This window comes from Eumetopias jubatus, unplaced genomic scaffold (genome assembly GCF_037043125.1).
Source record: "Eumetopias jubatus isolate StellerSeaLion01/CBP00866 unplaced genomic scaffold, mEumJub1_p1.0 scaffold_17, whole genome shotgun sequence".
Classification (NCBI taxonomy): domain Eukaryota; kingdom Metazoa; phylum Chordata; class Mammalia; order Carnivora; family Otariidae; genus Eumetopias; species Eumetopias jubatus.
The window spans coordinates 75,068,064-75,212,242 of NW_028274823.1; the positions used below are offsets into that span (position 1 = coordinate 75,068,064).

Sequence of the window (144,179 nt, forward strand, 5' to 3'; positions counted from 1 at the left end):
AAAATTTTCCAAAAACTTCATATGAATGATAATGGCCTATTCCATGGCTTTGAAAGGAAATTAAAACCTATTATCCGAGCATCCTGAATTCTACAGGGAAGCTGGCTCAACAGCCTGTCAAGCAGGTTTCCTGCCTGGGAATAAGTAGATATAAAGCAGCAAAGAGAGGCTAATGACTCCTCTCCATGCAGGACCTTTGCTTCCACCCCACCATGCCTCCTGGGGACGTAAGGGTGTGGTGTTCACAGGTGGTAACTGCTGTAATTCTGCCTTACTCCCATTGAAGTCCACATTTCTGACAATACTGGTTTCCAGGAAAGAAATTCTCTTAAAATACATTGTTTTATTTCCACAATTGCTTAAAATATTCAAGAAACAATGCAATTTAGCTAAAAATATTTATTCAAGGGGACAACATATAGTAATATATTTAAGGCACATGAAAAAGTTTTGGCATTCAGTTGGCAAGAAAAAGAAATACAAATTATCCCGGTAAATTTCAGAATCGATTTCATTAGTACACATGGTTTTAAACAAGGTTTCAAGAGCACCGATAACTGATCTTAGATAAGGCACAAAGGTCACGACTCGGTGTCCCCATGCCTGAGCAGCTGCTGTCGGGTATATTCCCAAATGAGCAGAGCCCCACTCACGTGCACGTTAAGCGAGCGGATAATGCCCTGCTGAGGAATTTCCACACAAACATCCAATTGTTGGATCAGATTTGCTGGAATTCCCTCACGTTCATTTCTGACGAAGAAAAATGGAAGAAGAAAGGTTAGTTTTCTTGTAATACACACACTTTTTTTCCTCAGAAATCCTGAATGTCACTGAAGAGTCAGATTAACAAAGTAAAGTGAAGTCTGTGGCACCAGGGAAATAAACAAGTAACACAGATTTATGGGTCGATCTAGGTTCACCTGATCATCCCAAAAACTAGGGGTCTTTCCATAAATGTTACAAGTCAAAACTCCTGATGTGGGTGTAACGTCAGGAGTCTTGGTGAACTGTAAAATTTCCGAAAGCATTTTCTACACTGAGACTCAAAGGGATCTTCTTACCCCAACAAGAGCAGAGATCTCTCCGGAAAGCTGTACTGGGTCAGGTCTATACTCTTGGCAGTCTGTTCCACGCCAATGACGGTGTAACCTTCTGCTTTTTTCTGTTGCAGAAAATCGATGAGCTGAGGTGGTTTTACCTTAAAGTGAGTTTAAAAAGAGAATAATAAATTATTCATTTACAGCCTTGGAGTAAAATCAGAGTTTCAAAAAAAAATTTCATGAGACTATGTCTTTTTATAAGGAAAAGGAATTATACTCTATTAAAAAAAATAAACAAAAAAAACTCCCCCAACATCAAATATATTTATCAAAAGTATTCCTGAGTTGCAACAGGACATATTTACAGAATAGAAATCTAAAAATACAATAATGTGAGAGATCACAAAAGCAACGGGGGAACTAAGGGGGGGTGTATTTTACTTTGAGTATTATTTTAAGCTATTAAAGGCTGGACAACTATGAAGTACTGCAAGAGGACTGATACTAGAGGACAGAGGACCGCAGAAGATTTCAGCAAATCAGTGTTTTACTAATACTACTTTCCACCCACCTCCACTAAAGGCAACCACTGCTCTGCTGAGACACTGAGGCCTTGGAACTGCTTGTCTCTGACGCACTGCAGGCTGCCCACCACGAGCGCCGAGGCCCCGAACACCTCACAGGTCCGGCACAGCCCTGCACACGACGGGCCGCGTTACTGCTGGCGGTCCTCCGCCCAGCTCACTACGGCCGCACAGCGCCCCCGCAGCTCCCCAGGAGGGTTAAATGAGGAAAATGGGCACAATGGCACTGGACCGATGACAAATTTTCAGGATCAAAAGATTTTAAGCAAGCCCCCTGGAAAACTGTAATTTTACCTCCTAAGTTAGTTGGTTTATCAATGAGCGAGGCCGCTACAATCAGTCTGCTAATCGACTTTCCAAGTTTGGCGACACGATCCTGAAATACTAGCTCCAGATCTAAATCTGGAGTGTTATTTTTCCAGGGGATAATCTTCTTCTGAACATCCATCCACTCTGACTGGCTATCTGCTTCGCCCGAGTGAGAACCTGGGAAGGAAGAGGAAATAATCCCATACATAAAAATCTATTTACACACACACACACACACACACACACACACGTTTCAAATGATAGTTCAGAATGAGATCCATTAACTAAAGAACTTTACTTGGATTCAGACACAACTGCCATTTTCAAGTCATTTTAAATTTTCAAATTGAACTCTTAACAACCAATATACGACAACATTTCATGAAGTAGAAGATGCCCTTGTTGTCTACATTTTAGCATATCCCAAACTGGGAAGCATCTTAGAATTCCACAGGGTATCCTAGTTTGGTATGATTTTAGCATTTTTTCTTAGAGGTCCATAAAATAATGGTGTATCTTACAAACAATAGGGTATTCCTGAAAACAAATATACACAGTCTTTATCCTAAATTATTTTACAAGTACTTGGGGAAACTTTCCTAAAATGAAGGATATTCTCTGAAGCAATTATCTCTTAACGAATGTTAGTAACCTGTCGAATGCAGTGTTCCGAGCTGTAGCACAGGACTGAGACTGTCCTTCCAGGCTCTTCCTCAACTGCTCTACTCCAAACTGCTGACCGAGCCACCAAGGAGCACTTAGCTTACCAGCACGGAAGAGAGATGCAGATACCAGAACACGGTACTATAGTGAGATGTGTAATGTCCGGGGGAGGGAGGGAGGGACGGGCGGAGACGAAGACCCAGGAAGGCTCAGGGAGGAGTCTGCAAACAGCGAGTGTGGGAGGGCAGCGCAGCCCGTAGGGACGGGTGTGTGCGTGCACAGGGCGTGGGAGGACGAGACCCAGGCAGCGGCGGAACTCCGGTGTAGCTGGAGCGTGCCATGGACGGAACACGATGGCTCAGACCATAGAAAGATCATGAAAGACTTGTACAGAACGATAAAGAACTTACTCTACAGACAGGAGCCATTAAAGGGTTTTAAGAAGGGGGTAAGAGGACTGGTTTTGTGTTTTAGGAAAAATCCCTCTTAGAAGTGAGGTGAGGATAAGTTGGGGCCTCTGCACCAGTCCCGGCAAAGACAAGGACAACCTGAATTAAGTCAAGGCAAGAGCAGCAGCAGCCAGATCTGGGAGGCAGAATCACCTCGATTTGGTAACAGATGAATGCGGCACAGGAGAAAAGAATGACCGAGGGGCAGCCCTGACAGAAGGGGTTTACAGAGGAGGCAAGTGAGGGCAGCCAGGGAAATGCAACTCGAGTATGTTGAGTTTAAAGAGTTTATGGTGTATCTGGGTGCAAACGTCCAGCAGGCTCAGGAAAGAGGCCAGGCAGCGACAAAGAGGAGAAGTTACATTACGCAAGTGGTGGTCTCAAGTTGGAGAAATTAAAAATGTTCAGGGACAGCATGCAGAATGAGGAAACCAGGCCAAGGGACACATTCCGGGGATACTACCAGTGAAGTCTTGGCATAAAGTCTGCATTGCAATACCCCTCTCACTTCCACACGCCAGACAAAACAAACAGAGACCTCCTTAGCCTCTGCCCCACCTGAGTGACACATGGCTTCTCTGCTCCGACCTGCGGCCCGGCCCCCAACACAATACGTGGGGAGGGCCCACGTACGCTCTCCTCCTCTCCCCTCGTCTCTGCTCAGCCCGCCCCAGCGGGGCTGCCCCCACCACACTGGTGAAGTAGCTTTTGTCGCCATTTCTGCCCTCAAATCTCCCTGTTTGAGGTCCTCTGTTTTGGGAAAGCTCTTCCCTCAGGATCTTTGCTCGACTGCTCGCACTTCACGTGGGTCTCTGCTCAACGTCAGCTCCCGAGGAAAGGTCTCTTTGATCCTCTGGCACCATCTCTACCCTGCTTTGTTTTCATGGTGCCTTTTAAGTAAGCATGAATGCAAGCTGCCTAGGGGCGGGGACCCGGCCTTAGGTCTAGACACCGGAGGCAATCGATAAATCTTGGTTGAAGGAATAAGTTTAAGGTGAGTATGTCTTAAAATGTATTAGTGAACCATCTAGATGTTTAATAAAAAATGCACTTTCCCAGAACTCTCCTCCAGACACACTGAATTAAAATCTAAGGTGGGGGGGAGGCCCAAGTATTTGTACTTTACGCAAGTGGTCCAAGGGGTTCTTGGAAACGTTAAAATTTGAGGGAACGACAAATACACAGGACAAAGAGGGAACTGCTGGAGAGGAGCGAGGAGTCCGGTGGAGGAGGGAAACGAGGCCAGCAAGAAGCCAGCAAATGAACGCCTCGTAAAGGGTAGGGGTGATGAGAGAAGAGCGCCCGCCGCGGCTTCACGGAGGAGACAAAGACCACTTCTGACGCCCTGCGTCAGGGAGAGTGAGAACGAGGGCCAAAGGAGCGGCGGCAGTGAGGAGCATCGGGAGACCACGCTCCGCGGCCAGTAACACCAGCTGTGCTTTCCAGGAGGGATGGGAGACTTGGCCCTGGGTCTTTCCAGGGCTCACCGGACTGTGCAGGAAAACAGGGAGGAGGTGAGCAGTCGAAGGACCTGTGCGTCCTTCAGAAAGCCGAAGGGCAGCAGTGTCACAGAAGGTGGAGAAACAGGAGAGAGAAGGCCGCACAGATGAGGGAGGGCCAGCCAGACCCACAAAGGACGAGAATCAGGAGCTCTTGCTTTATTCCTCAATGGGCCAAGAAATGAGATTTCATAATCTGACCCTTTTTAAAATCTGTGCTTTTACAGAAACACATAATGGGAGAGCAGTGAATATTAATTAACAATAATATTTCAAAGAAAAGGGAAGTTACTAGCTTTATATAATAAAGCAGATCAGGCTCTCCTTGGCTTTTCATAGCAAAGCCAAGCAATTAAAAATACCAAAGTTATAGCACTTTTTCACGGTCTTTAAGTGGAGAAGGAGCAGACTTCACTGCATCGGTGAAAAGTGGCGTGATCATCTCTCTGCTCTCAGTAACTGAAGCGAGGAAGGCTATCCAAGTCAACAAGCGGGAGAGTAAGAAAACATTTCTTTACCTATGTCCTGCTGAGCCCAGTCACCCGGTTTTACTTCACAGAGGCGAGTTGGCGAAAGGTACCACTGAAATCCTGCATCTAAAGGAATGTCAGTGAATCTGGTAAATTTACCAATGGCAATCCATTCGTCTTCAACCAGGCCTGAAAGGCGTGGAAGGATGTAAAATATGGTCTGAAAAGAGAATGATAAAATCTAAATTTTTTCCCCTTGAACAGAACAAAAAAATACATGGAAACATGTTTAAAGTACAACTTATTTACTATTATTGATGTATTCTCCCAGACTATCACAATAACCATATTATATATGTTCATTTATATCTCGTAGCAACTGTCTATACATATTTCTCATCTTCTCTAAGCCATCAGGGGATTAACTTAGGAAATGCTCGAGGGCAGGCAGATCTTCCACTTGGGTTTTTCTCACCGTATGTAATAAACCACTGCGCTCTTGATAAAAGCAAAAAGTGTTTTAGGATTAATCAATATCAATGTTGGGCAACATTTAGCTCAGGGCTATGTGTTGATAACCGAACACCTCCATAAGCGATCGAGTTCAAGCTCTTTTGATGCCAAATCTTTCCTCTTGCTACCATTAGACAAATTTGGAATCTGAACTTTGTCTTGACTGTATATTAGCTGTGACGTCAGACAGACCACTTAGCCTCTCTTGGCCTCAACCTCCTTATTTGTAAAACGAGGATAAAATCAGGTTAAAATAGCCCGTCGAGGTTGAGTAAACCGTGTGTGACACCCCTGGGCACGGTGATTGCTCAGTCATCACAGAAGCAATCCTCCTGGCCTTTTCTTACCTACTAAACGGAACAGAACCAGAAAGTAAGTCATCAAAGGTGAAAAGGTGCATACAAAACAGAGGCACAAGTAACTGAAAATCTAAAAATGAAACCGTAAACGTGTGACGATGCACACGTCTTCACAATGGTTTCTGGAACGAAGAATGGCTTTCTGCACACTGGCGCCATGTGATGACTGCCACGCAATGCTGACTGAGTAGGAACCGAGCTCAGTCCGAATGCAGAACGAGGCAGAGTTCTTGCGAGCCATCATGTTACTTCCACGGGCAGCGACGGCTCGGATCGTTAACGGAGGAGAAAATACACAGAAGGGGGGGGGACAGTGAGGCATCGGGGACAGAGATGAAACAAAGAGGGAAGGAGGGACTTACTCCTGCTGGCGAACGGAACAGAAAGGGCTGACTTAGCACTAGAGGCCCTACTATGAGTCCTTCAGAAAGGCGCCAAAGCATTCTGGGCGCTGAAGAACACAGAACAGAGCATGTTAAAATAACCAAAAAATCCTGCATTTTGCAATGAAGTCCACAGCTGCCCAACAAAGGGCATAATATTCTGTAGTGAATATCTCACAATATACAGATTTTCTTTTTATCGCATATGCACAGCAGCTACAGTCCCTGCGGAGAAGTCCTACAGGTCACATGTTTTAAATTCAAAGGTAGAACATTCTATTTATAGTTGAAAAAGGGAGAAAGTGATACAATTCATACAAATCTTAATAATTTGTATATTAATTCATATGCTAATTGTAATAAACATGTTTATGGTTCTTAAAATTACATGAACACACTCGGCTACAAGGAGGTGGTGTATCATGCGCTACACGATTCTCGTCACCCAGAACCGAAACGCTGCAAATTTAACAAAAGAACAGATCTTTTTGCTCTTTCGTTAACAATGGGCTTCATTACAACAAAATCTCACCTGCACAAACGTTCTCACTCATTTCCTTTTAATGTCTGAACAGATTTCTGTTTAGAGTTAAATATTCCCCCTTCCAGACTTTACAAGCCAGACACTGCCTGAGGAACAGAAAGTGACAATGACTAGCCAATTTTCACCGCTTACGAGTGAAATGTAAGTCATCTGCATGAAGTAACAAAATTAAACTTAGAACTTTACAACGTGAAGGTGAGGTTGTAAGGGGGAAAAATTCACCTAATTATAACCCCAAGAACTGTGGCAGACAGGAGGCGCCGGGATTAAAAACACAGTAAAGAATTTACGAATGACACTCTCTGCTCACCTCCAGACAATAATCCTGCACTGGGTGAAACGCTGCAAAAAAGAAATGCTCCTGGATGCGTTGCCAATTCTTCCTGGCGTTCCTAAGGGTGAAAAATACGGTATGAGGTACAGACAAGTGAGACAACTCTGGTGGTGGTGGTGGTGGGGGCGGGGGTGGGGAACCAATTGGATAATCAGAAAGAGGTCTTGCAGAGTTTAGAATGAAAGGGAAATTTTGTGAATTTTATCTGAGGATTTATACACCCCTCCCTCCTACATCAACATGCTTTAAAAACACTGAGTTTGACCTTTTGAAATGAAAGTCAAAGACAAAGAAATAACTGTTTCAGAGCCTTACAACAAACAGCTACTCAACAAGAAGCGAACCCTCCAGCAGATGGTGCAGAGGCCCGCGCTCCGTCAGAGGTGATGGGGAGCGGACGTGGCCATCCACTGGCACCGACGAGGAAACCACAGATGGACGGCTTACGTGCTTGGGGAAAAAGAATTCTAAAAGGGAACTACAGGGGAAAAAAAAATAGATCGATCGCTAGATAGATAGGAACTCTGTAAGAAATCTGGGTTGTAGTCTTCAAGTCTCCGTCCAGCAGTAAACACTTTTTCTATTCTCAAGATCCATAGCACACAGCCCAACTGGACCAGCATTCCCGAACCAAACAAATGTAATACGAGCAGGCTGTAAAGTCTTAACACATCTGCCAGGTTGTAAAAGGCAAAGGGGGTAGGGATAAAAATTACAGAACACGACAGGCAGGTTTCAGTTTAAACTCATGATCAACAGCCCAAAAGCAAAGTAGCAATTTCGAGGCATTTTCCTGCAAGACGGTTCTCGCGTGATGGCTCCCCGACCCCCCAGCACCCCCAGCCCCTCTGCGCGCCTGACAGCCGAGCCTCCGCAGCACTGGGGGGAGAGAAGGGAGCGTTCACCTCCCGCGCCTCCTACCACCTGCCCTCTCGTCCCTTTGCCGCAGGGCTCCAGATCCCACTCGCTCAACTGTCCCCTCGTTGCTACTGAGCCTGTTCAAAGGGCTGTCTGTCCGATCAAAGGAAGCAGCCTACCACAGAGCCTTCGGTCGGTGCAGGAGAGAGAGCTGGGGGCAGTGGGCAGCGTGGGAAGAAAAGCCACTCATGAGAGACACCCCTCTGGGGGGAGGAAGGGCAGGGACGGGGAAGGAGATGGTCTGGCCTTGACCTGACACCTTTCCTTGCTGTTTGACTTCCTAACCGTGGAACCCTTATTTAAAACTAATGTGACCGAAAAGAAAAGAAAAGCTCTCCTCAATGCACACTGCTGCTACATTTCACAGAGGAGGTTTTGGAGGGAATTAACTTGGCTGTGTTTTACCTTCTTCATCGTCCTTTTTTTTTTTAAGACATGAAGTATTTCAAATATTCAAGTAAAGAAATGGACAGCAATGAGCCTATGCCTGGATTGAACAGATAACATATTGTCCCAACCACTCCTAACCCACGCTAATTTGGTGTTCGCCCCACCAACGAGGCTGCTGACAAGCTCTCGCTTAAATCCAGTGGGTGCTTTTAGGCTCTCATTTCGCTTACTCCAAACCCATCCATTTCTCCGCACCCCACTCATCTAACACACCATCTCCTCCCATTTTCTATGGCCTGCCTCTGGTCTGCTCTTCCTACTTTGAAAAATGGCAAAAGCAAACCAGTAGAGATCATGTCCACGTTTAACCAATCTGCTCACCGGGAACCCAACCGGCCTGGCCTCCGCCCCGTCCTGCCCGCACTCACCGCTCTCGAGCCGGACCAGCCCCGTTCAGCCGCACAGCCCACCTCGGTGCTGCCCGGAAATCACCGTCCCCCACTCCTCGTCTGCCTACTTCCTACCCATCCTTTACAGGGCAACTCACATGTTATGTTACTTAGAAAAGAGTGTGCACTTTCTCATCACAATCTTTACTTTTCCACTGGAGGACCTATCACGATTTAAGTTATTTTCTTTGTGTGACTGTTCACTTGCTGTCCCATCCACCCTGGCTGGGAGCCACACGAGACCGGGGCATCTACCTGGCCTGCTGCCGATGCCCTAGAACTCAGCCTGCACAAAATGACTCTGCTGTGTATTCGAAAAGCAGGGATGGTCTAATGCCCATGGTCCTTTGTTTTCACTGGTTACGTCTCCTACCCAGTACTAGGATTTTCAAAGGAGTAAGTTATTTTGTAAAAGGGTGTTCTACTGCTTAATAAAAAGGAGCTGAACCAACTGTTTTTAGAAATCAAAACACAGCTACCCAGGAACTTTGAATAGGATCAACCACCAACCAAAACACTGCAACACCATACAATAAATCATGATTTCTTCACAGAGCAAACTATAAACTGACAAATGCCTATTCGCATGTGAAATTTATTTAATTCCCTCACCCTTCCCTCCACTGAGGGACTGCAGTGCGCACACACCCACCAAGGAGAAATGGGACATTCAGGATTGCCTGAAAAGATCAGCAATTCTAGCTGCTGGAACATGCCTGGAAAGGTGGGGGCTGTAGGCACCGCTAAGGTGAACAACTCATTTTAATAACTAGTCTTAGCTGGGACCAGAACTTGAGGCGGCCGTCTATACACCCAACCGTGTGCAACGAATCAGAGGCATCTAGCTCCTTCCTTTGCACTTTGTCCCTCACCTGTGACCGGTCCTATGTCCTCACCTCTCTTCTCCGGTTTTCTCTAGTAGCCCATGTACTTATATTTTAGCATTTATATTATATTTGCTGAATTGAGGATCTTCCTCCTGGACTGCCACACCTCCTTTGCCCAATCACCTAAATGCTCTTTTCAACCAGTGGGTCGAGAGTAAAAGCGTGCAGGAGGGCTCGGAAGGCAGCCTGTGGCCACGGAAGTCCTCCATCCTGGCCCCACAGGGAGCTTCGCGATGACTCAGGTCTCAGTTACACCACCTGTTACCTTGAGGGTCAAGCAAAGACCCCCTGTATGTTACTGGTTTTCCAAACACTATTTCATATTCTTAACATGCTGCTTCCAACCTTTATCTGTTTATAAAAATTTGTGAGGGCTTTTGAGCGTCTGGAAAGAAACCTTTTATACTGATTGATAGTGCCTGGGTCTCTGAAAATTATAAAAATCTGGGCATTCCGGGATAGTGATCATCAATGGTAGTAAGAGAAGAGTAAAACACCACCACCACCACTCCCTGAGAGCCGGGGCAATCAGTTCAGATACCAGGAGACACTAGGGGACCGCTGCCTGCCCTTGTGTGGTGTGAGCAGAGCCGGTAGAGAACGCGGAGCCATGCAGCCCCCTCCTGCTCCGTCCACAGCACAGCATCGTATCTGCTTGATATCGAGCATCTGTGCAGGATTTTGTCTGGGAAATAAAGACAGTCTCTAAGAAAAGGAAAAGAAAAAAGCTTCCATCATCTTTAATTAGTACAACTGAGGGGTTGAGAGCATGTCTAAAGCCAGATTGTTCTGCTTCTCAGCACTTCTTTGACAACAGAGCACAGTGACAGTCAGCAATACCGAAGATAGAGATATCTAAAGGTGTGTAAAAGATTATTTATAAAACAAAGGACCAAGGATAAGAAAGCAAAGAAAGGTCAGGACGGAGCTGACCACACTTAGAACTGTAACGAAATCACGCTCTGCCTCGTCCGAGCTCTGCTCTCCGAGCACGATGGAATAATGAGAAGCTCACAAGGCCGTGGGACCTCTTGGTCCCCTCTGTGTGCTCTGCTGGAAGGAAAGTGAAGGGCACGAGCTTTGCTTACCCTGTTCCAGGCATGTTTTCCACCTGGTTGAGACTGGATTCAATAACAGAAGTCAAAGCATCAAATTCTTCAACGTGCAGGGTCTTACACATGCTCCAGATCTTCTTAAGAGCGACTAAGGCATATAGTCGGATACTAAAGTTGTGACTGAAGCACCACTGCAGCACGATAATAAGGGCTTGCTTCAGAACTGGTTTCTGGAAAGAAAGGGGGAAAATTCTTCACATGTACACGTGGAGTGTTCCACCCCCGGTTGTGTGACCACCAAGTGGACAGAAGGTAAAAATGCTGCACAGTCCAGCTCCCTCTGGTTCTGCGGGGGCAGGGCTCCTCCTTCCTTCGCAGACACGTTAGGTGTGCGGGCATTAGCGATTTCCTCGAGGAAGAAAGACGCTCCCAGCTCTTTTGTGTCCGTTTAGGAGGCGGCCGCAGTCCATGTCCCCCACGCCGCAGCGCCCGGGCTAGTGTGGACGGAGTGCCTTCACACTAGCCGCCATGCCCCCGCAATGTGCTAACAGCAGCCCCCTGGGCTGGAAACGTCAGAAAGGTTCTCTGAGCCCCCCTTCTGCTGCACTTCCAAGTGCTTCTAAAGCCAGGGACCTCCTATGGTGCTGTTTTCCTCCTTGTCTTTGTGAACAACTGTTTCCCTCATGATGCTCTTGGACCCGCAGAGTGCTGAGGGGTGGCAGGAAAATTAAAAAGTGGGGAGAAAAATAATAAACGTCTTAACTTCCCTGTAGTCTTTTCCTGTGATTTCGGACTGTTGCATCTTCACAGCCTGATTTCAGGCAGCGACAGTCCCTGACTTCCCAAACCACGGAGTTCCACAGACCATGAAAGGCAAAGGAAATGACCCAGATTAATGCGGAAACCAGATGGATGCAAACTTTTAATAGAATATCAGCAGCTACCTCGATGCTCGTACCAAATGGCTCATCTGTAAACGTTCGCGGGGCTGCACCTAGCTGAGAATCCTACGGTTTCTACTAAGAGCAACCGTGCTCACGGAAGACTTTACCAACTCACTGCCTGGTTAACAGCGCATTTCAACCTCCCAAAGCTCCTGTTAGAAGGACAAAATACAGATATATATGATCCTCCCTATTCCAGTCCTCTGTTCAAAGTACGGTCAACATTTATCAAAGGTCGCTGTGCAGTCAGCGTCACAAGGACACCCGGGGGAGGATACGTGAATATATGCACACGTAACTGTAACATACATCTGACCATCCCCGCGTGAGGAGCAACTTGAACAAACACCGTGCGTATGCGCAGCAAGGTCAAGTGCAGGAACCAGTCAGATGGGCCCAGCAAAAAGGCTACGTGGAGGAAGAACAATTTTTAAGAAGAGGGGCAAGGAAGGCTTGCCATACCAGATACAGATCTGAGAAAACCAGGAAATGCAGCACAGAGAAAATAGATGTACCTGGCTAGAAGGAAGATAGAAATGTCAGGGGTGGCGAAGGAAAGCGGCAACTTCTGAATGATACATAGTTAAGTATTTACTTGTATTTAGAAGTTGAGGGCGCCTGGGTGGCTCAGTCGGTTAAGCGACTGCCTTCGGCTTGGGTCATGATCCCGGAGTCCTGGGATCGAGTCCCACATCGGGCTCCCGGCTCAGCGGGGAGCCTGCTTCTCCCTCTGCCACTCCCCCTGCTTGTGCTCTCTAATAAATAAAAAAATCTTAAAAACCTCTATCACCATCTGACAGTATAACATCTATTTATCATCTCTCCCTGCACCCGAATGACAGTGGAGACGGTTTTGTTCACTGCAGAATTCCTAGGACCCGGAACAAGCCACCAGGACACATGAAAGGCACAGGACAAATACTGCAGGGAGGAGGAGGGACGACTGCTCAAAGCACCCCTCCAACGGGGCCTGTGGCCAGTTACCTACACTACAGCCCCATCCCCGAGGTCAGAGTCTTCTCCCCAAGGAACAAGCGCTTCCTCTCCTCTGAGCGGCTCACACTGCTCTCCCGGCCCTTCTAAACCTTTCCACGGTGGCTTCGGAGCCCTCCTCCCAGGATGGTCTCCAACCCCTCACTAACCTTTCTCTCCCCGCCCCCGCCCCAAGTCACAAGAGGGTCTGCGCCCGTGCCAATCCTCACCGTGACATTCAGGTCATCGCTTCCCTGCCATCAGAGACACAGCCATGGGGAACGGGTTTGCCAGAGTCCACCCCTTGTCACAGAACCTGTAACTATTCTTCTTTCTAAAACCTTAAAAGCAGGTATTCCAACTTTTTTTTTTCTTTAAAGTTATTTGTTTTAAGAGGAGTGGGAAGGGGCAGAGAAAGAGAATCTCAAGCAGCCTCCCTGCTGGGCATGGAGCCTGACACAGGGCTTGATCTCACAACCCTGAGATTGTGGCCTGTCACAGTCGCCTCGGTCCATCTCCTACCCCACCCGTTTCCCTCCTGTACCCCTCCTGGAGCTCGCCCCAGTCACACGCTCCTTGCTGCTGGATACTGTGGATAAAGCCCCTGCCTTTCTTGACCTCTGCAGGCACTCCGCCGTCTTGGTCTTTCTCTCCTTGAAAACAGTTCTTCCTATGACCTTTAGGACACCCCATTCTTAAGGCTGCCCCCCTCGCCCTCCCATGTTCCTTCTCAACCTCTTCTCCTGTCCCTTAAATGCCGGCGTGGCTCTGGGCTCTGTCCCTGGCTTCCCTGTTTCGTCAGGCGGCACACGCCCCCCGCGCTCGCTCCCACGGCTTCGGTCCAGTCAGGGCTCCCAAGCTTGGGAGCCGCAGCACGGCTACGTCGCCTCTCTCAACTGACACGTTCCTGCGTTCGCTGCGAGATGTTCCTCGCACGCAGCTGCAGGAAATCACACAGAGGTCCCCTGTGCCCGGCGTGCTTTGTCCAGTGTCCCCTCCTGCTAACATTCGGCAGATCACGGCACAGCATCTCAACCGGGACACGGTCACTGACACAATCCACTGATGAAATCTGAATTTCCCCAGTGTTCCTTGTCCTCAGTTGTGCGTGAGGTGTGTGTGTTTGCAGGTCTAGACCATTTTGTCACATGTGTGGGTTCACAGAGCCAGCATCACTGTCACGAAACTGAACAGTTCCAACGCCCAAGGATGCCCCCTGTCGTCCTTTTATAACCACCCCCTCCCCTTCCCACACTCCTCTCCCCACAGACACTTTGTATACAACTGGCAGTGTTGTGAAAAGTATTTGAACCTTAACCTGTTAGAGGTTAGCTGCAGACACAGAATCTGGTGGCTAGCTCAACAGAAATGGATCTTCATCACAGAATCCCTGGAAGCACTGAAGACATGGGCTCTCGGCTCGCAGCTGAGCAACCAGGAGCTACGCTGCGGAGCCAGGCGACCACCACTCTCCTCCCTGACCCAGAAGGCGCGGCGACTGCGTGCAGGGGCCTACCGTGACTCGCACAAGCAGAGCCACAAGCTGTGTTCACCGAACCAGGATCCAGCTGGGGCCTACCCCAGCTGACACCATCCCAAGGGAAACAAAGGCCCCCACGACTCAGCTTGTCAGCAGAGGCCCGCTTCTGCTTCCAAATCCTATGCAAGTGTGGACGACCTGAACCCCTGTCTACACGATGTTTTCAAAATAGAGGTTTCTGTGTCCTGGGCTCAGCAGAAAGAAGGTGTGGTGAACCCCGAACCTTCAGCAGGGGCACGAGAGCACCCTGGTTCATCCACAGTCCCTCCACGCCCCCCGAGCTAACGTCCAAGTCGTATTTCCTAGTTGGACGTCTTCCTGAGCCCCAGAGCCCTACGTGCACCTGCTGCCTGCCCTGCCCCTGGGGCTCCCCACGGGTGACAAACCCACAATTCCATCCACTCATTACCATCCTCTCGGTCTGCTCTTCGTGCTGCTTCCTGCTCCGGTAAAAGGTACCACCGACCCTGGTGGCCCAGGTCACTTCCTTGCTTCCTGCCTTCTTGCCACCAAAGCCATCCACTGAGCCCTGGCATTCCTTGCTAGCACATACCTGTCACATCCATCCATCTGTCACCTCCACGCCATGTCCCAGCACAGCTCATGTGACAGCATGAAGATCACTACAGTGGCTTCCCAAAGGTTTCCAGATTCGTCCCCATGACTAAACCAATCCTACACACCATACTCACAACACACAAGTCTGATCATGTCACCCTTCTGCTTAAAATTCAGCAGCATCTCCCCAACGCCCTCTGGATAAAGTTTAAATTCCTCGCACAGAGAGCATTTACGGTATGTCCATACTGTTGTGGAGCTACTTGTCCAATTTCACACACCAAGGAGAGGTAGTGCTAAGATGTGAGGCCAGGTCTCCTTGACTCACATTCTGTGCTAATAACCTCCTTGGCCTGCTTTACAAAGGCCCTTCTGCGCTGGGCCCCGCCCGCTCTGCAGCCTCCCACTGCAGTCTCCAGCGTCTTCCCGACCTTGACCGTGCCCCGCTTCCTTGCACTAGCCCGCCCCCCTGCCCTGTCCCGCAGGGTCTTTGTGTTGAACCCGAAGTCCTCCTGTGGGCTGAGATCTGGAGGTCTCGCGGGTGCCCCCACAGCCTTCTGCACTTCCCCCTCCACACGCTCCTAGAGCTGCATGTTGCTTCCCTACCTCCACGGTCCAGGGCAGTGCTCTGTTACAGGAAGCACTAAAACCGATCCTGAATGAATGAAATAGAAGCCTTGATCCCCAAATCTGACAGGCACAAAGGAGGACTAAGGACGATTCTGAGAGGCGAGAACGTAACTTCTCTGTTATTTAATCCTTACAAAGATACCACGAGGTAGGTAGTACTACATCCAGTTTACATCAAAGGAAAGCTGGAGGAATCAAGTAAAAACACCTACCTTCTCTTCAAATTTCTCGCTGCTCTCCTATAACCTTAATCCCCACTCCGTGCTTTACTCAGACGTCCTCAGTCTTTACTAACGTCCCTGTCCTGTTCCTAATCCATCCATCCAGTTCTCATGTCCCCTTACTCTCCTCTTGGCTTTGCTTGTTTTTGATGACCTCGTCAGTTTTGAGGAGCAGTGGTCAGGTTGGCTGGGATACGGGTGATGTTCTTCTCGTGCCTAGACCGGGGTTACGGTGTTGGGGAGGGAGACCACAGAGGCCATTTCTGCCACATCCTACCAAGGGCACGGACTATGGTACGAATTACCGCCGTCACGGGCGCCCCCTTCCATACTCTGCTCTGTGGAAGGACATTGCTAGGGCAGCCCACGCTGGGCTGGGTGGTTATGCACGCCCCCTCCTTGAGGCCAGAGTGACCACATAAGTTATTTGGAATTCTGCACAGGAGGTTTGTTGTCTTTCCCATTTGTTTATTCAATCATTCACTTATATCAGTAGAAACTCGTGAATATTTATTTTATTGGGTTGTAATCCAGTGTTACTGTATTGTGTTGCTTGTTTCAGCTTTGCCACTAGGAGGTCTCTTGGCCCCTGTGCCTCTCTGCAGATCCACCCCACGTCCCCGTGCCCCCCCCCCCGCCCGGGGCACTACTTTTCTATTTACCTCGTGTATTTTCTGCCCCAGTTCTAGAATCAGCTGTTTCTCCAAGAAGACTTGGTTCCTTTTATAAGAGAATGGCATTAGAAACCAAGATCTGGGAGCTAGGTATAGATTACTTGTTAAGTGCAAAAAAAGGAAAGAAAAAGAAATACCTAGTATAATTCTCAACAGGGAATACATTCCTTTTATGAATCCTATACTCAGATACGCTAGTACTGCCTGTGATCATTTGCCTTGGCCAAGACTAAGATACACACCATTTGGGACTGAACACCAGTAATGCCATTTCATATTACTGACGAGGTTTGGACACACTGAACAAGATGACAGGACAATACACAACCATGAGCACACTAAGGAAGGGTGTTTTTCCCCTGTGCTTTCGATCTCCATAGAACATTTAGCATTCTGCCCTCTGTCCTGTTTGGCGGTAGTTTTGAATCTTCTCTGACTACTTAGCACAGGCCCGTACAAGTGCAAATATTTCCATACTTTGAGGAAAATGGAAAGTCCTGAGTGACTATTTCCAAAAAGTCTTTGAACAAAAACATATTTGTTAGGTAAAACAGACCTTGCCACAGACACTGTGAAGGACGTGGACATAGACTAACAAAACATACTAGTCTGGTCTTTCCTTAGATGGCTCCATTTAGGTTTCTTATTTTTCCAGAAGATACTGAAATTGAGATTATTCTATTCCACTAATCAGCAATCCTTCTTCTGGATGCTTTGAAAATAAATAAATCTAAAATATGTAATATACAAGGAGTATAAACAGAGCTGAATGGGAAAATAACCTGTTATTGGGGCTCCTGGATGGCTCAGTCATTTAAGTGTCTGACTCTTGATTTCAGCTCAGGTCATGATCTCAGGGTCATGGGACTGAGCCCCACGTCGGGCTCCACACTGAGTGTGGAGTCTGCTTGGGATTCTCTCTCTCCCTCTCATAAATGAATGAATGAATAAATTATAACCTGTTATTCCAGATTTAGTAGAAGCATCTCCTAAGATGAATTCATTTTCAGAACTTGTCTGAATGGTTCTTGAGTTATTTCAGCCACCCTGACAGAAGACAGTTCCTTATCTACCCTGCCCCTCTCGGTAGATGGCAAGCAAATCTCTTTCCTGAACATATTTAAGATAGGAAGGTAACATGTGATGTTACCTGATAATACAGCTTGCCTGATTTCAGAAGAGGCTGTGAACCCAAGTTTTAAGGGAACTGTAACTCACACACTGCCATCTGGCTGACAGACGCTGTAAGACACCTGGGATTTCAAGATCTCAGGATTTTAGGAGTGAAATTGTGGTGGGGGAAAAAGATCTCGGTCTTAGAATTCATGAAATGGGTTAACAACTAAATTTGACTCTTACCACTGTCTAAAGACAAGAATACTTGGAGAAATTCTAGGAAACCTCTTCTCCCCTGTATTTTTCTTTTGCTTTCAACACCAAACAACACTTCTTATTCCATATATTCAGGTCTCTCCCAGAGTTCACAGCTCAGTGCACTCTTCCCTGTAGACTCAGTAATGAAGTTGCTCTACATCTCACTGGCAGGACTTCCTGAATTCTTAACCGCTTTGCCAAAGTGATTAACCAGAATTAGCTACGATCTCTACTTGTCTGTGGGCTAAACCACTAGGGAGACTGCTTGAAGCCTGAGAAAGAGAGAAGAACTGGATTCACACTCCAAACGGTGACCCACAGCACATCAACCTTCAGTTACCCAAGAGCTTTTAATACTTGGACCGTAAGCATCTTTGCATGAGCACCTATTCAATAACTATGTCAGTCAAGGAACAGTTAAATGCAATAAAGGAAGTCTTACTTAAATCATCTTATGTAAATACTTGTATAAAGTTAAGAGTCTATTGCTAGAAATTGCCCATCAGTCTGTCTACAGATTTAGGATGTGCTCAGGCACACACGCCTCGGTGTGTATGTGTGCAAGTGTGTAACACCTGCCTGTGGATTTGTGTCTAAGTACGTATGCACAGTAGGTGAGTAGTGGGAGGGAAGACGAGAAGTGGCAAAAACCACAAGAAATACTCTACATTTAAAAAAAATTAGTACAAATATATACAATTCTATTTTGTAGGTTTAAACTCTTCTTACCATTTAAACTCACCTTTTCTGGGATATTTTGAGTGATGATGTCCAAATGTGACAAAACGGATAAAAATGTACAAATGCTTGTTTTAAAGTTTTCTTCACCCTGAAAAAAAATCAGATAAATCAAACAGTCACTCAAGGCTTAATGTGATGCCGTGGGGCCCAGGACGGCGACCGCACGTGAGGCGGGATGTGACGCAGCCCCGGCCTGGACGGGGATCCTTCCACAGGAGGGAAGTAACTTCCGGTAGCCAAACACCAACACAACACTCAGCAGGCATCACAAGGTAGGAACTGACTTAACTGTGAAGAAAGTGGTACAGCCAAGGGTGTGCTCACCTCAGAAGAGGCGCAGACGGCCCAGGGGAGCAGGAAGGAAAGAGAACAGTCGAAAAGTGAGTAATATGAACAAAATCAGAGGTGACAGGAAGGCGGCGGCTGCGAGGCAGGAGTTGGGGGGCGGGGGGGGGACGGCAGAGACAGGCTCCAAAGTTAGCCGGGAACTTGCAGACGACTTTAGAGCCAAGGACAAAAAGCTATGTAAGTGTTCAACTGGGATGCAGAAACCTGCCCAATTACAGGGATTTGGAAGAAGACATCATTCTAGGGGTAATAAGCTGATGGACCCCAGAAAGACTGGAAAGGAAAGAGACTACAGACACTATCGTCCAGAAACTGCTGCTAAGGCAGGTTAGATGACTTATTCAGCTATGAATGTCTTCTACATGCCAGGTCCTGTGCCAGAAATCAGGGAAAACAAAATTAGACAAGGTTCCTGCCTTCAAGGACCTTAGTCTAGTGGGTTGGAAGGACAAAACCGCAGAATAAATTAAAATTCCAATTATAACAAGTACTATTTACATGCTACAAAAACCTCTAATAAGGGGATCCAAACCATTCTTCCTTTAAGAAATGACACAAAGGACGTATGGACGGAGATCTAAAGGAAGAGAGACAGTTCTGTCAATGAAGAGGAAAACGGCCATTGCAGGGAGAGGGCACAGCACATGCAAATGGCCTGAGAGCCAGAGGACATGTGAGGAGTGTGAAGGCTCAGAAAAGGTCAGATTGCCTTCAGGGGCCCCGGCCTCCCTGTGCCCATGCCCTAATGCAGGCCCCTCCCACCCTGCGAGGCTGGGTCTCGCCATCTGCTTTGGCCCGTGAGACATGAGCAAGCAGGATGCAACCAGAGGCTGGGGAAGCACTTGCACACCATGACATGTCGTCCTGAGATGCTCATTCTGGTGATCCTGAGCCACCACAGAGAGAGGTCCAGCCACCCTTGCCGGTCACATGCAGAGAGAGCCAGGCCCGGCCACCACGGGTCCTCCCCATACTGCAGCTGAGGTGACCAACGTGGAACCGTAGCCCCAGCAGGCACCACATGGAGAACCGCCCAGCCAGGCCCACGCAACCCAGGGTGGCGAAAAACGTTACAACACCGTTTTCCGCACTCACAGGTTCTGGACTGTTCTACCAACAGGAAGCAGAGCCCGTCATAGGACGAACGTGCAGACGGGGAACGTGGCACAGAGAGGGGCTGGAGGGGGAGGGCGGCATACCATCACCTACGACCTGCAGGCCATTCTGAAGAGCCTTGGTCTTTATTCTGAGAGCAATGTTTGAAGCAAGTGGACAACCTGACCAAATGTTCATTTTGAAAACCGTGCTCTGGCTTCCGTGTGGAGAATGGACTGAGATGGAAGCAAGAGTGGATGCAGGCGGCCCGAGAGAGAAGCCCTCCCTGCAGTGTGAGGCAGAGGCTCGGACCAAGACAGACGGCAGAGGCAGGAGAGAGTGAGTGAGAAAGTGAGAAAGGGTCCGCAAGGGCACGTCACGAGTCACGTGAGGCACGAAAAGCATCAGGGTGTCTGCTTGGTGCGACCGTGCGGAGGATGGCGCTGTTCGCCGCGGGCAGAAGACCGCGGCTGGGGCAACAGGAAGCGCTTGGTGTTAGACGTCCAGGTTCTGGACGGTCTACAAACATTCACGGAGAAGGTCCGGAGCAGGGTCAGCCGGCTTCTTCTGGAAAGGACCAAACAGTAACTATAAGCGTGGCTCCGCAGGCTCCGTTGCAACCACTGAGCTCGGTCACTCGGCACAAACAGGGCCACAGACAACACGTAAGCAAACAGGCAAGGCTCTGCTGCACCGAAACCAGGAGGCCCGACTTCACTGTAGTTGGCCAACTCCTGATTTAGCACGTAGGGGAAGAGGTCTGGAACAGAAAGAGAGATCAGTGAGCCACTGCATCAGAGCAGTGAATCCTGCTGATACAACAAGGAGAAATGAAGGGGGCACGAGGCCTTGCCTTGAGAAGCACTGACATTCGCTAGCTGCTAGGGCAGGAAAAGGCTGGAAAGGACCCAGAGAAGAGGGGAGAGAGAGACAAGAGGAACGTGGAGAGCATATCGCTGAACCAAGACCAAGGAGGTCATCGAGAGTGTGGACCGGGCTGAGAGAAGAGAGAGCAGGCTGACAACGGACGCCGGAGTGCGTCCTCCATGAAGCGACAGCGCTGGACCGCAGGGTGGGTGGGAGGAGGTGGGAAACCTGTGGCAGGGGGTCTGACTGCCACACGGGAGGGAGAGAGCGTGACCACAGGGGAGGGGTGGGAAGTGCAGGGCAAACATCCATCAACAGCAGAAGAGACATGAGCCCGTGGAAAACAATGGAAGGACACGGGCTAAGAAGGAGACGGGCGGGGTACAACAGACAGACTGAAGGCACAAGGCTCCTAAGGCAGAGGAAGAGGAACCAGGGAACAGGCAGAAGAATGCTCTTCAACAGAAGATCCAGGTCCTTTATGCTACAAGGAGGGAAGAAGTCTCGGCCAGATACGGACACAGGCAGAAGGGAATGACCGGTATGGAGAAGGTAAAGGTGTCCTACGTGAGGACTTTCGTTTCCTTTAAAAAATAAAAGTTGAGGTCATTTGCTTCCGATAAAGGAGGAAAAGGGTGTAGTGAACGTTTGCCGTTTTTTGGGGTATCTGTCCTGAACCCCCTTCCAAGTTCAGGGAATTCTCCCACCTTAGGTCTGTGGGAAGCTGAAGATGCCAGGTACATTCCTTTTCCCAGCCTCTTTGCACCTAAAGAGAAGGTACCTGGCACTTGGATCCAGAGGCATCTACTCTGAATCGCGAACTCTTAACCCAGAGAGGCAAAGCCCCCAGAGGTGGCAGGTGCACCACGGGCTAAGGTGACGGCTCCACCCCCCGCCCCCGGTGGGGCAAAGCAGCACCTCAACTGGACCAGCTCCATGGCAGGGAACTGCTGAACCTCCTTTATTCTTATTTCCCAAGCCCGATTCTGCCCCAATTCTGAGCATTCTGCACACCTCCTAATTCCCTGCTCCTGCACTGCTTGTTTTAAGAATCCCTTTCTGATTCAGTCAAAAGTTGTTTTATTTGCTTACAAGGAATACGCCCGACTGGTGTCCACAGACAATATACAAGGTCTGAATGCTCTTTAGGAAGAGAGAGAGACTGAGCTAAGTAGAAAAGCTTCAGAGAAGTGTGGCATTACTGGGGATACGGGAGAGTCAGGATGTCTCAGAAGGACACCAGAGCCAACCTGTTGTTCCTGAGACCTTCTGAGGCGATACTCCCCCGCTGGAGAGCAGACAAAGCAGACGACGTTAAGGAAGCAACAGACAGGAGAAGCAATTCAAGGAAAAATGGCGGGAGTATTTTTCTTAATTCCACAGACATGAGGAGGGGAAGGGGGAGCCAGATGAGGAATCCTGGAATAGCAAAAAAGAATGCAGCTTTGGGAATGACACGTCTGAATTAAAGCTGTGTCATTTCTTCCTGGTATGACGAATCACTTCCTCTCTCTGAACCTCAGTGTCTTCATAACTAAATTGTAAAAAAACAAAAACAACAACAGCCCGACCTAGCGTTCAGGATTACTGTGAGGCTGCCGGTGCCACCACTTTACAGGACAGCCAGGTTTCAAGCGAGGACACTGGGAGTGAGGACGATAGAAAGGAGACCAGCGTCAGGGAAAGATGCTCTCATCGGTTCAGCCATGCGGGGACTGGAAGCAGTCGCGTGAGCAAGTCTGGCGGGGGGCCAGGGGCGCAGGCGGCTGCAGAGAGGGGTCCCTGAAGCAAGGGGAGTGCAGAGGGAGAAGCACCTTGGCTAACGGATGATGCTTCTTGTTTTCCTACTGACAGAGGTGTAAGTCTATTACAATATACACAGGGGCATTCTTGTATATCTCTTCTCTTTTCCATTAAAATTTTCCTTACTTGAGTACAGCTGATGCACAGTGCCGCATCAGTTTTAGGGATTACAGTTCGTGCTGCCGCAACAAGTTTATACGTTATGCTTCGCTCACCGCAAGCGTAGAATGATTCTTAGGATGTCACGCAGCGTGAGGGTTAGGAGAAGAAGAGGGAGCGCATGAGAGGGATGGGGAAGTCATCGACCTGACAGGCAGGGGCCACCAGGTGCAGCGCGGCGTGCGTCACGTCATCTGTCAGCCTGAAACGTCGGGAAGAGGAACACCAACGAAAAGGCTGTGCGTAGCTGAGATGAAACCCTCACCGTAGCTGCCCACAGTACTTTAAGTAAAACAAGACAGGGAGGCAAAGATCATTCATCTCAAAGTTTAAATCGGGCACACCTCGGAAATACGGTGGGATGGTTCTGGACCATCCCAACAGCAAGTATCGCAGAGTGAGTCAAACGACTCTTCTGATTTTCTGATGCGTGTAAAAGTGATGTTTATTAGACTATAGGAGACCATCACGTGTGCAATAGCATTATGCCTAAAAACACAATGTGCATGCTATAACTAAAAAAATACCGTATTGCTGAAAAATGCTAACCATCATCTGAGCTTTTGACAAATCGTAATCACTGATCACAGATCACCATAACAAATATAATAATGAGAACATTTGAAAAATTGTGAGAACTACCAAAATGTGACACAGAGCCACATACTGAGCAAATGCTGTTGGAAAAATGGCACCAACAGATTTGCCTGATGCACGGCTGCCCCGAACCTCCCATTGGTCAAGGACGCAGTGTCTACGGAACATAGTAGGCAAACCACCATCAAATGCTGTGGCCATAGTAAAGGGGAGACAGCACTAACACAAAGGCTGGACAGAGGAAAAGTCAATAGAAGAGTAAAGTCCCCAAAAGAAAATACAAATAAGGACACAGGGACAGATGTGACAAAGACATCAATTTCTTCCCCTGAAACAGGAAGGAAGACATTGAAAAAGATACTTTGAGGAAGGAAGCCATCTCCATTTTCACATGGAGCAGAAGGCAAGGTTATTTATGGGAAGAAAGGGAAGGGTGCATTTGGGAACCAACAGAAAACATTCAAGACAAGTATGCAGAACTCATGTTTAGAAACAGTTCATCGTTGTCAGGAAGCTGCAACTGAAACCCTATCACTTATCCATTCCTTAAAAACGATTTTCAAGATATAAGACATGTCGGGGACAGGGGAATTTGGGGTGCAGATGAGGGTACAATAAAGTAAGAATGGTTCTTAGCTGGTGATCGGGGCTTCCTTTGAGTCTCTCTACTGTGCTTGTTTGAAATTTCCCTATTGAAAAACTCTGAAATGTAAAGACTGCATTTAATTCGTCATCGTTCTTATTTCTAAAATCAAACAAAGACACCACTTGGTAAATAAGGATAGAGGAGGCACTCGTTTCTTTTTATTTTTGAGAGAGAGTGCGCACGCACAGGGAGGGGCAGAGGGGGAGAGAGAACCCCAAGCAGACTCCACGCTGAGTGCAGAGCCCGACGTGGGGCTTGATCTCACGATCACGACCTGAGCTGCAATCAAGGGTGGGACACGTAACCGACGGAGCCGCCCAGGTGCTCCTCTTACTTCTTACCAACATAAGCCTATCCATCTTCACTTTGTTGGGACAGAGACTGATAATGCAAGAGGAATGCCAGGGATTTCTGTCTTTCACATTAACTCAGATCTTGCAAAACAGAACTTAGTCATTACGTTGGAAGAGAACAACTGACAGTCCAAAAAGCAGCTGTGAAAATGAACCAAATCCCCCAGCGTAGCCAAAATTTTAATTCCAAAAATTATGAAAAGTCTCTTTTACTTACATAAGAAAAACAATCCCAGAACTTCAGAAGAAATTGAGGAAATTTATGAAGAATCAATATAATAATCCATTCTATAAAATATTTTATGGATGCTTGATTATTGATGAAACCGGCCTGGAAAATCTTGTCAATAATTCTATTCAAGAAACTCTGAGAAAAATAAAGTTCATAAATTAAACTGTTAGGTTAGGGTTATTAATTCTTTATTTTATTGAGATACAATCGACATATAACACTGCGTAAGTTTAAGGTGTCCATCTGTTGATTTTACACGTTCACATGCGTGTACCATAGCATCACCTCTAGCACATCACAAAATGATTTCTTTTTTATGGTGGGAACAATGAAGATCCAGTCTTGTAGCAACTTTGAAAATAGTTAATTGTAACTTAAAAAACAGTCACCATTAAAAAGAAACAAGTGAAACTTTTTGTTTTGTTTTTTTGTTTTTTTTAAAGTAATCTCTATGCCCAAAGTGAGGCTTGAACTCACAACCCTGAGATCAAGTCACCTGCTCTACTGACTGAGCCAGCCAGGTGCCCCCAAAGAGCTTCAAGTTTCACTCTAAGTAATTAACGGATCTACAACTCTCTAAACAACCTAAAATCTGTTTACTGAAATAAAATGATGAGGTACTAAGTACTTTACACTCTACCTGCACATCGATTCTATGAGGAAGGTTATTACTCCGTATTTTTACAGGGAAAAGATTCAGGAAAGTTAAATGTTTTCCTCAAAACCTAGCAGGTGGCAGGATTCAGATTCAAATAAGCATCTGCCAAAATGTCATGGGCTTATTAAACTTGGAACAAGAATGATGGATGCCTCTGTCCGCAGGAGGCAAACGAGGCCCAGGGGGAAGCGGTGGCGGGGGGGCCCTTGCTTCTCTCTGTGGACTGCTCATCGCCCACCCATACAGCCTCCGAGACCTTGGAGCTCCCACGTCATCCCCCCCAGGGGGGGATCCCGCCCCAGGCTTCTCTTCAAAACTGCACTTCCATCTGGAAAACTGAACATATCCGAGTAGCAGGTAAAAATACATACACAGATCTACCTATACAAGATAAAAAAACATACGTACTGTGTACACCGTTCATTTGAAAGAACAAGCTATCTTCAAGAAATTGCTAACTGGCAGAGAGGAGTAGAGCAGCTCACTTGGAGGCCCCGAGACAGCGCTGTAAAGGGCAGCACGGCCTCAGGGAGGCCTGGTTTTCAATTCCAGCCGCACCACCCACCAGCTGTGTTCTGTTACAGGCAGGCCCTCACCTCCCTGAGCTGCGGTACCCACTGGACTAGATGGGAATACTCATGCCTGCCCTGAAAGACCGTGACGAAGGTGAAATGCATCCACCAGATACAACGATCTAAAATTCTCAGCAGCGGCTGCTCCATCACGGACGTGCTAGTGCTCGGCTCCCCGACAAGCCCGCCTGCTGTGACAGGCCCCCCACCCTCCAGCACGACCTTCTCCCCGGGGGCCTCCCCATTCCAAGGCAAAACGTGCTCTCAGTAACCTAGCCAAACATCTCTAAAGCACTGCTTTCCAAATGCATTTTAGAGTTTAAGTGTAATATGTACAGTATTTTAAAAATCAAATAACACGAAGAGGCCTATGATGAAAATCAGCAGCCCCCACACATCCACTAATATTCCTCCCCAGAAAGAATGCTTTTAGCCATTTCTTCTTACCTTTATCCAAACAACTGATTTGGATATACTTCTATACTTCCAGTTACTGAAATGTTTCTCTTACAGATATAAGGCCTCATAAAATTGTATTAAAAAGAGTTTGATATGTTTTTAAAATTCTCTGAAACATTTAAAGGAGAACAGGAGGGAGGACAAGAACCTGAGGTCAGAGGGAAACTTTCTGTATTCAAAAATGCTTTTGAAAATTGTGTGAAATATACCATAACTTTCATATAGTGAATCTATTTTCTTACCAGGAATATTACGCAAACATGACTAGTAAAATCAGAGTCCATTCACCTGTTCCTTGCCTCCTCGGGGAAGAAAAAAGGGAACTGTGGGAAAAGAGTCTGTTGTAAGAGCTCGAGATCTCGGTCTTGACTTAGCTGGTTTACACGACCACAGCATCCGTGAAGCTAAGGGGGCAGAATCAGCCGTGGGAAACGGCAATCTCGTCCAGAACAAGAGCACTCCAGAGTAACTCAGCTGGGGAAAATTAGCAGCTCATATATGGGTATCGTCTACTCGCAGGGCACACCAGACATTAAACAGTTAAAATGTTACTTACGTTAAAGAACGAGAAAAAGAAAAAAATACTAAGCGGTGCCGTGTAAACCAGTTTCCAATTGATTTCTACAATTCCTAATTGCCTTAGGATTCTTTCAACTAAAAAAAAAAACCACTCCTGAATAACTTCAATTTTAAGAGCGAAGGTATAAATTTTAAGCAGATTACTTTCTCAATTTTAAGACAGCACATGCCAGTTTCTACTGTTTTTTTTCCGTATGAAAACACGATGCTTCGAGGGACCAGCAGAGTCAGAACCATACCTGATCAAAGCTGGGGAAAAGCACCAGCAGCGTCTGCCATATCCGGTTCTTCAGCCGGTGCTGCTGGGAGTTCACGTAGTACCGAGTTCTGGACTTGGACACCAATTCATCCTGGGGTGGGGAGAGAAGCAGCACCGAATTACCTACCGAATCTGTGATCCATGAAAACAAAACCAGTGACAACTGCAAATTCAAAAGCTTTAAGCAGAGTACAGGAGCTTACTGCCCTCCCAAAAGCAGAAAGGAGCATAAGAAAGACACATTCTTAAAAGCATTTAGTTTCCTTTCAAAACAATGAATTTTTTGTTTGTCTGCTTTTAAAATTAGACTATTAACTATAAAACTGTATTCGGTACAAAAAGGATTTGGAAATGTCCGTCTCTATCTTTGTGGCCACTTCAGGTGGGAGACACGGGGTCACCGGGGTGAGAGGAGGTGAGAAATGGGACACAGTTTGCGATGCACCAGTACAGGCGCCGTGCACATCGGCAGCGATGGTGTCTGTGGTCAGAGGTGAAGCCCACTAGGGAACCAGTGTGACCAGTGCCTGCCCCAGACACCAGACGACGGCAGTACGGAGCCCTGTCCAGAGCGGAGCTCGCTCTCTCGCCGGCGATGGGTCTGTGCGGTCTAAATTCGGCCAACTGCCACGCTGACTTGTGTTTTTTATTTTTTTTTAAGATTTTACTTATTTATTTGACAGAGAAAGACACAGCGAGAGAGGGAACACAAGCAGGGGGAGTGGGAGAGGGAGAAGCAGGTTTCCCGTGGAGCAGGGAGCCCAATTCGGGGCTCGAGCCCAGGACCCCGGGATCATGACCTGAGCCGAAGGCAGACGCTTAACGACTGAGCCACCCAGGCGCCCCCTGACTTGTGTTCTGTAACTACTAGTGCTTAGCGAAGTTATGATGGCACTAAAGGGTGTATCATATTCAAATGTCCTAATGATGGAAAAAGTAGGTCATCCGCCATCTCCAAAACCACTGTCACCTATTGGCCCTAATGTAGACAGTCATTACTTGGTAAATTCTGCGATCTTTCTTATTCTGTGATCCCATTCTATGCACTTCACTGTGTATAAGATTTTATACCAAGAGCTAAATTAACATAGGTTTTAATGACTCCTCCTCCTCATGATTAAAGTTTCACCACCAGGCTCTCTAGCTACTATTTCTTTGGGGACATTTTCTTCTGACAGAAGTGTTTCCGGCGTCATCTCCAGCTCAGCCTCGATGCAGCTAAGAATGGCAGCCTCACTGGGGCGGCTCACACAAGCATGGGGGAGCATCTGCACCCCAGGATCCCTGCCCTCGGGGCCTCACTGGAGCCACTGTCCTCACCCCACCTTCAGCTCAAAATCCTCTGTCCTTTTACTTGTTCCACTCAATGTACTCTTTTATTCAGAAAAATCTTTCTTTTCTTTACCAGTCTATCAACCGCTCTAGTTTCATGCACCTCTTGACCCAACCTGAGCCCCGAGAATAATCTCTACGGTATCTTCAAGAGCACATTCCATTCTTTTCACTACAACCTCACACCCAGCTGCAAATTCCCTTCTTTGGAACCAACCCAGTGGTCTTAAAGACCCTGATCCTCCCTTCAAGCTGTCAAGACGGCTAAAGAAAAATCACCTGCCCCCACTGACTTCATTGAAAGTACGTGTTCTTGCTTCAGCTGGGCCCTCCCGCCGCCTCACAAGGGGTCTCCAACTCTGTAGTGCTCAGAATCACCCCGAGGGCTCCTTAAAACAGACTGCTGGCCCCACCCTGAGTTTCTGATTCAGGAGAATGCGGAGCCCAGGAATCTGCATTTCCAACACATTCCCGGGTGACGTTGAAGCCGCAGGTCCAGAGAACGGAAGGGCAAGATTCCACTCATAAACGGAATCTAAACAAATGAACGGACAAAGCGGGATGAGAACCATCAGTACAGAGGGGAGGGGGCGGGAGGATGGGCGACACGGGCAAAGGGGAGGGAGGTGCGGGCGGCCAGCTAGGGAAGGAGCGCGTCACAGGGCTAAAAAGCAGAGCGTAAGGAACACAGGCTGTGACACCGGGACAGTGAGGTGAGGGGGCAGCCGGCAGCTGTGCTGCGCACAGCATCCCGTGTAGAGCTGTCCAGTCACTGCGCTCTACACCCCAGACCGACGGGGCGTGTGTGTCAACTACGCTCACACTGCGAGAGAACGAGCGTCGGCGCCAGTCATTTGCTCTCCTCGGGTCTCTTGCCATTCCCATTTCCACAAGGAGAATCTGAAATCTTCACTAGTCCCCTCAGGGCTTTAACCCCGTCCAGTCTCTCACTCTGGCTGCCCCTTCATTCTACTGCCCACTGGCCAGACCCCAGTGTGCTTCTGGAAACTCAGAAAATGCCCCCCAGCTTCTGCCGCCAGCGCCCAACCTGCCCTCAGCCACAGCGGACGACACCGCCCACGGCCACCGAGACACCGCCCGTGGTGGGAAAGACAGGCCTGAGGTTAGACTTTATCATCACGGACAAATTCATTGAGGTTCCTCTGCCAAATTTTCTACGGATAAGATTCCTCAGCGAGCGAAGGTAAGGTCAGGAGCAACACCAGACCAACACCATCCAATCCTGGTTCTATCCTCACTTCTCAGACCTCTTTCTCCGGTTCCCTTTCCTACCAATATACTTCAAGTGTTGGTGTTTCCTAAATCCCCATTCTCGGCCTCCCTCTAGAGTCCTGTCCATACTCAGCACTGGGCACGGTGGCTTCCATTTCTTTTCTAAATATCATATTCCTAGTTGCCCGTTACTGGGCAATTTCACACGGATGCCCAACAGCAACTCAAATGTAATACATCCAACGCCAAGTTATGTTCTCAGATCTTCTCTTTCACCTGACCGAAACTGGGGTAATTCAAACACTAATAATTATGACAGTGGACGGAAACACATCAATATGTTTAAGCTAAAAACAAAAAATCTCACTGATCACCTTCAGAAGAAACTAGAAGACACTAGGAAGCCAATTCATTATTTTGAAAACTGATAGATAACAGGAAAAGATCTAGCACTGATCCTGCCTTTCCTACAGGAAACATACCTCGGAGTTCCCTAAATACTCCGTATCTGGATACAGATGGATTTCAGCTAATAAACGAAAAAGGAGTAAAAGGATTACAATATCGCCGTTCTGCTGCTGCTCTTAAAGAATTAACAGAATGAGGCAATTCACCAGTGACTAACACCCCAAAAGGAGAGACAGTCAGATAGTCTACACTTCCTGACAGATGGACACTCTTGCCCCACCTCCACCCCCCCCCAAAAGGACGATCAAGCCTACACGTGATCCAGGCTCTAGATCTCAACACCATCTTGTATAAAGTCAGGGATCAGAGAAACACCATAAAAGGCACCACAGAAACTCAAATGGCAAAATCCAGACTGTGGAAGTCCCTAAGAGGAAAACAATCTGCTTTCTCCAAAAAATACATTTCAAGTTTAAAATGAATGAGGAGAGTCTGTAGATTAAGAGACATCTCAACCAACCAACAGCAGGGTATGGACCTTATCTGGGTCATTGTTTCAAACAAAGAAACTGAAGAAAAAAAAAAAAGTAAAATAATCAGGTAAATTTAAACACTGACTGGATATTTGATAATATGAAGGAATTAAGAATTCAGGTATGAAAAGAGTACTGTAGTTACGGCTAAAAAAAGAATTCTTATCTTTTTGAGATACATGTTGAAACATTTATAGATGAAACTGATGTTGGGATTGGCTTCAAAATAATGTGGGCTGGGGGGCAAGTCAGAGGTATACCCCTCAAGACTGCCCATCACTGGCTGCTGCTGAGGCCAGGCCAGGAATGGATCCCTTCTAAAGCTACTTTTATAAAATATTTGCAAGTTTCCAGGACAAAGCAAACAAAAAACTACCTGCATGTGCCTCAGTAAAACCTAAAGAAAGGAGAGTGGGGAAAGGCCTGCAAAGGCCAGGAGCTGAGTAGTGCTCGCCCGCCGGGTGGCCAGGCCTCCATGCACCTGGAGGTCCTTGAAGATCGCCCCAGCCGGCCACCACCTCCACCTCCTCCTGGTTCACGCTCTCCGTCCATGGACTCAAAACCGAACCTTGCAGGTGACACCTCAGGCACACAGGGTCGAAGCAGACACAGCCGCGCGTAATCCCCACCCCCTGTGGCTTCTGCACTCCGGTGGGAAAGACTGACTTTAAGCATTACCCTGTATTAATTCTAACTGAGATCACTGCTGCAACTTCAACCTTCCCCTCGGTTTTCAAGGCCAACCATGTTTCTGTCTCTTCCCTCTAGAAACGACCCTACTTCCGGGCTCAGAACACAAGTGTGCCAGGTGTTCCCTCCCTCACACCGACTCACTGCCACCCGCCTGGCTCCTCTCTCCAGCTCACAGGAAGAGGTCAAAGAGGTCACTCCTGACTCCAGTGAGCTGGCCCACTCTGCTCTGGATGAGATCCTTTTCCACTTTCTCTAGGATTATTCTTTCATTTTTCTTTATTTTCAATTTACCCTTTTATTAGTTGCTCTGCTCAATTTTCTTCATCTTCAAAAAAACAACTGCTTGGCCTGAGCCAGTGTCTAATACATAACTTTTCTGTCTTTGCTTTTCCATTTCCTCAATAAAGCCAATCCTTCTATTGGACATAAGAGCCAATCTAGACTACTCAAATATTTAAAAAAAAAAATATATGATTCACGTACCATAAAAATCACCATTTTGAAGTGTCCCATTCAGTGGGTTTCGGTATATTCACAGAGCTGTGCAAGCATCACCACTCTCTATTCCAGAACATTCTTACACTCTGGGAAGAAATCCTGTGCAATCGCTTCCCGATCTCTCCTCACCCTGACCCGGCAGCTACTGATCTATTCTGTCTCTACAGATCTGCCTACCCTGGACACTTCCTGTAAGTCACACGCTGGGTGGCCCTTTATGAAGGGCTTCTTCTCACTTAGCATACTGACTTCAAGGTCCCCCAATGCTGGTTATTTTCAGTCTGTTTGTTGTAACAGCCATCCTAGTGGATGTGAAGCGGCTCCTCGAGCATTTCGCCTGACCATTGCCACCCTCTCCTTAACCAGCATTTCTCCCCTCTATCGGATCATTTCCTTCAACATACAAACAAGCCCCCTGCAGACCCCATCCCAGCCACTCCTTCTCATCAGAGCAAAGTCAAGAGGGCCTATATTCACAGTCTCCACTGGCTCCCCAACCATATGTCTCTCAGCCATTCCACTGAGGTTCTCATTCTCACCCTCCCAGGAGAAGGTCTTTGTAGAGGTGACTAACGACCGCCTTCTTGCCGAATCTGACGGCCAGGGGGCAGCTTCATGTCCCTCCACGCCTCCAGTCAGCACCTCCCTCATTTGCCTGGGGACACCAGCCTTTCCGGGCAGCCTCCAACCTCATTCATGGTGCACCCAGAGTTCCGCCCAATGGCACCAGTCACAGTGGCCCTCCCTGGCCCTATCCCTCCTTATCCTGCTTTACTTTGCTTCCCCACACTCTCACATTTTTATCATGCATCAATATTCACTATCATACATCTCTGTGTTCTAGCTGATGGAACACCTGCTACTCTACTCATCCTTTAGGGGAATCAGTAAACACTATTTCCTCTGAGATGTCTTCCCTGACTCCGGTGGTGCAAAGGGGGCATTTTTACGTAGAAAACAAAACAAAACTTCCCAGATTGCATATAACTGGAGCTGACCCGCTACCTTCAGAAAATAAATGTATGATGAACACTGTTATTTCAATACGAGTGGCTTAAGTGGGGGCTACGGTCATCGGCTACATCCCAGCGTAGCCCAGAGGTGACAAAGCAGACCAGGACCCACTCTATCCCAGTTTGAAACTCAGAAGAGAGCACTGTATTTGACTTTACCCCTTCCTATCTTCTCCGCAGATTTATAAATGATTTTGCATCAAAAAATACCAACTCTTTACACTATGCCACTTCCTAAATCTTTTACCTTTCAGTTCCATTTCTTAGGCAAAATAACGTATGGATATATCACTCTAAACACAACTGCTTTTGACTGGCACTAGGAAATACACCGAGCAAAGTTTAGACAGTACAGGAAAAACATTCTTCTCTAAAACCAAACAAGTTGGACAATCACTAACGAAAAGTTAACTAAAACTAGGGAACATAAACCTCACGTTTCTTCCTGATAAAAAATGCTTAGGGCGCTTGGGCGCTCAGGCGGTTAAGCATCTGCCTTCAGCTCAGGCCATGATCCCAGGGTCCTGGGATTGAGTCCCGCATCAGGCTCCCTGCTCAGTGGGGAACCTGCGTTTCCCTCTGTCTCTGCCTCTCCCCCTGCTTGTGCTCTCTGACAAATAAATAAATCTTAAAAAAAAAATGTTTAGAATACATACTATGTCAACATACAGAGCAAATGTTGGATTTTGACGTGTTAGTTGCATAGAAACAAAGTAAAATAAGGCATATTTACTTTATCTAATAGCTTGATTGCAAGATCTTCCATAAACAACTTATGAGACACATTTGAGCCATGTAATAAACACAGGAATTTGACAGCGCAAATTCTCACATAGTGGTCTTCTCTTTTAGTACTAAAAAAAATGTAAAATGACAAACTATGTTAATACATTTTCAAAACAGAAAAATATGTCAAGCATTCGTTTCAAAATATCGAAACCTTCCAAGGATTTCCAAACTTAAGCAGCTTCATACTTAATGACAATGCTTTTTCAATTCAGGATAACAGAAGATAACAAATGAATATCTCAAAAGGAGAACCTGAACAGAGTCTGAGCAAATTCCTCCAGACTTCTGGCAGAACAGTGCACACACTACCCATGTGTGTGGCCAACGAGCTCTTCTCTGTAGACGAAAAAGATCATAGCTCATGAAACAATTCCTTACAGAAGACCATGGACACCTGACACCTGATGTCTTTACTCTGCGCGGACACGGATGTTCTCCAGGTGCAGGGCAAACTCGGGAGCACCACGGGCTCTGAGTATCCCAGTATGTTCTGTGTCCAAATGTGGGAAGATCAATTCAGTCAAACTGTTAACAAGTATTTCCAAAGTTCATGATAGCTGCTAAGACGTGAAAAAACGTCTAACAAAACATCTGTCTAGTAGAAATCAAAGTATTTTGGAACCAACAACTAAAAAATTTCACTTTTAGTGCTAAACTAAACCTGCCAAGAAAACAAAAAATCAATTAAAGCAATTAACTAATGAAAAATGTATATAGTTAATGAGTGCAAAATGATTTAAAACACAGCAATGACTCTAACACTCTGTGATACCTATACACAATTATCATTTGTGTATTTTTTTATGAACATCTAAACACAAAAATTTTTAAAAATTATGTGGAAAAATAAAATGAAAAATACCTAGCTGACAAGCTCCAAAAAAATTAATTTAGAGGTTAGATAAGAACAGTGTTATCCTAGAAATGAAAACTTTAACATAAGATACTGAAACAGCCTTTAAAAGCATGTTAGGAGTAATTTTATTTTTGTGTGTGGTATATTGACTTGTTAAATGGTGAACTGTGACTCCCCCACCAAAAAAGAGTAACGTGTGTGTGCTGAAGATCAGCCCCTACCTAAAAGAAAGAGAGGAATGGGGTTTTATGTTCCCCATAGTCATTTTCTTTTTTTTAAGATTTTATTTATTTATTTGAGAGACAGAGCATGAGAGGGAGCAGCAGAGGGAGGGGGAGAAGCAGGCTCTCAGCCGAGCAGGGAGCCCGACCTGGGGCTCGATCTCAGGACCCCGGGATCATGACCTGAGCAGAAGGCAGACGCTTAACCGACTGAACCACCCAGGCGCCCCTGTCATTTTTTTATTTATACTGGACTTGACACCAAAATTTTTTCCCCCAGAAAATTTTCATTTATTCCCATCAAGAATGTAGTAACACTGTAGAAAAACATCTCCCGATGTCATGTTACACTTTCTTCTCACTTTTTCTTCATCTTTAAAGAATTGTTTAAGGTTATCAAATTTTAGGGCGCCTGGGTGGCTCAGTTGGTTAAGCGACTGCCTTCAGCTCAGGTCATGATCCTGGAGTCCTGGGATCGAGTCCCACATCGGGCTCCCTGCTCGGCGGGGAGTCTGCTTCTCCCTCTGACCCTCTTCCCTCTCGTGCTATCTCTTATTCTCTCTCAAATAAATAAATAAAATCTTTAAAAAAAAAAAAGGTTATCAAATTTTAGCAGAGTTTTAGATCTGAAATATTAGCAAGGGAACAGGATTTCTAACATGCCTTGAAGGCTCTTTCAATATCTTATAGAGATCACTAGTAAACATTTATTAAATTTAACAAATATAGGATGTCTCTCATCTGATGTTAAATTTTGAATATTCCATTTATATCAAGGTGTGGAAAATCCACCATACTTACTTTTCAATAAGTGTGTTTGCTGCACAATCATGTCCGAGATTTTCTATGTAGGTCTGCACATCCTGAATAAGTCTTCCCATAAAAAATATTTGACAAAGAACAGGTTTTAGATGGGAAAAAATTAAAACCCCAAATTTAAAGTTAATTAATGTTTTATATTCTTCTAATTGAAAGCCTCAAAATAAAGACCTAATTCTACACAGGTAGGTACTTAATATGAATCATGACAGGTTGAAACAATGGCTTTTACCTTTGGTCACGCCTAAACACAGTTCCAAATATACAAGCCTCAAGGACAAGTTCGCTATAATTTTTAGCACTTGATAAAGATACTTGGGACACATTTGAAGCAGAAACTATCCAAGATTTGCAGCAATAACTTATGAGTGTATTGAAGACTCCAGTTTTTACAGCAGACATTTCAATTATCTTGTACATAATCTGGAATGAAACACAATGGTCATTTTATTCTTTGGCCTGTTCAGGTAAGGGAAAAAAAAAAAGTGTTGCTGAAAACTTACTTGAATGGCTTCAAATGACAGTGTCGACATAACCACAGAGTATAAAAAATTAAAAATTCTTTATTGTTAAAACTTTGTGAGATGATCAATAATCACAGAATGCTAATTTTTCATTTCTCAATAATAGAACTAAATGAAATTTTTACCAATAGTGATATCCCCCCGGGACTTTCCAAGAGAAATGACTGCCCAAGTAATAGAAGGAAGGAAGGAAAAACATGCCCCTCTTGACATTTTCCATCCTCTCTGCATTTCGCCAGTGCCCCCTTCCGCCCCCACGTTCCCCGAGGCAGCAAAGACCCCAGTCTCCAAGTGTGTCCTGTGTGCAGTACAGCCGCATAATAAAAGGACTTTATCTTCCATTCCCCCTTTGGATAACGAGGTATACATGAATTCCTAAGCATGATGGCATCCACCACGTCATGTTCCCTACTATCAGTGGTTGTAAATGCAAATGCTACCAAGAACCAGAAGGACCTTTTGCTAAGGTTATATTCAGAGAAATATTTCTCTGTACAAGAAAAGCAACAGCACAAATGTGTGACAAATGGCACCTGCCGTCTGCCTTCAGTATTCAGGAGTCAAGGGCTCGCTGTGGAGTGCAGAAGTAGAAGGGGCATGCCCTCTCTGGATGGGCAGCTCCTAGGAACGGCCGGTGGGCCAGGCCATCCCATTTTCCAACATTCTAAGAGAAGGGAAAATACAGATTTTCTTGCAAATTTCCCAAGTCTTAAAGGTTGGCAACTCATTTAAAAATGTTTAAGCATTATATGCATCAAATAAAGTAAATCTGTGTGGCACGTGTGGCTCACAGGCTACTCTTCCATCTCACAGAGTTTGTTCTTACTCATGACACTGAAGAAGGTTCAAAATATCTGTGGACTGAATGAGTGAATACACAACAACAAATCTAGTATGTAATTACAAATAGAACTCTCTTCTTCCTTGTGTGCTACAGGTCACACAAATTAAAAAGAAAACAAAAAGTGACCTCCTTTGAATCTAAAGTAGTCAAATTCATAGAAATAGCAAGTAGAAAGTGATTACCAGGGGCTGGGGGAGGGAGAAGAGAGTTGTTTAAGGGGTACAGAGTTTCAGTTCAAGTTAAGAAAGTTCTGGAGACCTGTTACAACAATGTGAACATACTTAACTCTACTGAACCGTACACTTAAAGATGATTAAGATGGCAAATTTACATTTTACCCCATTGTAAAAAAAAAAAAAGTTACCTCTTTTATTTTGAAATATGCCTGGCCCTTGATTTTCGCAGCAATGCTAAGAACTTTGGTATCAAAAACAAACTGAACAAAAGCTTTTAAATTAGACCAGAATATCAGCTGAGTGTTGCTTAACGCAGATATAATTTTCCAAGCCATGTCAAAAGACTCTACACAGAGTGATTCAGAGGAGGTCAAAAGCTGGAAGGAGAGAAGAAAGAAAGAAATATATAAGAATGACTTCATTTCAGAAACTGATCTCTGGTCCCACAGTTATTCTTCAATCCCTGTCTCACTGTATCTTACCTTGGGAACCAGAACTTTCATGCAGTGGAACACAGGCAGAACTTGGTCCGAAGGCAGGACTGTGAGGGCTCCTAGCGCGGACTGCAGAGTCCTCACCGGCATCTGAATAGCAGGCAGGATGGGCTCCAGAACGTCACCATCCGACACTGGGATAAGGGTGTGATATTTTCTCAACAAGAAAGAGAGGCAGACCCACTGATCATGAATATATTGTGCGACTATTTTCCCCCATCCTTGGGAAGCTGATGATTCTTCAAAAAAACTGAAACAAAACATACAGTCACCATCCCTTGCTCCTTCAAGTCTGGCTCAGTTCCTTGTGCATGGAGTAATGATACTTACAAGAAATCATAGTCACTGTTAAAGATCCCGGCCCACAAAAAGCAAGGAAACCACACAGACACCTCAACGTTCTAACTACTCTGAATGTAGGTACTTTTCTTCCCTGTAAGTGATTCACTGAGAACTACATGCAGTAAAGTCAGTGGCTTTCCAGTAACAGAGATGCCATAGCTTCAAATTCCCATACCCTATAAATACAGCTGGGCAATCACTCATCATTTCAATGACGAAAACAAAAATGAAATTTTAAACATTAGCAACCAGATGCCTTTCACACATGTGCTACCCTCCAGGGTGGACACACCTGCTCTGCTCCTCCACGTGGGGCTTCGGCAGTGTGTGGTTGAGCGGGAGAGAGGAGAGGAACCTTTCCATGGGTCCGGCATCCAGGGAGTCGAGCTGTAGTTCTGGCTTCTGGTCAACAGCCTCACACACCATGGCCAAGGCAGCCATACTAATGACCCTGTGAATCTGCCTGGCAAGTGTCGGCTCCTGAGGGGGAAACAGAACAATCTCTTAGTTCATGAGAGCCAATCTTGACCATCGGGACCTGAGGCCCAGCCGAAGGATGCCTCCCGCCCACCTTCCCCTCTCCCTGCCTGTTACTGAACATCAGAGGTGACAAAAGGAAACCCAATACTACAGTCCTTCAGTGTCACCAACCTCTGTGCAATTAGCGGTGACCAAATTTAAAGTGGCAATAAAAATTCGGCAGTTCCGACTAAGACAACAATTTGATCTCTTCGGTTTGGCAGGGGGATTCCTGGACGTGATCCATGACCGAGCAGCTACATACTGAACATCCAAGTGTACGTGAAGCCCTACTTCTCAGTCTTTTTCCTACTCATGTACACATTTGGATACACTTCTGTGGATGAGTCTTAACTTTAACTGTTTGGCTGAATTATGTTAAAACAACAACAACAACAACAACAACAAAACCAAGGCTCCAGGCATCCATGTAATAACTCCTTCACCAGCTGTACACTGTTTCTGGAGAGGTGACACAGCCCCACAGCTCAGAGCTCCTCACGAACCTCAGGGACGAGACTGAACCCCGGCTCTGCACTTACTACAGTTTGGCTGCAGTGGACACACTGCAGCTTAGTTTCCTCACCTGTGAAATGGGGACAATAAGAGAATCTACTTCAGAGGGTTACTGTGAAAATCACATAAATGGGTGATGTCATGGAAAGCACTTGAAACTCTACACACAGGAACAAAAAGAAAGGAAAACAAGACAGCCTGGCTTCATACTTGGAGAGAAAATCAACTGTGTCGAACCAAGAAGCCAGGAGTGCCGGCAGGAACCCACACTTTGAAAACAGCTGCATGGAGGGACCACGGGCAGTGCCACCACATACAGCCAGCCAGACACATCTCTACCCGAAATGAACTTTCTACTCCTCACTCCATACCTTTCCTCACCAACCCCCCTAAAATAAAGCAAGTATCTCTATGTATAAATTTTACATGGTAACACTGTCAACACAAGAAATAAAACGTAAGGGTGCCTGGGTGGCTCAGTTGGTTGAGTGTCTGCCTTCCGCTCAGGTCATGATCCCAGGGTTCTGGGATCGAGCCCCGCATCAGGCTCCCTGCTCAGCGTGGAACCTGCTTCTCCCTCTCCCTTTGCTGCTCCCCCTGCTTGTACTCTCTCTCTCAAATAATTAAAAAATCTTTAAAAAAAAAAAAAAAGAAAGAAAATTTAGTATTACTTTTAGCCAATATGGTCCCTGTTAAGCTTAATGTAATTCAGTGAATTACTAAAACTAGCAAGCCATCTTTAAGAATTACTGTGATATGGTTCATGATTTTGGTCTACATTCAAAACTCACAAAGTCCTTTTATAGCACTAACACACTAATACGTACTAGACAGGATGCTGAAGTAGTAACTAGGCCTCCTTATCATTTTTTGGGACAGTTCTTGAAAACTACTTTAAAAATCAGATTATTGGGGCGCCTGGGTTGCTCAGTCGGTTGAGCAGGTGATGCTTGGTTTCGGCTCAGGTCATGATCTCAGGGTCTTGGGGTCAAGCCCACATTGGGCTCCGTGCTCAGCGTGGAGTCTGCTTAAGATTCTCTCGCCTTCTCCCTCTGCCCCTCCCCGCTCCTAAAAAATTAGATTATTAAAGCAATCAAGTACCTTCTCTGTTTTAATTAGCAGCCTGGACTACTCTATGATTTAGCTCAATTTTATTAAACACTTATAATGTGTTAAGTGAAAATAGCTAACATTCAGTGAGGACTTTCTATGCGCTGGGCACTGTTCTGAAGTTTTAACACGTGTGAGCTTGCTTTAATTCCCATTGTCAACTCTATACCCCTCATTTTGCAGGTGTGGTAAATGAGGCACAGGGAGGTTAAGTAATTTCCTCAAGGTCACATAGCTAGCAAGATTAAAGCCAGGATCCACATCTAGGAAGTCTAATTCCAAAGCCTGTGCTCATAACCACTATACCTTTCTATGCCATGTTTAAGAAAAGCTTCCAGGTACTAAAAAGGATCCAAAGGAGAAGACACATACACATAAGTTATTGCAAAAACAAGACAGACAGAGATAAACACTACAATGGTGGCATGAAGAAAAAAAGATAAATGAAGGAAGCAAGGAGACACTGATCCAAGTTGGGCCCTAAGGGACGGACCGGATTTTTGACAAGTGCATACTGGAAGGGAGGGAGCTGCTGGTGACAGGAACAGACAGAAGGAAAGCCCAGATGAGGAGGAACGTGGTATGTGCTTGTGATCCGTGAAGCTCTATGAGGAGGCCCCTGTGCATGACTGCAGCATGAGAGCACTGGGGGGGGGGGGAGGGGGGGGGAGGAGGCAGCAAAAGACCAGGGTAGACAACAAGGTAGACAGCCAAGGATACGGGCTGCTGGATGTATTAATACACACCATGTGTTATATATCACATATATGTCAAGTATCATATATATATTTAGACATGTTAAAGTGTCCCTTACTGGTACCTGGGCAAAGACTCAGTTCAGTGCAAATCCACTATCTGTACCTAAACAGTTCTAAGACTTAAGTCACCACACCTTTGTTATATACCTACAGGAGTCCCAATCTTCATCAAATATTATGAACAAAGGATACTATTTTAAATTTCAGCAGATGCTTTTCATATCAGAATGTTAATAATCAAATCTATATTCTACGTATGCTTATTCAACATAACTACACACCTTGAATGAAGGATTACCTGTCCACTGTCGATCTCTTGAAGATGCCGAATGGATGCATTTTTCAGAAGAGAAATAACTCTCCAAATGGGGTTGCCTCTTTTCCACCCAACCTTCAAATGGATATTTATAAGCTCAGTTAACACCATCAGGTATAAATGGCAACGATCCAGATCCGAAACCTAAAGACAAACAATAACAATTAACACGCAGGGTCCATGATTTTTACCAAACTATGAGAGTTCAGACAGGAAATAAATGACCTTATTTAAACGTACTAAGACAAGAATTGAGAGAGAAAGTCATTTCCTCCAAGAAGCCCTCCATGATATCCCCATGCAGAGCTAAGGACTCCCTTCTCCGAGCTTACACAGCGACTCTGCATTCAGCGTAACTGCAGCACACGCCACGATTCACTCATCTGGCTCACGAATGTTCTACCAACTCTTGCATCCCAGGGCCAACAGATCATAAATAACAATTAGAGCGGTGACAACTGCCTTTGTTTTAGGCAGGTTATGATCCTCCATTCTTACTAGGAAGGTTACGGTCCCATTTTGCTAAGACAATGAATAAGTTCTGGAGAGGTCAAACAGCTCAGCCAGCATCTCAGAGCTGGTAAGTGGGAGAGAAAGAATTAAACGCAGGTCTTTGTGACGCTGAGTCACAGGGTTCAGTCCAGTGCTACCACCCGCCAGCTCTGTGACCCAACCTCTGTCGGCCTCAGATTCCTTATCCACAAAATGGGGAGGCTATCATCTACCCACCCCGGGGATGGATGCTAATTCTTTTCAAAGAATTGAGAAAGTATGGTAAGTGGACTAGCCTTATCATCAGTATACCAATTACCATATCCTTGGCAGACTTTTGGGACACCAGGAAGCACATGATTCCTGTATTTAATTGGTGCTCACGGAGCAAGCACGACATGTCAGGCACGCAGCCAAGTGCCAGGACACGGCATAGATGGAGAGAAACAACCACAGGGCCTAGTGGAGACTGAACACCAGCTGTGTGAGTGAGGGATCAAGTGCCAGAGAGGATTCCTGAATGTGGGGCTCAGGAAGCTGGCTGGATGGGGCGACATTCCTGAGCAGGGAATGGCGAGGGGTGCAGTTCTGAATGGCTTAAGTGTGAGAAATGCAACTCAAGTTGTCCAAGAGCACCTGGCTGACGGAGCGGTGAGCTCGGGAGAGCCGCCGGCGGTGGAGACGGAGACATAGGGTCCCTGGCACAGCTGAAGCTGGGGGTGCAGCCCAGACTGCCTCACAGGAGGAACGGGAGAGAAGAAGGGCCCGGGCCATGCTTTCTAAAGCTCCCATGCTCGAGGTTCTCTAGTGGAGCACGCACGATTGAAGGGAAGGTGGGGGTGATGGTGGAGAGGTGGGGCCACCCCCGGGACGGCTGGTGTTTCGAGGGCAAAGTGGCTGATGTGTCCAGTGGGGCTGAGGAGTCACAAAAACCATGGATTGAGGGGCACCTGGGTGGCTCAGTCGGTTAAGCGTCTGCCTTTGGCTCAGGTCATGATCCCAGCATCCTGGGATCGAGCCCCACTTTGGGTTCCCTGCTCAGCGGGAAGCCTGCTTCTCCCTCTCACACTCCCCCTGCTCATGCTCGCTCGCTCTCAAAAAAAAAAAAAACAAAAGAAAACCATGGTTTGAAAAGTATCCATCAGGTTTATTTATGACAAAGGAGTCACTGACAGCTTGAGAGAGAGCCACTTCTGGGCTTCAACAGAGGCAGAAACCAGGTGAGAATGGAGCTGTGGGGTGTGTTTATAGATTCAGCTTATGGAGAGAAGGAAATTAGGAGCTGAAGGGACCAGGGAATAGAAGAGTGGGTTCCTTGAGATGAGGGACTGTCAAAGCTGTTTCGGGGCTCATGAAAGAATCCAGGAGACACGGAGAGGCTGAGCATATGAGAAAGAAGGGGTGGGGGACCGTCAATAGTCAGGTCCTGGAGCAGATGCAAGAGGACACAGGCCAGACTCCCAAGGAGGCCGGAGACAGGTTCAGAGTCTGGGGGCTGCGCTCCCTGGGGGGCCGAGGGCAGACACCCCTGCGAGCAGCCCGTAGCAAGCACCAGGGCCCGTCCTCGCTCCCCAATGCTGGGGCCTCCTGTTTGTAGCTTGAAATCAGCCACGGAAACAGATAAATACTACAAACCAAGGATTTCTTCCCCGAGAACAGTCGTTAAACAAAATCACATGAACCCTTCCCCTTTTAAAAGCTATTTTTAGCATCAAATTCCGAACAAAAAGTTATGTTCTATAATGGATACATGAAGGTTCATCATACTTCTGCGCGTGTCTGAAAATTTCCCTAAAAAAGGTAAGGTAATACTGATGATAATAAAGTGATGTTGAAGCAAACAAACCAAGAGAGTTATTTATTAAATGCCTTCTTGGAAATGTAGGCGTAACAAAGCCACTATTAACAGCTGCTTAGTAAGAAGACAGTTAACACTCCCCACTCCAGAGGGCTTTTTCTTCATAGTTTCCTTGCCTTCCTACCCTAACAGCTCAGGTCCTTCAGTATAGAGCTTGCCTTTCTGTATTTTCACACCTGCTCATGAGCCTATCAAACAAATGTACTTAAGTGAGTGTTCCAATAAAAATTAAAATAAGTATATTTTCTCACTTTATTAACAATCTACTTATTCTAAAGCTTCAACATTTGTCCCTAGAGATTTCAACCAAAAAAAAAAAACAAAAACAAAACAAAAAACTAGGAATAATAAGCATTTCTATAAGAATCAGCATTTTCAAAACACTCCGGACGAAAAAGGAAAATTTTTTTCTTTTTTTTTTTTTTTTAACTTCCAGTGCAGTTCACATGCAGGTTATATTAGTTTCAGGTGTTCTCATCTGTCCTAGAGGGAACAATGTAGTACGTGGGGAGTACAGACAGCAGAAAGGGACACTCACCTCAGACCGACTATTATCTACTCTGTGTTTCAGAATTGCTTATGGAGCTTTAGAAACAGACCCATACTGATACCTGGTCCCGCCCCAAACCTGCCAAATCCCACTCTCTGGACCCTAGGACCAAATACACCTGAATACTCGAAGCACTCCATGTGGACCTCTCAGCCCCTGGGGAGCGGATGTATTATCTCCATTTTGTGGATGAGAAAGCGGAAGCTCAGAAGAGCTACATAACTCTCCCAAGGCCTCGGTTATGACATGGGTGGAATGGAACGAGGAGACTCTGAAGCTTAGAGCTTTTTCTGCTTCCTAAGGTGGCTTCTCCAGAAAGAATCACATTAATTTTCTCAATTTCATACAGTGCCTGCCAGTAAGTAATCACTCAAATATTGATGAAAAGAATGGAAAGTTGCTCCCGTGAGTACTTACACTACTTAGTTCATTCATAGTAAGCCGTCGGAGGATAAATTCGGAAACACTCTCGGTGGTAGACATGACAAAGCTCTGAAGAAATGTAAACACCTCATCTGTACGGGGGGAAAAAGTGTGTAACTGAAATGACAGAAATATAAGTTCCTTGGTACAAAATATGTCAGATTTTCTAGTAAAAGTGCAACTATGTTAAGCATATGGGTGCATCACTTACCAAAAACGAATTCCAATAATGTAACAGTCATTAGTACCATGGGGCAATCTATAATTCACCTTAAAGATCATTTAGGAGTTTTAGTTCTGGGTAAGATGGAACAGGGGCACACCAGCCTCTCTCACTATAAAACCTGGACAGAACAGCTGAGCATCTATGTGGAGACCCTAAAAGGTAAAAAGCAGCAGACGGATTCAGAAAGCAGTAACACCCAACAGACTGAAACCATGCACAGGAGCAGTCAAGAAAGTGTGCAGCACGATGGGCCCCGACTTCTGACCAGAGAGTGGAAAAGGGGAACCCCAGAAAAGCAGACAATAAGTCCTTAGGAGGTTCCAGAGGGGGAGGCGCTCAGGAAAACGGCCCCAGAACATGGTTTGTGAACTGCTGGGCTCACCCCGCGCGGCTATGCATGGACCTGCAAGTGAGCAGCATCCCAAAGACCTTCTGAACTGAACTAACAGAGAGACAGCCACCCAGGTCGCAGACTGCCCACCGGGTGGATCACGTGTGGTGCAGGTGAAGACAGCACCACAACGCTGACAGTGGAACCAACAGGCACAGAAACTGGAATGTCAGGAATTAAGGGCTAACCCTAAGCCGACCGTCTGCTTACACAAGATTATCAACATTCTCCACAGGATTTAAATAAGACCCAGAGTCTCATAATATAATACTAAAAATATCTAGGATTCTATCCAAAATAACATGGCACATGAAGCATCAGAAAATCCCTAGCTCACAAGGGAAAAGACAATCTTTCAATGCCAACAATGAGATGATGTTGACTCCAGAAAAACCTGACAAGGACTCCAAACAGCTAATGATAAAAATGCTTCAACAATCAATCAACACATCCTCTTGAAACATATGGGGAAAAAAAAGTCTCAGCAAAGAAACATAAGATACACACAAAAACCATATAGGAATTTTATAACTGAAAAGTATAAGTACTGAAATTTGAAGAACTCACTGGATGGAAACAGTAACAGAAAGAAGAAGCACAAGGAAGGAGTCAGTGAACTTGAAAACAGATCAATAAAATAAAATAAATCATATGCAATATGACAAGTATAATCAAACTGCTGAAAACTAAAGACAAAGAAACAATCTTGAAAGCAGAGAAAAACCGCATATTACCTAGGTGAAGAACACACTGAATTACTACAGAATTCTAATGAGAAACCATGGCAGCCAGAAGCAAATGGAATATGTTTAAATTGCTGAAAGAAAAGACCCGTCAAACCAGAATTTTATACCCAGTGAAAATATTCCTCAGAAGGTGAAATAAAGACATTCTCAGATGAAGGAAAACTAAGAGAATTCACTGCCAGCAACCCTGTTCCAAAGGAAATGCTAAAAGCTGTTCTTCAAACACAAGGCATATGATGCCCCAGGAAAACATAGGACGTCAGGGATGAAAAAAAAGCAAAAGAAACTGCAAACATCCAGGTAAATGCAGTAGGTTCTTCTCTTGTGATTTTAAAAATCTCTTTGACGGTTGAAAGCAAAAATGATAACACTGTCTGGGAGTTATCAACAAATGTAGATATAAGACAACTATAATACAGGGGGGAAGGGCAAAGGAGCCCACAGGGTGGTAAAGTTTCTACATTCATTTTACGTGGTAAAACATTAACTCTAAATAGATTGAAAAGTCAAGTGTGAATACAGTAGTCCCTAAAGCAATCACAAACACACGGACACACACACACAGAATATTATTTAGTAAAAAACACAATAGGTAAATTAAAATGGAATATGAAAAAATGTTCAAACTGCCCAAAACAAGCCAAAAGAGGGAAAGACAGAAATGAAAAACAGCGGGAATAAACAGAATACAAAAAAAATAAAAGACTGAAATCAAAACATATATGTAATTATATTAAATGCAAATAGTCTACACCAATTAAAAGACAGTGTCAGAATGGATAAAAAATCATGACCCAACTATATGATGTCTATAAGAAATTTGCTTCAAATATAACAATCTAAATAGAATAAAAGTAAAAAGCCAGGAAATACTACTATGCAAATTCTAACCAAAAGAAAGTAAGAGTGGTTATATTACTACTAGACAAACCAGACTTCAGAGTAGAGAAAATAACCAGGGATAAAAAGGGACACTGCATAACAAGGGAAGAGTCACCTCAACAAGAAAATGCACTATCCTGAACGCATAGGCACCTAACAACAGAACTGCAAAACATGAAGCCAAAATAATAGAACTAGAAAGAGAGATAAACCCGAACTCAGAGTTAGAGACTTCAACACTCCTCTCTTAGTAACAGAGTAAACAAAAAACAGCAAGGACATAAAACTGAAAAATAGCATGAAAATCTTGGATCTGATATTTATAGGACACTCCACCCAACAACACAATACACATTCTTTCCAAGTTGCACATGGAACAGTGTGCAAGACAGACCATACCCTAGATCATAAACAAACCTCAATGAAGTTTCAAAAACTGAAACTGTACAAAGTATGCTCTCTGACTAGAACAGAGTTGAATTAATAATAACAGAAAGATAACAAGAAAATCCCCAAACACACTTCTAAGTAATTTATGAGTAAAAGAGAGTGTCTCAAGAAAAGTCAGAAAATACTCTGAACGGAAATACAACATATCAAAAGTTTCTGGATGCAATTAAAGCAAAACTTAAAAAATTTACAGCACTAGAGTTCATTTTCAAAAAGAAGTTCTAAAATCAACAACCTAAACTTCCACCTTAACTTTTTTAAAAAGGCAAAATAAACCAAAAGCAAGCAGACAGAAGCAAACAAAAAAACAGAAATCAATGAAATTGAAAAAAAGAAAAATCGAGAGAAAAAAAAGTCAATGACATCAAAAGCTGGTGTTTTGAAAAGGTCAGTAAAATTGATAAACCACTGGCCAGTCTTAGGAGAGGCAGAGATAGAGAGAGAGGATACAAATTATCACAGACCCCAGATGCTGCACACATTAAAAGGAGAAGGGATTACCATGGGCCCTGGACAACTTTGGAAATATAAATGTTCCCATTCACAAATGCCATGATTGTCTATAAAGAAAAATCCCAAGCATTCTATTTAAAAAAGCAAAAAACAAAAACCCCCCTCATAACTAATAAGTGCTTCAGTGAGGTCAGAGAATACCAAGGTCAACACACAAAAACCAATCACATTCCTGTATACTGGCAATACACAACTGAAAACCAAAATTTTAAAAACTTTATCACTTACAATAGCTTCCCCCAAAAGACATACTTGGGCACAAATCTAACAAAACTTGTACAGGATCTATATGCTGAAAACTAAAAAGCTCTGCTGAAAAAAATCAAAGACAGCCTAAGTAAATCGAGAGACACATTATATTCATGGACTAAAAGTCTCAAAATAATAAAGGCAATTCTCCATAAATTGATCTACAGATTTAATGCAATTCCCGTCAAAATTCCAGCAGGATTTTTTTTTTTTTTTGTAAATACAAGCTGGTTATAAAGTTTATATGGAAAGGCAAAGGAACTAGAATAGCTAGAAATAAGAATTTGGAAAGAAGCATCCTACCTATTTAAAGAGTTACTGTAAATCTACAGTAACCAAAACAGTGTGGTACTGGTGACGGGATAAACATATAGATCAACAGAAGAGAGTCCAGAAGTCGATCCACACAAATATGGCCAATTAATTATTTTTAAACAACTTTATTGATATAATTCATGTAACATCATTTACCCATTAAAAGCGTGTAATTCAATGGTATCTAGTACGGTCACAGATATGTGCAACCATCACCACAGGCCAACTTTTTAGAACACTTTCATTACCACAAAGAGAAACCCCATACCCTTTGACCACCACCTTCATAAGCCCATCCCCCCCACCCCTGCCCTACACAATCACTAATCTACTTTCTGTCTCAGATCTGCCTATTTTGGACATGTCATATAAATGGAATTATATAATATATGGTCTTTTGTGACTGCTTCTTTCACTTAACGTGTTTTCAAAGTCCATCCACGTTGTAGTGGGTATCAGTAATTCATTCCTTTTCACGGCCAAATATAGATATATGACATCATTTATCCATTCATCCATCCATCTATTTTGGACTATTTCTGCCATGCCCAATTTTTTTTTTTTTTTTTACAACAGTACAAAACAACAGAGAAAGGATAGTCTCATCAACAAATAATGCTGAACAACTGGATATCCACAGGCAAAACAAAACAACAAAACCTCAACCTAAACCTTACACCTTAAAAATTAACTCAAAATGTATCATAAACCCAAAAATAAAAAACTATAAAATATTTAGAAGAATTTCCTAAACATGATACCTAATGCACAATCCATAAAACAAAAGAAAAAAGCAAACCGGACTTCATCAAAATGAACACTTGTGCTCTACAAGGGAGAGACACTTAAGAAACTGAAAAGCCAAGCTAGATTGGGAGAAAGTATTTGTAAATCACATATCCAACAAAGGATTTGTATCCAGACTATATCTTGAATTCTCATTATATACATTTCCTACAAGTGTATATGAAAACAAATAACTCAATTTTAAAATAGATAAAAGATTTGAACACTTTGCAAAATGTGGTATCTATCACTCTTAGAAATATTCACTTTTTTTAAAGATCACATAGCATTAAAAATTACAGAATTAATTTAAAATGTTCATGTTACTTATTATAGAGACAATACTATCTGGCCTCTGAAGTACCTCATAAATCACTTGTCAGGTCAAGAAGCCATGAGCAAATGGTTGAAAGGTAAAGGTTTTTTTTTTGTTTGTTTGTTTTTTAAGATTTATTTATTTGACAGAGAGAGCAAGCACAAGCAAGGGGAGCAGGAGAGGGAGAAGCAGGCTCCCCACCAAGCAGGGAGCCCGATGTGGGGCTCCATCCCAGGACCCTGGGACCATGACCTGAGCTGAAGGCAGCAGTTTAACTGACTGAGCCACCCAGGCGCCCCAAAAAGTAAAGCTTTTTACTATAAAAGCATTATAACCAAGGAATATGCTAAGAACAGAATATTCCTCTCCTTCCAGATTGTCTGCCTTTCTTTCTCCTATATATACTCAATAATAGTATCAAGAAATGAAAATAAAGTTAACCTGAGGTTCCAAGGGAAAGCTGAGGGCTTTCAGGACAGAGAACGAAGTGACGTGAAGAAAAGCAGGGGCTGTGTTTCCAACGTCACCCTCACTCTCATGGTGTTTCCTGTTAGTTACCCAATACAGAAGACTCTCCCAGGCCCCCAGGCACTGCCACCTCTCCAATTTAACAGCTCATCACAATACACAAACTGCAAAAAACTTCAACCAGAATGGGGTATATGGTTTTGTTTCCTCCTCTGTGCCTCATATAATCAACAGTGGTAACCTGAATCCCAAAAGTGGTACCAGAATTGGTCAAAAGCTGTCTCATCAGTCAAAATCACAAGATACCGCCTCACACCCATTAAGATGGCATTATCAGCAAACGAACAAACGAGTGCTGGTGAGGATGTGGAGAACCTGGATCCCTGGGCACTGCTGACTGGGCTGTGGTACGGTGCAGCCGCTAAGGAACACAGTATGGCAGTTTTTCAAAACATTAAACAGAATTACCATGTGATCCAGCAATTTCACTTCTAGGTATACAACCAAAAAAAAAAAAAAAAAAAAAAGAAGAAGAACTGAAGGCAGGGACTTGAAGAGATATTTGCATATTTGATGTTCACAAGCAGCATTATTCACATGGCCAAAAAGCGGAAATTACCCATGTCCATCAACAGATGAATGGATAAACAAACTATGGCATACACGTACAATGGAGCATTAGCCTTAAAGAGGAATGAAATTCTGACACATGCTACAGTACGGATGAACCTTGAAGACATCACAGTTTGCGAAATAAGCCCAACATAAGAAGACAAATACTGTATGATTACACTGATTTGAGGTCCCTAGAACAGTCAAATTCACAGCGACGGAAAGTACGAAGGTGGTCGCCAACAGCTGGGGCTGGGGGTGGGGGAGATGAGGAGTTAGCGCCTAGCAGGTACAGAGATTCAGTTTGGCATGACAAAAAAGTTCTGGGGAATGGATGGTGGCATGAGCGTACTGAATGTCCTAACTGTACACTTAAAAATGGTTAAAGTGTACATTTTATGTTACGTATATTTGACCACAATTTAAAAAAATAAAAGCTACCTCGGGAAGAAAAGGTCAAGTAGACACAGAGATTAATCAAGGCCAGCAAACAAAAGCCCCCTGGGAGAAAAGTGAGACCCTGCACCGAGGACCCCAGGCCCGCTGTGGCAGGTGCAGCAAGCACTTAGGGCAGAAGGCATCCGCTGCTGAAGGCCAGGTACTCCGGCCTGTATGATCCGATGTAACCAAAGAGGGGGCTGTAATGCAACTAAAGGTGCATTTCCACAAACATAAACGGGATACGGTTATTTTGAATTTTGAAAAAATAACGATTAAAACATCATTTTACAAAAACTCATTTATGTGTACCATGGATGCACCAAAAGGAGAATCACAACCCGAGTCCGATCCGATTAGATTCACAGATGAGACTGGAGGCAAACTGCCACACGCCTGCTCTCACTTCGCATTCGTGAGCGCTAGCTCCACGCGCACCCCCCACCCAGGCTTCCCCACTTCCCCAGTCCACCCACTAATCGTCCTTCCCAGGCAAATATGCTCCCCCCACCCCTCGGCTTCCTCTTTCACTAAGATAACACCACAGTTAGAAAGGGACACTGCCGCTCCGGCCTCGGCCCACCCATCCACACGTGCCCCCCACTGGCACCCCGTCGAAGGCCGGCCCCTCTGCTGGTGCCCCGGACCCCGAGCACTTTCGCCTCCTCTCAGCCACCAAGAAGCAGACGTCCCCTCCTCAAATCTTCAAAACTCCCCTCTACTGAATCGTTTCTATCAGCACAAAACACTGCTATTTTCTCCCCCGAAGGAAGTAAAACCTCTCCTGCCCCAGAGCAACGGTCCCATGTCTCTGCTCCCTCACACATGACAATCCTTGAAAGAGCTGCCCCCACCGCCACCCAAAACGTTCTGTCAGGGTGACCCTGATTTCCATGTTGCCAAAACCAATGGTCACCTTCAGCTCACCAGCAGCATCTGGTGCAGTTATCACTCCTTCCTTCTGGCTCCAGAACAGCACATTCTCCTGGTTTTTCTCTTCTCATGCTGTAGTGAATTCCTCCTAAATGTCCTCTGCCAGTTCCTCCCCAACCTCTAGACACTGGTGCTCCCCACGCACCTGGACCTCTTCTCTGTCTACACGGGCTCCGTGGGTGTTCTCGTCCAGCATCATGGCTTTAAATACCACCGCTATGCTACGACCCCCAAATTCGTATTTCCAACCCACACTTCTCCCTGAACTCCAGACTCAGAGGCAAATGCAAGCTCACCAACTCCACCAGGATAGCTAACAGGTGCCCCGCACTTAACCTACCCAAAGCAGAACTGCCCATCTTTACTCCAAAACCTTCTCCGACTCCAGTCTTTCTCACCTCAGTTAAAGGTAACGCCCATCTGTCCACCTTCTCCAAAAGCTAAGTGGCCTTTGAGTTCTCTCTTTTTCTCACAGCCCACATCCAGACCCATCAGCAAATCCTGCTGGACAAACCATCAAAATACATCCAAATTTCTAACTCACTGCATCCATGGCTAGTACGCCGTGCAAGCCCAGAAGCTGGTCTCTGCAGCTCTGCCCTTGCCCCTCTCGCGCTCTCTCGACACCAGGGCCCAGTGAGCTTTCTAAAACTCAACCCAGGGCTCAGCACTCCCCAGCTCAAACCCTCTAAGAGCCACACTCTTAAAATGGCCCAGGAAGGGAGTCCTACGTAACTGTCCCCACTTCCCTCTTTCCCTCTCAAAGTTCAGGTCCTGTTATCCTTCCCTTGATGCCTCCTAACTGTTCCCCAGACAGCGAGCTCTCCCGCGGGCTCCTCCTCACTCGCCTCCCCTACGTGCGTGCAGGGCTCCATCCCTCAAGAGTTAAAGTCTTTGCATAACTGACTGTTCCCGTCACAGCCAGGGCCTCCTCGACCAATCAACTATACCTGTAACCCTCCACCTCTACCCCAGCACGCCCCGTCCTCCCTTCCCTACCTTATTTTCCCCCAACACCTACCCAACTACCGTATATTGTATATGGCTGCTGCTTATTACCCCTCTGCCCGCCACAGGCCAGACCCGCGCAATACAAGCGATCTCGACAAGGGCAGGGATTTTCGCTCTTTTTTCACACTGACACCCTAGCGCTCACAACAGTGCTTGGCATACAGATCATCAGTACATATCTGCTGAATGAGTTCCCCAACACCAGCTCAAAGACTTTCCACAGTCGCCCCCCCATTAAGATTTAAATAACTTCAAACCCTGAGGATCAGCACAGTAACCACTGCAGGTTAAGGGGAAGAGAAGGGGAAAAGGCATCTCGCCAGACACGGGACACCGAGCCCCGTCCTCCCCGGCTTTTCTCCCCACATGCCGTTCCAAGCGCTAGCAGGATAAAAAAAAAAAAGAACAGGAAGGAAAAAAAGTAGGACAAATGGCAATGACAGGAGTTGTACGCGCTCAGAAAGACGTAGGAATGACAGATGTCGAAGCGGTTGTGGGTACATGGGGATTTATGACATCTCCATTTTTCTAGATATTTAAGGATCTTCCATTAATAAAATACTGAAAATTGAAAATTAAAATAAAAAAATTTTAAACACAACAAGGCAAAGTTGCTCCAAACAGCAGGATACTGCCAAACCTCAATCCCACCTGCTCACAGTAAGCATTCCTGGGTATTTCTGACTTTACCATTACTTCTTCATTGCCCCCTGGTAGTGGTAATTAACTCCCACACGGCCTTCTTGTTTATAAAATGGAAATAAGTATTTTCTATTTTCCTCTTCTCTCATAAAAGGGATCTTTCAGGATTAAGATCTGTTTACAGGTAATGAAGCTGGATACGGTTTACCGTATGGACGCCAAAGGCTAATATAATTAAACAGGTATTTCCTTGGCTCTTGGTGACAAAAAAGATCTGCATGAGGTGCTATAGGAACTCTTACGTTCTGCTGCTGCTAAGAACATAAAATGTGTACACATTCTGGAACGGAAAACTGGAAAAACAAGTTTCATTATCTTATAAAGCTGAATACGCACAGGCCCTAGGAACCAATACACATGCTGGAGAGACGCACACACAAGTCCAGAAGACAAGTGTTCGTGGTAGCACGCTACATCACGGTAATCAATTACAATCCAAAGTCCAGCACTGGGAAAACGCATAAACTGTGCTGTCTTCATACAAAGGAAGATTATACAACAGGGAAAATAATGAAGTCTAAGAAAGGACGTGCATGAATCTTACAAACACGTGATGTGAAAAAAGTTACAGAAGATTTCCCACAGTAAAGTAACATTTCTACAGAGCCCAGAAGCAGGAAATCAAGATACCATGGTGTTGAGGAATATCTATAGATGAAGTAAAACCACTTTTAAAGTGCATGGAAGTGATAAAGACAAAAGTCAAAATAAGGAAGCAAAAGGGGGGATTGAGGAGTAACAGGTACATTCATTCTTAGGTTGGGTAATAAGTTCACAGGTGTTTGATTATTTGGCATCATAACATATATAAAACCATCACACACTCGTGTGTGTGTGTGTGTGTGTGTGTGTGTGTGTGTGTGTGTGTGTGTCAAATATCACAATTTTCCGAAGGGTACCCGTGACCCAATCCTGCTCTTGAAAGCACTAACCCTATTAAAAAGTCAAAACATGTCAAATGAACCCAAATTTATGCCCTTAAGGAGACGAAAACCTTATAAAAAGTTACTGTTATGTGTACAGCATTTGGTTTCACTGCCATTATTAAAAATATCACAATCTAGAAACTAGCTTTAAAATTTCATAAGCATATATTAAAATCTAATCCCATCAATGTTATCCTATGATTCCCTAGGATTCTCAAGTAGCAGATTTCTAAAAATCCAAGTGAAACTGGTGGGAAGGACTGGGAATCAAGGCTCTTCGTTAAATAGTGTCTCTAGTGTCCGTGGTCTTCAGCGGCTGTCTTCCATGCATCTTTGTTTAAGGAGAGAACAAAAAGCTCAATGCTTCTACTACCACTATACTTTCTGTATGAAGTATATTCTATTTAAAAGGTGCTCAGAGATGAACGTATCTGAAAACAAGTAATTATGAAATTACTACCATTCTTGTGCTTTAATCTCTGCAACATCTAGCAGAGTGGCCATTAGAAATGCATCTTGCTTAAACATATATGAAACAGCGATCATTTTCGTGTCTGGAAATTAAAGAGTGAGCAAAAATTTAAAAAAACAAAAAACAAAAGCAAATAAAATCACATTTCAAAACAACAGTAACCAGCAAATGTAAACGCTATGACGTCAGCTCCATGAGGGCAGACGGTCTGCGCCTTCGCTACGGCATCCCCAGCACCACCAGGGGATACTTGGTCCATATCTGCTGAATGCATGAGGTGATCCTTTTATTTAAAAGGTCAGGAATTTCCTCTCATTCTAACCACAAACCATATACCAAGCAAGACACCAACAGAAACTATGTATCCTCACCATCTTGGGCACTGGAACCTTTCAACATGCAAGTGTGCAATAACTTCAACAGGACCTGGAGGCATCTGTCAGTTTCCAGCAAGGGCATGTAGGCATTTGTACCAAACTTCATAAGGGATTCCAGAAGAGGATCTAAGAATATCCTTAATACATTCTGTGTTCTCCGCTTTTCACTAGATATTAAAAGACATGCCCAAATCAAGCATTTCAAAAGCATGAAGATATTATTTTCCATCTATAACTTGTGGAACTGGTTAGCTACTGGATTCAATGAGGTAGAATTAGTCTCATGGATGATCCGGACACCTATGCACCTCCTGGGACTGGTCTTCCCCTCTGGCCTCCTCGCTGACCTCTCAGTCTATGTTTTCTCAGTAAATTCTCTGTGTGCTTGCAAAGAAAAGCACAGGGAAGAACATACCGCACTCGACTCTAGGCACAAGTAGGAAAGAGATCCTATACCCACTTTATTTGTAAATTAAAATGCTTAGACCCTGCTACAATAATTCAAAAAAAAAAAAAACCAAACCAAAACATAACTAGTCACAGAAACGAGACATTAAAAAAATATACAAAGAATTAAGGGTTTATAAAAAACCATCATAACCAACCTTCATACTAAAACTTTGTCTACAAAAGAGATTCGATGTTAAATCAAATTAACTGCGTATCATGCAAATACACTAGCAAATGGAACCGCTTTTTGCAATACTTATAATCTGGTGAGAACTAATTTGTGCATATTCTCAAAATATGAGTTTTATCTTTATAACACTTAAAAAAAATTACACATTTTACAAAGGGGTCAAACCCTGTAAATTTCTTTACCTAATCTTATGCTAGAATCTTACAACCTATTCTTCTAATATTCTCTTATAAAACCAGTGATTACTATATATAGTTTTTCTGACCTTCTCTAACAGTTGAACTTACCTAAAAAGACTAACAAGCCCCTATTCCTATCAATTTATTGTTAATTTTAAACATTTCTCTAGCATACACACTGTGATCAATTCCATACCTTTACACCTGACTCAATCACGGAAAAGTGTGAATAGGCACCATAAATCTGAGTAGCCTTTTTTTTTTTTTAAGATTTCTTTGCAAGTTGGGAAACACTTACCTGTACTGAGCCTTCATTCCTTCCACATCTACGGCCAGCAAGACCATCATTGCAACAAGCTTGGCTTCAAACCAGTCAGGCATAAGGCAGTCTTCTCCCGCTTAAATAACAAGAGTTGAGGTTTGCAAAGCATTAACAAAATCCTTCAAAGATGATGTTTCAAGAAGAAAACAGCCAGATGATTATGCTTTATCAATACCAAATTATAAGCAAGGAGATGAAATGGAGATGAAATGCAGAACACTCCTGGGCATAGCTCACTGTTACAATGAGAGCGGTAGTGAGTGGTATAAAATGGTACCGTGCCCTCACCTGTCTGGGGAATAAGAGAAAATCCCCCAAGGAAGGACAACCAGGCTGAGCATGAAGGCTGGGAAAGAGTACAGTAGGTGAAGGGAGGCAAGGCTTCCCCAAGGAAGGCAGAGCATGCCGAAGGCCCTCTGGAGGACAGAGCATGCCACATTCCAGAGGATGGATGGATGCCTATGCAGCAGGGCACGTGAATGGGAGGGAGTGCCAAAGCTGAGGTGACACAGCCAGCCAGGGAAGAGACCAGGGGACTTAGTGGGCCATGCCAAGAATTCCTTGACCTTAAAGGCTAGGGGAAGCCACTTTAGGTTAAAGTGAAGGCGTAGAAAGAAAGGGAGGAAACATTTGTAGATCCAAATTAGTAGTTTAAAAAGACTTCTCCGGGTACAATGTGGGAGATTGTAGCGGAAGCAAGAGGAGATTCAAGGTGATGGGTTAAGAGGCAATTCTAGTTATTTCAGTTGAGAGAAGAAAATTGCCTAAAATGTAAGCAGGACGACGATGGAGTGGGTATGGACCCAAAGGCTCTGGAGCCTCGGACCTATGTCTGAGCCCCGGTCCTGTGCTCCTTAGCTGTGGGGCCCTGAGACAACTGCTTGTCCTCGCAGAAAGCTTAGGCCTACACTGAAACTAACATAACAGTATGTGTCAACCACACTCAAAAAAATAAAACAGAACAAAAACCTAAAAAAAAGAAAGTTTAGGTCATCTATGGAATCAAACTAACCTATGACTCTCCTTGGGTTTCTTATAAAAATTAAATTTACTCGAAGTTTCTAGAATTAGTTTTGGAAGACAGAACATAGTTAACAGATAAAATGAATATTTTCCCATCTCTAAAAGCCAATTAAACGAAAATAAGCCATGAATAGATTTCTTTTTCATTCATGGTGTATTATTATAGCAAGATCACACTTTTCACCTCAATTCCCAAGAAAAATTTAGGTAAGAGATCTAGTTTTCCAACCCAGTAGTTTAAATTAACTTAAACCAGTTTTCTTAAATGCTCTAATATACTTTGGGGGTAATTTAATATATTTTAACATAAATTTACTGGAATAGAACAGAAGACAGTAGTAAAAACATACCTGCATGTAGGACAACTCAGTTAAAAAATACAACAAAAGGATAAACTTTGTTATATATTATTTTTTAAAATGCTTTTATAAAGGCCACTTAGTTGCCATCAGTAAAAAATCTATTTTTTTTTAAAAATCCCAATGTCGGTGCTATCCTGGAAAATGGAGTAGGCTAAATTTGTAAGTGTCGTAAAGACGAGTTACTGAAACTTGTTCTTGGAAACATTTTTCCTCACATTACTGCTTTCTACCCACCCGTACACTGAAGTCCTTCCTAAGCACAGACTAAAATGAAGTCATTCATGACGGTCCAGGAAACAGACCCCCTGGACCTTACGGGGGGGGGGGGGGTGCTACTCCAGCAGCAGCGGCGCCTGCGCACGTGGCGCGCTCACGCGCGGGAGCAGGAGCCCTGGCCTGCGGTTCGACACGTGGGGGAGTGACCAGCACACGCGGCGGTCCTCACCGCGGCGAAGCCGACGGTTCTCACTTCCTTCGGCGAAATACAGCAGGGTTCTAGAACCACAGATTCTGCTTGAAATCCCAGGCAACTGTTCACCTTGGATACCAAAAGGGAAGGTTATAAATCGGAAACGTAGTGGATTTTATTTTTTCGAAGATTTTATTTATGTATTTGACAGAGAGACACAGCGAGAGAGGGAACACAAGCAGGGGGAGTGGGAGACGGAGAAGCAGGCTTCCCGCGGAGCAGGGAGCCCGATGTGGGACTCGATCCCAGGACGCTGGGATCGTGCCCTGAGCCGAAGGCAGACGCTTAACGACTGAGCCACCCAGGCACCCCTGGAGGGGGGTTTTAGTGGCTTCTGATGTCAAGGAATGCCACCGTACCAGACCAGTAATGACAGAGTGCCTTGCTCTTCCAGTGCAAGCCACTCTGGCAGGTCTGTCTACTATGGAGTGCTCCCAAAGTACCTGGCCAACAGGGAAGCAAATCCACGCTACAGAGTGACGGCTCTCAAACTCCCACCTGGTGTAGAATCACCTGGAGGCTTTGTCAATACAGAGGGTAAGCCCCCACCCAGAGTTTGATCCAATAGGCTTGGGACAGAGCTGGAAAATTTGTTTTTCTAGAGTTTCCAGGTGATGTTGATGTTGCTGGTCTGGAAACCATACTCTGCAAACCACTGAGGGAGAATTCCCCTTTTCACTCACTGAAGCTAGAAAAGTGGAGGCAACAATGGTTTTAAAGAAACAAAAGAATCGTTGGCTATTACGAATCACCTTAATGCATTTTAGCCCCAAATCACTGGGCAAATCTTGCTACCATGAATTTTAAACAGTGAGTGTAATTCTAGAAAATGCAAGCTAGGCTGCAGTGTTGGAGAGCATACTAGGCTCGTCCGGGGCATGGAGGAGAGAAAGGTGAAGTGGAGGGGAAGGATTAAAAAGAGGTACGAAAACACTTTTGAGCCTGACAGGTAAACGCATTACCTTGCTATGCTGGTGTGTTTCCTATAGACATAGGTCCAAACCCATCACACATATAGTTTAAATATATACAGTGTGATGTAAGTCAATCATACCTCAATGCTGTTTTTAAAATTTGTTGTACAACTGCAATATACTACTTCTTTCTTGGTTACATTTTAAGTAGGCACATCATTTAACTACAAAATCTTGATACCAAATATCCTTTCTGAGGGACTGCTTGATTTAAGTATACATTTCTTCAAATGTATTTCCCTCTCTGATTAATCTTAGCGCATCCAAGGTCTGACAAGCCTTCAGTGCTACTTCCAAACTATGTTTCACTTTCTGTGATTCAGAAAGCCTGCCCTGAAAGCTCTTCAGCATTTGTTTGTTTACAGGTGATGCTGGTTTTGAGTGGCTTTTGCCGCTATTGCTTTGTTTTGTTGTCTTGCGTACCATGTGTCCAACACGGTGTGCATACCTACATGTATGTGTATTACCCCATATCCACCCTTACCTCCTACCATTCCTTCTTGGGCTCCATGCCACAGACAGACAGATACATAAATACACAGACAGACGCCTACCTACTTTCAGCTCCCTGGATGCAAGTTCATCCAAGCCTTGTGGGATACTCCTTTCTACTTTTCACCTTCATTTCTGCCCACTGGTCAGATGTCACCCATCTGGTAACCTCCCACTACCGGTCTACCGTTCCAAGTAGGTACTGCATTCACAGGTTCCCCAGCCTGGTGCTGACTATGTCTTTCAAGGCACTGTGCTGGGATTATCTGCTTACCTATCAACTACCTTGCTAGATAATGCTCTGAGAGCAGGGGATACAGCTTTTATCTCTGACTCCAATGCCCAGCTCTTAAAACACACTTGATATATGCCTGCTGAATCAACAGTGCAAAATCTATCTGTACTAACTATGCCAAAATTCAAAGAAAAAGCTACTTTAGATGTAGAACCTGACTGAAAATAGTATTTTGGCCAATAAGTCCTTATATAAAAACAAAATTGAATACTGCATGTATTTTATGCTCAGAAACTCAAGCTAAATTTTGTTTGTTTTGGAATTTATTAACTTGCTCTGAAAACAACCCCAGTAATTGCTAATTAAACTTTATAAAGGCACTCAGCCAAGCGCATTAAAAGTCAAACAAAAATATTAAAATACACACAAATGCCTCCCCTTTGCACTTGAAATCAAGTTTTAAGTTTTTAAAAAACTTAAAATAGCCTATTATATTAAACAGTATATTTAAGTCCTAGAAATATTAAAGAAAGATTCTAAAAATCTTGTTTCATCTGATTCTGAATATTTACTCAGATCTGATGCTGTTTTTTACTTTGAATTATAAAACAAGTTCTGAAGACATTTTAGGGACTTTAATGTATGTTTACTCTAGTAGGGATGAAACTTTCTTTACTTTTATAGGCCTAACAAAAGAATCCTCCAAGTAACAACACAGAGAATTTACTAGACAGAGGGAGAATGAAAACATGAAAGAGAAATGTTCTAAGAAGGAAAAACAGATAAAGTCATGTATTTCGGAAGGATAATTATCTGATCATTTAAAACCTATTCCATGATCAGATTAGAGAAATCAGTACATGAAAATGACTTGGTCTGAGACAAAGCCAGGAAATTTCAGACATGTTAAATTCAAAGATGCAATTTACCCAAATTATCAACTAAGGACTTTAATGAAGAAGAAGCATTAGCAATGTAAAAAGAATCCTAATTAATGAATCTGCTAATAGTTCTTCCCTCAATGCAGTCTTACACATTTCCCTAAAGAAGCTGGAAAATGGATCTTGACTAAGTTATCTGGTAAAAACAAAAAACTAACAAAACCATCCTTTCAAACATAATTTTTCTCTAAAACTACATTACACAATCAGTTCATACTACATGTAATGTTTTGAAAACAAACACACAAAAGATGCACAGATTTATCTACAAATACTTCCACTTACAGAGGCTCTAAAAACACATCTGTGGTATCTAGCCCGTGAGGATTCAACGATTGTAGAATAAATTTGTTTCTGTCCAATTCCTACTCTGGCAACTTACTAGTTTCTTAAAACATACAAAAGTAGTTTAAAATCTCAAGTCCTAGACCAGATAAAGTACAAGTTAGGAAACATATTTTTACATTCCCTTTATTCACATTATTTGGCTGAAAATACGAGTTTGATATCAGTAAATTGGCACACGTTTGGTTAAGCTTCTATTTGGACTGAAGAAACTACTTAAAAGTTCTTTGAAAAGAATTTGGTGATATCAATCCATATAAATGATTTCAGACTTACTTACTTTCCCAAGCAGGTGACTTAATATAATCTTGAACTAGGTTCTTCACGTAAGCATTTAAAGAGGATGTCTCAGGAAGTCCAATGGAGATAGAAGCTGAGGCTCGCCTAAAACAGCTTTCATTAACACGCAACCAATCACAGAGCTAGGAAAGAAAATAGTTATTACTTTATTTTAAAAACCTAACTGAGCAAAGGGTTTCTAATTTCCCTAAGTCAATTTTCTTTCTTCCACGATAAAGTGAATTTAAATATCTGAATGCAACAGGGGCGCCTGGGTGGCTCAGTCACTTAAGCGTCAGACTTCGGCTCAGGTCATGGTCTCAGGGTCCTGGAATCGAGCCTGGGGTTGGGCTCCCAGCTCAGCATGGAGTGTGCTTGTCCCTCTGCCCCCCGCTGCCCCCGGCTCATGTCCTCTCTCTCTCAAATAAATAAAATCTGTAAAAAAAAAATCTGAACACAACAAAGTAATAGAACATTTAGTCATGACTGAGTTCTACAGACAGTGCAGATAGAAAGAATGTGTATCCGTATATATACGTATGTGTGTGTGTATCTACACATGAATGTATAAACTTCATTTACAGGCAAGAATTTTTAAAGTACCTAATATATAGTGCACATTTTAATAAAGTTTTCTAAAGAACATTTCTGTGAAAATTGACACATTATGTAAACCAAATTACAACCTTAAATTAAATTAAAATTCATTTCTGCTTCCTATACTAAAACAGGGATATGTTTGTTTTCTATTAATTACAGTTAAAGTTCCTACCCTCCTCACAAGTCTACTTTCTATCATATGTGCATTTTAAAATATATTAAATAAAAAGAGAAATACTAGTCCTTCTCTGTGGCAACTTTTAGAAGATTTGCAAAACTCAGAGTTCCAAAATTCATCTTTGGTCACATGTAATTGTGAATTTTGTTTTGAAATTGAATTATGTTCTCAGTTTTGTTTTCATAGCATATCTCTTACTGTGCAAATTCAACATATGAATTTAAATACGAAGTAAATAATTATGAAATAAGTCTTTCTAAAAAGTAAGAATTTTTTAAAAAGTATTCCTTGCATTAGGGTTAACCAAAATTACATATAAGGAGACAGTAATACATCGCTTGACCAAAGACAAACTTGATGAACAAATGAATCAGTCAAGATTAACTGACATCCCATCAGTGGCAATAAATGAGCAGTTCCATAACACTAAAGAAGTTGCTCTGTGTAGGTCTTTATCAAGTTGGATCATCATAAAATCTAACAGTAAGGTCAGCCAGGATACTGATCTTTCGACAGGATATACTTTTTCTTTATATTTCTCTCAAACTGGCCAGACTAAGTTTCTTAACTATTGCTATAAGATGTGTGAGGTTTCACAAATCATGCATTTCCCACAAGCACCATCCTATTATAACAAAACTGATAAACTCAAATTCATATTTGTTTCTTCTATCAAATCTGTCACAAGATTCTGAATGTTGCCTCTCCAAAGAGTTTTCATGTCAGAATTATGGCTTAAAATGGCATCTACCTAGCAGTCTCTGGGAGACAGGTTCCCTTGATTTCCCATTAAAAGACAAATCTCAAAAGTTTATTTGCATACTGCCAAGACAAGGAGAAGATGCCACAGAGTGGGAGAAAATATTTGTAAAAGACACATTATCTGGTAAAGTATTGGTTCAAAACATACAAAGAACTCTTAAAACTTAACATTAAGAAAACAACCAACCCGATTTTTAAAAATGGGCAAAAGATCTAAACAAACACCTCCCCAAAGAAGATATACAAAGAGCAAACAGTATATGAAAAGATGCTCAGTATCATATGTCACCAGAGAATTGCAAATTAAAACAAGATACCACTACACACCTCACAGAGGCTAAAAGCCAAACCACTGACAACACCAAATGCTGACAAGGACGTGGGGCAACAGGAACTCTCCTTCACTGCTGGTGGGAATGCAAAACAGTACTACCACTTTGGAAGACTATTTGGTAGCTCCTTAAAAAACTGAACATTTTCTTAACATATAATCCAGCAACCGTGCCCCTTGGTATTTATTCAAATGAGTTAAAAAGTTATGTCCATACAAGAACTCGTATGTGAATGTTTATAGCAGCTTTATCCATAATTGCCAGAATTTAAAAACAACGAAGATGTCCTTCAGGACATAAATAAACAAACAGTGGTACATCCAACAACAGGATGTTACTCAGGGATAAAAAGACATGAGCTATCAAGCCATGAAAAGCCATGGAAGAACCCTAAATGCCTATTTCTTAGTGAAAGAAGTTAATCAAAAAACGCTTCATAGTATAGGATTCCAACTATATGACATTCTGGAAAAGACAAAACCATGGACACAGAGAAAACATCAGTGGTTGTCAAGGGTTTGGGGGTGGGGGGCGGTGGCACGAGAGAAGAGAGGGATGAATCGGTGGAGCAGGGGGGATTTTTAGGGCAGTGAAAGCTAACTGGTGTGCCCCATTAGTGCAAGATGTTAATAAAAGAGGGATGGGGGGGGTGAGGAGGTGTATGGGAACTCTCTGTACTTTCTGTTCAACTCTTCTGCGAACCTAAAACTGCTCTGAAAAATAAAGTCTATTAATTTAAAAGCTTACTTAGCTTGAGCTACATGACATTGCCATTTCCTCAGTTTAAAAGTGACTAAATATCAATGATCTTATATAATTCAACATAATAGAGATTAAGACGATAATGAGAACACTACTACACTGCAAGTTAGACACTACAGCCAAGTCTACACTAAGAGACGTGTGTGTGTGTGTGTGTGTGTGTGTGTGTGTGTGTGTGTGTGTGTACTTGCTTCTGTTTTTAAACCAAAAGAATTAAAGTTTGGGTTCAGCTATGAACCACCAGACGTAAGCTTCCTGAAGACAGTGGCCATGTTTATCTTGCTGACCATGTATTCCTAAAACTCAGCTCAGAGCCTGCTGTGTACAAGGTGTCCAACAGTTTTCAAAGAATGAAGACATAAAGAGAGAAGCAAACCTACCAAAAGAAAGTTAAAAAGAAGGAAAACTATGAAGACAAGTTACTGAATTCGAGAACGGAGAAAATCAGGAGAACAAATTAGGAAATCTAGGGGGGCTGCTTGCTAACAAACAATAAAACATCTGGCTGGTCAAAGGGGAAAAGACCATAATGGTAGAGTGTGCGTACGCTCAGTGTGGACCAGGCATAGCCTGAAACATCTTCACATGCATTTTCTCAATGAAACCTCACAGCTCATACCATACACCGAAATAAATTCCAGATGGATTAACCACAATTTACAAACCACACATATCAATGCAATGAATAGACCTCATTTGAACACTTGAACAAAATGCAAAGAACAAACACATTTATTGGACATCTGGAGCAATTTAAACACCAAATATCTGAAATCAAGAAATGATCATTAACATTTTTTAGGTACAAGAGCCTATTTAGGCCTTTTGAAAGTCTTTATCTTTTAGCAACACATATTTCCAAATGAAATAAGATCTCAGACAAAAGTCCAACAAAAGGAACTGATTGAATAAATTCTAAAATATTTTTAAATATTACATAGTGGAGATTTAACAACATGTTAAAATGCTCAAATGTATGTGAAGATGAAAAATAAAATTTGGAACAGTATAATGGTTACTTTGTTTAGAAAATCATGCACGTTAATATATCACTTTAAATATAAGCCTATACAGTGAGAAAGCAAGACTAAGAATATGTGTACTGAAAAAATTAATAATTAAGCCAAAAATTCTGGATTTAATTTGATCGTAGACATTATAGGTGACTTTTATTTTCTTTATACGGTTCTGTATTTTTCAGATTCCACCTAATTAGATGCATTATGATCAAGAAAATAAAATCAAATTCTAATTTTTAAAGACCCCAATTTTCTTTTTCTTCATTTCCTCCATTACCCTACTCTATGCCCTTATGATTTCACACCTGAATTATTTTAACACAGTTCAAGCCGATTTCTCATTTCCCTCTGATCTGTGCGTACACAGATGGACTTGCCTTCTAAAAGAAATAATCAATCCCTGCCCTCCGTGATCTCTTAGGTACTGGAGAAATAGAATTCTTTTTTAAAAAAGCTCCCTGTCCTCAAAAACCATAACCTGTAGTGGACACAGATCAGAATTCAACCAGCCATATGATGGGTAAGAGCTAAGAGGAGGAGCGTGAACTGAGTTCCAGAGAGGAGGAAGCAGACCCCCGATGATCCCATGCAGAAGAGCAGCCCCGTGAGCCTGCAGGACCACCGCGGGGAACAGCACTGGTGCAGGGGCTCCACGAGAACAATGGCTGCAGAGGGGGAAAGGTGTTTAGGATTTCATGATGGGTTTGATGCATAAAGTCAGGAAGAATCAGGAATTACCAAAATGTCAGACTCAGGCAACTGGGTAGATGGAAGTGCCATTAACAGAAAAAAACAGAAAAAGAAGGTCTGTGTCACTGTTTTTGAGTCTAACGTCATCCTTACTCCTGATCCATCTCATCCAGAATCGAAACCTGCCCACAAGCACTACCTTCTCTTCTAAGTCTGTCTCTATCTCATTCTCCAGTCTCCCCATAAGATTCTTAGTAGCATTACTTAGGTTCACTCAAAGCAAATATACAGTATTTAAAAACTTCTCTTGGTAGATAACAAAGCCATCACTATATTTTACATAAGTGACTATTGAGTTCAATTAGAAAACAATTTTTTATAACTTTTCAAAGACTTTATCATTAAATTATTTTCCATCTCACCTCTGTCCACAATGAGGTTCCTCGTCCTAAGGACTCCTCTTGTCTCAGAGACATGAGAAAAGCTGAAACATCTGAAAGTGACACCTTCTCCTACAAGGGGGGAAGTAGGGGGAGGGCGTCAGGGCAGTTTAAAAAAATTACTCATTTAAAAATTTTTAATAAAATGAAATCACTGTAAAAGCAAGCTAACATACCATTTAGAGTAGACTACTACTAGTTAAATCAAAAGAAAGTTTCTAAAAAAAATTCGACTTTAGAAAAGATATTGACTACAAGCAATCAATATGTTATTATATAAAGTGAAAGATTATTTTCTAAGTCTATGTTCCTTATGATCAAGAGACAAGATGGTCAGAGTCTAAAAGCGAAAACAAAAACATTCTATAAGAAACTACTTATTACTTAAGTTGAAAAGTGAAGCTTACTTTCAAAGCCATGAAAATGACCCCCTGTCTTATGAAAACCACAGAAGTCTTTTCATTCCCTTAAGGCTGTACATCTTGAATTAAGATACCTTGTTCTAGGCCAGGTGTCGGCAAAACCACTCACAGCTCTTTTGTAAATAAAGTTTTAGTGGCACATAGCCACTTTATTTATAAACTGTCTATGGCAGCTTTTAAGTAATTGTAACAGAGACCATGGGATGTGCAAAGCCTTAAAAAAATGGACTTTTTCTGGACCTTCACAGAAAAAGTGTGCTGACCCCTATTCTCAGCAATAGTAGTGAAGGGGCTCTGTAAAAAAGACAGACACTACAGACTCCCTGAAAATCAATTTACAGGAAGATGTCCAGAAAAAGTATAGAGGAAACTAGGCAAAAGCTTCCAAGAGTCCTCTCCCAGTGGAGTCACCCAAGATGGGTTTAATTCCCCCAGCGACAAGCCGCGATAACGTGTGAACTGGTGTCTACCAGGGAAGCTCATTACAGACTCACGGCTCAGGGTTTTTACTGGGAGTTGGTCCTACAGGCACCTCTGCTGAGCACCTACCAAGATTCCAGGCTCCGAGAAGGAAAGCAGGTATTAGTAAAAACCACACTGTTTGTGTAAACACCGGGCACAGTCCATCACTCTTCCTAGTTACCACAGGGCAAACCCTCCCGAAATCCATGTTCTTGGCCTCCAGCAAGGGCCAGCTGACCTCACGAGCAGGGCTTTCTAATGACAGCATCACAGGCCTGCTACATTGACACGTTTTTGCACACTTACTCATGGGGAAAGACTTGTAAACTGAAGTATCTTGAGTAAAAAAGATAATCTTACCACATCTACCAAATTCATAGCTGTCTGAAGAAGATAGCACTGAGCTGCCCCTCTGAGTAGAATCTGATGGGTGATCATAGTGCACTGAAGAACATCCCTGACGTCAAAAAACAAAAACATTGCATTTCCATGTTCCCAAAGACAGTTCTGATAACTTGTAAATACTGACAAGCTGATTTACAGTATCCACAATTCCCAATGTAGAAAGTCACAGTTTGTACATCTTCAAAGCTATTATTTCCCAATAAGGTCTCTGGTAGAGCTCAATTTTAATAGGAACTATATCTCTTTCAAAAGACTGTAATTAAAACACTATTAAAATAAGAACTTTACAGTTTTTGAAATACTTTGCAATCAATCTTACTGTTTGATATTTTATCTCTAGTTTTCTACATATCAATGTAATTTAAGAAAACCTTACTGGCCTTGTTTTAAAATGATCAAAATCCAATAGCATGTATCATGGCACATATTTAAATTAGTAATTCATAAAACAAAATAAGTCCAACCATATAAACAGACGTTTCACTTCTTAATATGAAATTAAAAGCTCAGAAGTAAGAGCTCAAATCCCAATGCCATTATTAACTAAAACCACTCACTACAGATTAAAGCAGAGGGGGAAACAAAATTTACTGATGGAAAGACTGCAGATAACCCTATGTGAACATACAAACATATGTGAACACAGAGTAAATTACCTGAGAGCAAGAAGCCCTTCTATACCCAGGGCTTTACATCTTGGGACACTTGCCAAAGCCTTAGACAGAAACAAAATGGGAATGGCACACCAATGTCTACTTGTCATCTTCTGAATAAACTTTAATAGGAAACTGCCTGAAAGAAAAGGTTTTAAAATATCACTGTTGCCAAGAATCGCACAGAAAGCTGCCCAACATCGTTAGAAGGTATGAAAATGCAAATCAAAAACCGTATGCAGAATATAAGAAACAGCACGGAGGACCACAGGGGCAGGGAGGGAAAACCGAACGGGAAGAAATCAGAGAGGGAGACAAACCATGAGAGACTCTGAACTCCGGGGAAACCAGCTGAGGGTGGCTGCAGGGGAGGGGGGTAGGGGGATGGGGTGGCCAGGTGGTGGGCATTAAGGAGGGCACGTGATATGATATGAGCACTGGGTGTTACACACAACTGATGAATCATTGAACACTACACCAAAAACTAATGATGTACTATATGTTGGCTAATTGAATTTAAATTAAAAAAAAAAAAAAAAAACCACAATGAGATAGAACTTCACACCCACAAGGATGGCTGTCATCAAAAGGACAGACATTAACGAGTGCTGATATGGATAGAGAGAAATTGGAACTCTCGTACAATGCTGGTGGGGAGGCAGGATGGTGCACCAGGGTAGAAAACAGTTCACGAGTTAAACTGAGTTACACCAAGAACTACCCCAGGAGCCAACAATTCCACTCCTAGGTATACACTCGAGAGAACTGAAAGCATGTGTTCATACACAAACCTGTATGTGAATATTAACAGTAGCATTTTTTGTAATGGTCAAAAGTGGAAACAATCCAGATGTCTACCAAGTGCTAAATGGATAAATAAAATGTGTGATACCTGTATAGTAGAGTATTATTCAGCCACAAGAAGAATGAAATACTGACATGGATCATTACTGGATGACTCATTCATGGATGATGAATCTTAAGAACATGCTAAGTGAAAGAAACCAGACATAAAAGGCCACATATTATAGGATTTCATTTACATGAAATGTCTAAAATGAGCAAATCTGTAGAGAATGGAGATTAGTGGCTGACAGAAGCCGGTGGGGAAGGAGAATGGAAAGGGAATCGATGATGGGTGATGAAAATATTCTGGAATTAGTGGTGATGGTCGTAGAACTTTGTGAATGTACTAGAAACCAATGAAACGAACGCTTTAAAAGGATGAGTTTTATGGTCTGTGAATTATAGCTCAACAAACCTGTTGGGGAAAAAAAAAAAAAATCAATGCTATTTCAATCTCATTCCTGTAAGATAAGTACTCTACTATATCGTAGAGATTCTTTTTTTTCTTTTTTTTAAGATTTTATTTATTTGACAGAGAGAGAGAGAGAGAGCACAAGTAGGCAGAGGCAGGCAGAGGGAGAGGGAGAAGCAGGCTCCCCGCCAAGCAGGGAGCCCGATGTGGGGCTCGATCCCAGGACCCCGGGATCATGACCTGGTCTGAAGCCAGACGCTTAACCGACTGAGCCACCCAGGCGCCCCTATATTGTAGAGATTCTGATAACCATGCGGCTATAATAAAAAAAAAAGTTTAAGGTGTAAGATCAATTTTTTTACTGTTAGAACCAGTCCTCTGTTAGAGAGGTTAAAGAAAAACAGAGCAAGAATTACTGATGGTAACTGCCCTCTGGTATCTGTGTACAGTAACATTAACTCTTTCTCATACGCCATTTCCTACCTACTCTGGATCTAGTCACTAATTTTCTATCTTGAGATACCAACATACAGTGCTCCATTCTGCCTTCTCTGCTAATATGTGATTTCTTAAAGACCCTCAAGTCACGAAATTAGTGAAGATGTCTGTTTCCTCAGATCATCACTGTAGAATGACTTAAGAAACCCTTGGAAGCTCCTGAAAGGAGCTTGTTTTATTTATAAAATAATATTTTATGTTATTTATAAAATACCATATATTTTATATCTTCCAAGTACCTAGAGCAAAACATTTAAGATACTCACTGGAAACTGCTGACTGAAAAATCTACTAAGTAAAAACTGAGTAAACATTTTACTTGCCCTCTCTTCTGTTGGACTAATTAAGTTGCCACCTCTGCCTAATGTCTCACTCATGGCACAGGGAAGATGGCGGGGTGCCGAGCTTCCACTGCACCTTCAACACACTTACAAGCGTCCACTGCACGCTGGCCCTGGCCACAGAGAGCAGGCGCTCAAACCCCAGGGGCACTACCACCATCCTCTCGCTCTCCACACTGCTGACCTGGGATGTGCCAACATGGTCAGCAAAGCAATCCCCAGACGGCTTACACTTCTGACTTCTGGCAAACTACAGAACATCTGACTGGACCTTCTCCATGAACTAATCTTTAAAAAAAGTAATCAAAAGAGCCAATTTTCTAGAAACCTAAAGTTGAGATACTTTTTCATCCATGACTTCTGAGTAGATAGTTCCACTGGTCATTGTTTCACCCTATCTGCAGACGAAATACAAAAGGAAATGTGTGTCTGTTTCATACCCAGAATTGCTTTATAAGCCACAAAGCCACAAGGGAAAAAAGGACCCAGGAAGTAGAGTTAAGTGCTCCTGCTGCTCAACAAACAAAATAACACTGGGTGTTGCTCTTTGATTACCAACTTAACTCATCAGAAAGGAAAATAAATCCCCAGTCTGAAGAAGTGGGTATTTCTAAGATACAAGGTCTACATAAAGCAAGTATATTTTTCGTTTACCTGTCAAGTTCCTATCTATAGGGGGGCAGTTTTGCCACAGTGGATATTCTGTTTACAACTTTTTCCTAAACCCAGGTCTCTCTTTCTTCAACCAATTATACTAATTTTTGGAAAGCAAATAGAGAAAACTAGAAAAATGGCCAACGGCAGCACACGTCCTAAAATGACTTCCACACTCCTCACGCCAATACCGGTAATACGTCTTATGTATAAAGGCAAAAGTGTGTACCCAATTACAATGAACTCCTGTATAATTCTGACAAAATATGTATATTCCCGAAAAAGAAAACTATTTTGACAACACTGATTATAATAGTCATATGATAGCGCTTATCACCAATATACTAAAAATTTTAAAGCTAATAAATTAAAAAACTCTTTACTGACACATACTCTTTATTTCTTCTGGAAGAAGAGAAACATAAGTGACTAAAAACTTCTGTAATTTCAATCCCAATGGAGAACCACTTCCTATCAGCTGGCCTGGGGACCTATAGACAAATGAGGGGAAAAAAACAAATATTTAAAATTTATAAATAAGTATACTGAAACTAAATGAACTATGGCTCAAAAGTCTTTCAATAACAATCAGAACATCTTTTCCTGAACCTGCATTTTATTCTTCAGTGAAATTCTGAAGATCCTTCTGAATACAAAAACATCAGGATCTTCTAGGAAAACGGACATGAGTTAGTATTGTAACATACTAAGTAGACATGGATTTCCTTTTTATGATACTTTCCCTGACACACACTATGAATCTTGTTAAAAAAGCATCATCTTAAAAAAGTCTAAAAAAGTGATCATTTTCAATCATATTTTATTGTTTCCAACATATAATCTAATGATTTTAAATCTTGAAGTATTAAATAAAAGAAATAACATTCATAGAAAAACATATATGAGTAATTAATGACTTTTGTGAAAACATTTAATTGTTAACATCTACTAAAGTCAGGTCTTTTTCCCTGCTATATGGTTCCACCAGGGACATTATCTGTTAATTGAACACATGAGAGTGTGAGAAAACTGAAGGCATTTCATAATAAATGTGTCTGTTGACTCCTTTAGAGGCACCAAGTAGGTTTTACTGCTCTCCAGCTGTCTAACTGCTTCACAGAACTATTCAATAGTAATGAGTTATTTGAAAACTAATTGGCAAATCAAGTGTTGTTATGCTCTTTCAATATTTATTAAATAGGATTAAATATTAGTATAACAGCACAAACTAATTTAAACGTTTCAAAGAAACTGGCAATGGGGGGGTTGTCTATTTAGAGGCATACTGAACAGAAGACTTGCAAGTATATGTTTAGTTCATCAGTATTCAAAAGACCACCTAAGTTCAAAGGCAGGGGACCATTCTGAAGGTGTAATTCAAGGGTACAGAGAACGCTCAAAAAACGAGGCTATGGCACAACACTGACAAACTCTCCTCGTTGTCTAACTGAAGAGAAGGGGCAAGAAGTGACATATTTGCGATAGTGGCAGCCTCTGTCAGATTTGGAAAGGGCAAGGTTAGTGAGCCCTGTGGCATTGGACTGGAACTGGATGTACTGCTGTGAACTCGGGGTTTTTCACATGGATGGAGGTGGATGGATGGAGAGACAGACCCTGAAACAGACACAGATCAGCAAGTCTGCTCAGGAGACAGAGCTGCGAAACCGAAGTGCACCCACAGGAAGAGAAAGGGCGATTAAGCAAACATGGTGACACAGTGACATCAGGGGGGATGTGGATGAAAGGTACATGGGAATTCTTTGTATTATCCTCACAATTTTTAAGTCAAAATAAAAAGTTAAAAAAAAAAAAAGGAAACAAGTTTAGAGTGTTGGTTATGGTTAGCCCACGTCACTATAATTTCCAGGAGAGCTGAAATCAGAGCAAGGGGAAGAAAGTAAGCTCGGCGAGATGTACTTTCCATAAACCCCAAGAGTGGAAGGGTTCAAGGTAAGAAAGAACACAAAAAAAAAGAAGGAACGCTTGATATAACTAATAGAAGAAGAGCAAGAAGAATAACACACAAAAGGGACTTCATAGTAAGAAAAAGTTGAATGTCTATTTGGCAACACGTGTGATATACGAAATGCATTAAACAGCCTGGTGCTATTTCACAAACACATTACATTTCTATATCGAGGACATATTACTACACGGCTGCTAGATAACACAAGGTTTGTTTACCTGATGTACAGAGAGCTCTCTGAAAGTGCATCCATTAATGGTCCAATAATAAACTAAAACAAAACAAAACAAAACAAAAATGTAATTGATGTTAAGTTACAGCTGCAACTCTGAAAAGTCGGCTTGCCTTAGCTGCATATCCCAGCAGGGCTGCAGACGAACTGTTCTGAGCAAAGCTGAGCTCTTCCACTGTGGACTAACTCAGGGCTAATAATGGAGGGTACCTTAACTCCACCGCTACAACAAAATACGTACAGAATCTTCCCACCTGATAAAAACTGAGGAAGAGAGATCATAAAGGGCCAGCAAGGAAGGAAAGGAGCCCAAAGAAGAAATACATCGTGGAAAATAAGCATAGTTACAAGGACAAACCAAAAGAGATAGATACTCGAGAAAATGTGAGCCCCTGTGCCTGGAAAATAAAACGGGAAAAAAACTGCATCTTCAAAAATATTACAAGACATTGGGTCAAAAAAGCATGTGTCTAGGAAGTGCAGGAAGGACAGGAGATTGTGGAAAATGATACATATCAAAACACGACAGCATGTCATCAGTTAGGAAGGTTTCCTAGGGTACCTCTAAATGCGGGTAAATTACCCTAAGTGATCATGTGACTCACTGGCACTGCAAGTCTTAAACTCACAGCTATAATTCTCAGTCTCTGCTCTGTGTGATTTCTGACAAATGGAAGTACAGATGCTAATAAACGTAGCTCAAAAGGCAATCTCTGCCTAATATAGTAGCTAACAATAATTCATTGGTTCAGAACTGGGGGAGGAGCATCACTCAACAAATAGCAGTGATTCAGAGATTCAGAACTGTGAAAACAGCATCATTATGCAAATCTATAGAATGTCAATTGCTATGAGAGCCCTAGTATATATTTTTTGAAGATCACATTACGATGCAACAAATGTCTTTACCTCTCATCTCTTGACAAAGAGAGTAAGGGGGAAGAAAAAGGCCTCATTACCTCAGAAAATTCTGGTGAAAACGGAAGAATCTTTGTTTCATACAGCTCCAAAAAATGGATGACACCTTCTTTGGTCAGGATTTTATTTTCACTTTCAAACATTCTTTTATAAATACATATATGCCAGGACGGGTGAAAGAGCCAACACCCTGTGGAGATAGAACACGTGATGTTGACACTGATTCTCACACTCTTGTTGCTCCACATAAACTTCAGTTACACAAGAACACACTGACTTCGTTCTAACATACAGTGAGTTTACAGATCGATCCAAGGGTGTAACCACACTCAGGCAGTCTCATTTAGGAAGAGAGCAAGCCACTTTACCACTACCACAGCGCACAGAAGTTAACTGTTGCCCCACGCACACAGATTGGACCTTCAGATTTGGGGTGCTTTCAAACAACCCTTCTGTCACCCTACTTCCATCCGTTTTTCCCACAGAAATCTGAAACTGTCACTCCTCTGCTTAAAACCCTTGAATGGCTCCCCATACTCTCGGAAGAAAATCTGAACAAGGCATGAAGCAACCCTGAGAACAATGACGACGCCACCCCAGCCTCCCACGGCCACCACCCTGTGCCACGCTGGTCCTTCGGGTCCTCTGCCCCACCTCAGGCTTCTTACATGCTGCCATCTCAACTCTGAGCTCTGATGTCACCCCTGAGGTGGGCCTTCCCTGATGACCCTAAGGGATGGCCTCATTCACCGTATATTCTATTTCAGTCCCTTGTTTGGTACCTTCATAGAACTTACGTTACAACTTTTTTTTTCATGGAAGAGACAAAAATTAAGTGAAAAATAGTACATCTGTCTCCCCACTTTATCCCTAGCACTTGGCATACACTGGACACTAAGTGAATTTCTATTAAATTTATAAATGAGTGGGAAAAAACAAACAAACCCAAAACAAAATAAATATGTACCTCAGATATTTTTTAACTTTTTTGAATTATCTTTTAATTCTTCTAGAAAAAAATTATTCAGCATTTTTAACTCATGGCATTCTAGAAATGAATTGGTCCATTATTTGTAATTTACACCAAGATGCTTGCTTGTTCAATGCTTTGGCAACGGAAATTTTTCCAAACCTGTCACTGCTATCTGATTTGGTTTGCCAAGAGCTGTGGGCAAAACATGGTAATAAGAGAATCATCTTAATAGTAAATGCATAAGTGAAGTCACAATAGGATTCAATTAAATTCTAGCTCCAGGTGACTATAGATTCCTACAGTCTGTGAAAAATCCCAGTGTATCAGAAAACAACAGCAGCACTCGACTGGATAAAGCTCAACTCCTAGGGGTTGAACTATTAAAGTTGTAATTATCTGGAGTAGGCACTAAAACCCATTTACCAGGTTAATTTTCACGGGTAAACACGATAATACAGCAGTTTATCATTCATATGCATACAAGACACTGTCAGCCTGCATTTAGCTGTTTTGTTGATAGAAACCGAGTCTCACAAAATAATTTTAGGAAGCTCCAGTTTCTATTTCTCCTAAAAAGCTCTCAAAACACAATGCTGATTAAAGGCTTAAAAACCGTACTTAAAACTATACCTTGGAATCTTCCTAAAAAGTCCAAGATACAGAATAACAACTGAAATTCCAAAAAAGTAACAATGAAACAGAGAAAGAGAGTAACAATGGAAAGCAGTTAAAATACATAATACCAAAGAGCCATTATTAACAATGTAGAGCACACCATCCTTAAAACATTCCTAAAGAGGCCTTATCTCTTAAGAGTGTATACTCATATACTCAAATGATTTCAGGCAACAGGATCTACTGTGGGAGGCAGTGGGGGCGGGGTGGGGGATGCTTCACGGTCAATGGTGGGGAGGAGGCGGTAAGGGAGGCTATAGAGGGTTGAGGGGCACAGGCTGGCCATGTACCGGTCACTGCTGACGCTGGGTGGTGAGGCTCACTTTACATATTCCTCTCCTTCTGTAAATGTTTGAAATGTTCCGTGATCAGAAGTTTACAACATTAACCATTACTGCTAAATTACAGAACACTCTGCAACCATTTAAAGGTATGTTCTCAAAGACTAAGGATACAGGTAAACGCACTTGGACACACTGCTCAGTAAGACAGAACATTACGAACGATCAGTCCAGAAGGCACGTATCTGGAATGTTAACAGCTGTTCTCTTGGTGGCAGCAGATGCATATTTTCTGCTACACTTTGATGGTTTTTCCAAATTCTCTATAATGCCTAAGAGTTAGTTATAAAATCAAGGAGGGAGGAAAAAAGCTCTAAATGTATAAAAATCAAAATACAAGTAACCATTACCATTTTCTTCTGACACTGCATATTCAAACAGACTGTTTAGCTTTGGTAAAACTGGCTTTATAACGTGGATCTGAAAACAAAAACAAAAACCCACATGAAATAAAAACTCACCTTTAAAAATTCAGACAAACTTTAAAACTTTAAAAATTCAGATGAAACTTATTTTCATCTATTGTACAATAGCAGCCCTACTACGCAGAAGGTACCTGATTCTTCCAGTTTTTATATCCTATAAATTCCGGTCTATGAGACTGAGTGTGGCAAAGCTAATGAATACGACCTAGGACACAGTGACAGTAATGTCACATTTGTACAGTGAGTATCAAAAATCATGTCATGTAATCCTCAACTGTCCTGGGAAATAGGTAGGGCTGATAATACCAAGAGATTACAAAGAGGGCAAAAAAATAAAATAAAATAAAATAATTCCCTGAGTCACTCAAGTGATGTTCAAGGCCACACGTATAGAGTAGGGTCAGACTACTCTAGGTAAATTAGAGTTTCTAAATAAATTATAGGGGTCTTAGGTATCTGATTAAGGAAAACCATAAAAGCGTATTTGAATTTGGAAATGCTTTCTTTGCTCCTCATGCACATTTAGCACATGCGTAATTCTTTATTTCAGTCCACGAACAATGCCTGGTGCACACTTGGGGTGATGGCTAACAATGAGTACCCGGACAGCCAGCCCCTCAGAGGTCTGCAGCAGACAGACTGAGAGGCCCTGCACCACCACGGGTTCTCCACGAGTGATCCCAGAGCAGCAGAGCTATCATCCGGGAACTTGAGAAACACCTGACTTCTCAGGCCCCACCCCCAGACCTACTGAATCAGGAACTCTGGGGACCAGACCCAGCAATTTAACAAGCCATCTAGGTAATTCTAAGGAATGTTAAAGTTTGAGAACGACTCTACTAGATTAGGTCATCTTAACAGATTCTGCTCAACTTAAAAATTCTACAAAAACAAATTCAAAGTTAAATGAAAATGATTTTTCACGTTTCCACTTGCAGGACCAGTACACACAGCTCTAAGAACCAAAATAGGAAGGACGGAAGGAAGGGAGGGAGGGAGGCAGGCAGACGGGGCAATTATTTACTTAACAATTTACCTCAAATTGCCTAAAGTAACATTTTTCCTAAGTTTGTATTTCTTTGAAGATTATTCATAACGCTGAGAAACTAAAAACTAACACTTCGGAAGTAAATGTCAAGGGAAGAACAAGTAAGACTAAAACTTTTTGAGTGACAATTTAAGTCAATTAAAAGTATGCTTTAATTTCCTGAGTTAACATTCAGGTTTAAATTGCATTTATGCCAGAAAACAAAGTACATTTGTATCCTATTATGCTTTATCCAAATTGGTCTTTTTGCATTGCTTTTATAGACTGCATCTACACAGGACTTGTTAAAATATGAAAACACTTACCTGATTTCCTTCTAGAGTTTCCATAATTAAAATATAGTTTTCCCAAAACTTTAGAAGCTCATCTTTCTTCTTCTCAGACCACCAAAACAGACTTGGGCCTGATATGGTTTAAAAAGGAAAATTAGTTTCTCTTTTGTAGATTTCATAAGTTTCTTAATGATAACCATTTTAAAAATAATGCCAGTATTACCAAATACTGTATTTTCTAATAATGGAGAGTGTCCCTGTATCAAAGCCTAGATAGCAGGCTTGGGCTAACAAGAATCTCAAAAGTTTTTTTTTTTTCTTCCTTTTAATTAAGATTATTGTTTTAGCGTTCTTGGTAAGAATCACGATTTGAACATGTAAACCCCACTTTCTCTCCCTAAGAACCTCACTATAACAGTCGAGGATGTTTCAAAGGCAAAAACCCAGAAGAATGGCGAAAAACAGGGGGGGCAGATAACAGCAGTGAAACTTAGTTTGAAAATTAGAGAAAAGCCAAGCAGACTCAAGAAAAGTGAATATAAAGTGGCACATGGAAAGCCAAGAAAAAACCTGATTTACACTGGAATATCTCCCCAGACCTAAGGAACTGGCAGCAAAAGTTACTCTGTAAGTGGTGAACAGCAAGGCTAAACTAAAGAGAATTTTGTTCGGTGTGTTTAAGAAACAGATCTTCAGTGCCCTTTCCTATGCTCTGAGCAGGAAAAAGCCTGGAATTTATTCTCTGGAGAAGGTAAAATTGTGGGTCTCTGGACTGAGATGCACTGGACCCTACTAGGGTTGGGAGAAAGTGAACCCCTTCCACCTGCCCCTTCCACCACAGAAGCCCCTCATGTCCCAGAATGCTGGCCAGGCCTTCACTATGCAGCAGCAGACTGGAAGGTCTCCATGGAATCTGGCCAGCCCAAGAAAATACTGCTATCAGAGATTACCCAATACTGTGGGGCTTGGCCATATCACCTCGCAGTGAAGTTCACGGTCAGCAAGCACCACTTATGTGTTCAGAGCTTTAAACTTGATTTTGGGTTCCTTATTTTTTTTTTAATTAAAGATTTATTTATTTGAAAGAGAGAGAGCTCATGAGCAAGCAGGGGGAGGGGCAGAGGGGGAGGGAGAGAAATCCTCAAGCAAATTCCCTGCCAAGTGCAGAGCCTGAAGTGGGGCTCGAACCCAAGACCCTGAGATCATGACCTGAGGAGAAACCAAGAGTCAAAACTCAACCGACTGAGCCACCCAGGTGCCCCATTGATTCCTTATTCTTAAATATAAACAGGTATCTAAGGATCACCAGCCATCTGGGGAAACATCCACATTGAAGATCGAGACCAAAACAAACAGGAAATATGGAGAGAACAAAACTAAGCCGGAGCACGAAAACCTCATGCTGTCCTAAGAACAGGATACGATTAATAAGGGTACATTACAAGAACAGAAAAGATCTCATGAGAATAAAAACTGGATAGCAAAAACCAGAAACTCAAACAAAGGACTGGAAATAAAGTTGAGTCACCCAGGAAATAGAACCAAGAGACAAAAATCATAGGAAACAGGACAGGAAAGATGCTTTGATAAAATCAGTCCAGGAGCTTCGCTATCCAACAAGAGAACAGAAAGCAGAGAGGAAGGGAGCAAAGAAAGTAACTCAGGAAAAGTTCCCAGAACCAAAGAACATTATTTCCAGATGGACCAGGTCCACTGAGTGCCCAGCGCAAGGATGAAAACTGACCGGTACCAAACTGTGAAACTTGAGAATGATGGGGCACAGTCCCCACTGACTTCCATGCAGAAGAAACAGAGCACATATAAACAAACGATTCGGAACGGTTTCTCAGCAGCTTGACAGCAAGACTGGAAGCTCGAGCTTCTAAGACAATAGATCGGAGCCTTCAAAGTTCTGAACGGAAACGTTTTCCACGCTAGAATTCTATCCCCCATCAGACCATAAATCAAATGGGATGGGAAAACAAAGGCATTTAGACACGCTTGGTCTCAGTTTCCACTTAGGACAGAGAAAGCTACAGAAGAACACTCCTGCCATACTGACAAAGAGAAAAGCCTGGACAATACACAGTCCTAACCCCGACACCTGAGACTACATAGTATGCCTCCAGGGGATCGGAACTCCCAAGGGCAGAAAGCCTCTCTCCCCGAGAACACACAGGACACACAAACTGAATCTACCTCTGGCCAAGTGCAGGAAGACGACGTGGTCACCAAAAAGTACTTTAAAAAAATCAAGGAGCGGCACCTGGGTGGCGCAGTTGGTTAAGTGTCCGTCTCTTGGTTCTGGCTCAGGTCATGATCTCAGGGTTGTGGGATCGAGCCCCATGTTGGGCTCCGTGCTCAGTGCGGAGTCTGATTCTCTCCCCCTCCCCCTGCTCACTCTCTCTCTTACTCTAAAATATATATTTTTTTTAAAAAAAAGGAAAGAAAAGAAAAAAACAATGAACGTCTGTTGAGTTTTTCAAGGTGAGCTCTGGGCTAGTTTGACAGCCTAGAACCCTGGGAACCCCAAGGGAGTCTGCAACCACCCACCAGCTCATTTCCTTAGGCATTCCCCAGGTGATCTGAGAAAGACTGTGGGAAAGGCAAGAAACGTTGGAGCACATGCACGCAGGGCCCACACAGGTCTGAGAGGACAGCAGGACTAACTGGGGCAGCCCAGCCCTGCAGGAGTACAAGGTGGTGGTCAACTGCTGAAGCCTGTCTGGACCCAGGACCCTCCTCAAACAGGAGACCAAAGCTGTCTGCCCCTGGAGGAAACCCTGCCACATCCCCACACCTGTCCCAGCCCGACACTAGGCAAATGTTGGCCACCCGAGGGGATGGAGAGAAAACCTGCTCGCCCAACCCTGCACCGACAGGAGGAAACCGCCTCATGCCCAGAGTCCTGCACTGATACAAAGCAGTGGGGGGAGGCCAGGAAACCAGCAGTCAAGACCTACCACCGATAGGAGCAGAATGCAGCCACCACAGGAGAGGGTGAAGGAACTCTACACCCTTCACTAAATAGGAGGCAAGGTTATTGCTGGGGGGGAAGCGGGGGGGAGGCAGAGATGGCAAGAAAGCTGGATGGAACCCTGAGGTTCAGGCACATGGGGCCTAAGAAAAGTGCCACCCCCCCTCCCCCCTCCATCTCAAGCCTTGCACCAAGTAATGGACATCAGCGGTCTACCCCGAGAGAAGGACGCCATCTGTGGTGTTAGCATCAACGGCTTCAGAAAACAACAACACTGAGGAAAAACCTTTAGGGACTCCCGGGTTCCCACTGAACACGAGGTAGCAACACCCCACAACCACAGCAGCAACAAGATCCAAATCCAGCTTCACCATAAACTAGTGTGACCCAAGCCCCAACACTAAGGGCCTCACAGAAGAGGAGCGCTCATCTCTAGACATAAAGATCTACTTCATGCTACTAAAGAGTGACCCCCTTGCCCAGAGATAAAACAAAAAAAACTCCGAGATGGCCCATGCAGAGGACTAACACAGGACTGCGATTCACGCGTTAAAGGATCTACGGGAAAAGGTAGACAACCTGTATGAACAGATGGGAATGGAATGGAAGGGAATAGAAATTAAGGGTCAGATGGAAATACAAGAAACAGAAACCTATCCGGGGCGCCTGGATGGCTCGGTCAGGTAAGTGCCTGCCTTCGGCTCAGGTCATGATCCCAGGGTCCTGGGGTCCTTGCTCTGCGGGGAGCTCACTTCTCCCTCTCCCCACTTGTACTCTCTCATTGTCTCTCCTGCTATCTCAAATAAATAAATAAAATCTTAAAAAAAAAAGAGAAAGATTTAGACTACTAGCTAACACTTTAAGGCTCAATTACTGAGAAATATAGAGAGAACCAAATCTGCAAATGACATAATTCCAGGAAAAACCTGCAAGAAGGAAAAACAAATCACCATAATTTACTACACAGGTCACCTGTGACGAACATCTTCAGTCGTAACTTTGTAAACGCTGAACTCACATGTAACCGAAGTATAACTATGGCAACTGATGTTGATTTACCCAGATTATTGGAAGACAAGTACCAAAATAATCAGCTAAAAGAGGTACAAGTGGTCACTCTGCGGGGGCAAACCAGGGGTGGGCAGGGAGCAAAGACTACTGCTCATCTTTAAAACTCTGCAGAATGACTCTTTGAAATAAACGACTTTAATTTCAGTCATTTAAAATGCGCGCTCCAGGGGCGCCTGGGTGGCTCAGTCGTTAAGCGTCTGCTTTGGCTCAAGTCATGATCCCAGGGTCCAGTGAAAACTCTCGTTGGATGATCACCAATTTGAGGACTGTCAAAATATTTATCTAACATTTTAGACAAACATGAAAATCTACTCACAACTTCAACCCAACAAATATCCGTTACCAGTAAGAGGCGGCTACAGTTGAAAAGGTAGAAATTTTCTATGTATTGGGACAATTTTGAATCATTCTATTTTGGTCTTGGACAGCTCAGAAAGATGACTGAAGCGCCCTTTCACACACTGCAGTGAACAATCAACAGTAAGTACCAAATTGAAGGGCGTCCTTGCTAGTTCGGCCACTCTTGTAATAAAGGAGTTGGAAGCGGAGTCCCAAAAGGTTTAAAAAAAATTACTTAAAATCGGACTCAACCTATTAAATCAATAGCAAAAATGCCCTCAAAAGGTCGACTTAAGGACCCTACATTTAACAAATTTTAGTCCCAAGAGAATTGCGAAGGGAAATTTCCAAAGAATGTGCTGACTTCTAGGACAGAATTCTAACGTTCAAAACTCAATCCACCGGTCAATACAGGTAAATAATTTTTCTTGCAATCTGATGGGAGCTAACCATTCCTTCCTATTAGGACGAACCTACCACGAGATCGCTCAAACTTGGGCTGTAAAATACTGCTTGGGCTCAGTCACGTTCCTAATCATTCCACAGGTGCAGGGTTCCGCCCTGCTTTGGGTCAGAAAGAAAGGCTGACTGTTCTCAGCTGCAGGGATTTGGGTCACTTGGAGAACACCCTCGAGGCGAGCTTCCCAAGGTTTCCAGGCTTTAAGGTTAACGGACACCCATTAGAAATGGACAGCGGAAAGCTGGTTTTTGGAAGCAGGAGCCCGCGCCCCCCGCAGCCACCGCCACCACCAAAGCCAAGTGGGGCTGGGCCGGAAGCCAAGAGGCAAGTACCTTTTCCTTCCTGGGGGCCGCAGGTGCAGTGAGTCCCCAGCTCCGCCGACACCTCCACCGCCCTCTGCAGCAGGTAGCGCGCTCGCTTGCGCGTCAGGGCGTCCTGGGCCTGCGCCAGCCCCGCCTGCACCGTCCTCCAGAAGCGCCAGCAGCGCCGCGCGTCGGGGTCCTCCTCGCCGGCTCCGGGACCGCGGTCGGCGCCGGGCTCGGGCAGCAGCCTCTCGGCCAGGGCGCTCAGCACCAGCAGCTGCAGCCCGACGCGGCCCGGCCCAGAGGGCGCCCCGGCCGCGACCAGCCCGCTCCATACGGCCCCCAGCACAGCCCCGCCGCACTGGCCCAGCGCCGGCAGCAGCCTCCCGGCCGCCAGCGCCGCCGCGTCCTCCGCGGGCCCCGCCTCATCCCGGGCCCCGTCGGCGCCCAGCGCCAGAGCGAGGGCGGCCTGCGCCACCCGCTCCAGCAGCGGCCCGTCCTCGCGGGGCCGCAGGCAGGGCCCGACCGCCGCCAGCACCTCCACGGCCGCCTCGGCTCCGGGCGCGGGCCCCCCGGCGAGCAGGTCGCGCAGCGCCTCCTCCGCCAGGGCGGCCGCCAGCTGCGGGCCCCCAGCGAGGCGGGCGCACGAGCGCAAAGCGGCGCTCGCCGCCCTCAGCACGCGCCGGGGGTGGCGGGCCGGCGGGCCGGGGTCCGAGCCGCCCGCCGGGTGCCCGCGCAGGCCCCGCAGCAGCGGCACCAGGTACCCGACTGCGACCTCGCGCGCCGCCTCCGGGAGCGCGCCCGCGCCCCCGCCGCCCCCGCGCGCCTCCTCGTCTTCGAGTCGCTGCAGCAGAAAGCGCAGCGTCTCCACGCGCTCTGCGGACGCTTCCCCGCGACACAGCGCCCCAAGCAGGACCCGGGGGTCCCGGCTCTGCGATAGCAGCGTTTCCGCGAGGACCCACTCCATTTGCCGTGCGCGCGCCGCCGACACCCGGCGCCCAAATGAGGGGCCGGCGTGCGCGAGTGCGTGCGCGTGCGCGGCCGCACGCCTGCAGGGAGAGGGCCTGCATCCCGGCCCTGGTCCGGCTCAGCGCGCCCTGGGTTTCTGCCCGTTTCACGGCCTGCAGCCTGATTCCTTTTTGCCCCTCCCTTACTATTTTTTACAGGAAAGGTGCCCCTCGTTAAACGTTACTGTAGTATGTGCATCAACTCCATCAATTCCTAATTGGAGATTGGCCTGCCTCAGGGCCCTAAATCGAGTAGGCGTGCCTCTGAGCGGGGGAGGGGAGAGCCGAGGTACACCTAGGTGCACTTCACAGCCACCTAGAAGCTTGTTTTCAAAAAGGCACAGGCCGGCACCCCCCCACAAAGAGATTGACACAGTGGGTCTGAAATGGATTCCGGACACTTGCAAAAACAAAACAAAACAAAAAAACCGAAAACGTGAGAATGGTTCAGAGGCCCTGAAAATTACTTTAGCTATGTGTTAGGGGCAGGGCTGAAAAGAAGAGGCCCACCCCAGCCTTTGCAGTCAGTGCCTAAAGCGGACTGTAACATGCGGATGTTTCTTTATACAGTGCTTGTGTTCCCCTGTGCAATCTCAAAAATGGTCCATCCCTGTATTTTCTGTTTGTGACGTCATCTCCTGCTACATACAAAATCGAAGCCTCACACTAGCATGGTTTGGTTCCTGACTTAATCCCAGGGAAACTGACTCTGTGGCATGGGTTTTCTTTGCCTTCTAACCATGAAGATCTCTCCCGTAGTCAATGGAGAAGACATTATCCCATCTTCAAAGAGTCTGACATGTAATAAACATATTTAATAAGGTATAATTTAAAGTTATTTAAAGTTAAGGTTACTTTTACATAATTTAAAGTCATTTTTATATTTTGGATTTTATATAGAGGTATTTAAATTTAAAGTTACCAGACATCACAGATGCCCAGATTTTTTTCCCCATCTTTCAGTCATTCAGTTTTTCATTGACCGAATGCATAAATGGTTCTATTGTAAACCCACTCAGAATAAATATCAATTGCCTTCAACATATAATATTCCAGTAAATATCAATTTTCCTCAGCATACATTTTTCATATACCTATCAGACAAAAGTGGACAAAACTTTCGGAGCAGACGCTTATCAAATGAAGACATGCAAAAGCAGACCTCTGAAAAGGTGTTCAATATTCATTGTTAGAGAAATGCAAATTAAACCATCAAAGAGATACCACTTCACACCCGTTAGAAAGGCTAAAATTTTAAGGATTGAAAAGAGCCAAGGATGTGGAACATTGGAACCCTCATACATTACTGGTGGGTGTGTAAATGGTACACTCACTTTGGAAAGCTGTTTCTAGTGAAGTTTAAGTGCACCTACTTGATGACTCGGCAGTTCCACTCCTAGATATTTGCCCAAAATAAATGAAAACATATTACGACAAAAATGCTTGTACAGGAATGTTTTTGCCAACATTAGTCATTATAACCAAAAGTTTATTACAACCTAAATGTCCATCGATGGAGGAATAGATAAATTGTGATCTCCTCATATAATAACGCTTGCTATTCAGCAATAGTGAGTTACTAATCTGTGCGACAATATAAATAAATCTCAAAAACATTATGTTGAACAAAAGAAGCCAGAGAACAAAGTTTACATACTGCATGCTTCCATGTCTGTGAAATTCAAGAATAGACACAAGTAATCTTTTGGGTAGAAATGAGAATGGTACTTGCCTATAGGAAGTGGAGATTAAAACAGAACAGAACACAAGGGAACTTTCTGAGGTAATGGAAATATTTTTCTTGATTAGGGTGTTGGTCACACAGGTTTCACACTTGTCAAAAGTCCTTGAAATGAATCCTTGAAATCTAGGCATTTCATAAGCTTTACCTCAGTTTTAAAAAATGACTTATTAAAAACAAACTCATAAATTGGCCTACGTTGCCTTCCCCGTTACCTACAGAATAAAGCCCCGCCCTGGAGCATGCGCTGAAGGCTTCTCAGCATGTGGTGAAAGCCAACCCACCTCCTAACGAATTCCCCCTACTCTGCCCTGTGTTTGAGCCACACGGAACAAGGTGGGCACGTGGTCTCCTAACCACAGAGCTGCCTTTTCCGTCCTTGATGGTTGAGGATTTCCTTTTTCTGAAGCGCTGTCTTCCTCCAGGTCTCATTTTCTCATGACGCAGCTTCTTCCTGTTTTCTTTTCCCAGCTGTTTCTTCTCCACCTCTTTGGAGGAAGACTCCTGTTCCTCTTCCTGACCTGTTTCCAGAGTCACATCTTCAGACCCCTGTTCTTCTCACTGTATAAATTTTACCGGAGTAACTTCGTTAAAACTATAGATTGCAGGAGCGCCTGGGTGGCTCAGCTGTTAAGCGTCTGCCTTCGGCTCAGGTCATGATCCCGGGGTCCTGGGACTGAGCCCCGCCTCGGGCTCCCTGCTCAGCGGGGAGCCTGCTTCTCCCTCTGCCTCTCCCCCTGCTTGTGTTCCCTCTCTGGCTGTGTCTTTCTGTCAAATAAATAAATACAATCTTAAAAACAACAACAACTATAGACTGGGCTACCATTTACATGCTAATGATGGGGGAAAAAATCAGTATCTCCCGCCCAGATCTCTCTCCCGAGCCCCCAGTGTGTCTACCCAACTACCTACCAGATGTCTCCATTGGCATACCACTCAGGGCCTCAGTCTCACTTTACACTTTTACAAACTTAAGCCCATTGTCCTCATTCCTCCAGCATCCTAACTCCTTCCCAAGTATTTCTAAAATTCTAGTGTCCCCCCACTTTGTCCCCAAGCAATAAATAAAATAAATAAATCTTTAAGAAAAGAGAGAAATGCTTACTGATGGACTAACCGTCTCTAATTCCTCCAAGAAGACCCAAATTACAAGGCATTTCCACAGGAAGCCACTCCCAGTGCCCCGAATCATAGTAGCTTCTATTTCTGTATTCTCCAAACCTTCAGTTGTAGTAATAAGAGTGGCTAATGAGTTCCGTTCCTTGCTGCTGTGGACTCTAGGCCGCCGGGGTCGGTGAAGGATCTCAAGATGGCTGCGTGAAAACTTGCTCTAAAAACCATTGACTGGGTAGCTTTTGGGGAGATCATACCCCGAAACCAGAAGGCCATTGCTAACTCCCTGAAATCCTGGAATGAGACACTTACCTCCAGATTGGCTACTCTCCCTGAGAAACCACCTGCTATCGACTGGGCTTACTACAAGGCCAATGTGGCTTACTACAAGGCAAAGGCTGGTTTGGTAGATGACTTTGAGAAGAAGTTTAATGCCCTGAAGTTTCCTGTGCCAGAGGATAAATATACTGTTCAGGTGGATGCTGAAGAAAAAGAAGATGTGAAAAGTTGTGCCGAGTTTTTGTCTCTCTCAAAGGCCAGGATTGAGGAATATGAAAAAGACCTGGAGAAGATGAGGAACATAATTCCACTTGATCAGATGACCACTGAGGACCTGAATGAAGTCTTCCCAGAAACCAGATTAGGCAAGAAGAAGTATCCCTATTGGCCTCACAAGCCAATTGAGAGTTTATAAACTTGAGTTGGGGAGAAAGCTCTGGCCCTCGTATTGTAAATGCTGGACATTAAAAATAATGATACGGAAAAAAAAAAGAGTGGCTAACAGTTACCCATCATACTTGCTATAAAGAAGACGAGGTAATATTTTTCTATATGTATTAATACATTTAACCCCCAAAACAACTCATAAAGGAAGTGCTGTTATTTTTCTCATTTTACAGAAGAGGAAACCAAGAATGGCGGAGGTTCAGTAACTTGCCCCAAAGTCACACGACAAAAAGGCAGCAGAGCTGACTCAAAGCCATGCACCCTGCTGTGTGTTACGTCTAAAACATCAAGAGAGAGAGGTACACAATTAACATGTCAGGTTTACTGCCTCATAATCTCTGCACTTCCTGTGTCTAGCACAGAGTAATTACTCGCTAAATTATTGTTGTATGAATGGACGAATGTGTATGTTTCTGCCTCAGCTTATGAGCCCCTTAAGAATTAGGGTTTTGCTTTAATTCATTTGGTATCCTACACACCAAACAAGGTACCAGAAACACGGGAGCCATGCAGTAAGTTCTTGAACCTGGATAAATAAGAATCCAGTATTTTGTGGTGACAGTATGATAAATTCATCAGTCGGAAAATTTGCAGTGACACAATTACTCTTGAAACAAGAACATTCGAAAGCTGACATCCTTGTCATCTGGATCAACATGTAATAATATGCTGCTCTGATAGAGGAGACCCAGAGTCTCCAGCTACCCCTCCTCATCCTTGCAAAGGTGCATGGTTCATTGCAAGTGGTAGAATGGGGGTTAGAATCATTTGCTGTCCCTAATCCTTGCAATTTCCCTGCTTCACCCATAAATGAATAGAGCTTATCACTAGTGGTTATTTTAACAGCAAAAGCAGGTGCCGGTAATACAGGCAAGTGTATTAGAGTCTCTCCTGCTTTCTTAGCTACTTCGGCGCGAGGATTCATGTATTCAGCATTCTCTCTTGCATCCTTTACACCTAAAGCCTGTCACAGGCTGTTTCCTCCAGCAAGGAACATGTCTGTTTCCGAGAAAGAGACTCTGCCTGTGCTTTGTCTGGCAATGGCCCCTGGGATGTGCTCCCTGTTCCACCTCTGGCTCTCACAGCTGAACGACCCCTTTGCTTAGGCTCTCACGACACAGGTTGCAACATACAAATAATTCAAATTTATGGGCGTTAGTTGCCTACGCCATATATTTTAAATCTTCCCATGAGATCTCTAAAGATGTATATCCTGGATTCCCTTCTAAGCTGAATCATTTATAAATGTGATGGTTTGGCAGTGCCTCTGAATTTTAATCCTGACTCTTCTCCTATTTCCAATTTACAACGAATACCGCTTCCTCTTTGGAAAGGCAAAGAAGAGAGTTGAATGGGGAAGAGGAAGTGTAAGTTAAGGAAAGTCATCCAGGTCAATGTTTTCTGAAATGTCTCTTACTTAGAGGAGTGTTTGTATGAATGAACTCCCTGTTTGCTGTTGCTAAGGCTCCCTGCAGGTACTTAACTGGATATTTCCGGATGCTGCCTGGAATGAGTGAGCAAGAGCACCACAATCCTGTGGATAATAGAGAGCCACAGAAAATAGTGAATGATGAACTCCCATTCAGAGATAGGTACACAGGGCTCAAAACGCACTGGAAAAGTCTTTTATTAAATGCCTGCATCTTGTATGCACGCACCCTCCGGAACGGACGCGCAGATCTGGTTAGAAGCTGACATTTCTCCGGATAGAAGATGGTGCTGTCGTCAACGCGGTGTGCTTTTCCATCCTTGATGTTCACAGTTGCAAAGTGGAAGACACGTATAGAAGGAAAGAAGAGCAACTACTAGCAAGATTTCAGCTGGAGCCTTCAGCTGTTTACCTCTGAGGGTCTAAGAATGGGCGGAGCTGCTTGATAGGTTCTATCTGAGATTTTTTCCTTGTAATGTCTCCCATGAAGGCCCTCAGAGAATATCCGTGGAGAAAACTGCTGTACCCAAATCAGGATATCCAGAAGTCTCAAATTTCCTTTGGGGATCTGTGGCAGACAGCATTGGTTGTTAATCGACCGTCTATCCTCCCTTCTCCCTTGCTCATAAGACCCTGATTTTGTTCCAGGTGATGGTGTGTTAACCCCACCCCCACCCCCAGACAACGGCTTATGCGGAGGCAGCCAGCAGGACAATCTTGTTCCCTACTTTCCTTTCCTTAGAGTTAGGGAATGGGGGCTGGTTGTGTGTCCCAGTTCTTGACAAAGAGACCTCAGCAGAAGTCTGCTAGCTATATGTCTGGGAAAGCTTTTGCTTTCTTTGAAGATTATATTTATTTATTTGTGAGAGAGAAAATGAGAGAGAGCACAAGCAGGGGGAGGGGCAGGCAGAGGGAGAAGGGGGCTCTCCACTGAGCAGGGAGCCTGATGTGGGACTCAGTTCCAGGACCCTGAGATCATGACCTGAGCCGAAGGCAGACACTTAGCCGACTGAGCCACCCAGGAGTCCCAAAGCTTTTGCTTTCTGATAGAAGAAGAGAGACCGTCACAGCCCCAGTCTGCCTCTACTCCTCGCCCGAACACAGTGTGTGCCCTGGACCAGGGGCAGCCGTCTCAAGCCCATCAGAAAACACGTGCAAGGTGACAAACTCTGCATTAAAGGTGTCAGGGAAGAAACCCTGGGAAGACCCTGGTTTCCTCAGAGCTGCTCGACCACGGCTAGAAAGTATCTATTTTGGGACTTACTGTTAGATGAGAAAAATAAACTCCTGTTTGCTCGAGCATCTCTCGTTGAGTTTTCCATACTTAACAGTCAAGTATTCCTATGCGATACAGAACTCCTGCCCCACTGCACATTATTTTGTATTATTGCCTCGATTAGTTCTGAGCATCTCACTCTTTCTGGGCTGAGGAGCCTCTTTCTGACCAATTGTCACCATCATTTCTGCCTTGAACCCTGACATTCACTGTTGCTAAACCCTGTGACTCATGGCCCCATTCAAAAGGAGGTGACATGATTCATTCTAGGCACCCATTCTTCCTTTCTCTGTTTCTCAGCTCGTACTGAAGTGGGTGGTCACGGTGAAGTTCATAAGGGACTGCCATTAGCGTCCCATGAATATGTACCTTTCTAGGAAGTAAGATCTTCACTTGTGTTGGTCTCACCCAGAATCTGTTGGCTTTCAACTTGGTGCCGAGGAGAATCACCAGGCATTTTGAACCCCCAGAGCAGCCTGCTCATTACAGAATGTCTGGCCTCCCTCATGCAATTCCCAGTCTCATGGTAGATATTCACCGTAAATTAGGGGAGGAAGGGGGACAAAGAAAACTTAAATATTTGGGGATAGGCCATCCTTTGGACACTCAGCAAATCAGCCAATTAGAGACGGACACTGTCTTGCCTCTGCCCCAGACTGCCTCGCTCATTTGAAGATGCAGAGAAAGAGAAGCGTGAAGAACCGAGAGAGTCAGTGGCCTAACTGAGGGGAGGGAAGGAGGTGTGACCGTGTTCACAGCAGTCCCCAGGAGGGACACATTCATTCCCAGTATGCCATGTGTTGTCTCCGCTGAGATCCCAGTGAACACTGGGATGCTACGAGGGCCGTGAAATTTTCCATCAGTTTATCTTTTAAACACAATCCAAGAGCTTTTAAAGAAAGAGGAAAAAAAATTGTCTTTGCTCCTACCACTAGATCCTTGCCTCTCCTTTTTTGGTTTTCTGCAAACAGAAGGGGTTCTGCATAAGCATGCTTCCCTGCTCTAGTGAGTGCAGAGTGCCCCACTGAGGCTGCTCTCATCCCAGGGCCTGCATCCCTCGGAGTTTGGCAGACAGAAGGAGGAGGATGAAGCCTGCTCATCCTGTCTCTGAGGCAAAATCAGAATTCCCGAGCTTTGCTCTTGCTGTCCGCCTCTCTCCCTCTGTTGCTGCTGTCCCCTGGGGAGGTGATGGCCAGATCTGCCGTCACACAAGGATCCTGTTAAATGATGAATCGCAGCACCTCACTGCAGGGAGAATTTGAAGCGGAGGGAGTTCTCGCCAACGCCAAGGCGGAGGCCAACGTGAGCGCGTGGGAGGGGCTTTCATGGCTGCATTTGCAATAAGGAAGGAGGTGAAATCCATTATGGACTCTCTTGATTTTGCTAGCCTGCTGATGAGCATTGAAAGGCTGCATTCAGCCAAACTTGGATATACCAGGCCAATCAAATTCTCCCCAATAGTAGCTGCTACCCAAGGAGCTTTTTCTCAAAATACTGGGAATTTCCTTTCCCTGATAGATAAGTAGGTGTCCTTAGAGATGGTTTAGCATATGAATTTAAATTTTTGCACCTGGGCTCAGAGCCAGAGGGCATTAAGTAGATATTGCTAATTCCTCACGGGGGGGGGGGGGGGGGGGTAGGACAAGGCTTTTAAGGTGAGCTATTGATACAGTTTTCAAGATTCCAGGCAAAGATATTGTATGGTTTATTATTTTTTTTCCCGTTGCTTAGGGCAGGAGTGGCTTACGGCCGACAAGGTGTCACTCACCTCCACGAGGGAGCTTCCAGCCTTGGTCCTGGTTCTTGTGCAATGGGGCACTACAATTTTTTTTTTCACTGAAATATGTCCTCTGCTGGGTTCTCTTTCTTTGTCAGTGTGCACATACAACATGTGATAGTTAATTTGATGTGTCAACTTGAAGGATGTTTTTGGTTGAGATTAATATTATGTGGACGAACTTGGAGTAAAGCAGATTGCGGGTGGGCCTCATCAAATCAGTTGAGGGCCTGAATAGAACAAAAAGACCAGCCTCTCTAAGCAGGAGGAAATGCTGCAGCAGGTGGCCTTCAGACTACATCTGCACACTGGCCTTCTTGAGTCTCCAACCTGCTGACCCACACTGCAGACTTGGACTTTTCAGCTTCCATAATCATGTGAACAAACTTTTAATAAATCTCTTTCTCTGGGGGCGCCTGGGTGGTGCAGTCGGTTAAGCGTCTGCCTTCAGCTCAGGTCACGATCCCAGGGTCCTGGGATCGAACCCTGCATCGGGCTTCCTGCTCCGTGGGAAGCCTGCTTCTCCCTCTCCCTCTCCCCCTGCTTGTGTTCCTGCTCTCGCTGTGTCTCTGTCAAATAAATAAATAAAATCTTAAAAAAAATTCCTTTCTCTAGTATATATCATACATATATCCTATTGGTTCTGTTTCTCTGGAGAACTCTGATACACAAGAGTTCTTATGAAAACATTGTTTACAAAATGCAGTGCTAAGTAAAAAAAAAAGTATTTGCTAAATGTTAGAGATTCATTTTAAAGATTGCTGTGTTTTTAAATTGATAATCTCATATCTTTCTGATAGGTAGTTTTATTTTTTAAGTTCAGCATTGCTCTCATTGGCTTATAAATACCACAGTGTTTCTGAGTCTGTAAGAAATCGGTATTATGTAATTGTTTAACTTTTCTCAATCAACCACTCAACTGAGATAAATTTATTCAGCATCCATCCACTATATACTCCCTTAAACGGTTTGTAAAAGTCAGTGTGGTTTATCTCTCAGGTGTGTCTTCCTCTCCTTTCTCTGTGCCTAAAAGAAGGGAGCCTTTGTAAGGCAAGACACAGGTGGAAGAAGACATAACACAAGAGCATATGCGAGAGATGTTAGCAGGAGGGGTGATTTTTTGGTGAATTGTTTTTAAGATACTCTATCCAGAGACCTGATTTTGGAGGCCGTCTTCCTGCTTCCTTCCTCATTTTCAGCATTGAAGACCACCCTATCCTTCACACACACACACACACACACACACAGCATTCCACCCCTTATCCAGAAGCAGATGGTGAGAACAGAAAAAGACTGAATGTTCTAACTTCAGGAGACCGGATCCAAGAGGAAGAAAACTTTGCGAGCAGGTGGAGTGAGGCGGAAGGGAGAGGAGAGGTGTGAGCCAAAGTGGTAAAAAGGACAAAGAAATAGTGGGAGCAAAACAACAGTAAGTTGTTCCGGAATGTTCCGCCCCATCACCAACGCCCAGTTCCTTTTGCGAAGAGGAAGCAGAGTGCCAGGGTTTCCTGGAGGGGAGGTAGAAGACATAGTCCTTGATCTTGTTTGCGATCAACGTGAAAATCTAGGTATTGGTAAACTAACGTGCCATCTCGTCTGTGGGCAATTTCTTTTTATATCTAGAGCTGACGTTGTGAAAAATATTAATGTCCGTGTGAATAAGCAGGGCTGTGCATTGAGCACCTGACCACAGTTGTCTGCAAATGCTGATCCCCCTTGGTTAGGAATGAGGGCAGAGCTTGCGACTTTGACCTTTTTTGCGTTAGGGGATGACCCAGGGCTGCACGTGAAATGAATTTACTTTGCCTGGGGTCTTAGCAGGTGTCACACCCCTGACGATGGGGCTGGCAGAAACTGTCCACATCACAAAGGACAATGTGACATCAGGCTCATTCATCCAGCAAATGTCTGAGTGCCTGTGACGGGCCACGGGGGCAGTCCATGTCTCTGTCCTCATGGGGCTTACAGTCTGAATGATTTTCTGAACGATTAACAACTGGTATGCTAAGTACTATGCAAGACCAAGCAAAGAGCATGCAGACAGCCCACAGCCGGAGGTCCCAGCTGGCCTGGGTGGTAGGACTGGCTTCCCTGATAAAGGGTATGTTAGCCGATACTGAAAGAATGAGGGGAATTAGCCAGATAAGAGCTGACGGAAGCTTTCCCCAGGGGAAACTACAGGAAAACCGTGAGACTGGAGGGAGTGGGAGGAAAGACAGAAGAATGAGGGAGGCATGTGTGAGATGAGGCAGGCCCCGAAGGCCAGGCCAGGCCAGGCAGGCCAATGGGTTGTGCTAAGAATTTCAGACTTGATTCTAGGTGGGAAGCCAGTGGAGGGCTTTTCAGGGGGAGGAGGGAATACCGATCATCGATATCGAATATGATTTACGTGTTGCAGAAGCGTGATCCTGTTGAGAGAGCAGGACTGCACAGGTGCAGCAGAAATCACTCATGAGCTCCCTAATTCAACATTTAACGAAGTATTTCTTTTTCTTTTTGAGTCCCTGCCTTTGAGGGACTATATGCCCTCAAATATTTTTCTGTTTTAATTGTGGCAAAACACACAAACGTAAAATGTACCATCTTAACCATTTCACTGGCATGAAGCACATCCCTGCTGTTGTGCAAAAAATCACCACCAGGACCCTTTTCATCTTGCAAAACTGAAACTCTGTCCCCATCAAGCAATAACTTGCCTCTCAGCCCCCAGCTCCTGGCAGCAACCATTTCACCTTCTGTCTCTCTGAATTTGACTCCCATCGGAACCTCCTGTGAGTGAGATCATACAGTGTTTGTCCTGTGACTGGCTTATTTCCCTTCGCAGAATAGCCTCAAGGTCCCTCCAGGTTGTAGCCTGGGTCAGGATTTCCTTCCTCGTAAAGGCTGAATAATATTCCATTGTATGGATAGACCACATTTACGTGTCCACTAATCCAGCGAATGCTAGGACACTTCCTCCCCTTGGCCCTTGTGAACAATGCTGCTGTGAAGACAGGTATGCAGATAGCTCTTTGAGTCCCTGCCTTTGAGGGACTATATGCCCTCAAATATTCTTTTGAGTATATACACTCAAAGTCTATTTCCTTTTTTTTTATTAAAGATTTTTTATTTATTTGACAGAGAGAGAGCGTGAGCAGGGGGAGGATCAGAGGGAGAAGCAGACTCCCCGCTGAGCAGGGATGCGGGACTCCATCCCACGACCCTGGGATCATGACCTGAGCCGAAGGCAGACGCTTCACCGACTGAGCCACCCAGGTGCCCCTCAAAGTCTATTTCTGGAACCCCCTTTCCAGGAATGACACTACGCTAAACACTGTGGAGGTTTAGACAAATGAATATCCCAGGGCCTCGGCCATCCCAACACAGACAGGAAAATTTAAAAACAGAACAATCTGAACTGAAATGGGCTACAGAAAAAGGATTGGGGAGTCCCTAAGTAAGACTCACTGCAGTGGGCAAAACTATCCAAAGGACCTGGATATGATGATAACCCAGATAAGAAAAATCCATGTCTTAAACAGCATGCTCCCGGTGGGACGGAAGAGAAAGGCAGTTTTTTTTCAGCCTGAGTGTTGGTCATGGCCAAAGCCCATTCACTCTTGTTGATTTCACGGTGGTCAGATCTCTGAGCCTGCACTGCTCCTCTCCCTTCAGGACCGTCAGCTTTGTCAGAGGTGGAAAGTCTCCTCCTCTAGGGCCTCCTTCAATTAAGGAGCATCTCCGTCCACTCCAGCCCCTGCTTCCTTGTGACCAGATGAAAGGCAGCCCAGGAGAACCCCGTGACTCACACACTCTGGGGCTGTTCGGGGCTGTTCGGAGGAGCAGCTTTGAAGGACAGATTCCCCAAGCAGGAACTCCCATTGGGCAGCTCAGGAAGCCTCTGGGCAGCACCGTCCCGTGAGCTATTTTTAGTGTGCCTTTTAGATTTAGAAACAGGCAGCATTCTGTAAAAACTCATTTTTTCTGCTTCCCTCAGGCAGAAAATTTCAATCCCAAACCTTCATGCTAAATGACACAGTGTTTGAGAATGTAGCTTACTTTCTTCCCTCATTGTTACCTGGCCGTTCATACCTCTAAGTATGCTAACCGCTCCAAATTTCACAGTCCCAACTCAAGCAGCAGACACATGACAATTCATGGGGGTCCCTAACTGCGTTAAGGCCATGATGTCATTCTGGGGGGGTGGGTTAATATAATATCTGTGCAGCAATTGAGAGACACAAACCTCAATGCCCACTCTCAAAAGTTGTACCCTAAGCTTGAACATGAACGTCCTCCAAGCGGTCCTCAAATCCTGGGCTTGTTTGAAAATATTTATTTATTTTATTTTATTTTATTTATTTATGATTATCTATTATATATTTGAGAGAGAGAGACAAAACACAGAGGGAGAGGTAGAAGCAGACTCTCTACCGAGCAGAGAGCCCAGGGTGGGGCTTGATCCCAGGAACCCGAGATCATGACTCCAGCTGAAGGCGGACACTTAACTGACTGAGTCACCCAGGTGCCCTAATATTTATTTATTTTAAAAGAATTCTTTGGGAATATGAGAAATCTGGTTAAAAAAATTCTACCTTAATATCTTGTTCACTTGGTACCATTTAAAGACTCTAAAAAAATTGAATAGGTTAGACCATTTTCTCCCTAAAGTTATTTTGTCAAATGCAGTATGTCAAGAAGCACTTCAAAGGTGGAGGTGGGGAAAAGGTTTGACGTCAATAAAATAGAAACATCAGTGTTTCATTTGCTTATTCTTCTTTGTGGCACGGACTCCGAAGAGTCAGAGAGCTAACAAAGGTCCGTAATTGGCTGCTCTCAGAAGTACTGGAGAAACACCCACAGATCTAGGTCATGGGATTGGCTCCATGCTGAGCTGAGAATGTGACATAACCTTATCCCTCCCATTTTTTATTTGGAAAATTGTCAAACCTACAGAAAAGTTGAATGAGTGGTGTGCCATTCCACTGCATCATGCGGCTTTCACCTAGATTCACTGGCTGTTAATATTTTATCATATGCCCTTTCCCTTTCTCTCTGTCTTCCCCTCATACACCTTATGTATGTGGAAGTATGTATGCACACATGTGTCTATACATGCATAACGAAGCATTTGGAAAGTCAATTGTAAGCGTCATGACACGCCCCCCAAATGTTTCAGTATGCATCTTCTGAGAACAAAACCATCGTCCTTCATAATCCCAATGCTATTATCACACCCAAGCATAATCACATTGACATGTTAAAGGAAAATTTTCAAAAAGGTAAAATTATGACTCTCATCCAGATATAAAATGACCATGTGTTAAAGATTTTATTTAACTCATGATTAATGAGGGTACTTCAAGAGGTCACAACCAGTTCAAAAGAGAATCCAAAGAACCACCACGTGTATAGGTGAGGAATGTTGAAAGGAATGAGGAAGAGGGGGCAGAGCTGGCTTGTTTGTGTCCATAAGCAAAGATTATTTTGTATTGCTATCTATTATCTACAACTTATTGAGTTGTAAAATAGCTCAAAAGCAATGAAAGGGGCAGAGTCCCTACAGCATCGGAATTAGATAGCCCTGAGGGATGTGCTCTAGACCAGGCATTGGTAAGCGTGTTCTATAAAGGGCCAGATAATAAATATTTCTGGTTTTTGCAAGCCATATACGGTATTTGAACATGAAAGTAACCACAGACAATCTGTGAAGGAATGAGCATAGCTTTGTGCCAATAACACTTTATTTATAAACACAGGTGGCAGTCCCTATCTGGCCCCCTGGCTATAGTTTGCTGGCCCTGCTCTAAAGAATGCATAACTTTCCATCGATGCACACATTTTCTCCAACAGATATAAAACGAAGATGCTATCATGAGTTGAATTGTGTCCCCCTTCAAAATTCATATACTGAAGTCCTAACCCCAGCACCTCAGAATGTGACTGTATTTGGAGATAGGATCTTTAAAGAAGTAATTAAGTTAAAATGAGATCGTGAAGCTGGACCATAATTCAATAGGACTGGTGTCCTTATAAGAAGAGGAGATAGGACACAGACACACACAGAAGGAAGACCATGTGAAGACACACAGAGGAGATGGCCACCTACAAGCCAAGGAGAGAGCCTCAGAAGAAACCAGCCCTGCCCACACCTTGATCTCTGACTTCCAGCCTCCAGGACCGTGAGAAAATAAATTTCTGTGGTGTAAGACCACCCCCCCCGCAACCCGTGTGTGGTACTTTTGTTATGGCAGCCGGAGGAGACTCACACAGTTTTTCACTTATGAAAAGATGGCGGTCTAATCAAGTGAGAAGGTTAGACCATTTTCTCCCTAAAGTTATTTTGTCAAATGCAGTATGTCAAGAAGCACTTCAAAGGTGGAGGTGGGGAAAAGGTTTTGATGTCAAGTAAGTTTGGCAAACTGTAGCTCCTTCTTAAAAATCTGCTATGATCTCAGAATGTTGAAGCTCTTGAGACGTCCCACAATAATATCTGTTTTAACTTGGTATAACCCAGAGTTTCCCAAGGTGGATGGCTTCTTTTAAAGGTACGATTCTTTTTTTTTTTTTTTTTTAAGTTTATTTATTTATTTAAGTAACCTCTACACCCAACAGGGGGCTTGAACGCAACCAGGAGATCAGGAGTCGCATGCTCTTCTGACTGAACCAGCCAGGCGCTCCAAAGTTACAATTCTTTTTTTTTTTTTTTTTTAAAGATTTTATTTATTTATTCATGAGAGACAGAGGGAGAGAGAGGGAGAGAAGCAGAGGGAGAAGCGGGCTCCCAAGGAGCAGGGAGCCCGATGTGGGACTCGATCCCAGGACCCTGGGATCATGACCCGAGCCGAAGGCAGACGCCTAACCACCTGAGCCACCCAGGCGCCCCCAAAGTTACAATTCTTAATAATAAATCCAGTATTCTTGGAATATGCTTTGGAAACGCTAGGGTGAGCAAAAACTGAGACAGGTCTTCTGAGAATGTAAAGATGCTTGTGGACCGAGCCTGCAGAAATGCAGGACCCAGAGGCTGGAGGGAGGACGTAAGTGGGTTCCAGGCAGGGGCAAGAGGGGGCCTCCTGTACCCAGACCTGGGTGATCATGACATAGGAAGGAGAACAGGAAGGGCCAGACCGCTCAGAGATGATCGCTCAAGGTGCTGTGTCTGTGGAAGGCTGGTCCTAAAGGAAGGATAATTATCTCTGTTTTCCAGGAGAACCCGGGGGCTCAGTATCCTGTTGTGGAATAAAGAATGGAATTCAGAACACCCGGCCCTTGGTGTCTTCCTTTGGGGCCCCGGTGATCGCCTCCCAACAGAACTTCAAAGCCTACTTAGCGCTCCTTGTGTGAATGAGGCCTCAACGGGGTGAAAGCCCAGACGGTGCTTGCCATGTCAGCTCCGAGCCACCAGATGGCGCGCGGAATCCACAGTGCACGTGCATGGGGCTCTTGTTTGTCCCAGCCCTGGCCCAAGGCCCATAGGAAATGTGTTACTGTGTCTCCTTTTACCGAGTGTCCTGCAAGGTTTTTTACTCTTTAGAAAGCTCATCCATAGAGGAGCATGTGAAACACCATCCTGCACAGCTGTGCTCTTCCCGTCCTTTCGCTCCGGGGGACATGTCAGCAGCATTTCCCCTGGTCTGAAGAGTCTCGCGTATTTGTTCTTGCTGGAACTAGCAGTAGGGAGTACTTAGCTTCCATTTTGAAATCCGCAATCCTGATGAAATGTAATCGCTGGGAAAAAATATCTCAAGGACTGTTTATTAGGGCAACCGCATTTCTGGCATGAAAAACAGACTGCAAACACTCTGTTACTCTGGTATTCGGACTGCTAACACAGCGGGGTGTAAGGTTTTTACGTAATCCCAAACCTCAGCCTCGAAGAGTTAATGATGTTACTCATGCCACTGGGGCATGAAAGAAAAGCTTGCATTTTTGGGTGGTTATTGCTTGCCCAGAGCGGTGGAATGAGCCATACGGCTGAAGGCCCAGGGACTCGGGCCACCCATGCAGTGAAATAATCCCCAAGAAATGCACTGCTTGGAATGGAAATGAAAGGAAAGTGAACAGTCATTCCAGGGCATCTACTAAATATTACCGACAGTCATTCAGTCTAAAGTTTGCCTGATTCTTAACACTGCAAATCTCAGATTTGGGATATATTACATAGATCACAGGAAACGATTGAAATCAAGCAGTTGGAGCCCTGTTCCTGTCAAGCTCCGGTCGTAAGCAGTGAGCTCTGTTCTTATTTCAGTTCCAATAGGAATGAATAATTAATAACCTAGTTTTTGAATGGAAAGTACATTTCAATGGATGGGTGATGCTTTCAGCAGAGCCAGTGAGGGTTATTGTTTATTTCCTTCTTTCCTTCTTTCTGAAGTGGGACCCTGGATGAGAAGAAAGAAGCAATATTCAAATGTATGATGGCCTACATTTTTGACCCATCGGAGACTCACGTGAAAAAAGAAAAGCAGGATTTCGCGTTGGCATCAGCATCTACTATATAGTAGGCACTCTGTTCCATGTCTCGTAAGTATTTTCTTAATCTTTGTGGCAACAGTTTGGTAGTTGGCATTGGCCCAGCTTTTCAGATAAGGAAATCAGGCTCAGAGAGGTTAAATAGTTTGCCTGAAGTCACACAGCTAGTAGATTCGAGAGCTAAGAGCTGGGACCAGGTATGCCTGCCTTCAAAGCCTGGGTTTGCTCTCTTTCTGCCAGGGCATTTCGTAAACTCGCAGAAGCGCCACATTGGGAATGATCTGGGGGGTCATTTAGGTGAACCCTCGAAATAACGGAGGCATGATTCTGGTCGTCTCCATTAAGTCGAAAGCCAAACAAGTATAAATGTGCCCGAAATCCAAGCCGAAGCCTAAAAGAAAGAAGAGCAGCACTTCAGAATGCAGACAGAGGGCAACATATAAATGGTGATGCGGGTGGGATGGCCATAGCATCCTGAAGCGTGTGTGCTGTAAATAAGACTCAGAGGGATGCTCCTACCTCAAAGTCCTCCGCCCTGTAGCCCCCACAGGGCCCAGAAGGAAAAGTCAAGGTCAAAAGCACCCTCTCACTACTAGAGAAAGTTACCTAAGGGGAGTGAGGGTGGGTGACGGGCTTCAGGCCACACACGTTGGTGGCAGAGCCCGAAATAGAACTTGAGGCCGTGCGTCTCCGTTGAGTCTCAGCGCCGCTTGTCCTAGCTACCTCACACGTCTCTTGCCATGACTAGCTCTGTGTAAATTTGGGGAGGAAACCCAAAACCAGGTTTCAGTTTTCATTACATACCGGAAACTTGGCCTCAGATCACTAAGAAGTTGACTGTGGTTTGTGAACCTTTTAAGCAGAGGGAGCCAGGCTCCTGCCATGTTCCTGCCCCTCGCAGAGGCCAGCAAGGATTTATGGGTGTAAGCGGGAAGGTGGGCACCGTGGTGCCCGTCTAACCATGTTCCAGGTACACGCTGGCCCGGCGGGCCACAGGCCACCTGGGAGCCTCTGCAAATCACGGCTGCCTTGGAGTTTTTCTGAGCTCCCATCAATTGGGGAATGGCTTCCAGGAGAGAGAGAAAAGGAGGGGATGATTTAGGAGGTGTGCATATTCATTTGCAAATGAAGTTATGGAAGTTGCTAGTGAGATTTATGTTGGTAATTAAGTGATAATGGCTGTGTGAGGCTGCTGGAGTTGGATTTCCTATAAAATAATGAAGGGACCCAGGCCCTTTGGAGAAATGTCTTATTGTTTAGCATTTTCGGAAACAATTTCGGTTTCTATGGTACTTTAGACCCACTGACTAGTAACTCCTCAAAGCATGCTTGGAGCGCAGACCACGGGCTGGCCCCCTTGCGCATCCCCCAAAGATTGTTGGTCTCTATGCAGGGCAAGGGGTAGGCAGCCCCACTCCGGCCCCAGGCTAGCAGAGGAAGGACAAGATGACATCCTTCCAGTGGGCATGGCCAAGTAGATAATGCTTTGTTGTGTTTTGTTTTAAATCATCCAGACCCTCTGAACAACCAGCCTGAAGCGATCTGGTTTAATTAAGGGTACCAAGGAAACTATGAAGAAACCAGGTACAAACATCACGCAAGGATCTTGCAAGAATTCGAGTCCAAACTACTATGTCAAAGAGTAATGGCTGTCTTCGCATGCAGGCTGCCCATGGGGGCTGTGATATCCACGAGTGTGGGGTAGAAAAACGTACATATATGACCAAGAGTCTGGGTCAGATCCAGACTGGATAATCAGTCCTCGATTAATTAATAGCTGCCTCCTCTCTCTATATATTATTTTATATTTCGAAAAACAGAAAGACTCACTTATCTACATAGGTGTGCTAGAATGACGTACATCTCTTAGAGAGGAATGGGCTGTGGTTTTCTGATTTCGTATTTTCTCCTTTCCTTTAATGGTGGAAGTCGAAATAAATATTCAGACCTAGGACTCAGCGTGTAGAAAACACTTTAGGAAATAATTTACTGTTTTGAACATTCAAGGTGCAGCCTGCTTCATGGGAAGTGCTGAAAAGCTCAGCTTCTTTTCATGTTTTTCCTCTTTCGGGGTTTTAAAATACTCTTTCAATTCTTTAGGTTATAGGAGAGAGGGCTCGAGGGCTTGAATGTCTGTAAGCTGAGAGACAGGTTTTTAAAATTATGGTGCACCTTGATTCAGTGAAAGAAGTAAGTGCTGACTTTTCCCTTTTGCGTCTTTGGGATTGGTATCTGCAGCCAACATCTATAAATAAATCTCGTCGTAGGAGATTCAGCGAGGCACAAAAGCACGGCAGTGGTCCATATCAGACGCTCGCTCGATATCTATCTAGTTGGAATAGAAAAGAAAGTGCCAAACAAGAAGCACCATCAGGAGTTCAGAGGGGGCCTCTTTTGGAGGCTGCAGCAAGATGAGGGAAGTTCAAAGAGAAGAGGAGGTGGTCTTGCTGGGTCCTGAAGCAAACCTGTGACGAAGGTCACAGGAGAGAGAAGAAAGGGGGATCCAGGAATCAAAGCTCAGCTGGGCCTGCCGATGCCCGTCAATACTGAGAGGTCGCTGTGAGAGGCAAATCAGAGGGGTGAATGCCAAATAAGGAATTCCAAACGTGCTCATTTACTCAAGAGGAGACTTTATTGTCCTCAGAATCCGGGAAGAAAAGAAACTAAATTAATAAAAGTTTCATCAAATGTCTAAAAGTGTCACATGCTAACGCAGCATCACGACTGAACTCAGCCCTGATGTAGTGATCGATTACTGTAGAGGGGGGGGGGTATCTGAACGTGCTTGACCTAACGGGGGAGGGGGCACCTCCAAAAGTAAGAGCGTCTGGGATCCAGCCCTGGGCTATGTGATACGTGGAGTTACTCCGAGACACATGCTTTTAGGGGCTATGGTATATACAGTATTATATATATATTATATTATATATACATATAAGAGCAAGATCTTTATTAGCGCAGAATAGTATCTGAACTATATTTCGAAAATGACTGTTTGCTCAGGGTTTCCAGACATGAATTAAATTATTGTATTATGGTTAGTACAATTTGTCACATTCTTCTTCTCTTGCTTGGCTAATTCTGGTTCTTCCTCAAAGATGTTGGTTTTAAAGATTTACTACCAATCTCCAAAACTAAGGAGCAGGCCAAAATCTTGGTTCTTAAAAGACTGTAAAGCACAGTGATCTTTCAGAATTACCCAGAGACACATCACAGAAGACAGGAAGAAAAGAGGTCAAGTGGGCATCTGAATGCACAGACGCATTTGTAACAGGGAGCTCCTTCTCGAAAGCTGACTGCGTGGCAGACACGTCCCCGTGTACCTCGCACATGCGAGTCCCTTAATTTGGAATAAATGAACGGCCGCTGTGATCTCATTGCCGGCTCCTCTTTTTCCCTCACCCCTGGCCCCCACTCAGCTTTTCACTTCATCATTGAGGATTTAAATATCTGCTTTTGGCTCACTCCTCCCCAGTTTACGTTATTTTCTGTGTCTTTTTTCCTGTGGCTGCAAGACAGCTTCACCTGTAACATGAAAGAGGGGAGAGAGCGTTCCCAGCACCAGCTCCCTGTGGACCGATGGCCTGGGGGCCTGGGTCAATCCCCAAATCTCTTGGCCTCGGCTCCCTCACCAGCCAGATCTCATTCTCTGGAGGAGGGCTTCAGGTTGAATTGTGTCCCTGAAGAAGATGCGTTGAAGGTGACTTGAGGTGGAAATAGGGTCTTTGCAGATGGAATCAAGACGAGCTCCTGCTGGACTAGGGTGGGCCCTGAATCCAGTAGGACTGGTGTCCTTTGAAGGGACAAAGAAACATCCACCAAGAAGTATGGCCGCCAGGAGGCAAGGGTTGCTCGCATCACCAGAAGCCAGACGAGAGTTCAGGGTCCTGGCGACACCTTGATTTCAGACTTCTAGCTTCCAGAACCACAGGATGGTAAGTTTCCTTTGTCAAAGCCACCGAGTCTGTGGTACTTTGTTAGCGCAACCCTAGCCAACTAACACAGCGTCGACGCTGTGGGGAGAGGGGTTGAGGACCCCGGGCTTTGAAATCAGACAGATCTGAGTCCAGGTTTCATGACTTCCTAGCTGATGATTTGGGGCAAAATTTCTCACTGAGCCTCATTCTTTCCTGAGGCCTAAGTGGCTTATGAAGGGGAGCCATGGGGCCCGCTCCCCCGGAATCTGTGCACACCGGCTTCTTCCTCATCCCCTCTTTCCCTCCTCTCTCTTCAGACCTTCTACCTTCCCAGTCTTCCAAACGTTGCCTCTTACAGCTTCAGCCACCGGGAAGAGACTCATTGGAACCACTCTGGGTTTCCAAATCCAAAAGTCCAACCTCGGGGTCTGGTGCCCCTGCCCCTCGCCCCAGTCAGCAGTGCTTAGAGAATGGGGCCATATCTTCCTAAACTTGTCAAGAAAACCTGACAAGTTGTGGTATGTGGTGAAGTCATAGGACACACGACACGTAAAGTTACTCTGAGACCTGTGATAAATGTAAAGTAGCGCTGTTTTTTGTTTTGATTCGTCACATCCTGGTGAGGACTTCCCATCCTTCTGGCTCTTCCACCCTCAGCTCTCACCGCGCCCTCCCCACGTCCTTCCTCCCGCCACCCCACTCTCCACCCAGATCCACCCCAGGTTTCACGGGCCTTCTTCAGGACCCTCTTCTTGCCAGAGCTCCTCCAGCTAACCTCGTCCACATCTGTCTCTTCCTTTTTAAATTCCTACTGCCTTTATGGTTCTTGTCACATAGCTTGGCCCGTAAGTGTCTTCTCATTGGTCCCCGGCCTAGATTCGAAGCCACCTGAGGGTAAACAGAACAAGAGCCCTTGCAAACCTTGCAAACCACAAGGTTTGGACGGAGTTGTGGCTCTTCTAGGTCCCAGAGCGGTCTCCCCACAAATACCTGGCCAAGTAACGGATTCACCTCTGTGCATCCCATTTCAACTCCAGGCTCTTGGAGTTTCTGTCTCCCCAAGGTACCAGATCCAGGGAAGCTACTAGCTCTTATCTAACCCGGCTGTCGGACTGCCCATGGCCTGTTTCCTACTTTCTTCCCCGGGCTTGGCCTCACTCACGAAGCCTGGGCAGGTGGGATGGGGCCCCCTGGGCTACCACTGGCGTGCGGTCAAACTGGGGGATGTGAGAGAAAAGCTCCATGATGAGGGCAGCAAATCAGGACCTTTGTCAAGAGGAGACAAAGCATTGCCTGGGAAGAAGAGAGCACATCTCAGAGGCCAGGACAAAACTTCACAGGCCAGGGCGACCCGAGACTTCCAGCCCCAAGCAGGCGACGGGGCCCCTCTCCAAATGTAACTGGATACAAGAACGACACTAAACATAACGTTCAGGTACGCTGAAATTAAAACAGCTTCTTGCTAGGCTTTTCTGTCAATGAAATTCTAAATATGTTCATTGAAGCTGGACTTTGGTTTCCTCCCTCCCTGCCTCTCTCTCTCTCTCTCTCTCCCTTCTTCCTTGCCTTCCTTCTTCACCCTTTCTTTTTTTCTTTGTTTGCAATTTCCCGGAGCAAGAGCATACGCCATTTATGCAGAATGCTGGGAAAGGATTTCTGCCTCACTCAGAGGGCTCCTCTATAGGATCTTCCAGATCCCTTCCAGCTTGGAGGTTCTGTGAGTCTATGAAGTGCCTTGATGAAGGAGAACAAATGCAGGCTTTGAAGTCAGACATACCTGGTTCCAGCTCCAAGCTCTCATGTTTACTTGCTGTGCGACTTTGGGCAAGCTACTGAACCTCTCTGAGCCTAGGTTCATCATCTGAAAAACTGGGCCAATGCCGACCGCCAAATCACGGCTGTGAGGATGAAATGGAAAAATATTTATCAAACACACAGCAAGGATGGAAACGGAAGAATGGCTCAGAAAATCTCCTGCTGGGGAAGCTGGGATGAGGCCTGCCTGAACAGAGAAGACGGGCCGCGGGGCGTGGTCTGTGGGGAACGCAGAGCCTGAACTGCACGTTCCCTTGGCTGGCGCCCAGGGGATTCAGCGCTGTTGCTGAGAGGAGCTACTTGGGTCCACTCCTTTCCCAGGGCCTGGCCCTGCTTCTGTTCTCTCTCTGTCCTTTGTGGCCCCGGATTCTTGTGACCAACCCAGGTCTGCGCCTGGGCCCTCTGCCACCATTGTGCTATTGCTCCGAGGCCGCACACCCCGTCACACAGATTTCTCCTGGGCTTCGCTGCCCCTAACTGGACTGAATTTATCCCACCCCCCCTTTGGACTTTCTGACAGTTGTTCCTTCTTATTCACGGAGTTCATTCGTTCCACGAACATTTGGGGGGGGGGGTCCACCGGGCACCAAGGCCTGTGCTAGGCTCCCAGACCCCCTGCCCTTGTTCATCTGCCCCAGGATCCTGCTGCTCGCTCTCCTCGGGCTCTGGAATAACACCCACCCTCAGAATCCTTCCTCCCTTCCCTTTCCGGAGGCTGGCTACGCTGCAGGGTACCTTCACCTCCCGCCAGGAGCAAATCCTGACACTCTGCCGATATTTGTTGATTAAATGAACACATAGAAAAGGATTTTTTTTTTTTTAAATTACCACCCCTTCCAGATCCCCAGTCCCCTTTCAGACTGATGTAATCCAAATTACTGTGCACAGTGATGAGTTAAATGCTAGCAGCTTGGTGATTGTGCATAAGCGAGTTCTAGCTCTCAGGCGGCCGTTATCAGCACCTCTGTGAGTTTCTGATTTTCAAGTATCCCTGGGGCTTAAAAAGCTAATGGTGGCTCTCTTCCTATTACTGTAATAATACTTAGCACTTATGTCCTGCTACATAAAATCAGTTCAAGTGCACCCACCCCCCCTGGCGAGCTGGGTCCCTTATTAGCACCCTGTTGTCAATGAGCAGCTGAGGGGTGATGGGGTTTGGCTAGGGCGCACTGGGCTTTGATCTGAAATTGTCCTCCCCACTCATGCCCCAGAGGTCTATACTGTCCCCCGAGAGTATAAACAGGCGGCACCTTTCCAGGACCCCAGCCCCCCCACCGCCTCCTCAGAGGTCTGAGCAGGAGGGTGGCTCTCACTTCCAGAGGCAGAAACCCTGTCAGAGCTGTGACAGCACGATCCTCTGTCCATGAAATTAGCCATGGAGATCGTGCCGATTAAGTTACAGTTACAATTGACTGTCAAAACAGCGACTTCTCCAACAGCCTTGAAAAAGTTAACGACCTGTGGGAGAAGGATGAACAGGGCGCCCCATCGTCCCAGGTTAGGAAAGCAACCTGTCAGGAGAGGCATGGGTCCAAGTCACCCAGAACAGTCCAGAGGATTGCAAAACTGACACCCCCTTCCCTGGCATGTCGTGCACGAAAACGAGAAAATCTGTGTGCCCCAAAGCGTCCCCACATTGCCTTACCGGGAGGGTGGGCTCGACTCCCTGTGGCCCCCTCTTCCCCGAAGCCCGCCTGTGGGTCTGAGCTCTTGGCCTGGGGCAGCAGAGCCCTGAAAGGCTGGGAGGTGAGCAACAAGGGAGAGCCGGAAGAGAGGTTAGGAGAGGAGGGGGAAGGAGGCTCTGGGGGGTAAGGCAGAGTCCCCAGAGGGATCCTGAGGCGTCCTCAGGTACCTCCCAATCAAGTTGTGAAGTTCCGCCCCAAGCCAACCCAGGCACACTTCAGGACCACAGATACATATATGTTTTTTCCATTGGAAGGAACTAGAAATATTCTAGCCCCATCGCCTCCTTTTACAGTTGGGGGATCTGAATTTCAAAGCCTTTTTTTTAAAATTTATTTATTTGACAGAGAGAGACACAGCGAGAGAGGGAACACAAGCAGGGGGAGTGGGAGAGGGAGAAGCAGGCTTCCCGCCGAGCAGGGAGCCTGATGTGGGGCTTGAACCCAGGACCCCGGGATCACGACCTGAGCCGAAGGCAGACGCTTAATGACTGAGCCACCCAGGCGCCCCATGAAGTTCAAAGCCTTTAAGTGACTTCTGAGAGGTCACAGGCCACATTAGAGCCAGAGTTAACTTTTTAATATGAGGAAGATTGTCAAGATTATTAATAAAGTTGCCACGCATATCATGTGACAGTGGAATCGGAAAACATTATTTCGCTCAAGTAAAAGAGACGGGAAAGGATAATCGCAAAAAGGAACACAATTTGTTTAAAAGCAAAAATATGAAAACCAAAGTAAGGAAAAAGAGGGGCTGCAGTCAGGTCAGCATTTTGACCCAAAAAGCAAACCAGTTGATTGTCCCCACATTAGTTGACAGGGTTTAAGGCAATTCGACGTCATGGGAGCAATATGTGGTTTTTGGCCAAACAGGATTTGGGATTCCCGGTCCCCGAAAACTTTTTGCACCATCTTCTGTAAAAAAAAAAAAAAAAGAAAAGAAAAGAAAAGAAAAGAAAAGAAAAGAAAAAACACAACAAACTTTATGCCACTTGAATTTGTACTGCCTGATTTATTTGCCTACAAACTGGAAACTTCACCTCATTATAAAGATGTGAGTCAGCGCTAGGAAACGCCAAAACCAGTGTGCAGAACAGAAGATTCTGGAGAGGTGGGCTTGGGGGTTGGGCAGGGGCTTTTTCCTGGTCGCGGCAGCTTTCCGTGGTGTCTCCGTGGTTGGGAGGGAGGGGGTCTCTGTGTCCCAACAAGGATCAGCCATGCAGCCCGCTCGAAGCATGGCTCCACCTCTGTCAAAAATCCTCCAATGGCAAAAACGAGGTGCTCGGTGTGACTGAGCAACGAGAAAAATAGATGTTCCTATTCTGAAGCTGCCTGCTAATTATTCCAGGGACATTCTTCCTGTCAATCTTTTATTAATTATCCGGGGAAGTGATTCTGTAAAGCAACACAGAGTGAAATGATTCATCTGACATAACTTCCTTCATTTTCCGTCCAACTGAAACAGGTCCAGAAGCCTCAACGAGGAATGGAGGGGAGAGAAAACGAAACTGAATGTCCTCCAAACACAGGGCCGTGTTCTGAGCTGAGATCCCCAGCATCAGCCCTGGCGCGAGCTCAGGCACTGGGGAAGGTCTGTGTACCTTCCCTTCCCCAGATGTTTATAATGAATAATGGATTCCGTGAATAAATTCTAATAGATGCCTGAATACATTTCAATAACTAATGACTAAAATTAGGAGTGAGAACGCCACAGAGTCTTAAATATATATTTAAAGTGCTACAAATTATAAGCTTTCAAATAGTATAGAGGAAATTTTTAAAAATTAAAAAAAATTGCTGTACTGTTAAGAGCGATGATGTGATGAACATGAACATTGTAAAAGGAATCCCACAATTGAGTTAATGAACACCGCCAACACCTCAGATAGTAACTTGGTTTTTAGCGAGAATACATAAATTCTACTGTCTTAGCAAATTTCAATCACACAATACAATATTATCAGCTAGAGTCACTGCGATACACGATATCCTCATATCTTGTTCATCTTATCGCTGAAAGGCTGTACCCTTTTACCAACCCCTCCCCATTCCCCCATCTCCCCTAGCCCCTGGAAATCGCCATTCGCCACTCTACTCTCTGTTTCTGAAACCCAGTTTCTGTGTCAGCTTTTTTTTTTTTTTTTTTTTTAAGATTCCAAATATAAGTGATCCCATGCATTATTTGTGTCTGTCTGGCTTGTTCCGCTTAGCATAAGCCCCTCCATGGGTGAACGCCCATGCCGCGAATGGCAGGATTCTTTTAAGGCTGAATACTATCTATGTCTATATATGGATATCACATTTTCTTCATTCACATTTATCTGTCAGAGGACATGTAGGTTGTTCCATACCTTGGTTCTTGTAAACAATGCTGCCATGCACATGGGAGTACAGATAATCTTTTGAGACGATAATTTTGTTTCTTTTGGATATATATGCGGAAGTGGTATTGCTGGATCCTAAGGTAGCTCTATTTTTAATTTTTTGAGGAACTTCCATACTATTTTCCACAGTGGCTACACCAGTTTGCATTCCCACCAACAGGGCACAGGGGTCCCTTTTCTCCACATCTTTGCCAACATTTGTTATCTCTTGTCTTTTTTTTCGGATCTCCTAAATTTTATGAGCGCTCCTCTTTTTTTAATTTTAGTTTTTAATTCCAGTATAATTAATGTACAGTATTATATTGGTTTCAGGTGTACAGGATAGTGATTCAATGATTCTATACACTCCTTGGTGCTCAATGTGATACGTGTATTCTTACTCACCTATTTCACTCAGCCACAAGCCCCCATAACTTCCAGTTTGTTCTCTATATTTAAGAGTCTAATTTTTTGTCTCTCGTTTTCTTTGTTTTGTTTCTTAAATTCCACAGAGGAGTGAAATCATATGGTATTTTTCTGTCTCTGACTAGCTTATTTCACTTAGCATTATATCCCCTTGATCTATCCTTGTTGAAAATGGCAACATTTCATTCTTTTCATGGCTGAATAATATTCCATCATATATATATATCTCACATCTTCTTTATCCATTCATCTATTGACGGACACTCAGGCTGCTTCCATACTTTGGCTATTGTAAATAATGCTGCAATAAACATAGGGGTGCATTATCTTTTTGAATTAGTGTTTTTGTATTCTTTGGGTAATTACCCAGCAGTGGAATTACTAGATCATATGGTAATTCTATTTTTAGTTTTTTGAGGAGCCTCCATACTGTTTTCCACAGTGGCTGCACAGTTTGCATTCCCACCAAGAGTGCACAAGGCTTCCGTTTTCTGTACATCCTTGCCAACACTTGTTATTTCTTGTGTTTTAGCTGTTCTGACAGGTGTCAGGTGACCTCTCCTTGTGGTTTTGGTTTGCATTTTCCTGAGGATGAGTGATGTTGAGCACCTTTTCATGTACCTGTTGGCCATTTGTATGTCTTCTTTGGAAAAATGTTTGTTCAAGTCCTTTGCCCGTTTTTAAAGTTGGGTTATTATTATTATTATTATTATTATTATTTTGCTATTATGTTGTATGGGTTCTTTGTCTATTTTAGATATTAACCCCCTATCAGGCATACAGTTTGCAAATATTTTCTCTCATTCTACGGGTGCCTTTTCATTTTGTTGATGGTTCCTTTGTCATGCAGAAGCTTCTTAGCTTGAGGAATCCCACTTGTTTATTTTTGCTTTTGCTGCCTTTGCTTTCAGTGTCAAATAAAAGAAAAATCATTGCCAGGACCAATATTAAGGAGATTTTTCTTCAATGAGTTTTATGTTTTCAGGTCTTATATTCATGTCTTTAATACATTTTGAGTTAATTTTTGTGTTTGGTGGAAGATAAAGGTCCAGGTTCATTCTTTTGAATGCAGATATTTAGTTTTCCCCCTACTGTTTATTGAAGAGACTATTCTTTTTTCTGTGTACAACCTTGCTCTCTTTGTTGAATAATAATTGATCATATAAGTGTGGGTTTATTTCTGAGCTGTCTATTCTGTTCCATTGTTCTGTCTGCTTTTATGCCAACACCATACTGTTTTGATTACTGTAACTTTGTTTAAAATCGGGAAATGTAGTGCCTGCAGCTTCGTTCTTCTCTCTCAGGATTGCTTTGGCTATTCAAGGTCTTTTGTAGTTCCATACCAATTTTAGGATTGCTTTTCCTATGTCTGTGAAAAATGCCATTGGAATTTTGATAGGAATAACCCTGCATCTGTAGATTGCTGTGGGTGGTATGGACATTTTAATAGTCCTAATGGTTCCAATCCATGAACACAGAATATCTTTCCATTTATTTGTGTTCTTCTTCAATTTCTTTTATCAGTGTTTTCTAGTTTTCAGTGTACAGCTCTTTCACCTCATTGGTTAAATTTATCCCTATGTATTTTATCCTTTTTGATGTTATTGTAAATGAGATTTTCTTAATTTCTCTTTCTGACAGATTGTGGCTAGTGTATAGAAATGCAGCTGATTTTTGTACATTGATTTTGTACCCTGCAAATTTACTGAATCTGTTTATTAGTTCTAATGGGTTTTTTTTGGGGGGGGAGAAGAGTCTTTAGGGTTTTCTAAATGTAATATCATGTCACCTGCAAACAGAGACAACTTTACTTCTTCCTTTTGGACAAAGTATTCTTTTCAATTCAGAGACTGAATTCAAGGAAGGGACATGCGTGAAAAAGGATGGAGCTGTGCCCACAGTACGAGGCTAAAAATATGCTGCCCCTTAACCACACTTGGTTGCTGGGTACATTGAGTTTCAGGAGCATTTAAAAAGAAGATTTCATCAGTCACTCAAAGGCATGGATTTTAAATGCAATTACTGTATGTAATTAGCTGTTTCATCTTCAGTGCCAGTGAATTTGGAATTTAATCTCTGACGGCACAAAATAGAATACTAAGCAGCTTCCCCCATAGAAGGGCTGGTGTGGTTGTTTACTGGGAGCTGGATAATGTGGCTAAATTCCTTATAGCCACCACGGACACATGTCAGACAGGAGAGGATAGAGACCAGGCACCGGCTCTTATAAGGTAATTATTTTTAAACTCATGTTAATGACCCAGTTTGAGTGTCCTCTCTCTGAAGACTTGCCCCATGCTCGGTGAAGCCCATCACTCAAGGACAGCACGTAGCATGTAGCTACCCGACTGTCTCTATATCTGCTTTTCCTACAGGATTTTGAGCTTCTTAAAGGCAGGGACCATGTCTTATTAAACTCTGTGCTTCTATCACAGAGCACAGTGCCTGGCCCACTGCAGCGTCCAATAAATAAATGAATAATGAGTGAGCCACCCATTAAAATCAGCAAGGGCCAGATTTGCAAAAATAAGCAGTTCTTTTAAACAGTTGTTTTCCTTTTCGTCCTGTCATTCAACTAACATCTCCCTTTCGTTAAGATGCGTGTTTTCACTCTTATTTTTTTTTTCATTTTATTTTAAATTCCAGCGTAGTTAACATGTAGTGTTGTATTAGCTTCAGGTCTACAATATAGTGATTCGACACTTCACTGGGTGCTCATCACGACAGGTGCCCTCCTGAACCCCCACCCACCTCCCCTCTGGTGACCATCAGTGTGTTCTCTAGAGCTAATGGTCTTAGTTGTTTTCTATGTCCCTAAAGAAAAATGAACAATTTAGAATGTTTTTTTAAAGCTTTATTTATTTATTTGAGAGAGAGAAAGAGAGAGCACAAGCAGGAGAGGCCGAGCAAGAGGGAGAGAATCCCAAGCAGACTCCATGCTGAGCGTGGAGCCCAACTGAGGGCTTGATCTCAGGACCCTTGGATCACAACCTGAGCTGAAACCAAGAGTTGAATACTCAACTGACTGTGCCCCGAGAAATGAACCATTGAAATTATATTTCTATAATTTATAAATTATATTTAATCCTTTTTAATCCAAATTATATTTAATCCTCTTTTGAGATAAACCTTCAGCAAAACCCAATTTTTTCATAGGTCAGGTGGTGTCCTCTCGGCCCTCTAGCCAAGCTCCCATCATCACCACAGGAGAATTCACAGAATCTTAGACTTGCTGTGATACAGCCTCCATCAACAAGCTGCCTGGTGGACAATTGTGGAGAGCCCAGACCAGCCAAGTCAGGAGATGAGCTCCGGGTTATTGAGTAGAAATGAAGTCTGAATCCTCAAGTTTAAATGTTTATTTATTTATTTATTTATTTGGATAGAGAGAGAGTGTGCACGGGGGGCAGGGAGGGGCAGAGAGAGAGAATCTCAAGCAGGCTCCCCGCTGAGCACAGATACTGATGCGGGGCTCAATCTCACGACCCTGATATCACGACCTGAGTCGAAATCAAGAGTCGGACACAACCTACTGAGCCACCCAGACTCTCAAGTTTAAGTGAAGCTTCAGTGTGTTCACCTTAAGTCTAAGTTTGGTTTGTGGAATATCTATGAAGTTTTTTTAGTCATTCAGTAGAGCTTCCTTAGGACAAGAAGTGTGTTAGTGTTGTCCAGTACGATATCCTCAGCTCCCTGAACAGTGCCTAAACCATAGAAGGTGCTCAGAAACTATTCCCGAGCAACAGAGTTTGTATGTGTGACAGCTGCTGGGATGGAAGATTGCTATTAAAACCTTATGGGCTACTTTCTTATTTCCAGGAAAGAAATTTTCAGTGAGCCAACCATAAAAAAGAGCCTAAGAATCAGAGGCACAAAAAGATTTATGGTTTTATGATAATGAGGGTGAAAGCGACCCCTAAGACCTGTAGAGAGCACGAAGCAAGAAAACTCCCCCCAAAACATGTCCTGAGGGTTCCCAGAGAAAGCCTTTCCCTTGGCACTGTGGGAAATGCAGAGGCACCTCCTGAAGCACCATGGCTGAGCCCAGCTCACTGCTGGAGTCGACGGGCCAAATCTGCTTTTCCTGTGGCAGAGGCAAGAGAAGCAAAGCTGCAGCTGATGGCAGAGGAATGGGATGACCACTGGAAAGAGGAAATCCCAGGGCCCTCCAGCCTGAGCTCCTTGCGCGCACCTGGAGGTGGGGTGCACGTGTGCAGCACGTGTGCATGTGGTTCCGCGTGCCCTCTCGCACAGCAGAAGTGAGGACAACGGCGGGAGAAACCCAAAACAAATATAAACCCCACATGGTTTCCATAGGTGACACGGAAGGTTTGTAATTTCCCCCATGAAGCTATTTGCCAAATGACTCATTCCAGAGTTTGAGAGAGAAAGATTGATTCCCAAGGTGGCCCACTCTCGCTTGTCACAATGGCCAGAGGCACATCGGGAAACACAAAAGGGGACATTCCAGTTTTTCCTGTGCCCCATCTGTCAGCCCCCGTCCCTTGGGGGACCGGCTCCTAGTTCCTGGGTTTCTCTGATCCTCAGGGCCATGAGCCCCGAGCCCTATGTCTGCTGCCACCTCCCGGCACTGAAGACTCCCGGGGAACCCGTGGAAGCAGAACCCATTGCAAATGCCTGCTCTTCCTGGCCTATGTCATGCCCATCTGAGTGTGTGTGCGCGCACACGTGTGTGTGCATGTGTATGCATGTGGGAGCGTGTGCTCGTGTGTGCAGGCATGCGAGTGTGTGTGGTAGGGAGGAACATTCCGGGGAAGGAGAGTCGAGGCCTGACTGCCAACAGTTATTCACTCTTCAATCTGAGACAAGTCCTATGGTCTAAGAATGTGGGGTTTTTTGAAGATTTATTCATTTGAGAGAGAGAACAAGTGCACGAGTGGAGGGGGGAGGGGTAGAGGGAGAAGGAGAAGCAGACACCCCGCTGAGCAGGGAGCCTGACATGGGGCTTGTTACCAGGACCCCGGGATCGTGACCTGAGCTGAAGGCAGATGCCCAACCGACTGAGCCACCCAGGTGCCCCTAAGAACGTGTTTTTTAATTTGCATAAAAGATAATAGTATAAAACCCTCCATCATCTACAGAGATTAAAACCGTCCCTACACTGTGCGTGCCGATGCTAACCACTGGCCCTTTTGCGCTTCTTTTATCTCTTTTCCCCACAGTCATGTCCAGTAGTTAGACTGCATGGCAGACCCACGTCCCATAAGCCAGTAAGGCTAGAATTTGGGGCTCCCTGGCAAGGGCAAGCTGGCTCTAACCCTTTACGTGGGATGTGTGTTGCTATGCAGCTTGGTCAAGGTCAAGGTCTAGGTAACTTGCGTTGTTCCCACCAGCCTGTCTCCTTGTGTATAGCTGCCCGCCCCCGCCCCCTGCCCAGTTCAGCAGGCTGATACACTGATTACCAGTGCATTCCCACCTGATAACGGAGAAGATGTGTGTTTATAAATTGCCTTGAGAATTCTCTCCAGGAGTTCTTGAAGTGATGTGAATAGCAGCGACTGAGGCGTTCTGATCGCTTTTGTGCTGGTATTCATTAAGCTAGTGTTCTCTCCATTTCCCAGATGAGGAAACTGAGTATAAAATCTTGCCCAAGATCACACAGCTGTCAAGTGGACGAGTGTGGACTGAAACGCAGGAGGTTGGACCCCCCAAAGTCCTCCCTCTGAATCATGGTCACCAAGCTCAGTGCACCATCCCAGACCATAGAGGATGCATGGACTTTGGGGAAAGAGAAGTGAAGGGTGAGAAAATCTTATTCTGGATATGCAAGCCTTATGTGAGGGTTAAAAGTCTTCCTTCCACTTTCTCATATGTATCTGTGTGGTTTTTTTCCTCCTGGGATCCCAAGGGAAAGGAAGCAAGAGTTTCATTAGATGCTGTCCTCAGCACCATCCAGGTTCTGTGCCTCTGGCTCCACAGCCACTGCTGGGCTCAGTCTTGCTGCCCACCCCCAGTCCTGCCAAGGGACCTGTGCAGTCGCGGATGGCGTGCCCTGGCTGGTGTAAGTGGAGTGCCTATAGGAAAGCTCTCCTGTGGACCCCCAGCTAAGTGAGGAGAAGTAGAAATTGTTCAGGTGACACCCTGCTGGAGTTGAACCCTATACTTATTGCTCATTTCCACACTGCACATGGCCTTAATGGGCTTCAAGCCTCTAAGTCCTCTAACAAACTGGGGAGAAGAGTACCCCAGTCTGCCCCAGGCCAGCCCTGCCCCTGGACAAGAGCTGCTGTGCTAAGAAGGGCAAAGGCCAGTGCAGAAACACAGGTCCTCCTCCCAGATCTGACACCAACTGGGCCATACCAGCAAACTTTGGACTTCTCATTCTTAAAATGAACGTCGAGCTTTGAGTTTCACTAAATCTCTAAAAATCCCTTTCGATGCGAAAACCCAGGGATCCTAAATCTCTCCCCTTCTGGGCAGCTCTGTTTCCATTCTCCTCCAGTGAACCGCAGGGACCCTCTTCAGTGGGGATGATCAAGGGGCTCCCAGGAGGCTGGGGGCTGGGGGCATAGGACTTGCGGAACAGAAACCCGATTGCTACATCAGCTGGCAGAATGAGGAAGCAGGCCTCTCAGGAGACCTAGCCCAGAGGCAGATTCCACGACCACAGAGCTCTCAGGGCTCTTCACTTGTTTCCAAAAGGACAAGATGTGCGCCCGCTGGGTGGCTGGTGGTGAGAGGCGCCCCTCTGACAGTGCGGCCTGGGGCTCACCCGGAGAAGCAGCTTTTCCCCCAATTATGTACTCCATCACGGTCACTTATGATTAAGTGGATTTAATAACACCCCCACACTAACCCTCCACAAACCAAATGACTTCTTTCCAAATTGAAGTTGCTCAAACTATTGACTGTAATTAACTGTTACAGCAACTGCATAACGATCTGGAGGGTTACTTGGGCAGGGGGAAATAACCCAGTTTCAGTGAGCTACGTTTACTTGCAGAGAGAGAGAGAAAGAACGTACGTGAGCGCGAGGCTTTTCCCCCTCGGATATGGTACTTCTCGGCCATAAAATTTTCCAAGATGGAAGTGGTGATCGAGTTGCCAGGACAGCAAGAAAAGACATTGGGAAAATGAGGAAATAGATTTCACGTGGGCAACGGTTGACAAATCTTTCTTGTTTGTGGTTCTCGGTACACAGGGGACGACGTTCAAGGTCGCTGCCCACACCTTTTTCTGTCTCGCTTCTTAGAGCAAGGTCAGAGAGCAAATCATAAATGGGGGCAAATTCCAGCCGGGTCTTTCAACCAGCTGTTTTGTTCGACGCAATGTCATACTGTAACAGGATAATTGGAGGGTTTGGATAAGCTGGTGAGGGAATAAGGGGTTTTCCTAAGGAAGATAAAAGCCAAGCAGCTCTCAGCACTAAGCTGGCTGCCCTGTTTCTTCAAAAATAGGTCCTCTAACATGGAGAAGCAGAAATCTAAACCTTCTTAAATCCCCTCAAATGTTTTGAATAGAACAAACACCTATCTCCTGAAAGAACTACATTTCAAAAGATCGTAGCAACAGGATGCACCACCAGCTGCTTGGTCACCTAAGTGTTTTTGGAAGAGGAAAAGAGCTCTCCAGCATTAAAGATTCAGGAATGTCTGTTGACATATTAAGGAAACAACCTCAGGGGACAGCCGACAAGGCTCCAAGAAGCATTACCAAGGGAACGGTGACGCAAACACGGTCCGTTTTTTACAGGCTGGCAGGCTGCCAGGCTTCCTCGCCTGACAGCTGATGTAATGCTAATCCCTATCTGGGTTAGCGTTGCTTAGATATCAACTCAAACGACTCAGTCAGCTGCAATCAATAGCGGGCTCCTTTTATAGAAGATAGTAAAAAGAAAAAAAATATAAATATACACACATATCTCTCAGAGAGAGAGAGAGGACTGCAGATTCTGCTGTGCTGAAAACCTATCCATGGTGCCAAAAGTGGGAAAAGAAAAGGCAAGAGGGTCCAGTGTAAACCCGAGAGGCACCTTAATGCACACAAGTGTCTTTTTCTGAAGGAGGTCCAGTTGTCTACGAAAGATACTGCTCTTTCACAATACCAGTTATTTTTTTTTTTAGTGTAACTAGGGAATATGCCTAATTTCCAACGGAGCTAAATAATGACAGGAGAAAACAGAAGACATTAGGTGGCAATGTGAAAAATGCTTTTTTTCATTATTGAATAAATGGTTGGTTTCTTTGGAACCAATGCATAAAATATTGTTTTTTTTTTAATTCTTTCTTTAAGACCACTGCTTTTCAATTATTTTAGAATAAATAATAAGTATAATAAGTATGCAAATTTTAATCAGTCTTGGATTGAATGCGTGTGTCAAGTGTCCTCTGTAACATGTTGAGAGGCCACTTCCATTTTCTCTCAGTCATTGTAATTTTAACTGTCCAAGAGTGATAAACAAGAGCCCATTTTAACAACTCACTTTCTACATATTCTTATTTATTTACTCAATTATACTTAGATGGAAGAGACCTATTTTATCTTACACACAGGACCAGCAGCAAAGCATTCTTGGTTCCAAGCCTCTTAGAGTGTAAATAATAATCATAAAAAAATCAGGTGCTGGGGGCCAGCGGGAAGGATGAACACCAATATAGATGGTAGTGTATTTTTAATAATAACGAAATGAGGATAGTGGTGATAACATAGTACATGAGATTCACAAACACAGTCCATGGGATGGCAGTGACGTGATGAAAATGACCCATGATTTACCTTTTACACATTTACAACACTTCCCTTTTAAGGCAGGTGTTTGTTTGTTTCTAACTGAAAGGAAGTTTAAGCTTCAGGGAATCTATGAACCATATGAGTTTATATGCAAGTTGATGGTTATGTACATATTGTTCTGGGAGGAAGGTTCCTAGCTCTCACTGGATTGTCAGAAGGTTCCAAGAGCCCTCTTCCCCAAAGGTTAAAACTGAAGCATTCTAAGGAGCTAAAAATCCTTCAGGAATTTGATCTTAATTATCACTCAACGCCCAGTGAGATCATTTATTTACAGGTAGAGAAAGTGGGAAATTGAGAGGCTAAGTTGCTTCGCCCAAGGTCAAGGAAGCAGTCTGGTCTGTTCTTATCTATGACGCTAGATCAGATGGCCTCCTGGCATGAGTTTCTGTGGCATGTCCATGAGTGAGGAAGGTCCCGTTAGAGCCACGCCCCCAAGGGAAGGACCAGAAGAGCTCAGGATGCCCGTCGATGACTTCCCCTTCAACTCAACTAACACATCTCCCTCTCCACCATCTCCCTTGCCCACCCACCCTTCCCTCCCCATACTCCTGCTACCTAAAGTCTCCTTTTAATGAGGCCAAGGCCAAGCAGAAAACTCAACGGCAGCATTTCAACATTTTAGCAACGTCTCCCATAAGAATGTAATCTTAGTGTCACCTTTCTTTGATAAGGCACTGTTTGCTTCAGAATCTTGAAACACTCCACAGCTGGCCAAAAGGATACAGAACAGGAAACTAGGGCACACAGATATGAGGGAACTTCAGTCTTCTAGACTCACAGTCTGGTCTGTTCTACACTGACTAACACCAGCTCTGCCTGCGAATAGAATGCTGCATTCTCTGAACCTCATTCCTTCTGCCTGGGGGCAGAGGCCAGCAATGAATGGCCCAGCAAGGTCCAGTCCAGCTTCAAGTAGGCAGTAGAGACAAAGGAGTGGCCTAGAAGGAATGAGGATGGGGATTTTGTTCCTTGTTTACAGCGATAATATTTAATGTCATTTTATAGTTCTAAAATAATATTTTCTCATTGCAGAAAATTTGGAAAAAAGCACAAGTCAAAAGAACAGGAAGAAAATAAATACTTGTAACTCCCTCTCTCCCAGGTAGCATCCTTTTTTTTTTTTAAGATTTAATTTATTTGAGAGAGAGATACAGAGAAAGCACAAGTGGGGTGAGGGGCAGAGGGAGAAGCGGACTCCCTGCTGAGCAGGGAGCCCAACGCGGGACTCGATTCTGAGACTCTGGGATCATGACCTGAGCCGAAGGCAGACGCTTAACCGACTGAGCCCCCCAGGTTCCCCCCCAGGGGGCATCTTAAACGAACAAACAGCCCTGTTGTTTGGTTTGGCATCTCCTTTTTCTAAGTGTGACCCTGGAGTCACAAACTCTTGGTTTCTTTGTGAGGACATTGTGAATGATAAAACCTTTCTTGCAGGCCTCACAGGGCTGTTCCATAGCTCAAATAAGATCATGGATTTGAAAATGAGAAAACTCACTTGTAAATCATACATGTCTATATTACAAATATAAGGAATTCATATCACTGCCCTTAGAGGTTGCTTTGCTACCACTCTAGTCATAGGTGCTAACACTCTTTCCTTAAAAACACTGCTTCTCAGGGTAAGTCCCTGCTTTAGAACATAGCATGGATCTCTATTCAAATCCAAGAGTCTCTGGTCAGATTTTTCTCAGTTCAGAACCCAGTCTTGTCTTCAATGCCCCAAACCATGATCAGCACCAGTTTGAGTCCATCTAAGTGAATATTCACATCACTGGCACACATACTGGTTGTTTTACATCCTGAAATTTTCTATACGTTTTCCCTTATATGTGACATTTTAGCCCACCCTAAAATGCAAATCACGTCTAATGCTTCATTTACTATCATTTCCATCAAAAGGCAGCATGCTGGGGAAAATGGGGTAACCTCTCTAGTGTTCTACATGCTAATTACATGACATGTCACTTAAATTTACATCCGTCTTGTTTTTTTTTTCTTTTGCAAACTTTTAATTTCATTCCCTACATCCTTTTCTAAAATGCTTAAAAAATAGATTTTGCAAAACATGGGACACGAATGTCATTTGTTGTGTATGAATTTGCTAAGAAATAGGGTGTAGCACAGCTGTTATTTTTCCACATATCCTACTCAATCTGTCATGCGTTTACTGTGTTTTATAAATATGTGTCATATTTGGAAATATATTGTTCACATATCTTGCATGCTTTCCATTCACAGCATGCTAAAAATACGGTATCAGTTTGTCAACACGGCTTTCAAAAAAAACAAGATCCTTTCGTTTGAAAATTCCAACCAAGTCCATAGTCCAGACCAGGTGGTTATTATAAGACATTTTGTTTCCTGTTTCTTACTTGGCCCTCGTCTGGCTCTGTTTTTGCGTCCCGTCTAAGTTGTGCTTTAAGCATCTCCGATACGAAAATATCTTAGGTGTGTGACTCAAAAACAAGGTGGTGTATTCAAATTGCTTCATGTTCTAAAATGCCTGCTTAAGTTGGTGCAGGAATACAAGAGAAGTTACACTCTGGCTTCCTTCATCACGGGACTGTTCCTTCTGATGAGTCAGGAACAACGCATTGAGATAGCGCCATTGGGGTGTTTCCACTAACTGAAAGCTCTAAGGTGTGCGAATCATAAACTGAGCTGGCTTCCAGATCACTAAAAATGCTTGTTTTCTTTCAAGTGCAAATGACCACAGCCCTGGGTTGAGGGTGAAGTCACGTAGCTTCCTGGAGAATTTAGAACTTGGGCATAGCGGTGCGGGAAAACTGAAGACAGGGTGGGAGATGAGGAGGGTAGAATCTGAATATCCGTTCTTTCAGAAGACCAAAACTTCCTTGTCCTTTCTAAGCCAAAAGAACAAGGCAACGGCTAAACAAGGAAAATGAGTTGGTGTTCTTCCATTCTTTCCTTTTTAAATTATCTTCCACGTAATAAAGTACATCTGTCAGTTTCTTTTAAATAAGGGCAAGATTAGCCTAGGAAATCCACACTCTGGATCTCATATTTTCAACAGACAGAACCATCACAGTGACAACCACTATTATTACACTGTTATTATTACATGTTTATTTCCGACATTAATCTGATCTTAACACATCATCAGCTGACTTGTTTCCTTGTAGGAGGGAAGCTTGCTCGGCGGGCAGGCGCCGTGCAGAGCGGGCTCCCCAGCCTGGACCGTGTCTGTGCTCATTCTGTGCAGCTGCACCGCTCTGGCCAACTGAGCAGCAAATCTCACGTGACCAAGAATGGCCCCAGACTCCGCACTATCTCACTTCCTTTGTGTGCCTTGTGGAGACCCACGGGGGGGACTGTGGAGGCCGGCTGTAGAGGCTGCACGGGAGGTTCTGGACCTAGAACTCAGCTTGGGGGTAGAACTCCGGGGGAAGTTTGGAGGGGGCTCTTTCTCCCTAGTGTGGGCTCAGAAAATGCATTCCCCAGTTTATGGGAGAGAACTGGCTGCCTCTCAAGAAGGCCCCACTGGTTATCACTGGAAAAAAAAAAAAAAAAAAGCCCAGCTCCTGGCGATGTGATCACCCGCCCACCTTTTGAGCTAGCAGCATATTACTAACCACCCGCTCCTCAGCAGTCTCGGTCAGGACAATCAGACCTTTGTCCCCGCAGCTTGTTGCTCGCTTTTTGCCTGTTCAGCAGTCCTGCAAGGGAAGGCAGGTACGATGTCCCTCGCTCCCCAGATAGGGGAAGCTCACACAGCTTTCAGAGGAACAACTGGAACAGACCTTAGATTTCCCAGCTCATGTACTTTCTGAATTGTCACCTGCCCACACTTCCCTCCACCCCAACACATTCAGACCTACTGGGGGAAAAAAATGACCTTTTTCAGGGTGTGCTCTGGAGGAAACCGCGTGTCTTCAAAAACATTAATTCATTTCCAATCACTAAATTCTCAGTATCCATTCATTATTTTCCCATCGCATGCCTGTTGCTCTGCTAAATATAAATAGATCGAAAAGTATGCAGATAACCTTCCTATCCCCAGATTCTAAGATGACCCCCAACGTCCCCCGCCCTTGTATAACCTCCTCCCCTTGGGTGTGAGAAGGGCCTTAATTTGCTTCTAACCCCATAGAACACAGCAAAGGTAATAGGGTATCATTCCTGTGTTTCATTACCTTAGTGGCAAAGGTGAAGGGATTTTGCAGATGTAATAAAGATCTCTAATCAGTTTTCTTTAAGTTAATCGAAAGAGAGATTATCCTGGGTGGGTCTGACCTAATCAGATGAGCCCTTTACAAGAAAATCTGGAGGTCAGAGACAAAGCAGCAGATTCTCTCTCTCTCTCTCTCTCTCTCTCTCTCTCTCTCTCATTCTCTCTCTCTCTCTCTCTCTCCCTTCCTGGCCCCGAAGAAGCAAACAGCCAGGAGATGAACGGCTCCGAGGAGATGAATTCTGCCCTTTGAGTGAGTCTGGGGGAGGAAGGACCCTGAGCCCAGAGGAGACCCCAGCTCAGTTGACACACTGACTGTAGTCTTGTGACTCCCTGTGCAGAGGACCTAGTTAACTCGTGGAAGCTATGAGATAAAAAATGTGTGTCGTTTGAAGCTGCTGAGTTTGTGGTAATTTGTTACACGGCAGTAAAAAACTGAGACACTTATGATCTAAGCAGCTAGGACTCAACCCAATTTAGCCGGTGTCTGTGAAATCTAAGATTTGCCAAAAAAAAATTTTTTTTAGCTTCTTGGACTATTATATAAACAAGATGTCAAGGTGATCTGCAGCACTGATAATTATACATACCCATGGTGACAAAACCAGTCTTGTCATTTAGAAACAATAGTGACAGCTGCATCTGGCCCTCATTCTCTCGTCTCACACACATTGGTGCTCACCCCACCAGCGGCTAGTAGGAAGGTCCTGTTGGTAGCATTAGCAATCCCAATCAGAAGCATCAGGTAACTGTTCCACGAAGGCATTTTTAATTTGTCTCACATCTAGAGGGGTCACCTGGGAGAGGAAGAGTGAGCTCTGTGCAAAAATCCCAGGAAAACCTCTCTCTGGAACGCGAAGATTTCGAGAGTACGTCCATTGTAAGCACGCAGATTTTTCGAGACGGTGCCTCAAACGGTACGTGTACTAGCAGGACAATAGTAAGCACATAGCAGGTACTCGGCAAACACTGAATAGACGAAAGTGGAAAATCATCCTCACTTAAAAAAATGTCAGATAAAATGATTTGTCTATTAAGCACTCGTCAGTTGATTTGATCTGGAAGCTTAGTGATCCTTTCGAATATTAACTTTATTAGGAAAAGCGTGGGAATTTCTGGCTGTCCCGAAGGCTAGCGAGCAGAATGCAGTGGGGGCTGTGACAGGAAGCCTGCCCAGGGAGGCACAACCACCTGGAAGCCAAAGCCAGGGGAACCAGAAAGCATCCACGGAGCTCACGGGTGGGAGGCACGGAGGGTATGTGTTTTGGGGCACAATCCCCTCCCATGGAAAGCCCATTTGGACAAAAGTGCAAAAATAATATTAACGACACAGGGTGGGGGTGAGAGGCCAGTGGCCCAAAGCCTCGGGCAGTGGCCGTGTGGTGAGTCATAGGGCACCAAAGAGAGGCTCAGCATTTCCTCCGAGCTGTGTGAACTTGGTCAGGTCACTCGACCCACCCAAGCTTTGGTTCTCCCCATCGAACAACAGGGATAACTTTAATGCCTACGTCACAGCGAAACTGTGCTGAGCTGCCATGAGAATAAAATAATTCACAGTGACGAGCCGGGAGAGGGAGGGTGCTCCATAAATATTTATGGATGATTATTCACAGCGGTAAAACCTAAAAGGTAAATGGCAGGAGCGGCGGGTTGGATATTACGATGTCCCGGGAATGCTTCACAATCTATTATTCCAGAAAATTCCACGTTCATCCCGTGACCCCACTCACAGCGGCGCCACCCGGTTTCAGCAGGGAGAGTACACAGACTCCAGAGCACCGGGCAGGCAAAGCCAGCCCTTGTGCTGTGTGTGAGCTGTTGGCCTGTTGTCCCTGTCCTTGCCCGGGAAGGCAGCGGTGGCAGCCGGGCCTTCTTTGCTGTCATGCCCTCCTGCGCCCTTGTCACTCCGCCCCCAGGCCCCATTCTCTCCCTCTGCAGGGCCCAACAGTGGCCTTCTGTGCTCCTTTTTGTTCACACTTCCGCTGGGCTGGACTCACCCTAGTTCACAAGCTCTAGATCTGTCCTCAGAAGCCCCGGAGCCCCGAGGTCAGAGCGGGATCAGGCTGGCTCACTGATGGGTGTTGTGCTTATGGGGAGTCAGAGGGCGGCTCCTCAAAACCAAGAAAGGAAAAGGCCCTTTGACCAATGTGAATGCAAAGCCCCCAGGTTGGGCCATCGTGAGGAAAATAATAACGCGGTGAGGAGGCCCCCCACACTGGAGTCTGAGACAGGACCCGAGACCTTCCCGGGAAAGGGAGAAATCCTTTTTGGCTGACTCCCCTGACTCTGTGTTTCCTACAATTCTACAACAAAGATCCAGGAACATGAGAAAAGGAAACTGAGAAAATGTGTCCTGGGATCCAAACTTAAGCCAAGAACAGGACAATGTGAGCCAAATGGAAATGAGGCCAAGAGTGCTTTCTTGGGGCCCCAGCATTTTTTTTTTTCCTCCAAATGCCCAAACCTGTTTAACTGCTTAGTGTGAACTATAGTTCTGGGATACAGTCACTATGGGAAAGGAAATTTAATTAGCTCCGGCAACCTCCCCTCCAATCTTAGGTCGACATAGTCAAATGGCACATTCACAGTGATTGCTGCCAATAGATTTGTGAAAGAAGGAAAAGAAAGGGGAAGGGAGGGGGGCGGGGGAGAGGGGAAGAGGGGAAGCAGGTGACACACTTTAATTAAGAGTTATACTGAGAGAGGTCATCCTTTATCAGCTGCAGAAAGCAACAGTCTCTTCTCATTACCAGTCCCAATAAATTCCCAGATTACGTTATGCATGTGTGTGGACTGCTTTGACTCACACTCTCTACGTCCCATTCACAGGAATTTAAGTGAGCAAAGTTCTATAATTGGGACTTGAAAGGTACTGATAACAACCCACATCTGTATCCAGCTTTATGGTTTGCGAAGCAGTTGCACATTTATTAGTACACTTGGCTCTTCACAACCGTGCTATGAGGAAGATGTCACTGTCCCTGTTTCACAAGTGAGGACACTATGCTGACATGTGCCCCCAGAAAGAGGTCACAGAGTTACTAGTGTCCCCGCCAGAACCTGATGCTCATCTCCTGGGAGAATGGTGACAAGCAAACACAGAGAGGGAAACTAAGGCACAGACCAGCATAGCAGCTTGACTAATGACAGAGCTGGGACCATAGAGCTTCGATTCACCAGTATTGACATGATTATCTAAGTTCTCATGAGAAAGGCTGCATATCAAGAAAGCATCACCCCTGGTAGGAACTGGAAGGATTGAGCTGTACGGCGTTCTGTCTCACAACGTGCCAGTGTGATTATCTCACGTGAGCCATTATATGTGTCCTGTGAAGAATGTCATTCCAGAATAGAAGTAGAGCTCCAGGCCCTCTTATGATCCTGGGCAGAGTCTGAGTAATCTAGCACATCTGAATCACAAGAAAGAGGCAAGTCTCAATTTGGAATCAAGAAAATGATGCAAACGTTTCGAAGCCCTGGAAAGGGAGGGAAGCCTGGGCAGAACCAGGATCTGCCTAGAAGATCCTGCCTCTCTCCTGCTTGCTTTCCTTTGACCGGCTGTGATGTGTCCTCCCAGGCCCATCCTCTACTTCAAAAATCGTTTGTGTGCTTGTCAGGTCTGTAGGACGGACCTCCGCGCAGGGCGCAGTCTTGGGCGCAGGAGAAGCACCCTCTGCCCACAGGTCGGCTTCCCATTCTGACTAACCCCAATGCCTGGCCATGCAGTGTGGAGGGTGTATGTTTTTCTCCTTTTCCAAGTTCTTTTGTTGCACTTTATTGTTTTTCCTACTTAGATATTAGGCTGTCTCCATGATGTGAGACATCCTTCCTTTCTAGAATTTCCAGGAAGCACAGTTCCCTCCCACGTGTTAGAATTGAATGTAATTGAAACCAAAGTTTGAGGCTATTTCTCCTAATTCAGGAAAAGTTGTGCACTTGGCAACCCAAATGGAAAGAGACACACACACACACAAAAAAAAAAAAAGAAAAGAAAAGAAAGAAAGAAAAAGAAAAGAAAAAAAACACAGTAGTGGATTTTTGTGGTGTTTTTCTCATTTTGGTTGTGTGTGTGTATGTTTCATAAAGCGCGCAGGAGAATTTCACTCAAAACGCAACTGCTGGGAGAGATAGAAACTCTTGTAATTCATGTTGTGCATAATGGATTTGGCAGGCCCAAGCACAGAAATTTCCAGAAGTGTTTGCGTGGCAGCAATTCTTAGCCAATTCACATTTTTTAGCTGTCCTGGCCACCTGCCCAGCCTACAGAAAAAGTCTTGTATCTCCACAAGTTTGGCTGGCCTCTCTGACGAGTTTCCAAACTGCATGGCAACATTGGATGAGCTTATTCTCAAGCGCCAGAAAACTCCTGCTACTTACATTGTCACTAAATACCAGATGTGCTTAATAAAGAGCAAGCGGAGCCAAACCTAGGGTAATCAAATAACCTATCATTAACATTTTCTAAAAACAAAAAATGCAATTGGAACACCAGATTACTGTTTTTCTTTGTTTGCTTTACGCCCTATTACTGGAACCCCCAGGGTGTTGGGAACAGAACCCGGGCGGGGAGGCCAGCCTGGCAGTGATGAAGACGCTGTTTACAATCACACCCCGCACATCTGAAACGTGTGTGAGAAAGTCAAGGCCCCAGCAGATTTCCTCCAGCCCCTCCGCCGCTCGCATCCCCCCCCCCCCCAGGGCCCCCCCGGGAGGGCTCCGCAGGCCGGGGCTCTCACTGCCCCGGAAAGCACTGAAATGTTGAGGTGTGCTGGGATTTGACCTTGAAGGAGAGAAACGTAGAGGGAGATGGGAGGGTCAGGGCTGGGACCTCGCAATGGGGTACAATGGCTAGAAGCTGCTGCTGCTGGACAAATGCAGGGAGGTTCTGGAAGCCTTGAAGGCACACGGGAATGCTGTGCGGCATTGTCAGAGACCCTGGCTGGGCTTCAGCTGGTAGACCTTAAAATATTTCTTAACACCAAAAGCTCCAATTGCATTTTTGCTCCCTCCCATTGCTATAAATTCCTTTTCTCCCTCCCTCCCTCCCTCCCTCCCTCCCTCCTACCCTTCCTTCTTTCCCTCTTCTTCCTTCCTTCTTCCCTCCCTCTCTTCCTTTCTCTCCTAGTTTTCTGGGAATCCAGTGGGAAGAGAAGTGTGGCTGGCACAGTCCCTTCTTGCTGTATTCAAGGTCACACCTGCTATCTCCCTCCTCCAGACCCTGATGCCCTAGGGACTCGATTCTCCGAACCTCTGGGCCTTCCGTTTTTCTGGTCCTGTCTTCCCAAGCCCACAGGACTGAAGAGATGATAAGAACAAACATCCTTCTCGCCTCAAGGTTGGTGACCCCAGTAGATGGCAAGCAATGAGTGTCGGGTGATTAGAGAGAGAGAGATGGAATCTTGCTATAAGAAGTTTGAGAGTCAATAACTATCCCAAAAATATTTGTGATCTGCATTAAGACAACTGTATAAATAAAGAAATAAGTGACTCAGCCCTTAGAGAGTTGTTTCAAGAAACCTGTTACTAAAAATGCATTCTAATCCAACTGTGCCTTGAACACCCTCGTGCTAAGCCAAACTCAGGGAGAAGATGCACGGCGTTTTCCTGTAGTGTGGCGCATCGGGGGGATAAACCATGAACTTGGTCTAATTAGCAATGGAACGCTTTGAAAATATTTGATTTCCGGGGATGTGACTGGTGAAATAACATGGAGCTGACTTCTATCATACATTTTGACCTTTCTTCTTAGTTGTACACACATGTGTTTTTATACATCAGTCGTGTTCCTGAAAAGTCGGGTGTGAATCTATGGATTAGCCTATGGGCAAAGTGGAATTATGTTTGAAATGTTCTAGGTGTACTCCTGGCGTGGAGGAACCCTGTGTCAGTGAAGAAGCCACAGAGAAAGTCTGATTCGTCTCTGCTGGGCTTGGACGCCCCCCTGTGCCCTTGGCCCGTGCCGAGCCTTTGAGGACACGCAGGAGCAGCATCTCCTTCTCCTTGCTGGGTCATGGGAGGAAAGGGCTGGTCTTGGAGAAGGGTCAAGGGCAGGCTGTTTTGTTCTCCAGCAGCAGGCGAGAGGAAACCACCCAAGTGACGAGCTCTGCAGAGGGCAAGTGAAGGCTGAGTCTAAACACAAAAGTGGAGGAGCCCATCTCCTTGGAGCTGTTTATATTACATAACTCAAATAAACACAGCAGTGCAAGAACGGTTCCCTTGGCGAGGGCCAGGACCACAGGACCCAGAGGCAGACAAAGGGCGTCTCCTCCAGCCCTGGTCAGAAGCTTCTTTAAAACAATGACACGGACCACAGCAACACCACTAACACACAGGGACGCGACAGCAGCACGATGCAGGAGGATACCCTGAATAAATTAGAAAAAGACTCATTCTAATTAGGACTTGTAAGGTGTCTTTCTTTGCTCTAGCTGAGAAATAGACCCTGATCAGAGCAAGAAGCAGCAGCAAAACTGACCCTGAATGGTTCTTTTCATTTGCGAAGGAGGGGTGGGTGCGAGGCACCTGCTAGCCGAGCCGCTGGGAAACCAGAATCCCAGACATTGGAGAGGCAGCCGACCTTCTCAGACTTCAGCCCTTCTCAGCCCGGGGCGAAGTAGGGGGACCCCAGGCGTCTGGGAAGCATCGGGCAGTTTCCATGGCGTCAGTGTGAAGAAGAAGAAGAAAAAAAAAAGTTTCCAACTCAGTAAATGAGCACAGGCCCACAGGCCCCACGTCTGAACGAAATCAGAGAGTCTTGAAATTGAGAGCAGGCAAGAACCTACTGAAACCTTCTTTTTCATCAGTACCCTGCAGTCTCCTGGGACAGCAACCCCTATCGTATGCCAGGGGACAAGAATAGAACTAAAAATTGAGAGCACAGCCCTTAGCACGGGCTGATGGTACTGGTTGCCAACAGCTGCCCCATTAGTAGGCTATGGGGACAAGCTAGGGAACATTTTCTCTACGAGGCTTGTGTTTAAAAATATATCTTGCTTCAGAGCTGGCCTGGGGCGTGGCTGGGGAGTAAGCCTTCTTTTCTGCACTGAGCAGGTGCTTGTCACTCTGTGATTTACTGCAGATCACTTACCCCTCTGAGCCTGCCCCTTCCGAGCCACGTGACAGCGACCCAGACCTTGACTCGGCCCCTAGCAAGTTAATGTTTTAGAAGATTCCTGGATGAAAGCCACGCTCCAGAATCGCCCTCCCCAGTGAGCTTGCTGGATGCACGCGGGACCAGGGCTGAAAGAGGATGGTGACTAAGGTCACGCTTCACTACCAAGGGCTCTGACCCCTTCTCACTCTGTGGATGTGTCCCTGGAGATATTTCTCTCCCCATTTCCTTATTCTCAAAAAGAGGACAACAGCTCCCGCCCACCTCCTGAGGATGCTTAGGGGTAACAGCTAGCGGAAATGGCTGAAAAGCTCTTGGCAGATGCCAAGTTCAGAATCACGTGCTGAGTGATGGCCTCCCTCAGCGACCCTACGTACTGCATTACCTATGTGCCCGGCCCTAACAGCTCTGCTGACAGACTGCCCTGTGGGGCGTGAAGCCGGTCTGCCCAGAAGTCCCGGGTTCCGCTAGAGGAGGTTGCCTTTGCAGGAACCACTGCAATCCCTGCGTGTCCAAACTCATGTTCCGGGTAGGAGACAACAGGTGATGGATGAGCTGCCAAGGCTGGGAGGCTGCCAGCATCCAGCCGCAGGCACCCGGGGCTTGGCACCCCTTTCCCAAGGGGAGGTAGAAATGAATATATCAACGTGGTGGGGTCAAGTTCAAGTCGGCCTCAATGAAACCCCGGGGACCTCCTCCTTGAAAAACAACTGGGACAGTGTGATAGCTTTTAAGGATGCCAAAGAAAAGGGTCCCCGGGGAAATGTCCCCGGGGAAAGCTCTGCCTGCAGGAGGCTGTGAGTGACAGCCGGCAGGAGCAGGGACAGCTGGCCCGGGTGAACTGTCTGATTCGCCGGTGACCGGAAGCACCGAACACTTGTCAAGGCTGGGGGTCGCAATGACCACGGCATCGGTACCACCGATTAGTACTGGGGGTGGGGCCTATGGAGCAGCAGCCGGCTCTGAAGGACTTGACTGTGAGATGGTCGCCACGTTGGAGTCCTCTCGGCCCCTCCAGCGGTTTCGTTTGGGGCCTTGATAAACAAAACCCATGTCAGGCTTTACGGTTGTCAGATAATCTGCGGCTCCTTTAACATCTGGTTCATGATGCTATTGTTCCTCATGACAAACGGGTGGTGGGACAGAAAAATGAGAAGGATGGGGACAGAAATCTCCACCTGGAGAAGCTCCGCACCGAAGGTAAGGGACCACACGACACTCCCCACGTGCCCGGGTGCCGCCACCTCTGAAGCTATGGAGAATTCCTATGATGGAAGCCGCTGGACTGAGATCCCAAACCCTAGGATCTGACTCCCGGATCTACCACTTCCTAGCCATGGGAACTGGGGCACATTAGCTCACCTTTCTGAGACTCTGTGGTCTCTTCTATACACTGGAGCGAATGAAGCCTACCCCAGGGAGGTTAGGGGAGATCAAAGGAATGAAGAAAGACAGGCATGACATCTTACCTTCGAGGGCGACAACCCTCACATGTCACCTGGCAGGTGGGGTGTCTGGAGGCCTCCGCCTCAGCCTGGGGAGCAGGCCTGGAGCCCTGGAAGTCAGCAGCTCACCTCCCCCCGAGAACTGGCAACAGAGCAGGAACAGGATCTGCCTGTCCCCTGTCATCCAGAGCGCTTGCTACCAGACTGTGGTGGCTTCTCCCATAGCTTACCAGATGACAGATTTGCCTTCATTTTCTCCTGGGCCCCTCTCACTCCAGGCTGCTGAGGGGGCCCTCCGTCATCTGGGCCCTGAGGGCACCACCCTGGGGGGAACTGAAGGCCCAGAAAGGGTGCAAAGGGGAGTAACCAGAGCACCAGGGAGAAGGAGGCTCGTTATATTCTTTCTAGATGAATCTCCCAGCCTGCAGCAGCCCAGGGCGAGTTCCAGGCCTGCAGCAAACCTGTCTGCTGTGGGGCTGTCTCAACATGCTGTTTGGAAAGTCAAGGTTTTCAATGTAAACTTTGTTCTCCCTTCCTTTTCTTCAGGGATTCACAGATGCAGGGTCTCGCGGCGCTTCCTCTCCAGCGTCTCTGGGGCTGAAATCTGAGGTCACGCGGCATCTCTGTCAGAACAAGTCCATGCCATGGCCGGCCTATCAGAGAGGGCAGGGCCGCGACGGCCTTGGCTCCCGGGTCTGCCCCAGTGTAGGGTTCTCAGTGGCACTATTTTTGGCAGATTTTTTTTTTTTATCCTTGCTCTTTATCACAAGCCTGTCGGGCAAATGACAGAGGAATTGCAAGCTTGAATGGGCTTGTCTGACAGGCCAACTTTCATCCTGGGCGCTGCTGCCTGACTTTTAAAAAGGCACTCTGAGCTGAGGAGAGTAATTTCACACTGATTCCTGGCTGTAATTTGCTTTTGAGTTTAAAATGTCGCGTTTCAATCATCCTAGCTCCGTGCTGTAGGGGAGGAGATGGACCGCGCGTGCAGCTCATGTATTTGTAAGAGACACACACAAAGGCGACTGCTTTCTCTGAAGCAACAGGGCTAAGACACGCTGGCGAGCACACCAAGGAACTCTCCACCAGGTACAAACAATTGCATTCAAAGGAATCCGTAATCAATGACCAGTTCTAGCAGACGGAGAGAGTGAGCTGCAGATGACATGAAGCCTAATATTGGCCGTCCCCATCACCAAGCATGGATTAGAATATCTTTCTCCACCCCCCCCCCACCAGGGCTGCAGGAAGTAGAGGAGATGAGGGGCTTTAGGCAAACCTCAGAAGTAGAAGGGTCTGAAATCCTGGGGGCGGGGACCTGAATGCACCGAGGATGAGGTGAGATCCAGAGGAGGCTGAGAAATTCAGCTTGGACAAGCGGGAGCTGAGAGGTCCAGGAGGGAAGGGGAAAGTGGCCTCCGGGCTCCTGAGAGCGGGTGAGCTTGTGTGCGGAGCATCATCTAAGGACAAGGACGGAGGCTCGTGGAAAGGTCAGGGGACATGGTTGTGTCCAGGTCAGCAGCAGGAAGCAGTGACTTCTGTTGACTTACAAATCATCCCATCCTTCACCGGCTCTCCCCACCCTTACATAGAGGCCACACTGCCTGACGTGTCATTCTCTTTCCTGGGATGGCTTCTAATGTTTCCCGTCCTTAATCGTGCTCCTCACCTGGGTTATAAATTCTTTGAGGTCGGGAACAAGCATCTAGCCCTCTCTGTCCGCTCCAGGTGACCCTCCCCTGCAGCCCTTGGGAAGAGCTGGTGATGCCTTGCTCTGTGGATCCAGCGTGCTTTCTGGAAGCCAGACTGGCCGCATTGCCTGTGGGGTGGTGCTGTCTGGTTGACAGGTCTGTCTCTTCTGGCAGGCTCTGCCCCAGAGGCAGGACCCACCTTCTTTGTCTCCCAGCTCTTGGCTCTCGGCACAGTGCCTGGAACTCAGTAAAGGGTTATTGAGTGCGTGTGTTTCCCACATTGGGCACATCATGGGGGACGGCAATATCAGGGCCCAATATGTTATGTGGGGAGACAAGATGAATGCTTCGGAGGAAACCAAGGCCCTGGGGCTGCTCCTGATAAGCTGGGCCACCTGGGGCCAACCCTAGATATGATGTTTTGGGAAGTGATGCTTGCTTTCTGGAGCCCCAGCCTCATCTTGAGACCTTGTTCCACTTTGCAGGGTTTTTCCAAAACTTTCTGTCACGTTTATCTTATGGTCTCCAGTAACACTGCTGGACAAGGCAATTCTTCATGGTCTCCAGAGAGGAACCGTCTGGTGTGGATGTGCAGCAGCAGGGTGTCGGGGTGGGGAACCGGGCAGAGAGGGTGCTGAGGATCATGGACTCCAGCCTGGCTGCAGACGCAGCCCCCCACACTCACCCCGCCATGTGAGGTAGCAGGAGGGTCTCAGTTTCCCTGCCCATAGACAGATGGAACTTAGAAGGGGTGGAGCACCTCCCCATGGAGTCGTTCAGGAAGTGAGGCAAACTAATGCGGGCGAGCGTTGCAGGAGATACCCTGCACGTGGTAATTGCTCATTAAAAACCAGCTCCTATGGACGCCTGGGTGGCTCAGTTGTTAAGCGTCTGCCTTCGGCTCAGGTCATGATCCCAGGGTCCTGGGCTCGAGCCCTGCATCGGGCTCCCTGCTCAGCGGGGAGTCTGCTTCTCCCTCTCCCTCTGCTGCTCCCCCTCCTTGTTCTCTCTCTTTCTGTCAAATAAATACATTAAAAAAATAAAAAATAAATAAAAGCCAGCTCCTGCCATTTGAGACCAGAAGATGAAATTGACTCTGACTTTCTCCCCTTGCAGGCTGTCTGACCTGAGTGGGTCAAGGCGCCTTACCTCCCTGCTCACAGTCTCTGGTTTCTGAGATGCTGACGGAACCACTCTCCTCGCTGGTGTTGTGAAAAGCAAGGAGAAAAAGGAAGGGACTGTGTTCTGTAAGCTAGGAGGTGTTTTCCTGAGGTAGTTGTGAAGTTACCTGAGCGAAGGCATTGAGAGGTGAGGATCCGTGGAGATCCTGCCACATGAGAGCTACCCCTTAATGGGGACAATGACTGCGTATTAACCAAACTCATAATTTCTGTGAAGTACGTGCTTTAACAACCACCTAGGGGGCTACTAACAACCCCTAAGCAAATTGTGACTCTCCCAACATGAAGGTCAAGCCTGTGTGTCAATTTGGCTGAGCCACGGTGCCCAGATATATGGTCAAACATTATTCTGGATGTTTCTGTGAGGGTGTAGCAGGATGAAAGGAACATTTAAGTCATTGGACTTTGCGTAAAGCCGTTGTCCTCCAGAATGTGGGTGGGCCTTATCTAATCAGTTGAAGGCCAGGATTGAACAAAAGATTGACCTCCCCTGAGCAAGAGGACATTCTGCCAGAAGACTGTCTCTGGACTTGAACTGCAGTGCTGGCTCTTCCCAGGTCTCCAGCCGGCTGGCCTACTTGGCAGATTTTTGGACCTGACAGCCTCCACAGTCACCATAATCACATGAGCTAATTCTTTAAAATAAATCTCTCTCTCTCTCCCTCTCTCTCTCTCTCTCTCTCTCTCTCTCTCACACACACACACACACACACACACACACACATACACACACACATGTTCTGTTGGTTCTGTTTCTTTGGAGAACCCTAATATGCCCATAGACATTTGGAGTCCTCAGATAGCTTTCAACTATACACTCTAACAGTCCCCGTGAACGTGAATTTCACAGGGGAGCCAGTTTCAAACCTAGCCAGCCAATCCTAAACCTGATTGTCCTGTCTTGCCTGATCCTTCCCATAGAAACCATGGTAAAGGTTCTTGCTCACAGAACCTCCCCTGCCTCTGCCTCCTGACCGACCCTGGTGCTTCCCTGTATGGCCCTGCCATACCTCTGGTCTCCCCATCCCTCACCCAAGGCAATATGATAAAATGGACAGTGACTGCAGCCCAGCCCTGAGGATGCCCTGGGCCAGCCTCCAGAGACAGGGGAGGAGGTTATTTGCCCCTGTCAGGTGGCACTCTGCTAGATCCCACAGGACTGTTCTACGTGAGATCTAGGGCTGATGAAAAGGCAGACAGCTTCTCAAGTGGCTTGGGCCAAAAGAATCATTCCTTGCCTAAAACAGAAATCATCATCGTTGTTATCAATGAGATGTGGCCCTACAGAGAGCCCACGTGAGCTATGGTCTCAGCGAGAGCAAATGTGCATCCAGAGACTCTTTCTGGGCCCTTTCAGGCCCCATGGCATGCCCAGTGCCCAGGTAGGGAGCGTTCCTGAATCATCCGTGTTTGAGAGCTCATCTACCTCACCCAGGGGGAGGGGGTGAGGAGGGCCATGACCTCCAAGGAAAGAGTTCAATCACCCTGAGTGACTCGTAAAATCACAGACCCATACAATTATAGAACCTGAGAATTCCAGAGCCTGGGAGGGAGCTACCAGGTCAGCTGGGTCCAACACCCCTCATTTTGAGAAGGAAGAAAGAACTCCAACCGAAACAAAGACGTGCACTCACCAGCAGTCCCTGTCACAGAGCCCCAAATGAATGCTAATCTGAAGATGGATGCGCTCACTCGCTCCTCTTCCCCATTTGCTCTCCTGTCCTGCCCAGGGTGAAGATGGGTGCTACAGGGGGCTCAGCACCGGGGTGGCCGTGGGGGAGAGGCCAGCCCCAGCCCATGTCACTGTGGCAGTTTTGAACCTCTCCAAGTCCCTCATCCTCCTGTGATTGGTGTCACCCGGGCAGGACTGCTTGGCAGATTTAGAAGGGAACTTAACGAACATACCCCAAATAATAAGGGACTGAAAACAAACGCATCACTTGTCTTCACCATATCTTATGATGCCAGGACAGGGGGCCAGTGGATGGCACTGAGGACAAAAAAACGTAAATGAACCACCTTGGGAGCCGCTGCTTCCCTGTCCCCCGTGGCCAGGAAGACTGCCCACCAGGCTCCTGCCCAGGGGGTCACTGAGTTAAATGCTACAGCTGATTCTGAAAGGGGCCGAGCGAATGCATGAGATCAGTAATGATGCTGCTCTTTACAGGAGCTAAGAGAAGGGCAATTAAATCTTGTGCTTCAGGCCATATAAACTGATCTCCACAGGAGAGAAGAATTAATGTCATTCCCAACACACGACCCCGCCCAAGCCCTCCAGCAGCCTTTTATAATGGACCCAGCACAGGACGGGGAAGACAGAGGGAAAGCAGCAAGATTTGTTCCAAGCATCAGGTATTAACCAGCACACAAATCAGGAGCTTGAACTTGATGGGCCTCAAGGCTGATCCAGTGTGGCAAATCCGGGGCTTCTTACAGCTTCTCTCTGTACTTGGTTTATTACACACAATCTGTACGGGGGCTGTTTCCACACTTAATGGCAATCCTGAATCACTATCTATTTCCCATCTCCGCCTGCAAAACAGCAACCCGGAGCTAGCGCTGCGCCATAAATACTGGGCCCCATAAAGCCACTGCTGTATAGATTTGCCTTTTTGTGCGTGTGTGTCTGATTCGCTAGTGCCTTGGCAGCCTTCCAGGCTCTAGGAGAGGAAAAAACCATCCTGAGCATCCCAACAGCCTCATTTTGATCTGTGATATTGAGCAACTCATTTCCACTTCACAGGCTCTGCTGAGCTGTGCCACAGAAAGACAAATCCCAGACGTGGAAGGGGCGGGAGGAGGAGGGGGGGGAGGGACCGGCTGGGAGGAAGGATGGTGGAGGAGAGGGAGGGAGGGAGGGGAGAGAAGATGAAAGCAGAAAAGGACCGCATTTATTAAGCTGTTTTTCTTTTGGTGAAAAGAAGCATTTATCAGTGATTTCATATATCATGTGAGAGGTGGCTTCCTGCCAATTTCCAAGAATCCAAACAACCCACTGACATCATATGCTAAATATAGCTCAGCCTTTGCTGTAGGTGAATAAATAATGCTGCTGGAAAGGAATAGGTTCTCTTCAGTTACATGTTTATTATGATCAGGCTGTCAGGCTTGTGTAATCAAAAGAATAATGCCCAGTTCCAAGGAGGCATTGCAGGCAAAGGACTCCTCAAACCCAATTTCAGGAGGTGACCGATAAAGCTCTGTTCTGATTGCCTTTCCAGGGGGCCAGCTGAGCCTGGCCCTGAGAGGGGTGGTGGGTGATTCAGGTGTTGTGGGTCTTCCAAGCCCTGATAAGCGTGTGTGTGCGCGTGCATGCACGCATGTGTGTATTTGTTTGTGTGAGCGTGCCTGCATGTTTCTATGTCTGCCCTGCCCTCCACACCAGTAAGGAAAGCTGACTGACCTCTCTGAGCGAAATGCCCAGAATGATATGGTCATGAGCCTTCCGTGAGGCTGGGGCGGAGGAGAGTACACGCTCGCGAGAAAGGACAGGGTGCGGTCTGTGGTCAAGGGGGCCAAGGCACGCCCTCCATGTGCTCCTCAGGCCTTCAGGACAGGCCCACCTCTAATGGCGACTAAAGATCCTACCCCGCTGCTCTCGGGCCTTGGGCCTTTGATTCTACCCCCTTGAGCTTCTGTGTGTCAGAGCCACCTGAAGAATTCAGGTTTAGAGGGAGACCTAGAGATGCTGGCCTTCTCCCAGCTCACCCGGGCACAGGCCAAAGACAGAGGAAGCAATGCTGAAGGGCTCGCGGGCACTTGGTGGGGGGAGGGGGGAAGGGGGCAGCGGGAGGGAGAAGAAAGGACAAGAAAATTAGTGCGGGGAGATAAGGAGACTGAATCAAAATAGCTACTGGAAGGTGTTGGATCCCTACTAACATCTGCAAGATTTCTCTTCACAGTCAGGGATACAATAGAGGTGGTTACTATGGAAACGTGAAAGGCAGCACAGGAAGGGAGAGGGCTGGATATAAAGAGGAAAGAGGAAAAGGCACATAACACTTTTAAATCATCAAAGACGAATACTACAGCCCTTTCCATCTCTGTGAGGAGAATGGAAGTGATTGAGCCCAGAAAGCAGTGAATACTACGATCATGGGTGGGGTCAGGGACTCTCAGACACTATAATCCCTACCCCCCCCCCAACCCCCTGCAAGCCAGGCATTGAACCTGCTTTCCTGCAGTTAAGATCATCCACTGGAAAAGCATTTCCAGGCTGTTCGGGGCGGTCAACTCTGCAGTAGACAGCGCACTCCGCTGGGTTCGGCCATGACCTTCCAGGACGACCTCGGGGAGATCAGGTCATTTTCCCGTGTCATGGTCTTACCACCTCGCTGCCTCCCAGAGAGGAATGACGAAGCACCTTGCTCAAGAAAGAAGTGATAGTGCACTTTAAGGCAGAAGCATCACACCGTGTCAGGAGCTCTGGGTGCGCCGGGGGAAGAGTTAGCTCCCGCAGCCAGAGCCCCGAGCGCGGCTCGACGGGCCGGGACGGATGCACAGGCTCAAACCCCGTTTATCGTGAACCAACTTCGCTTCCTTAAATTCTCCTAGTAACCATATTAAAAAAAAGCAAGAAGAAACAACATAAGTTTTAATACAACTCCAATATATCTAAAATACAATCACTTCAATATAATCGATACAGAAATGATCAATGAGGTATTTCATATTCTTTTTTCATACTAAATCTTTGAAATCTGGTGTATTTTACACTTGCAATACATCTCAATGAGCCACGTTTCAAGGGCTCAATAGCCACACGTGGCTAATGGCTACTGTACTGGATACTGCCGTTCTAGAATTTTCTATTCTAGCTATGAGGAATACAAAATAGGCCTATTTTGCTCAAGCACTAATTCTACCCACTTGCCTTGTACCACTATTGGAGCAATAATTACACACACACACACACACTTTGAGCAGCTGGTCAATCTCTCAATACTTCTCTTTGCCCTTGAACAGTGACCATCCTGTGATTAAGATGAATTTCCATTTTACACCCTCAGTTGATGGGCCTGGGAAATCACACAAACTCAGTTCGAGTCACGTCTCTGTCACTTCCTGAGTGGTACTTTCAGAGTTTTCCTCCGTTGTAAAATGGGAATTAGGCCACACAATTACTTTTAGGAGCATATAAGATAATGCCCCACACTAGGCCTAGGTAATTGGTGTTGTTAGGGTAGCTCACTTCCTGTCCCTTGCTTCAGCTCTGGTTGACCAGTCTGCCTGGATTGGCTAATCTCTCCAGGCCTCTGTGAATGAAGAAAGTAGTATTGTATGTGTCTTCACATGTAGGAAACCACTAGAGCAGAAAAAACACTTTAAGGACTAGGATTGGCTTACTTCACTAATTCAGTGCAAGGAAGAGCTGGGTGATTTTGCAGCACAGAAAGATACTAAGACTAGCCATCCTGAGTCCTTCTTTTGATGGCCGTGAACTATGTGGTGAGAAACCTAGAAAAGATCACTTTTTAAAAGATTTTATTTATTTATTTGATATATATAGAGAGAGCACACAAGCAGGGTGAGCAACAGAGGGAGAGGGAGAAGCAGACTCCCCACTGAGCATGAAGCCCCATACGGGGCTCGATCCCAGGACCCTGAGATCATGACCTGAGCCGAAGGCAGACACTTAACTGACTGAGCCACCCAGGCTCCCCAGGAAAGATCATTAAAACAGAAGATACTTTATCTTCTGGAGCCCTGCTTTCCAATAGAGCAGCTAATTAGCCACATGTGGCTATTTACATTTACATTAGTTAAAATTTAAAAATTTATTTTCTCAGGCACTCTAGCCACATTTCAGGTGCTCACGAGCCAGCCGAGAAGAGCGGCTGCCGATTGGACAGTGTGGCCACAGAACATTCCATCATCACAGCAATGCCACTCTGGAGCGTTTAGCCATTCATTCTATATGCAACCAATATAAGAGAGAGAGCAGGGCATGATGAGTAAGCCAGTCTAAAGTCACGCTGGATGGGCTTGATCCTGACTTCACCACTTTTGAGATAAGTCAACCTAAGTAAGGTTCTTAACCTCTTGATGCCTCAGTTTTATCATCTGGAAAGTGGAGATGATGTCAACAGAATTTAATTCAGTGGGTTCTGTGAGATTCAAAGGAAGGGAATGCATGTGAAGTGCTTACCACAGAGCCTGGCATGTTGTAAGTGTTTAATCGACATTCGATGTCAGATTGGGCGCCTGGGTGGCTCAGTTGGTTAAGCGACTGCCTTCGGTTCAGGTCATGATCCTGGAGTCCCGGGATCGAGTCCCACATCGGGCTTCCTGCTCAGCAGGGAGTCTGCTTCTCCCTCTGACCCTCTTCCCTCTCGTGCTTTCTATCTCTCATTCTCTCTCTCTCTCAAATAAATAAATAAAATCTTTAAAAAAAGATATCAGATTAATGATGCCATAGTCACTATTTCCAAAAATAAGAGAGAGTTGGGATCTTACTGAAAGGTAGAGGTGCCCTTGGTTAACCCAAAAAAGCCTCGTGGGAGAGGTAATCCCTTGAGCTGTGATGCAGAAGACAAGAGGGAGTCCTCCAACCATTCAAAGCACTCAATTGGCATTTATTGAGTGCTTACTGTGTACCAGGCACTACTTTTGATACAAAGATGATAAGACAGGTCCCTTCCATCTAGAAGTCCTAGAGGAAGAGAAAAATAGACCGTGCTGATGGGAGTAGGGGCCACGAAAGATTGATGCAAGGAGTGATAGGTGAGCCTGGAGAAGGAGCCCCTGACTCAGGTGTGGAGTCTAAGGAGGACACGGCAGAAGGGTGGTCCCTGAGCACCCTCAGAACGATGGGAACTGGCAGGCAGGTGGAGGAAGACAAAGCAGATGAGCGGTCAGACCTCTGAATCTCCAGGGACAGTGAATCAGCCTCTTGCCGGTTGACAATTCAGGCTCCAGCCTGTGCATGAGCACCCCCTCCTATGCTGGCAGAGCCCCCCAGGAGGGAGGAGCACCACCCAGCACCTACCACCAGACCAAGCTGCCCTGGGGCCCGCCTGACTCTCCAGCCCATCACAGAGGTGGGAAAACGGGGAGATCATCAAACATGGCTTGATTCTAAGACAAGTTTGAGCAGGACGAGTCCGGGAGACTCGCCCCATTATTATTCTGGTCACTGTTCATTCTTTCAAAGCTGGAAGTTTAGCATCTACCCCAATGTCTCCTCTAAAAAGGGCCAGAATGTCCTTGTGAAGGCTGCCTCGGGGGGTCAGGATGGGCCTGTTTGTCTAGGAGTGACAGTGATGTGCCGGCTGGACTGCCCCTAAGGGCCCGATCGGTATGCCAGTCAGGCACCGACAGCCAAGTTGGAAAGGAACACCCAGAAGAGCATGTTTGTGGGGACTGTGGAACTTTGAGAGGACTGGCAGCCCCGGAATATCGATGAGCCTGCGCAGGTCTAATAGCCAGGAGGCAGGAGGCCCCACCAGCCTCCCTACAGGCCTCTACCCGTGCCTGGGGCTCACGCCTTCCTAAAGCCCTGGAGATTAGGCCATTGGGGTCCCCAGTGGGTGAGAGACTGAGCTCCAGACCTCTCATTTATGTGCAAGGATGGAAACACTGCATTTCTCCTTGGGACTTCTGGTTTTTTCCTGCTTTGTTCTGTTCTTTCTAGCTGTTTCCAGAGGACAAAGAGGCCTTTCCAAAGATCCGCCCCTCCCGATCTCATCCAGTGTCCGGACTCCCAGAGAGAAATGATCGGAGACACCCTGAGGGGACCTAGGTGATCTAGGGTTGTCTGGGACCACCCTTGGGTTTTAGTACCAGAGGCCCTCAGTCCTGGGCCAACTGCGACAGCTGGTGCCTTGCCTCCTGTCCAGCTTCCTGCTTGGCCCTCAGAGCCCAGGTGGAGACACTGAGCAGCAACTCTGTCTCCCAACAAAGAGCTCTTTATGTTCTAGTCAGCAAAGGAAAAGCCTGCCATGGCCATTTACCCCAGGCCTCAGCTGCCTGACCGGGAATAGAAGGTGGTCAGGAGACACAGACTCGAGGGGAGTAAGCTTCACCTGCCACACTGCACAGAGCTGCCTGAGGCCAAGGTGAGCCCTCAGCGCCCTGGCTGGCTGGTGACCACAGGGCGTTTGTCTCCCTCCCACGGAGCTTTGGGTAGTCAGTGTCCCCAGTAGCGCGGGGGCATAGGAGGAGATGGCTGAGCGTCCTGTCCTGATCCCTGCTCATGAGCTCAGTGATGTGCCACTGAATGTTTACCAACTGGGGTGGGGGGCAAGGTGGAGCCCTGACTTGTAACATTTGCCCCTTTCTTTGGTGTAAATGTTCCACGGCTGATTCCCAGCTGCTAGTGTGATGCCACAGAACACAGAACGGGAAGAGATGCACACCGTTGGCTCTCGCGAGCAGTGCAAGCTGTGTCCTTATGCTGTGCGGACATCTGGCTGTGCCCATTGAGCCACACAGCCAAGCCCCCGCACCGGAAACCTGAGAGGAGGTGGCCACTGCACGCTAAGGGGAGCTCGGGAGTGCCACCCAGCAGCCCCAGGAACCTATCTTACTCCCTGTAATTGTAAGCATGCACCCAGGAACAGGCGTTATCCGATGGGACCGATTCTGAGGCAATGAGTGGATCTAATTGTGGCTGGGGGAGGACCTATTCTATAGCAAGCTAAGGCAGAAGCAGATCTGTGTTCTCCTCTGCAAACAGTAGGAAATGTGGGAGGTTGTGTGATACTCAAAAAAAAAAAAAAAGGAAAAGGAAAGCAATTATTTTTCTTCCTCACTAGAAAACATTGTTTTTGTGGGTATAACCTAGAATCAATTATTAAAGTCCCCCCTTTTGTATAAAGCATAACTTGCAGTAAACTGCAAGGAGCATTGTTTATTTCACTTAATGATAAATAAAATGATGTTTGACCAATCTGATGAAGACAGTAAGTCAAACTTAAATGCTCTGGCATTTGATGTCGCCGAAACCACAAATCTTATTAAAAAGCTTTTTACATTTAAAATATGCAAAATGCAAACAAAATTTAGGAGTGAAAGTAAAATTAAATATTTAATGACATAATTAAGTCTATTAATGGTATGTTCTTTATTTTGTGGATTAAATATTCACA

At 45.3% G+C, this 144,179-nt stretch overlaps 1 protein-coding gene and 1 pseudogene across 3 annotated transcripts; one reads left to right on the forward strand and one right to left on the reverse strand.

Moving 5' to 3' along the window:
- Nucleotides 1-384: 384 nt before the first annotated feature.
- On the reverse strand, nucleotides 385-83,981 carry TARBP1 (tRNA guanosine 2 -O-methyltransferase TARBP1). 3 transcript variants are annotated; one of them, XM_028104489.2, is made up of 30 exons: nucleotides 83,024-83,981; nucleotides 77,878-77,975; nucleotides 76,450-76,519; nucleotides 74,152-74,300; nucleotides 73,179-73,231; nucleotides 71,388-71,485; nucleotides 68,247-68,382; nucleotides 67,546-67,642; nucleotides 66,284-66,373; nucleotides 61,520-61,661; nucleotides 56,375-56,474; nucleotides 55,252-55,424; nucleotides 44,439-44,536; nucleotides 41,104-41,265; nucleotides 38,195-38,382; nucleotides 37,549-37,810; nucleotides 37,255-37,443; nucleotides 35,755-35,945; nucleotides 35,505-35,576; nucleotides 33,571-33,691; nucleotides 27,108-27,218; nucleotides 24,586-24,735; nucleotides 18,502-18,588; nucleotides 10,880-11,076; nucleotides 7,124-7,205; nucleotides 5,063-5,234; nucleotides 1,919-2,110; nucleotides 1,612-1,736; nucleotides 1,062-1,198; nucleotides 385-750 (listed from the first exon to the last, which is right to left on the reverse strand). In XM_028104489.2, the coding sequence occupies exons 1-30, from the start codon at nucleotides 83,958-83,960 to the stop codon at nucleotides 582-584; spliced, it is 4,848 nt and encodes a 1,615-aa protein (XP_027960290.2). In that variant the 5' UTR covers nucleotides 83,961-83,981; the 3' UTR covers nucleotides 385-581. The 3 variants fall into 3 exon arrangements, 2 of the variants coding, with proteins under 2 accessions (XP_027960290.2, XP_027960291.2); XM_028104490.2 differs by lacking the exon at nucleotides 1,612-1,736 and having other exon boundaries at nucleotides 658-750; XR_003609499.2 differs by lacking the exons at nucleotides 385-750; nucleotides 1,062-1,198; nucleotides 1,612-1,736; nucleotides 1,919-2,110 and adding an exon at nucleotides 6,802-6,899 and having other exon boundaries at nucleotides 5,149-5,234.
- Nucleotides 83,982-87,014: 3,033 nt separating this feature from the next.
- LOC114210342 (ATP synthase peripheral stalk subunit d, mitochondrial pseudogene) lies at nucleotides 87,015-87,640 on the forward strand (annotated as a pseudogene).
- The last annotated feature ends 56,539 nt before the right edge of the window (nucleotides 87,641-144,179 follow it).

Excerpts from the sequence above, each read along its gene's own strand:
- TARBP1 (XM_028104489.2), bottom strand. The coding sequence starts at position 83,960 with ATGGAGTGGGTCCTCGCGGAAACGCTGCTATCGCAGAGCCGGGACCCC. Across the intron at positions 67,643-68,246 it reads GAAGGGCTTCTTGCTCTCAG|GGATGTTCTTCAGTGCACTA; the intron begins GTAATTTACTCT and ends TTTTGACGTCAG. Across the intron at positions 33,692-35,504 it reads GCAAACACACTTATTGAAAA|TACTAAAAGAGAAGACCACT; the intron begins GTAAGTATGGTG and ends CATTTTTTTTAG.